At 42.5% G+C, this 144179-nt stretch overlaps 3 protein-coding genes across 11 annotated transcripts; 1 reads left to right on the top strand and 2 right to left on the bottom strand.

Moving 5' to 3' along the window:
• Positions 1-27396: 27396 nt before the first annotated feature.
• On the bottom strand, positions 27397-37336 carry MTX3 (metaxin 3). Of its 7 annotated transcripts, none has more exons than XM_042028849.1 (9): positions 37213-37336; positions 36703-36805; positions 35134-35210; positions 33517-33609; positions 32295-32477; positions 32076-32152; positions 31131-31288; positions 30652-30740; positions 27397-30415 (listed from the first exon to the last, which is right to left on the bottom strand). In XM_042028849.1, the coding sequence occupies exons 1-9, from the start codon at positions 37291-37293 to the stop codon at positions 30227-30229; spliced, it is 1050 nt and encodes a 349-aa protein (XP_041884783.1). In that variant the 5' UTR covers positions 37294-37336; the 3' UTR covers positions 27397-30226. The 7 variants fall into 7 exon arrangements, with proteins under 7 accessions (XP_041884783.1, XP_041884784.1, XP_041884786.1 ...); XM_042028850.1 differs by having other exon boundaries at positions 36703-36772; positions 37213-37334; XM_042028852.1 differs by having other exon boundaries at positions 27397-29298; positions 37213-37333.
• A 6619-nt stretch (positions 37337-43955) lies between these two features.
• On the top strand, positions 43956-84602 carry THBS4 (thrombospondin 4). Its single transcript, XM_042028845.1, has 22 exons — positions 43956-44058; positions 48055-48258; positions 52337-52584; positions 53663-53768; positions 59520-59602; positions 60216-60267; positions 61579-61751; positions 64879-65016; positions 65620-65697; positions 69220-69372; positions 70728-70832; positions 71047-71154; positions 72636-72795; positions 74102-74220; positions 75023-75075; positions 77113-77306; positions 77595-77773; positions 79201-79249; positions 79353-79549; positions 80047-80219; positions 82327-82466; positions 84373-84602. Exons 1-22 carry the CDS (start codon positions 43971-43973, stop codon positions 84432-84434), a joined length of 2862 nt encoding a protein of 953 aa, XP_041884779.1. The 5' UTR covers positions 43956-43970; the 3' UTR covers positions 84435-84602.
• Positions 84603-88071: 3469 nt separating this feature from the next.
• On the bottom strand, positions 88072-138198 carry SERINC5 (serine incorporator 5). Of its 3 annotated transcripts, none has more exons than XM_042028846.1 (12): positions 138065-138198; positions 116037-116204; positions 109619-109797; positions 109244-109326; positions 106255-106348; positions 104445-104656; positions 103573-103668; positions 100639-100765; positions 98968-99034; positions 95750-95789; positions 94919-95066; positions 88072-94655 (listed from the first exon to the last, which is right to left on the bottom strand). In XM_042028846.1, exons 1-12 carry the CDS (start codon positions 138098-138100, stop codon positions 94508-94510), a joined length of 1398 nt encoding a protein of 465 aa, XP_041884780.1. In that variant the 5' UTR covers positions 138101-138198; the 3' UTR covers positions 88072-94507. The 3 variants fall into 3 exon arrangements, with proteins under 3 accessions (XP_041884780.1, XP_041884781.1, XP_041884782.1); XM_042028847.1 differs by lacking the exon at positions 138065-138198 and adding an exon at positions 129637-129962; XM_042028848.1 differs by lacking the exon at positions 138065-138198 and adding an exon at positions 118497-118520.
• Between the last annotated feature and the right edge of the window lie 5981 nt (positions 138199-144179).

Here is a 144179-nt window from a genome sequence, read left to right as displayed (position 1 = left end):
ACAGTGCTCTTTCAAACAGGGGTGAGACTAAGATCTTCTGGCATGAAAAAGTGGTTGTCTTATCCACCCACAAATTAGTGAGTCCAGCCATATCTCTAAAATTTTAGTCCCTGGGACTCTGATACTTAATTATTGACAGAAATTCAAATACCATTAAGAAAAGATAATTGGTAGGTTCCAAGAAGAGGACTGTTAGTGTTCTCAGAGCTCTCAGCAGGGCAAGGTGAACTCCAGAGCTTCCTTTCTGTTAGCACTCACTATTCAATGATGCTGCTGTTGCTAAGAACAGGCAGCTGAATTATGATCTTGAAATTCCTATGTAAAAACTCAGACCATCAAGCTCTTTGCTACTCCGAGTTTTTACACAGGAATTTCAAGATGATAAGTGAAGCGGGCAGGTTTTAGAGAATGTATTTCTTCAGAAAAGTCCTACTCATCTCCCACATTGCATTCTCAGTGTGCCACCTAGGCATGTTCCTAGAGGCTGCTCTTAACCAGTGCTGCCTGTACTTTTGATGATCCAGTTTTTCATAAGAATTTGTTTAAGTCTGGGTAGGTCATGCTCTGCTGTCTGATAGTTAAAAGTTACCTTGACTAAATCTTTGTAGATTTGGTGTCTTTCAGCCCTGCATGCTTTAAGGAGATATACCAATGGCAGGATGTGACTTACCCCTAAGACTGTGTAGTGCATCAGCCTGATACTTTCAACATGTAGATACTGAGCTGGCCTTGTAATGCTGTCTGACATAGAGGAATTGTTCTGGTAAACAAGGTGGATTTTCTGAATTGTTGATTTTTTTTCTTTAAATATTGGCATGCATTGCTCTCTGACAGCTCATTTGCTTGTAAATTAGAAGAAAATACTATGAGAGAAGCATAGCTCCTGTCTGTTTAGGCTGCAAGGTGCTTGTGATCTGTTGAGTCAATGAAGATGTTGACTGTTTGTTAGTTATTTGCCTAAGCTTTGGTGTCTGATAATCAGCTGAGCAATCCACTGCAGGTTTCCACTCATATCTGCATAACTTGTATTGTACCAACCAACACCAAAACTGCCGATGTCCGCAGCAGTGTCAGTGGGCTTAGAAATTGTATCAGGTACAGCTTGCAGTACATGATCAGGTGTTTCTTGCTCTTCCTTCAAGGAGCTGTCTGAGATCAAGTTAGACACGTTATTCCTCTGTAAGTGTATTCCATGGGGGACTGCACCTGTCCTTATACACTTTCAGCTATGATATTTCAGGTTTGACCCATTTTGGATGTGCCCTTAAATCATGTATCAGTCATAGGTGCTAAGAATAGTAGCTAACTTTTCTGGATGACATGCATTCTTTCACATAATTGTAGTTACAGCTTGCGTGTTAAGCTGAACTGGGATTATCATGGAGGTGATTGTTTCCCTTACCTAAACGTCATATGTACAGCAGTCTAGTCACTTCTTGGTGTTAGAGAATCACACTTCTTTGTAGAGTTTCTGAAGCCCCTGTAACACTTTGATAATGTACACAAGTAAGATTCATGCCAAAGGGGTGATACAATACCCTTGTTCTGTTTCACTGGTCCTTGTTAAATTTGTAAAGAGTTCATACAAACCCAGCACATGTCTTGGCTTTGCAGCTTGTCAATGGTTTTGAATCATATTAGGTGAAATATGTGCCCCTTCAGATACTGAGGAAAGTGACTTTGAGCCATTCCAGTCATGGGCTGATACTCATCTTTGGGAAAGTTTCCGTTATAATCCAGTGACAGAAGCTTCGCTTGTTACATAAAAAGGTCTTGCAGATACCAAGCAATAGATGCCACCTCTCCTGAGGAGCGCTGCAATTCAGTAATGATCTCAGAAATAACACACTGATCACCTTTGCTTGGGACCTATTTCCTCTGCTTTGACCTGTTCTGTCTTCCAGTGGTTACAGGAGGTTACTCCTGTTTTCCTGGTGATCTGATAGACTTCATCTTTTGTGGGCTCTTCATCACAGCTGTGTCTCTTTGTTGATGTTGGGGCGGTCACGACACACACACAGAGTACCTCTTTCAAGGGCCAAAAAGCCGTTTATTAAACAAAGCAGCCTCTTTTATACACCTTTTGTATGTTATCATTCATGTTACAGATTCATTGGCTGCTAAACTACTACAATAGACTCATTGGCTATTACTAACTACAACATACTGCCATTGGCTACCTACAGCATAAGCATTCAAGCATTCAGAAGAATAACAGGTGCATATATGTTGCTGTTTTTCTCTTTCTATTGTTTAACTTTCTTGCTTCTGTTGATATTACATTTTCATGGGTAAAAACTAGTTGTTTTTCTTCTCACTGACTTTTCTCACAGTCCTTGTCTAGCCAAAGTAACAGGCCTGAGCCATAATTTTACAAAGACAACAAGGCCTTCATTTTATAAGGTTTTATTTAAATGCCACATCTCTTCTGCTCCCACATTCAGAGTACTTGGTCTGCACTTATTTCAGGGCTGGGAGAGTCAGATCCCAGGGGAAGCTCCCCACCATCCTTACTGCTATTTGCTTACTTCAGACTATCTGCCTCATATAAATAAAGACGTTTCTGTTTATTTTTCTGAGGTATGGGCACTGTTCCCATTTCTTTATAAGTGCTTCCTCTGTGTTTTTGTACCTTCCAGCTCACAATAAGGCATATAAAGCAGAAATCTTGATTTCTGGCATTTTATTTATTCTCACTTCATTCAGAAGCCATTTATATTAACCACTGGAACAGAGCCCTGTGGTGTTGAATCTTTTCTTTGCTATTGCAGTAAGCTATCCCATCCTGTTCTCTCTCCCACCCATCCATGCTGGGGTGTTGACTTTTCCCCCTGGCTATTTGTGTTGGCACCTTTGGCAGTAGCATTTCAGCCCCAGCATTCTTTCCAGCTCAGGAACAGCAGGGAGTTTTCCTTCTGACTGCTTCTGATAATTTCCTACAAGGTGAAAAAAGAAGGAGTGTGTGCTCTGAGCTCCCAAGTGGACATTGATTTACATGTTCGGAGTTACAGGTCTAGACAGTCTATTTGACTAATGACATTTTAAAAGTGCAAATATGCTTTTTTTAAACCCACCTTCTGTCATCCTTCTCCAGAAATAGACAATCAAAATGTCTTGCAGGTGAAGCTAGCTCCCAAGGCCTCTGGGTATTATTGGTTGTCAATTATTTCTTTTTGAGATCTAATGTTGACAAAGGCAAGTACCTCTCAATAAAGCTTCATGAGTGGGCTCCTTTAGGTGAAGTTCCCAGTTGTAAATTTAAGTGTTATTTACTGTCTGTGTAGGAAATTAGTGTAGGAAGACTAAGCAAAAGCCCTGTGAAAGGAGAGTGTGATTTTATTTTGCAAATCTCTGTGTAAGTTGTTTCTACCCACTGACATTCTCACAAGCACATATTCCAAAGGAGGAAGACATATAGTCAAGTTTCCTGACTGTTTTCTTTCCCGGTTTGGGCATTTGTGCCGCTGTGGTCTGTTGTCCTGTTGGGAGAGCTGGAAGAAGCACAGCACATGCACCAGGTTGTACTTCTGTTACCACCCTCCTTGCACCACAGCTTGGCTTCATCAGAGCACAGGCTGTCTGACCTTGTTGTAAACATTATATTCCTCTGTCTTGATCAGTTTCATTGCTTACACTCAAGTTCTATGAGCACAGGGCATTCTTCTAACCCTTGCTCTTTTTTCCTTTTTCCCCTGATTTCACATGCATATTTTCACTTTATGTTAGAATTGTCGTATTTCTGTTACAAATCTTTATACCTGCTAGCAGGTATTAGGATAGCTTGGGGGTGGAGATTTTCAAAGGATACCATATGGCAGGTTTTCTCACTAAGTGTAGTCCCATGTCACACACTAATGCCAATACAACCCCACTCTGTGCATCTCACCCCTACTTGTTTTCACAAAATGCTGAGTAGCACTTTATGTTCTTTAAGAAGCCATGCATTACTTATACTTGTGGACCTATTACGCCTGGAGGAAGATGGTCTCTGCAAAGAAAAACAACCTAAAATTAATTTGGAGGAGTGTACTTGTAGGAAGCCACACTTCAGGTCGATTCATTTGCTGTGTACACACAAAACTGGCCTCTCTGCTGAGGCTTCAGCCAGAGTATGAAGCCTTTGATTGCCTCTGAAGTGAGACCTGCCTGAGAGGAGAGCATCGAAACACACTCCGCATACATGGCCCAGCCCGCTTGAGGGAAGGCACACTGTGCCATCTGCTGTCTCCAGCACAGCAGAGGCATGCTGGTCATTTTCAGCAAACAGAAGTGTTGGCATGAAACAGGGAGCAGTAATACTTTCAGGCTGTTGGCAGAGCTTTCTTCATTCTTTAAGAAAATTCATCCTTTTGGTTTCTTGCCTTTTTCTTTTGGGAATCAGAACTGGGCCTGTCTTTATTTGAAAACTCCTGTTTCTGCTGAAGAAGCGTATTTCTTATACACTGAGCTCAAAGGATCTCATTGCTGAGCTTCCAGAGAGTGTAATGATGAAGTCCTTGTGAGACATATGTTCCAAAGACCTTACATGAAAGATACCCATTTTCTTTCACTATGAAAAAAGGTTACAGAAAATGGCTCTAACAGTGAGTAGATTGTAAATAAACAAATTACAGGCAAAAAAGTTCTAGCAATGTAATTATTCTGTAGTTTTGTATGAACACATATTATCTTTATTTGCTGTAAAGGCAAATTTAGAATCATCTGCAGGATTTTTTAGTAATTCATTTAATTTCCTGTTTTCTGAGTTATTTGACTTCTAGAGCATGTTTTTTAAGACAGGGGCTGAAAGCATCAACTGCTGTTCTTTGAAGATGATACGGGAAGCTCAGGAAACTCAAGTTTCAAAAGATTAGCTAGTTCATAAGAGGAATATATTTTACCAAGTCCATGTATATTCCAAATAGTGGACTGACTCTCAACTGGACTGTGGTGACCAGCAGCCTTCATCTGTTTTTAAAAAAGGAGAAATAATGTTTTTCCCAAATGTCGAGGACCTGGGAAAAAAGGTATATGTAAGATAGTTGTGTAACAGTGACAGAAAATTAGTGCCTGCCACTTTTAATGCATAAAAATATTTGAGGTCCTTTCTCCTCACTGCCTCCTAGTCCCACCTCTACCCCAATGTAAAGATCAGGTTTTCAGTGATAATCTCTTCCCCATCAAAGCACTGCAAATGTTTTTCTTCCCACACCTCAAATCCAGAGCCAGAAACCTCCTCTTCAGGGAAACCTGACTTTGTTGTTGGGGAGTAGTGAAGCCATCAGGATTGCCAAAGAACCATGGGTTAGGGCTTTGTCTCTCAGTGTACAGATCTTTGGCAGCTCTGCCCTGTCCCTCTGGGACCTCTGGGCCTGTACAGACTGTGGTCACACTCCCATTAGTGAGCCCCAGCTAATACGCCTTACTTTGGCCTCCAGAGATCCTCAACACACAGTGAAAAGGCAGCAGCATGAACCAGTGACATGTGAAAATGAATCCTGATGAGAGATGTGGAAACACTCACATGGATTCCATTTAAAGGCTAGATGTAGAAGGGATGAATGGTAGTGCCCGTAATGCATGTCCCTTTATTTTTGTGTCACCTGCTCCTGGGGCCACATGACACCACCCTGTAACCCCCCCCCAAGCATCAGGGTTAGGATCAAGGGCATGAGTGCCATCTTACAGAGGCAATCAGCTCGCCTCCAGACACAGAACAAGTTCAGCAGCCAAAGCTTCTAAGCAAAGTAAATCTTTCAGAGGCTAAATTCAAACATTATCACAGAAATTACCACCACTGGATATCAAGGGAATGCCCTGGTTGCCCTATTCAACAAACACCAAACTACTGCACAGGCTTCTTCTTTGCTCCTGGGGAAGAAAAGCAGACAAGTAAGGGAAGAGAAAGGCTTCTCAGAGAAAAGCTTTTATCTAACTTCAAAGGCAAGGTCTTCAGAGAGAGCTGGATTAATGAGCTTATTAGCAAACAAGTTCCATGCTTCTACAGAAAATAGCCATATCTGATTTCTGGCACTAAAGCCTTTTAATTCTTCCCATATTTGCAGTCCAGATCCCTTGAGCTGTCTACTTCCAGGACCAAGCCCCTGTGGTATGGCTGAAGGGTAGGCCTGGTGCATGCAGACGAAGTGTAGTTCCATGACAGCTGGGCCAGGAAGGAAGCAAGTGTCTCAGGGCTCAAAATCCAGAAGAGATGCTGTGACCGTCCAGTCTGAGCTTTTCTAAAACTTAGGCCATTGATGCATCCTGAATTCATTTCAGCTTATGTTGGAGCAGACCAGTTGGAAAAGTAACCCTCTCCATTTTAAAGTTTCCATGGAGGTGAAACTCCTGCACTTCTTTACTAGAAGGCATTTTCTGATCTATTAATCATTCCTAGTTCTGTTCTGCCTCTATTTCACCAGCACCCTTTTGAACTGCGGGCATCAGGAGCTGTCTGAACACTTTGGAATTTGCACTGATGTCAAAGACAGACATGTGGCAACTTCTTTACAACTGGATGTAGGCCCATTTTCACAACATCCTTTAGCTGCTGTGGCCCCTTGTCCCATGGGGAGCTCACAAATAGCTAACTATCTGCCATGAACCCTTGTTCTCCTTCAAACTGCTGGCATGAGTTTCCCTATTCTGCAAACATTCACGATGCTTTGTCGTCTTCAATGGATGATTTGCCATTTAGCTGTATTCAAATGTACTCTGCTTACCCCACACAGTCAGCCTGTCTAGGTTCCACATGGTTATATCTTTATTTTGCACTCCTTCGCATTCAGGGGTATTTTTTACCATCTGTGCTGCTAACAGGCCCTGTGATAGAAAATAAAGAGAATATTAGTTATTCACTCCAGGAACAGCAGGGAGGGTGACTACTCTTCAGCACCTTCCTTCCCTTTTCTCTCTCTTGTGGCTGCTGCCATTTTGGCTGAGCATAAGGACTGTTACAAAAGAGGACAGTGCATAGTAACGCAGATGGAGAAGGGCTGCTTTGGTTTAGAGTGAAGGTGGACGCAAGCGTGTGGGATCTGCTCCAGAGCCTCCCCTTAGCGCTCACCCCCAGGCAGTCCATGGGAGGCAGGGCACAAATACAGAGATGACCACCTTGCACAGCTGACGCATTCGAGCTTGCTGGCAGGCACACAGGAATGAGCTCTAAGCTGGCTATCCAGTTATCCCAGCAGCCAGCCATGGGGCTTACCATGGCCAGCTGACCCAGCCCCCTTCAGTGAGGCCTTAATTGTCGTGACTGCTGTCCACTGGCATCCAAGCCCACCTCTGCAACTGGCATGACCTCTGCTCTGTGCTGTGTACTCAAAGGCCATTCTGGATTCAGTAATGCTTAATTTTTAAGATACTTTTTAAGAATACCTTCCAGAATTAGAGTTTGTAAAGTCTACCTCAGTGTCTTTTCTCATTTGCCTTTTGACTACCAAGGGGAGTTAATTAGTATCAGCATGAATGTAAGAACTGCAGGAAGCAGAAAAAGATACACAAACTTTCTTGAGTCTATTCAGCTCCCAGAGAGTTCTCATCAGACTTCATCCAAATGTCATCCTTGGTTTGCTTCTTTCAGAAACCTACTGTTCCTGTGTGTTTAAAATGATCCTGTGGATGTACTGCTCATCTGAGCTAATTAAAGCCTGTAGACTAACAGGCATATTTTGCTCCTTTTTCTATTTACAAATGCTGGAGATGCTGTATGTGCAAAGATGTATGGTAGATTTTTGGGGTTAAACTATGACAGCTTTATGTGCAATAAAAGGAATGTATGTGAGCTGATACTGTCTGTTGCAGAACTGATTTTAAATGTTCTTTTTTCTTTTGATGTTTCAATAATAACCTAATAATTTTAATTTCAGGAAGGAGGAATATATAACATTCTCATCTTTTAAAATAGTTTTACTCTTATATGAAAGTTAATATTAAATAGGTTAATGTTCTAATTTGGTTTATTAACACTTTCAAACATTTTTTGGCCAGCTCCTGATAAAACTTCTTAAATTAAAACCTTTTGGCATAATATTTCAAGAATGCTGTAAGGAATTTATTCTATATCTGCCTTTTGAACCTATAGTGATTTGCTAACTAAATCTATGGCTTTGAAAATCGCTTTTTAGTCTGTGTAATGGGCTCTTAAGTGTTGGGGTCCCTTCCCCCCTGCCATGTGGTCCTGAGAGAGGGGCGCTGGGGGAGACATGGGGTTTCCCTAGCCCCTGGTCAGCCTTGTTCCTCATTGGTTGTTTTGTGTCCTGTGATTGAGCAGTTCCTCGGCAGATCCCGGCCATGAGGCTGGAGATCTCTCTGAAAATATCTACCAAGAATCGGTCCATATATATTCTTTCCATGGGCCTCGTTGTCTGATACACGTTGCAGTTTCCCCACTGTAACAAATGGTGGGTAATGTGAGCAGAATGATCCCCGATCCCTAAGGACAGCGACTGATTTGTGAGTAAACTCTGGATTTCTCTTCTGGTTTTGGTTTTGCTGTTCCATCTCTAAAATAGGGAGGAACCGTGGAAAGACTCTTGGCTCTCCGAGCTGCACATGGACATTTATCTTAAACTTGAAAAGATTCTTGAACAATGATTTGTAAATTTTAGCTTAATTCAAGCTCAAAAGGAGCTGAAACACTTCCTGGCATGGCTGTTTAAGAACTTTTTCTATGTTTCTTGGGATTTGATTCTTACCAAAGAATTTTGGAAGACCGTTTGGACACAGTTAATTTCTGAGTCAAAATATATGCCAATGGAAGAATATTTTCGTGAATATTATTTAATTACTGAGACTGTTGAGCAATGTCAGCTGTGTCTTGGCGAGGGGAAGCCTGGCTCAGGGACCGTGCTACCCAGGCCATGTGGACCGAGTGCTCTCCGAGCAGCAGCGAGGCAGTTCCTGTGCGCGGGCAGAGCGACGCGAGCTGCAGTGTCGGCGGCGGAGCGAGGCGCGGCGGGAGCGGCGAGACCCGGCGGTGCCCACCTGGCCCCGCGCAGAGTGTAGTGGAACAAGCCCCGTGAGGGGAGTGGCGTGCAGGCGGTGGCCAGCAGTGATGGAGTGGAGCAGAGCCACGCCCAGCAGAAACGCATGCTGAAGCAAGGCACCGGGGGGTCGCTGCTCGGGGGCCCGGCCAAGACGTGGGTGCGGCGCCAGGCAGCAGCAGCACAGCTGAAAGCAGAGGCAGCAACACGCGGGGAGATGAGCGTCAAGGCCCGGCCCTGCCCATGCAGCCCTGAATGCGACCCCGGGAAGAGCATGCAGGCACGAGCAGCTCTGACGGCCCCAGCAGCACTGACAACCCTGGTAGTTCCAACACGGGAGCGAGTGAAAGTGAAAGAGAAAGCAAGAACGCAGTGAGACAGAAAACAGCAGCCCGTTGGGAAAAGGAAAAAATCATTGTAGCTAAGGTTTTAGGAATAGTAAAATGGTATAATGTTAAACAAAATTATGGTTTTATAAAGAGATGTGACAACCAGGAAGACATATTTGTTCATAGAACTGCCATTAAAAAGAATAACCCAGAAAAATACATCCCAAGTTTAGGAGATAGAGAAATAGTAGAGTTCAAAATTGTGCAAGGTAGAAAAGGGTTACAAGGGGCAGAGGTCACTGGGCCTGATGGTGTTTCTGTGAAAGGCAGTATATATGCTAAAAATCGTAGTCATGTTAGACAATATCTGCATTATAAACAGCCCCTACAGTCTCCCTTTCCTAATCCCACCTTTCCCTTTTATCCTATATCCTATTACCCCCAGTGTATTCCCACTCCGTTTTTCCACCCATGGTTTCCCTCACAAAACCATGCCTTTGCCAATTGTTTCCTCAAAAATCCCTTTCCAATGCTGAGTGGGGGATGAAGAGGGGGAAGGAAGAAATTAACTATTGTTGTTTAGAGTTCCAACAGGTACAAATGGAAGAAACCCTCTCCTGCCTCAGTTTCCCCACAAAGCATGCCCAGAGAGTTCTGTCTCCCTTCTGTCAGCCTTAAGATGTTCCAGAGAATCTGTTTGGACATTCAAAGACTCAGGAGGGTGGCTTGTTTTGTTTTGAAACTGTTCTTGTTATGTTTATCCAGTTGTTTTCATTCTCCTTTTATTAAAATAAAACGGGTGAGGTGTTGGGGTCCCTCCCCTGCCATGGAGCCCTGGGAGAGGGGCCCTGAGGGCACAGACACGGGGTTTCCCTGCCCCTGCTCAGCCTCGTTCCCCATTGGTTGGTTTGTGTTCCCTGCGCGGGCAGAAGGACCCTTGGTCCCGTGACTGGAACAGTTCCTCCGCTGAGCCCCGGCCATGCGGCTGGAGAAATAAACATCTCTGAAACATCTACCAAGAATCTGTCTATATATATTTCTTTTCCATGGGCCTCGTTGTTTGATACACATGTTACAGTATCCCCACTGGAACAATTAAGCAAAAAAATAATGTAGAAATCTAATGTGGAATATGTCACTGTATGCCCCATTCTCATTTTTTATTGTTGTCACTACCTTCATAACATAATAAAAACTGCAAGAATTTGGAAGGAAATACATGCAAGGCTATTTTACCAGGCAAACTTAGAATGATGCACAGCCACATTTCTGTCGAGATTTATGAACAGTGTTCTTTAATTTTTCTTGTGTTTTGGTATTGGTTCATCTGTGATCTTTTATTGCTGTCTACAGCACCCCCTTTTGAAAACCCAAGTGCTATTTTCTGCTTGAATCAGCAAAGGCTGTTCCCGTAGCATGTATTAAGACCCTGTTGGAATGAAATACATGTGTGGCAAACTAGATTTATAGACAGATGGATAAGACAGACAAATAGATGAATTAGATAGAGATCCAGTCCCAGCTGACATTTGTTGAATCAATATTAAAATAGCTGTGTTAAACCACGAGGCTTTTACACTGAGTATGTTGACAGACGTTAATGAGTGGAGAACAAGAACAAACTTCTTCCAAAGCAAGATAATGGGACAGCATTTTCATTGATGATCTTAGTAAGCCAAGGGCATTGCTATCTCCACATGGACAATATTTGCTGTTTAAGAACATAGAGTACTGGTACAGGTTTCTCAGGTCATCTTGTAATCCGAGGAGGTTTTAAGTACTGGATGAAGGGGAGCCTAATGCAAAGAAAATTCCATTGCTCCTAACGCTAACTCCTGTAACTAGCACATGACTTCCCCCTCCCCTGGCTGGAAGGCAAGGGAGGGGGGTGTTGAAAGACATATCCTGAGACAGGTTGAGCTGCTTAGCACCAGCTCTTGGAGCTCTTTGCTATGTAATGACTCTGATACTACTACCAGCCCTTCCATATTTTGGGCTGTGTGTCACTTAATCAGAAACTGATGCCCTACTGCAGTATTATTTATTGCAATAATGCCTTGACTATCTGCAAGGCTGGGGCCCTCTCACAGTATTACAAAAAGCTGTAGCAAGTTCTAATCCCGGGAACTGATGGCTCACTCCTGTTGCACTCATGGGGAACTTAATTTCTTGTGCAAGCAGGGACTGCAGCATACCTTCCCATGTCAACCCATGCATGTTCTTTGTAGTACAAAACCCAGGTAAGAAAGCATTGCCTGAGACGTGCCTTTCACAAAATCAGTAAGGTAGGCAAAAACTGACATGAGAAAAAATGGGTTCAGTGGTCATGCTAAGGTAAAGCAACCAGCTGAAGGGTAGGAGAAGAAGCAGTAGGTATCTGAACATGAGTTTATACCACTACCAGTACTTCTGCATTGACCATAAGCCTGTTCCATTAGCAAAGATTCAAACCTTGCATGTCACATTTTTCTAGGGTTAAAACAAACAAACAAACCAAACCAAAACAAAACCCAAACTACTGAGAAGACATGGCTCTTAAGGACCAGTTTTCTGAATAGGGGGATGCACAAACAACATTTTTTATTCATCATTTTTATCACACAAATCCAACACTGGTCAAATGATTCTCTCCTTTCCTCTTCCTTGTTAATGCAAACCAGATTTTAAAAAGCAGAGGCACACTGCCATTTAGGTACTTTGAAAATACCTGGCGGTGACCAGAAGCCTCTGGGTCAGCTAACCGAGCTCACAGCTGGATTAATTCTAAGAAAAATTAGTATCTTCCATAGCTATTGTTGAAGCCCTGAGGAGTTAAGTAGAAATGAGGAATATTATTATTAAATTGCCTCCTGTGTTATCAGCTGGCTGTGCCTTCCAAAAGAGACAGGTGTCCTGAATCCCCAGTTCTGGCTGAGTGATGAGGCTGAAAGTTTCTTGGTCTGGGCTTAAACCTTCAGCAGGTGCCATGTTAGAGGTACCTGGTGGTCTGGAAATGAGTCCTGCCATGTATTGTAGCATCAGTGTGGTCTTGATATATCCACCCTTATGCAGAGGCAGGAAATAGGTCTGCGTCTGGAAAAGCAAAAGGCAGATCAGCTCACCATACGTACAACTAGCACACAGGAGAAGAGGATCTCTTAGGCTGGACTGTTTTGAATAGCCAAGCCTGGGTGGATGAGTATGAAGACCAAGCTAACTATCAAACTATATAACTATAGAAGAGCACTAACTATCAACAGCTGACAGGTTTGAGACTCCTCTGCATTACACGTCTTGGAGGTGGTTGGGTTGGGAGAGGCTTGGATGTCCACATTCAGCAGTTCTCAATATTAACTGCTACTTCAAGTGTGTATTGATACTGCTACAACTGGGGCTCATCACCACCTTCTCGTGCTTTGTGAAGTACTGGGATCCTACCAGACTGCTCAGATCTGGTTTCATTCCACCAGGGTAGAATTGATATAGGGAGGCTCTTGAAAAGCTTCACTTAATTTATGATGTCACACTTAGCTCTTGTATCACCTCCAAGAAGTTCAGAGCTGCTGCAGGTTATTTAAACTCTGCACCTGACAGCAGATGAAAGAGGTATTTTGACACGATGGGAGAAAATGCTGAACTGCTGTTGTCTTTGTCAAAGTGGCTTACTTGGGACTTCATCTAGTCAAGAAGCAATGCCAAGTGGAAATTCCAGAAGAAAGGGCATGAGCTTCCTTTTTTGAGGCATCTTGAGTATGCAAAAACTCTCTCATGCTATTTTTTTGGCCTATTTAATTCTGAGGAAACTCTTGAGACACAGTGCTGTCAAATGAAGTAGAGCACACAGAGCCAGTGAGAAATCCTAATACAACAGGGTACCACACTGCCCAGTGTAGGCAACACTTTACAGGTGTGTGTCTTCTTATTACCACAGTTTCTAAACTGTGGGGTCATGGAGAAGCCAGCTGCCTCAGGAGGTGATAATGCTTAAATGCTGAGGTAGATAGGAAACCTTCTCATACAGCCATGGTGATTGGGGAGGCTCTAAATCTAAAATCTCATGTTTGTCACCATCTCTTCTAATTTATCTTTCAATGGAGGGTTTTAACAACGTGAGAAGTAATTAGAAGTAAATAGGGAGGTTTTCTCCATCTGCTCATATTTTAAATCCACAGTCGGTCAAGGCTAGCACAGTGAATTTGCAAGTGGTTTTACTCTCTGCTGTGTACAGTACAACATATTTAGACCCCTAGGGGGGTTTACGGGTGGAGGCAGTGAAGTTGCCATAGCACTGATCCCCAGATCCCACTGTGCCCCTGCAGGGCACTAACAGCACGACAAACTCCAAAGCTTCCGGAGTGTTTTTGGGCAATGAAGACAGAGCACCTCTGCTGTAGGAAGAGATGGGAAGCTCTGGGTTGGGGAAGATGTGCAGGGAAAGGGCTGCTGTGGGGTATAGCTATCATGGCCAGGCAGGGCAGGACACCAGCAGGAGATCTGCCTCCCCATCTTTCTTTGCTGCTGAAGGACTCACTGTCATCACCATTTATAAATTCTCTGTAGTTGTGCCCAAAGCAATCCTGACCTGGAAAAAAAGAATGTTTTTCTTTCCTTAGTTGAACGTCCCATCAAATTAACCAGACTGGAAACACAGGCTTATCCTAATGAATACTGGCCTACAGCTCTGTCAGAGAAATGATAAGGGTTTCTAATGCAAAGGCATATACTTCAGATCACCTTATGAAAACACTTAAATTGCATTCTCAGCTAGTGTTAACCTTCCAAAATTTCAAAAACTGCTGATGTTTTAGAAGTTTGGTGCTTTTGTGGCAGGGACACAGCTGAATGCTTTTATTCAGAAGGAAGCAAAGTTTGTCAAAATATACTGCATGCTTATACAACAATTAGGCCTGCTCAGATGACACATCTGTTTTTTCAGACACTGGCAGAAATGCCATTATAACAGCAATATTTTGTTCCCAGAATCACTAGAAAATGAAAAGAAAAAAACCAAACCAAACCAAAACCCCAACTAAGCTAGTCACTGTCTCCACCTGGAGGCAAAAGGCTGTCTGACATAACCAGTTCATCCCATTGAGAAGAGACCACATAAACAACAGGGAATTCAAAATACTTGCCAAAAGCCCCTGAAAAGCCAAGTATTGTCAGCTTCAGGTGTAGTGTCAGGGCTTATTTTTTCTTGTCTGAAACATGAATGTAAGAAAAGCACTACTACAATTTAAATAACAAGTGTTAATTTCTAATTGCTCTGAAATGTCTCTGGTTTCCAAAGGACTGTAGTAGGAATATAGTATCTGTATTCCTCAAGAGGTTGTTTTTCTTGTTGATGGCAAAATCTTCCTCTATTTCTTTCCTCAACAGTTTCTTTTTCCTCTCTTTTTTGAGTCCATAGGATCACACCAGTGATCTTTATCACTTCACATCAGAGCACAGTTAGCCTGAACTGAGTTTCAGCCCAGGGTGCCAGGAGCATGTGCCAAGTGACTGCTTACTGATGCTGTGGACCAAAAGTACCCAACAAAAAAAGCATCACTAAGCTCATGGATTAATGTTAAATGCTTATTTGACACCAGGTCATGTTTCTCTGTGTGGAAAAGGGTGACTGTGGTCCTGTTCGATCTCTCAGAAGATGTCTGATTTGGGAAGATGGAGATCCCTGCTCAGTCAGTCAGAACCGCAATTGCTGAAGAGAATCAGGTGAAATAAAATGCGCCTAAACTCCCAACCTGACAACCATGAAATACATCTTCCTGCAAGTCAAAGTGTGACCCAAGCCTCTCTGATACCACTGGGCTGTCCAGATGGTGCAGCAGAGCCATGCTCTGAGCCATGAACATTCTGGGCACAGCCAGTACATTCAGCAGAGAGTCAGATCAGTACTTGGGTGAACTGGAGCTTTTCTGGAAACAGTTCAGAAAAAGATTAATCTTATTCTCAGTCAGGAAGACATGCTGTCCCCAAAGAGAAGATGTCACATGCTGCAGTGCTTTCTATGTACTCTCAGAGGCCCCAGAAGCCTCACCAGCAGCCACAGGGAAGAGAGTATTCTCAAATGGAATATCAAATTTGCCTTGGTTTGGTTTTTTATCCCTATGCTGTCTAGGAGGTGGTTTGTCTTTTCCATTTGCTTGGGTTGAACATTACAGGGAGGAAGCTGGGAAGACAATGGAGCACACAGAGACAAGGGTTACAATTTTTTTATCTCTCAGGAGGAATTCTACTGTGCAAAAACATATGAAACTAGTGAATTTTAGCCAGCAGTTTCAGAGAGAAAAAAGCAGAATGACAGAGCTTGTCATACTGGTTTTGAAATGCAAGGAATCAGGGAGGGTTAGTCACACCTCTGGAGGAACAGTTGTGCAAACAAGAGGCTTGGTCTCCTGGAGGTGCACTGGTGTGCTTTGGCTGGGTAGCCTGGATCTGCAGCAGGGAGGACTCCAGTGTGTCACAGCCTGGGATGTAGCTCTGTGCACAGCCTTGACCAAGCAGTGAGCCTCGTTCATCCTCTACCTGCCAGTCACTTAACCATACCTCAGATTCCCGCTCTATGTGTGTGCATCTTGTGGCTTTCAGCCCCACTGAGGGGTTGGGATGGGGCTTCCAGGGCTGGGAACACTGGCTGTGCAAGCTGCCATGGGTGTTATTTAGGTGTCTCCACTGTCAATAGGAGATGAAAATTAGAACAGAGCTGAAATGAAGCTGAGATAGTGCCTTTTAAAAACCCTGCATCAGGAAGGAACTTATCTGCATACTCAGCACACTCAGCACTCAGAGGGTTAGCAGGCTGGACACGGACATGCTGACCCAGAATTTTCACCATGTGGGTATCCCACTATTGTCATGAAGAAAATATCTGAGCCTATCTATGCTCAGCATTTCAGTGTGAGGAAAGCCCATGTTCATTTTGGTCTTTGTGGTTCCCAGGGTGATGGGATGACTGTTAGGTCAAAGGATGCCCAATGTGATGAGTATTTGGATGAGAGTTACACTTTGAAATGGTTCTGTGATGGATTCACTCCCACCTGCCAGAATTGTTCCAGGAAAAGGAAAAACTCAGTGTTTAGTAAGTGTCAGAGTACAGCTGCCTAAGGAGCTCTGTGCTGCCTTTTGGACATCACGTTACACGTGTGTCCAGCCGTTGCTGCCACACACAGACACCCTCCAACAGTGTTGCCCCAAGGCTGTGCCTACACCTAGCCTCTCTCCAAGCCAGGAGCTGCTGGAGCTTCAAACTGTTGCAGCTGAACTGTATCTGTGCAAGGTAGTAAAACTTACGTCATTGGCACACACCCCATCACTTGTCATGTCTTGCAAATGAAGCAGGACAGTATTTGGATGATAGTCCTCCAAGGATGACGTACATGCTGCACCTATGATGGCAGTGGCTGACTAAGCAAAGTCCGCTTTAAAAGAACATAATTGGAGTGTGCTACAAGCAGTGCTGTTTTTGACATGAGGCATGAAGGAGAAGTCCTCACTGCTTACTGCTATTCCCATTTCAGGAGTGTCTTTGTGTAGGAGTGTCTAGTAAGGCTTTTGCATCAGGATGCTAGCTTGGATTTGCTGGATGAATTCCAATTCAGGCAGTTACCATCTATCTCTGCAAATTTTCCATGCTGTTTCAGTTGGCTGCAGAATGATTTTTCATTTCATGTTCAGATCTGGCTTTAACAGTTATTTCATACACTTGAACAATTCCTTTATTTCATACCCAGTGGTGAGTAAAAGGGTGTTAAGTAGCATATACTTGGATCCACTTCAGTGGAAGCTATTACCATCACTGTTAGGGTTGCAATGATGAATAAATCCATGCCAATGGGAGAAAACCAGCAAAACTGGAGAACATTTCATTGTAAAACCTAGTGTGGGGCTTAGAGTGCCCTACTCAATATACCAGCAGCTCATGCCAGAACTCTATAGTAACTCCAACATGTACTAAAAGTAAGTGTTTAGTTCTTGAAAAGGTTATTTGTGCTTATGCTAACCCTAGGAAATTATATCTCTCTTCCCTGGAAACAAGCTCAGTCTCTGCAACAGTGGCCAAATTCCATTCTGACACCCCAAGAGGACTGACTCCTTCTTGGCTACTTAAGTTCCCTCACTTCACAAGTAAACTTTTTTCTTCTCTAATATTCCAGTTGTTGAAATTATTTTGTCACCCTCTGCTCAAAACTGCATTTATCCTTTTCCTCCCACTTTTCACAACTGTCATGATTATCAGCTCAGCAATGTGCAATGCAGATTCTTGAGATCTGATGTCATCTTGCTTGGCATATGTTACACACTCAAGCTGTTGTGGTGAATAATGTACCATATGTATACCTCCCAGGTTCTCCCAGCATTGTGAAGATTTATCAGTGCTCTAATTGTGTACCACTAAAACCAGGATTTTGTTATTTTGTTCCAACTCTGGTGTTACCAACGGAAATAAAATCCTCATCTCACCCTCTCTTCTCTGCCCTGCATATCAAACCCCAAAAAGGTTCTGGGAAAAGCCTGCTCTTTTGAAGACCTGATCTTTTGAGGACCTCCAGCAGACCCTTCTAGACAATACTGTGGGGATACTGTGTGCCAGTCTGAGATGCTGCAGACCATGACCTCAAGCCTGGGAGAAAGACAGTGATGCAGAATGTGCAGAACAGGCAGAGTGGTACCACATTGCTATTGCTCTAGCTGCAGGCTGTGTCCAGGCCTTGGGTACTCTTGAAAAGACCCAGCAGGGAATGGTCCCCACCTGGAGACAACACAGCAGGCAGACACTCCACTTGAGGGCCTCTTCCTCCTCTTTGCCAGAACTTGGGCATCCTGCTACAGAGCCTCCCTTCAGCCAGCCCTGAGCTCCTGTCACAGCCTGCTCCCATCACCACCACCCTAATTTGATTCTAAAATCCCCAGCAGCCATGGGTACACACAGGCAATGAGGGAGCAATCATGCCGAGCCAGACATGCACTGGATCACTGGACTCCTTTTCTGCCTTCTGAAAGAGCTGTATAGCAGGCAGACCCAGGATGCTTCTAGGGGCAAGGGGCTGAAAGTGGTGCCACAACACACCAAGTTCCTGCTCAGATGGAGTCTTTAATTTTAACTGATGAGGTCTCAAAACTGTTGTGTTTTCTGAGAAATTTCTGTAATGTCCTTTCTTGGAGGAACACAGTAATTAGTCCACATGAAGTAGTGCTGTCCAACTGGTGCTCATGAACAGAAGCGTTGGCTCTAATGAACCATGTTATTTTTTCAGCTTTATTACTTCCTGCATGCATGCTACTGGCATCATGTGTTTAAGTGATTCAAATTTAAAGACTTTGAAGCCATTAGAGGAAACTGGAGTCTGACCACCATTGTGATACCTGATTCACAGTTAGCAGCACATTCCATTTTTTCTGGATCCCATTTGCACCCTGGGAAAATACCAGGAACAGATGGTTTATTATCCAAATTTTATAAGCAGTTCAAAGAGGACTAGGCACCCTGCATGCTGCAAACATTTATAGCATAATCAGCTCCCACTAGCCACTGCCAACTGCGTCAATTAAGTTAACAGTTAGTATGGGGAGAAAAGCCTAAGGCAATACAGTTTTATGAACATACTACATTGTCCTGCACAGTATTTAAGGTTACAGCTAAGGAGATGACACAGATGAGAGTTCCATGTCTAGAGCAGAGACTTTAACATTCATGTTAGATTATTTATCAGTACCAGTGGCTAGCAAAATAAATCTTTAGTTTCATTTTACCTTGTAGGTGTGAAAGGCTCTTATATCAGTTTTTGGTGAGGAGTACTCTATCTGGAGAGCATTTTTTTGTTAATGCTGATCCCTTAACAAGGGGCGAAAGTAATGGGAAGGTTTTACTTGCTTAATAGACTTTGGGCAAACGAAAAGGTGTATTTGGTGATCTTGCTTTTGTCCAAAAAGAATTAAACATTATATATCTGCTCTTTCTTTCTTTGAGCAAGACAGTGTGAGAGAGATTCTGGTCAAGATTTGCAAAGCTCAACTTGATACAGAAAATTAATACCCCAGCTTTTATAATTACATCTGATGTGCAAATCAACAAGAAGGTCTGTCTTTGTTTTATGATTCTTATGTATGTTTGATTTCTACCTGTATTTTTTAAGTTCATCAAGAGCTGTACTTCATCAGATATCAAAAATCAATAGAATATGCAGTCTAATAGTTTTCTTTCTTGCTTATCTAAAGTGAAAAGTCTAATGAGTGTAGCACACTCTTTCTTGCAGGTGAAATATTTCCATAGCTTCCTCTTGATAACCTGAAAATATTAAATGCTGTTACAATCAGCATAATGACTCATTTAATAGCTCAAACAGATCTGCTCAGAAATCACTACAACTCATGAAGTATGAGGAACAGGTTTTGTTCCATTAGTCTGTAGGAATAGTGGCTTGGAAGAAAAGATTTCATGTCAAATAAATGCTATTAGTTAAGCGCATCCATGCTATAAATGAAGTTTTAAATTTGGAATTTGGAGACAAGTAATGTAATGTGCTCTAAGTTGCAAACAGGCTTTGTTACACAACCTTTACACTGCATTTTTAAACTAAGCCACAGGTGTTATTAGATATATAATGTCCTCTGTTTATCTATAGGGTTAGTGATTCAAGAGGAAAAAACCTCTTTTTTCAGAGTCAGTACTGAAACAGAGTGACACTCCATTTTACTTTTAGGACACAAAACCCAGGACTTGATCAGTTGGCTTTATTTACATATAATGCATCTTCGTTTAATATGTATTGAATTTTAATATGACAGAGAACTTGACTTCTGGAGTCCAAAGAGAATAGAAGTGTATTTGCTGCTTGCACTGTGACAGCCAGCATTTCATTTCCTGGAAAAATCTGCAGTCACCCTGTTCAAGGTCTGCTGAGAATTGAGACTAATTGTGGTGACAAGGCATCATCAAGTTTGGCACTTCCACAGCAACTAAAGTTCTGCTCTTCTTTCCAGAGACCTAAAGACTTTAAAATACCTTTTGAAAAAACCCACAGCTCTGCCTCATACATTTGACTCCTCAGAAAGACAGTTTTCAGTGAATAAAGAAGTTTGGAAAGGAAGGAAAACAAATTTCACTCATGCTCTAAGACAGCTAATGTTGTTCAAAGAAATTCAAAGGGTGAGTATTTAAATCATTATGAAGTAAAAAGATAAAAAGCTTCTATCAAGAAATAATGTTTGTCCTTTTTTTTTTTTTTTACTGTATCATTTTGCCAAAAGCTCCAGTAAATTTTCACTCTTAAATGTTCTGGGGTCAAAAAATTACTGGTTTAGTTCAACAAAAACCGAATATATTATTTAGAATATCTACCTGCCTGCTCTTTTGAGGAATCAACTAAAATTTCACTCTCCTTTCTGATACTTTCAGTACCTTTGTCTTATACCAAAGTATTCGTAAAAGAATGCACTTTTAGCATGAGATGCTATAGAACACCTTGGCAAAATCAGGCGGTGGGATTACAGACTGCTCTGACTCTAAGTGATGCAAACACTAACAGGTTCCCATGCAGGATCCTTTCGGTATATTCCTGGACATGTTGCTTGCTGTTCCAAGTCTTTCTTTGGCTCCCGTCTCCCAGTAAAACTCCCTTCTTCAGCTCTTGTATTGTGACTTCTGAGGAGTAATAGTGTGAGCTGTAGAAACTCCTTTGCTTTCACTTTTGATAGATGGATAAAGTGATCCCATCTGCAGCTGGGCTCTCCAAGGGCACCTTGGGGGTCAGTCTCAAGAGGTGATGCAGCTGCACATCAGGCTGGGACATATCTAAGCACTAAAGACTCTTTGTCTTGCTTCAGTGTACAAGTGCATGAGTGAGGAGATGCTAAAACGTAATTAGAAACAATTTAGGTAAGTCCTAAATGCATATTGTTCTTTAAGCTTCAGGCCCCAAAAAATAATATTGTCCTTTTCAAAAAGCTTTCCTCAAGGTTTGCCCCTGACCAATAATTTTGTTCTGTGAGTTAAACAAGGGAAATGCAGATATGTCTTTGCCAAAATACTTAATTCACTATATCCACATCCATATGGCACAGGAGATCCTAGGAAACACCCTGTTTTCCTTCCAAAAGGAACATCCTTCCAACATCCACACCAGGCACTGTGGATGTACCTGAATTCTTGCAGAATAGAGCTATTGAATAATTGGGAAGGTCCTGGAAAAGGATGAAAAACAGAGGAGCACAAGCAATACAAGTGTTTGTGTCAAGTCAAGCCATCTCATCTATTCAGTGTTAATGTTTGACCTGTGAAAGCATTGGAAGCTTTTGCAAAAATGCGCCAGAAAAAAAATTTTTGAAAAAACATGGACAGGGAAAAGTGGGAACCCATTAATGGATCTGCTATCAAATGCAGTCAGAAGAAACAAGTAGGCAATCTAAATTCACCTATATCAATTTAAAATGACTGTATATCAGTTCTTTCCAGGGTGTGTCAGCTATATATGAAGAAATACCTAACTTTTTTGTAGGGATTATCTCAAATCAAGTTTCAGGAAGACATCTGGTAAAATCTACAACTAAAGGAAGTGTTATTAAAGCTGAAGACACACAGAAGAGTTATCAAAACCTCAGGCCACACTAAACTGATTGAAAAATAATGAAAAGGATATCATTATTGTTAAGAACTAGCAGCTAATTACTTAATGAAAATCAGATGGTTTATATCCTGTGGTAATTTCTGAGAGCATAACCTATTTTATTTTGTTCAAATGGCCTTTGGAAGAAAAGTGGTCTGGTTTTGTTCTGTACTGTCCCATTTATGGCAATATGCTATTTCAATAATAGCTCTAACAGATCAGCAGATGCAGTGAAGCAATGCAGGCTCTAAGGCTGTCAAAAACCTTTCAAATAGTCTGACAATTCAGAGAGCAGATGTCATTTTGGCACTTACTGTTTCTTTCTCCAAGAATACAATTTTTGATTCAGGAAGTAAGATATTCCCTCTCTGACAGCGAACAATTTTCTTAATGGAGAACAAAGAACCTCTCAAAACTGATTTTTCTTTCTGTCAGACTTTTCCAGGCACAAGAAAAGAATAGAATAAAAGAATTCTTTGTACCAGAAATACGAATTAAAAACTTGAGAGTGGAAAACGCAGTGTTATGCAGATGAGGGCAGGACTTTTCTACAAACACGTGCCCTTATGTGAAGGAGGTAAGAAAATCTTCCTTTGCTCTGCCAGATAAAACAGCAACCTCATGCTCTGCAAAGATTTTCCAGACTACAAATCACTTTAGAAACTTGGCGAGTACTTTAACCAGCTCTGGAAACCAGCCCCTTGTATTTCTCAGGAACACCCACCTCTCCTGCAACCGGATGAGTCAGACAGGATGCAGTAGCTTCATTCCAGGAATCTGGCCCACTCAGAAACCCAGGAAAGAAGCGCAGAGAACTGACATTTTTTTGATTAAAGGGAAAACACAGTGAGCAAATACTCTGGACAAAGTCTACCCTGAGCATTGAACAAAAGGCCCTAAAATTGACATGGGCTCCTCTTTAACTGTTTTCCTTAATGAACTGTATAGGTTAGTAAAAGAGATGTCTGTCCCCCACTTTTCTGTCACTAATATCAGCTTCCCTCATTTAAGCTGCGCATCAGGCTTGTTTCAGAGTCAACCCTTGTCACAGCTATGGGTGAATTTCTGATACCCCAAGAAAGGGCATTCCTATTTATTTGTCTTGTCTCTTAGTGCCAACCGGTTATCAAATCCCAAGACAGAAGCTGTAAAAACAGGAATGGTAACATCCTAACATGTGTTGGAACTTCCCAAACTAAACATGATGAGCAATTGTATGGACAGCCAGCAACTTCAGGTTCAGTCTTCCTCCATCTGGTGGGAGTGCAGGAGAGCAAACTGGCACAATACCAGTGTCAAGATACACCAGCATAGGTCAGGAGCCTTCTACACCAAACTGATGTAAGTGCACCTGAGTGTGACCTGAGGTGGACCCAAGAGAAAGCTGAGCTGGTAATTTGACGAGATATGTGGGTAATGCCCACTGTCTTTCACTGGGGGACTGACATTTCAGCTGTCCTAGTTCTCTTTGGAGTCTCCGGTGGAAACTGATGGAGTCTCCGGTGGAAACTGATGTCTACTGATCAGGGCTGCAAGCACCACAGAGCCCTTGGGGATTGCTGTCATGACTGCCCATTGCTGGAGGTAGTATCTAGCAAGTACGGTGCCTCCCACAAAATATCTTCAGGAAAAAAAAGCAAGCATTCTGCCTGCTTCAGTCCTTTTGAGCATGTCACTCCGTTGCTATGTTCTCTGCACTGGGTGCCACCAATTGCCAACACCATTTCAACACTTCATCTTCCCTCTGTGAAGACAGCTACCTGGCTCAGCTAAAATAAGGACACCAGATAAACAGAATAATCCTTGTGTGCTGCTAAGAAAGCAAACAGAACAGATGGGAAACCGCTTTCTTACCCCATGGAAGCCAAGGGGATTTCTGTGGTTTTCATATCCTGCACCAAGGAAACAGGACCTTCCAGGGATTTTTGTGAAAAATAAGGTACCTCTGCCCACTGCAGAGAAGCTACTAATCCACTGGCTCAGACACTTGCCAAGAGCTATGGAGCAGCCAAAATGAGTTCTCACTTTCCTTTTTTCAGAGCAGAGAGCTGAAATCCTTTTCCCACGTAATCACAGAGTATCAGCTATTCCAGGAGAATTTGTGCCTGTTCTGTATCCATCAGTTCCCTTCCCTCCTCTCCAAATTTCTATCTGGGTATGAGCAATCCTTCCCATCCAAATCACTACATTTCTTGGTAGAACATGCAGGTGTAAAAAATGACCTTTTTCCAACACCAAGTTTCAGCAGGATATGTGTCACTGGCCATGGAGGTGCTACAGCTCTTCCTCTTACCACGGCTGCTGCTGAGCAGTTGTAACATACTGCTGAAGGGATTTCTAGAGGCGTCTCTCACTAGTGGTCACAACTCAGAGCAAAACTCACTGTGAAATCCTGGCCTGAATATACATAGCCCAGTGTATGTTTCTTTTCACCACAGCAAATGACAATACAAGCGAAGATGGACTCCATCTCCATTACTTGAAGGTTGCTTTGGGTAAGCCAGAGCTTTGCAGAGACTTCCACCTTCTTGTGTGTGCTCTCCCTCTCTCACCTCTCTGTTCCTGAAAACAAAAACTGTGAGGCGTCTGCGTGAGTTGGCATGCTGCCTAACCACCTGTGTCAAAATGGCTTGGTAAATTTGATTTGAGCACTGAATGTTTACACCAGGATTGCTTCTACTTAATGAGCTGCTTGATACTCAAGGCATATAATTTCTATGCACTGAGGGCTTAAATGGAGGACCACATTCTGTATTTTGATAACAGTAAATCACCAACAGAATCCACATGCAACACTTGAACACTTGAACAGATCTGGAACATTGACATCATGAAGAATAAAACCCATGTGAATTTAAAGAGAGAATGAGCAAAAGGGAGGTGAACAGCACTGAGGAACATCCTTGTGCTGGGCTGATTTACTGCAAGATCTCACTTGCTCTGAAGTACAGTGATTCCTGATCTCAGCTTAACTTTTAATGAAACACAGTAAATCTTGCTCGCTTGGTCCTGCACTGAGGCAGACTAACCCAGCACATTTCAAATATTTTAATCTTTTTTTTGTTGTTTTTTTCTTTTTCAATCAAACCTGAAGGAAGCCACTGGATTCCCCCCACGTTTTGCCCACATGAGAAGTACATTGTAGCTCCTGAAGCAGTCTTTCAGTCCCAAATACCATGATACTCGTAAGTCTCTGACAAGAAGTCATCGAGGGTGAAAACAGATGCCCCTAATGCTTCTCCCTTGATCACATTTTCTTTCCTTCTCCTTCCCAGATTCTCATTCCAACCTGATCTAATATCTTTAGGGAGCTGGGGTCTATTCCTGGGATCTTTGCTCCAGGCACAAACAGCAAACCAGCACGGTACAGGGAACCCTGGACTTGGTTCTTCCATTTTTGCTTTAACACATCCCTGAGATGGTGCAAAAAACTCACTTGCCATCCTGGCAGCTGCCTGTGATACAGAACTCAGCTCCAGAACTGAGCTCCAGGTTGCTCCTGGCCCTTACCACTGCTGGGCAGGCCTCCATTGTGTGAGGAGGAGACCACAGAGTGGGGACTGGCCTCTGCCCTGCTGCCCAGACCAGGATACATGGCACTACAGGAGCATTAAGCCCTGCATCACCATTATCATGGCATGGCTAGGTCTCACACAGATGCAGAACAGCAGTATCGCTGAGAGGCCTCCAGGCCAGATATCATGTACTATATGCCTGGCAAGTGGCTGGGCATGGGGAACAGCTTCTCATCAAGAAACATGCCTATGATCACCACTTAGGACAGCTTGTTGCCAACTGCACAGACCATCCAGATTTAAGAGCTACAGCATAGTTTGTCAAGCTAACATGTAAAGCTGCTCTGCCTTTCTGCGTGGAAAAAAAAAAGGCACTATGAATGGTTCCTGCTGCAGTGCCAAGAATCATACCAAGCAAAAGAAACCGACTCAAGGGAGTCTGCAAACCATTTTAACCAGGAATCAAATAGGGTGGTTTTCTTCTTAATGGAGTGCTATGCTACATTAGCAAAATTGATGTGTCATCATGAATGTGTAAGTGTATATAAAAGCCCAATGTAACAGTATTTTCAGAACGGCATGGGAGTGGGGAGAGAGGAGAAGGGGAAAGGAGGGGCAGACATTTTTAGAGCAGTCTTGGAAACGTTAAATAGAACATATTTGTAGCAATTAATTTGTAAACTTTTTCATCTCGTTTATTCTGCAATATATATATTCCTACAACCAGGTGACACAGAAAAACACAAAATAGCCCTAAGGATATCTACACATAGCTTTCACCAGAAGATTGCCTGGGAGCAGGGGTGTTAAATTTACAACCTGCCAAAGTGGTCCACTCCACTTACAACTGGCAGCTGGGTAAGTTGCTTTCAAGGTAGTATCTGTTCCTAGACACCACCTTTCCAGGGGGAGGGCAAGGAGGACAAGGCTTGTCAGCTGCCCTGGTAGCAGCAAGGCCCTGGAAACCCAGTGCTAAATCCCACACTTGCACATCATAGGTGTGTGTGCACCAGAAGCCAAAAGTGAACACATGAACCTGAAGTATTTAGAGACTGCAGAGCTGCAGCAGCTACAGCAGCCAGTGCTCTGCACAGGAAGCAGGCTGCAAACAGCAATTCCAAGGCCACACCACTGCTGCCTAGGCAGAAGGCTGCCTGACTCCTTGTGTTTCAGACCACCCACCAGCTCTGGCAGTGGAGGAAAAGCTATCACCGCAGCAGGTTTTCATCTTATGGTAAGAGTCAGGCAGCCAGGGCTTCCTTTGCACACAGCAGACACAGCACAAATCCAGGACTCAATTCTTAGGTATCACCTCCAGGAAGATGAATCACAACTCAATCTCATCTTTCTTCCCTAGCCAGAGAAGCAGCTTTGACTACTTCAGATGCAGACCGAGAGTTACTCAAATTGACCCCACCCTGGAAAGCATTCACCTCCCAGCTTCAGAACTCAGGCACACAAAATATGCCAGTAAACTAACGAGCAAGCCTGAGTTACCAGGCCAGGGATGACACTGTCTACATAAAGGAGTCTGGGTTTGAATTCTCCTTCGGTAGAAAGTAAAATAAGGGAGTGTACGGCTGTGCAACCTCACTGGTTGCCTGGGATTCTGTGCATGATGGCAGGCAATGTTTGCTGTGATCTCTAGCACTATTGTCCTCTGCCACGTGGTGAAAGAAGTTCCTTGAGAATCAGTTTACCAAAATTTCACCGTCAGATGGCCCAGAGCTCACATTTAGTAAGATCAGCAAATGCATGCCTCCCTACTCCCCCCTTCCCAAAAGCGGCTGTGTTGAAAGAAAAGGAATGGTACTGAAGAGGTGTGATAAAAATTTAAAATCTGATCTCATGGATATGCTAACTTGCTTCAATTTCTTGTCCTAGCAGTCAGCAGGGTTTTTTGTTTTTTTTTTTTTTAATGGACAAGATAAACCTTTTTACAAGGATAACAGAGAAACACTCAAAAAACTCAACATAAATTCCACAAAAAGCTCTACAAAAATTCCACTAAAAATCCAAAATTTTAATATTGAAACAACAACCCTTTTTTACAAAGAGACTTTATAGGTTGAGTGTATGTATTCACAAAAGTGACAAACTAAGGCATATACTCCATAGCCGTGTTTGTAAAAGAAAAACTCTGGAAAGCTATGTGACTCGATCTCATGTAAATCTTGTCAAGCTACAGCCAGTACAAATTTTAAACATTTTAATTACTTTTGCATGTAATGGACTGTCAGTTTATATAGTTACCATGAAAGATGAGATTAATTAATTTCAAATCACTGCAACAAATACTCTAGTAAGAGCATGAAGCTTAAACAGTATTTTAAAGTGCTCATTAGAAACTGAACATTTCAATTAAGAAATGTTAAAGATATTACATTCCTTACATATCAAGTCCAAAGGTACAATATGTACACAATCTACCATCTTGTCTTTTACAAACAGGAAATAATTTATCTGTGTATCTCAAACATGACTAGTAGCCGAAGGGAAGCTGAAAGACTATTTTGATTTGGCCAGAAAAACAACAAAAAGAAAACCCAGAACAGTTATCCCACACATACAGCTATCAGAATTCTGTATCCCAAGCACTGCCATTTTGGCCAATCTACTTGTCTAATTCTCTTTACACCTACTCACGAAGCACCTGCCAGTACATTCCCAGTAAAAAATTACAGCATCTCTCTTGTGGCAGAATTGCTTGGGTCTCTAGAACTGGCAAGGCTGCTGTTAAAGAGAAAATGTAATTCAACAGAACAAATATGCCCTGCAATACCACAGTTTGCAAAGAGAAAAGAACTTCGAACTAGACAGATCATCATACAACAAAAATTTGGACAATTTTTAGTTTTAATTTTTGAATCAACTGTAGAGCTTATTAAAAAATAAGACAAAACTGATTAAGAGGCATTTGCAACAAATTTAAAAGCCTACATCATCTTTCTTATAAAGCCCTAACCAGTCCCTTTCAATCCATAGACACAGTACGTTTGCTAGTCGAGTCTTGTCCTGACAGCAACTAATCAAACTTCTCCATCCACTACAAGTTTTATGTGACTTTGACTTAACAGTTTTGCAGCATGTGGTATTACCCTGTGCACAGGTTAAGCCTGTTTCACAAAGGACTAGTACGAGGTACTGTGAAATGTTAGCATTGTGCATCATTTTAATCCCCATAGCGCACATGCTTTTCAATAATCCCCTTCAAAGTACGACATAACAAATTTTCAAAGATACAAACAACCATAAAACACAAACCCCAAGTTCATTAAACCACAATAAAAATATTTACCTTCCTGTCATTTTTTCATTTCTCAGCTGCCATGAACGGCAACATTTTGTCTTTTCAGACTTTGCAACTGGACTTTGTCCTTTTCAGACAAAGTGTATAGCCACTCACATACAGTAAGATGATTACAGTAAAATCAAAACCCACAAAATAAAGTAATAGTGAACATTCCATAAGCAGATTTTTAGCTTTTGGTAAACATTTCTGCTAGGCTAAAGTCAAAAGTATGCTGTACAAAATGATGTTAACATCCACAATAATAAGCTTTGTTTAGCTTAGCTTCAGCTTAGTGTGTAGCCAGCCTAAACTACGCAATTTCTTAAAACAGATAAGACAGAAGATTGTAAAGCTCTATTTCTTCTCTACTTGTACCCATTAGCAGATTCTTCCCTTGCAAAACATTCATGTGAAAAAAATTTACTGTGGCACTCAGTTGAATTACAAAACACACATGTACGGGCAACAAGTGGCGTCAAGGTGATAAACGACTCATTGGACTGCTTTCTTCTCCACCTGCAGCAAGCTTGAGCGTTGTGAGCTTACGAGGGGGATGCTGAGGACTCTTACGAAGGTTGTCGTCCATCTGCAGAGAAACAATGAGAGCCGGATCTGGCAACAGCAGAATATAGATTATACGATTAGTCTTATTTGTCAGGGCTGCCATCATTAATACTGGGTTGGTGTATGTTTACTGTCAGGACCAGCCACAACTGGTGCTTTGGTTTCTTTCCACTCCCAAACAGATGCTTGTGTTAGAGCTGCTATTCATTTCCTTACATATGGTACATCAAACCCAGGGCAACTGGATGTGCTTCTGCTCAAGTCATTTGGTCAAGATTACTGAAGGAAGCAACACAGATTCTAAGAGGTCATAAATTGTACAATAGCCAAATGCTGCTAGAAGGCAGATCAAGAGTCAAACTGCTATCAATGGATGCTTCTGTATATTCAGTACCAAGCAAGAATAATTTTTTTCACATCAGAAATGCTTGGGAGATGCTGACTGAATTTGTATTAGTGACACATTTCAGAAAGTACTTAATAAAGAACTTGTGATAAGACCTTTTCAAAGACAGGTTAAAATTAATCCCTGAATATAAACAATTCACATTTTCATAGGAAATCCATCTAATGCCCTATGCGTAATGTGGTCTCAAAAAGTTTCACCTGGTACAGAATAAAAGACAGCACAGGGCAGATCTGCAGAGGCTGCCTGGTCTATTCCATTTCCTCAAGGCAGGTCTATTCCATTTCCTCAATCATGCCTGACAAATGTCTATGTAACCCATTGTTTAAAACATCCACAGCCACACTTCACTGCCAGAAAGAGCATCAATACCTAATGCTATAGAAGCTGATCACAGTTTCTATTTCACACACTGGTTTTTGTCAGGAAGAAATGCCTTCTACCCTTTCAGTTAAAATGTTCTATCTGCATGAAAAGGCTAATTCTTCACAAGTATTTTTCAGGTAAGTTGTATAGCTTTTGGCAGGTGCTGAGTGACAGCCTTAGAAACAAGGAACATAGGAAAAACAGCTAGATGTAGAACAAGCAGGAGAAGAGTGACTGCTGCTTAGATACTACAGCATGCAGCTGGGAGCAAGGAAAGCTGGTGATCAGTCTTAATGTGCAGGACCATGTCCGGGTTTTGACCAACACATTTGCCTCCTCCTTTGCTGAATGTGCGCTTGCAGAAAGATACCACTCCTTTGTTGGTGTGCACACCTGCAAGACAATGTTCTTTTGGTTGTATTAAAAATTCTTATCTAAGTGCAAGGCTTCATTAATTCCTCCTTCGAAATCGTGTAATATTCTTCCCACCTCTCTACAAAATGTAATTCACTAGAAAAGAAATAATTAAAATAAAGTCCACTGTATAGTTGCAATTGCCATGCAAAGGTATCTGTGAACAAGTAACAACAACAAAGCAGCAAAATTAAAGATACTGAAGTAAAAGTAACCTTTTCAATCAAGTTGGATTCCTTATTTACAAGCTGTGTGAGTTTCTGCAGATTAGCATCTGCTGTATCCTGTCCAGCTGGAGAATAGCCTGGAGAGTGAAGGCAGAAAGATGAAGAGTGAAAAGGTATTTACAAAAGCTTTTAAATTATTAAAAAATAAACTCACATTGGAGAGAGAGTTCACACACTATTTTTATGCAAAGAAGAATTTAAGTGGAAAAGCCATTCCATGTGAGAAAATCAGGAGTACTAAGCGTGAGCCATATGCCAATGCTTGACAGAATCTAAAACTGAGTATTGACACTTGCTTTTGATTTTGAATCCTTTCTGCTCAACTTTAAAAGTTTCTCCACTTCGCCACAGAAAGTCTAGCATAAACTACATGAAATCTAATGTGCCTTGGTTCACAAATGGAACCCTAGAGTACTAATCCCAACACAAGTATAGATAACAAAAAGGATAAAAGAATCACAACTTGCCTGAGACAGTTAACCTGAAGTAGCAAGTTAGAATATCATCACAAAATCGACACAGATTGGGAAGCTGTTTCAAATGCTCTTGCAACTGTACTCTGGGGAAGCACACTTTATAAATTGGTGCAAGGAAGCCAAACACGAAGGCATCCAAGGTGGTAGGCCTAAAAAGAGTAACACAAGAAAACACTGAAGTGATTCAAGGTAAGACTTTTAAGATTTCCACAACCTAGTTTTCCATGTATGTCAAACACAACTCGGGACAGAATACAGTCAGCTCTTCTGTCATTCCACCTTTGCCTATCAACCTGATAAATGCTTTGTACCAACTATCTACTCCTTTCAGCATCTCTTAACTAGAGACATGCTGGCAAGCTGAAACAGTAATGTCAGCATTAAAACATAGTCATGCTATCCTAAACAAGACACTCTAAAACACCTTTCTGGCACCACAAAAGTCACACTGGGGACCAGGACCCTCTCATGGAGTGGTCCAACTTCAACAGCTAAAGAAGGGATCATTTTTGGCTCTATGTTGTCCCTATCTGCTTCCTGTTCTGCACACATACCACAGGAATAGTGTTCCTGGACCTACACCTTCCTCCCATGAGGGCAGAGTACTAACACCTCAGCCTAAAGCATTTTTTTCTACATACAAAGCTACGAGGTGACATTCAGTGGCTAGAAAGTGTTCCCCAGTGCACCTTACATTTTCTTAGCAGCCGTGGGCAGCATTTCCCTTGCTGTGGAAAAAAGCAGGATAAGGGAGACATCACATTGAGTCAGTCCAACTATGTCATTTGTGCCCTGTTTGCTCATTCAGATGAGCAACTTGGAAGCACTTTTAACATCCCAGCAGGTTAAAAAAAAAAAAGTTCAAGTGTTCAGAGACTGGTGTGGTACCTTTTCTATTAATCATTCACCAAAACAATTTTTAAAAATCACACTCACGTATCTCCAAAGAAAAACTGAGCTGTTCCCAATCTCTTCGACAGGAGATTTAGGCACTCCTTGGCATCCCTGTATATCTGATGAGACACAAGACTGTCTAAGAGCCCTAGGTGTAGCCAGGCTGCACAGCACCATTCATCATTTGAAAGTGTGCTAGACTGTTTCAGTTCTTGTCTTTGACAGAACCACCTTACGAATTCCTTAATGCACAACACATACCTGTGCTTCCACTTCAGTGAGACTGTAGAGTGGAGGTCCTCCCTTGGTCAGCAAGATCCTGTTCAGCGCTTCCCTGGACATCTTTCCAGGCAGATACAAACTCAGTGGGAAGGCAATCTTTGAGGCAAACCATGGCTTTGTCACACTGCAGTAATTTTCAGCCTCAATCCAGAAAGTGTGCAGCTGTATCAACATGAAGAAAAATATAACTGAAATCTGAATGACATGAGTAGACATCTCATGAAACTTCATGTGCAAGACAATCTCGCTCAGAAAAGCAGAAGAACCAGGAATTATTGTAATTTAGGCCTACCAGGCTCTGTAAAGGAATACACTAATCCTCTGAGTATAGGAGTATATAAGTAAGGCAATAGTTACGTTCAAAATAAAGAAAAACACAAAAGACATTATGGAGAACTATATGCATCTGCATAAAATTACATGTGTACTATCTATGTACAGATACAGTGTATGTACACACACACACACACACAATCTTGTAACTATATTACAAAAAAGTTGCACACATATAGCAACAGGTTTGAACTTCCTGGAATTTTGTTTTGAAATTTTATAGAAATCTTAAAATAAAAGATACTATGAAATTATGAATTTGAAACCAGGGTCAGCTGAAAAGGCTAGCTTATGATATAATCTGTACAAAATGAAGCCAAAGTCATTCAGTCACTCAGTGTCTGTGGGTTTTATAGCGCTAATGTAGTTACACCGAAATGGTGTAAAGGGCAAATGGCCATGCCTTATTTAGAACTGAAAAATTAAGCTCCTGATGGGCATTTTCATTAATCAAAAATTTTAATTCAACAGTTCAAAAGGCTTCCAGTTGTGTGTCTCACATCAGACACATCTTAATCAAAGGTTTTTCAGGAAATCAAATGAAACAAAACATGGCCACAATAAGGTATTTTCAGGCTACTGTTTCCCAAAGACCAACAGAAAAAAAAGATCTAAAAGAAAAAAATCTTCTAGGTATACTTTTAAAATGTCTTTCATAAATCTACTATTATTACTTGGCACTCCACAAACACACACTTCTCTCCTTTTCAGAAGTTGCTAGGCAGTATTTCCAAAAAATAGACTAACAAAGCAACTATGTTCCAGCCAGGGCTGTGCTGAGAGACTGTAATGTCTCTCATGCTGGGCACCTCTTTCAGCATTCAATTCCAAATATTCTGACCATTACAAAGTATTTATTAATATTTACCAGAGCAGGAAGCAGTTTCTCTTCAAGTAGTGCAATATATGCCAGTGTATCAGCTCCTTGTTTTGCAGACAAATCATAATCAGCATTGTATTTCTACAAATTTAAAAAAAAAAAAACCCAAACCAAAAATATAGTCTTACACAGAACTTTCAAAAAACACGATCAATGCAAAGTTACTTCAAACTTAAGAGCTATCAAGGCAGTAAATATATAAACAATTTTTGGGACAGAAAGCATGCACTCACTAGAATTTTCCTTCTTCAGGTCAACTCTGCCAAACCCTGTTGCTTCTTGCTTTTCCAGTTTCCCATTCCTAGAGCTTTGGGCCCTCCTATTTCCAAAATAACCCTTGTATCTCCTTCCTATTTGTTTCCAAGCAAATGTCCAGCGATACAGAGGCAATTTTTCAACACTCAGGGATATAGAAAACCTCTGGTAAGTCTCCATTGTTATTTCTGAAGAAGCATCTGACACTTCAGCAGGTGTAAGCATAAAATAAAAAGCATGCATTCCCCTATTTTGCATTCTAGAAGTTAAGAAACTGGATGCTAACAATGTAAGGGATCAAATATGCCGCTAAATTAATGCAGTTAGTGACGGATCTTTTAATTCTAACACTGGATTCTTCTAAGATACATTATAAGGATTGGTAAATTTTGGGGGAAGTGAGTAGATTTGCTACATTAATTTAGAAACAAAGGGCCAGTGCTGATACTTGGACATCTGGAAAGTAAGCATGTAACTGTTTAACATAAAGAGGGTTTTTCCCCCCAACATTATGGAACCTTTGTTATTCACATGAATATCGAATTCAAATTCAATCCAAATGAATCTGAAACTTCAGAATTTCAAATAAACTGTCTAAAATTCCATCTCAAATGCAGTTTTCAGATTCTGTTTTTCCCCATGAAGGTTTGAAGTTTCACTAACATGGCATTCGTCAGATCATCTGACCAGACAGGAAGTGCATTTCTCATGTAAAAGCAGAACAGTGGGCTAGAGGACCATCTTAGGAATAAAAAGATGATGCCACTGTTTATTAGGTATCTTTATACTTTGTGAAAAGAAGAAATTGCACAGCTTTATTCTTTGTGTACAAAACATTAAGAGTCCTACAAAAGCCAAGGAAGAGGCAATAACCTGGTGTGCATCAAGAAATGCCTGCAGACATTTTTATGTTACAAGCTATAGAAAAAATACAGAGATTAAAAACAACATTGTATGTATTATCTTTGAAAAAATGAGCACTGGGAAATGACCCATTTAAACTGTTAGCGTAAACTATGATATCCTATGCAAAGTCATAATGACATCGAAAGTGTTATAATTACAAGCAGGGTGATCAGTAAGAAACTGCTCGATTTAGGACAGTTTGACATCCTTTTCAATTTAAATTTTTTCATGTTTATTTTTAAATCTTTCACTCAACTAATGATCAAACTTTTAAAGAGCAATTTCTTATCCACCATTTTGCAATTCTCATGCATGTATGAAAAACTGAAAAACATTGGGTCTGAACTAAATTCCAGGTTTTTGGAAGCCTGTATCAGTGTACAAAGGAGACACGCAAGAGTCACTGCAAGGCAAAGAAAACAAATCTTTTTGAAAGAGACTTACCTGCTTTCTTAAGAAGTTCAGTATTTTTGCTGGCTGAGAAATAACAATGTCTTCTGATACCAGGACTGGTAGATCTTCTAGAAGGCATAAATAATACAGTCAACAATTTGTATGGATGAGTTTTAGCATAAATAGAAAGCAATCAGTCACTTTATGTACTTTCCTTTTCTCAACAGCTTGCTCTGATTTTCCTAACATGCAAACATAAACATAAAATTTTACATAGCAGGGGAGTTCCACCAAGGTTACAAATACTCTTAGTCTATTGTGGCCTTTACTAATAAGAAGACATTAAAAAGGGCAACATCAAGTCAGACTGAAGCCAATGTTTTTTGCTAGGTGTCCAATACTTTGACAGCTAGGCTACTTGTCTGGATTTCAGATGTTCATTTTAAGATAAAAGTTCCAACTAAGTCCAACTGCTCTCTCAATTCATTCACCTCTGAGCCTCTTTTCAATTTTTCCTCTGTCCCTCCCCTCCAAATCCATTTTAACCACCTTTTTTCTCTAGCCTTGCTACAACCAGTACCCAAGCTACCACTGCATAACCATGAATCAGTCAAAGAACTACATACTTCCCCTCTCTCAGTAGTTGACTGGACAGCCTTTAGTCATCAAACTGCATGATCAAAGCATGTAGAGTGCAAAGTATGTGTAACAGGGGCTATTTTACAGCATATTCACAACATAACTGCCACAACACGCCCAACAGGACAGTGCTAAATAATATTAAAATATCAATTATCACCAACACTTACTCTTAGACTGCTTTCTTAATTTATTTTATGTATTTTCCTTATGAGGATAGCCACCAAATTTCTAGCAAGTCCACCCAACCAGTTCTTGGTATTTCCCCCTAACAGAAAACACACTGAAAAGCAAGAACCAAAGGCTCAACTTCTGTATGAATACAGTATTGCCTGAACTGACAATGTGGTTACGTGTGACAGAGGACTTTAAGCCTGCAGTGATTTTACCTCTCCGAAATACACCAAGACAATAACTGCTGAGCAAACAAATAAGCAATGAATAGAAGCATCCAAAACAAAAAATTCCTCTCTGACAGCTTACCTTCACCTTTTATCAGTCAAACCCTCTAACTCAGCACAGCACTAAACATCCCAGGTGGTGTAAGCTGTACTTGCTGAGGCTCACATTCCACTTTCAACTGTACCAAACCGTTAAGCTACAGGTAACCAAAGAGCTCTCCCATACACAAGTCTAGTTACTACTAATTTATAAATATGCAAAGTGCAAAAAGCTCACAAATTTGCTTTCACTATACCATCAATTCAGACTGCCTGACGGAAACAGCTACATACTTGGCGTTACTGCTTTGTTAACTGTCTGCCGCTTCACCCATACACATTTTGATAAATTGTCCTCTGAAGCACTTCATTTATGACTTGCATTATTTTATTCTCACAAATTCATCACACTTGATCCTGTGAAGTCATTTAACTGAGGGAGACTGCACTCATGAACACAAACCCAACGCAAACACAGAAAATGGAACCCACATTTGTATCGCGGCTGTGATTAAAATAATGAAGGCTGCAAAGACGATACCTTTCGGAGCTCTCCAGGAGTTATTTACAGTATTCACTGTCACGGGAGCCCCAGAAAATTTGGCATAAGCCTGCAATAAAGATTGGAGCGCAGGGGAGAAAACCTGTCACAATGTGCAAGAAAAGCGTAAGACAGGGCTTTAAAAGTTGTGTTAAACACCTTCGTGCACTGAAGACCAACCACCAGCAGGTGCAAGACGGTTTTCGGTCGGGCTTCATTGCCCTAACGCGGCTCCAGGCAACACTGGGCAGAGGCCCCGCAGCCCCCGGGAAGGAAGGCAGCGGCCTCGGGAAGGGCTCGGCGTTCCCGGGAAGGACGGCAGCGTTGTCGGCGTCTCCCGTCGGGAACGAGCCAGGGCCGCGCCGCGGGCCCAGCATCGCGCCTCCCACCCCCGGCCTCTCCCGGGGCAAGGAGGAGCCCCGCAGATGTCCGTGCGGGCGGCAAGCAAGCCCCGGGGCGCCGCCGCTCCCTCCCTTCCCCCCGGGCCGGGTGGTGGCCGCCGCCCGTTACCATGACGGTGAGACACTCCGGGTGCAGGGACGGCAGCCCCCAGTCTCCTCCCCAGCAGCTCAGCTCCATGGGAGCCGCCATCTTGTCCGCCGCGCCGGCCGGGAGCGCGGCGCTGCTTCCCCGCATGGCGGCGCCCAAGCGCCCGCGGCCGCTGGCTGGGGGAGGGAGGAGGCGCTGAGGGCGGAGGGCCGGGGACAGCGCCGGGCGGGACAGGGCTGCGGGTCCTTGTGCTCCCGGCCGCCGCTGGCCGGGCTCGAGGAGTCACAGTCACCGAATCAGTTGGAGTGGGTAAGGCCGCTGAGGTCATCGAGTCCGACTTGTGGCCGAACACCATGTCAACCAGACCATGGCACCAAGTGGCACATCTGGACTTTCCTTAAACACCTCCAGGGATAGTGACTCCACCACATCCCTGGGCAGCCCATTCCAGTGTCTAATCACCCTTTCTGTGAAGAAATTCTTCCAGATGTCCAACCCAAAGCTCCCCTGTCACAGCTTAAAATTACGTCCTCATACTACCCACATCCCTTCCCATAAGGCCTACTCCTGCCTGGCTACAGCCTCCTTTCAGGTAGTTGTACAAAGTGATAAGGTCTCCCATGAGCCTCTTCCTTTTCACAGGGCTAAACAAACTCAGCTCTCTCAGCCCCTCCCCACAGGACTCGTGCTCCAGACCCTTTCACAGCTCCATTGCCCTTCTCTGGACTTGCTCCAGCACCTCAATGTCCTTGAACTATGTCCTCTTGTCCTGTCACTTCTTGCCTGGGAGGAGAGGCCTACCCCTACCTGGCTACAAAGTCCTTTCGGGTTGTATCCAGGTGGGGGTCAGCCTTTTGGGAAGGGACATGGGTGGCCAGTACCTGTGATCCTATGGGGAAATGCCACAGCTGTAGTCCTCTTGAAACACTTTTGGTACTGTCTGGCTGAACCCTCACCCTCCAGCCCTGACACTGCACACGGAGTTGGGACTTTTCATGGGAGCAAAAAAAAATGGTGGCTCTCAATCAACTGTGAAAAGCAATCATTAGCAATTTGGCTCTAAAAACAAGGAGCTCTGATCACATGTTACCAGTTTTGACTAGGTTATAATGATAATCCATTCAGTGTGGTTTTAACTGCAGACCTTTAAAGGCATCGAGTTGTCAGCTGTTTGTTCCAGAGCTCGTGCAGACGTGCCACAGCACATCTAAATGCTAAGTCAAGTTTCCATGCTTCCCATGAAAGGAAAAAATACCACACACCAATTAAAAAAAACCTCCTGCACTACCACCCTTATTCAGGTCTTCTATGCATAAGGAGGAGAGTAAGGGTAGAGCTTCACTTTTCCTTTACCCCTCCCAGATCCACAATTTCAGATTCACCTGAAATTTGTGGAGGAAAGTGTCATGATAAAAACTTACGCCACAGATCTGAGGTCATTCTGTTCCATTTGATGAGGAACATGGAAGAAGAAATACATATCCACTTTTTTCCTCAGAAAAACATACCACTGACAGTGTTAACAGAAGCTTTTTTTTTTTTTTTTAAATGTTACATTTTTCCCTCTAAAGACTTATTTAAGGTACATACTTTTAAGGATATTTTTTATGTCTTTTCCTCCCTACAGGTAGGCACCAGCTAACTTCTTCTCAGTCTGTCCAGGTACTTTGCTTTGGTCTGTTCACCATGTGAACTGAGATGCACTGAGATGCAAAGCTCTGAAAGGGAATGGTGGATGCTAGCAGCTGTGATCCCAAAGATCTATTTCATTAAGGAGTATTTTACAAAGGGCTCAATACTTACATCAGCCCTGTTTAGTATCTTTGTTGATGACCTGTGCAAGAGGATTGAATGCGCCTTCAGGCAGTTTGCAGATGACACCAAGCTGGGTGGGAGTGCTGATCTACTGGAGGGCAGGAAGGCTCTGCAGAGGGATCTGGACAGGCTGGATCATGGGCTGAGGCCGATGGTGTGAGGTTCAACAAGGGCCAGTGCCAGGTCCTGCTCTTGGGTCACAACAACCCCAGGCAGTGCCACAGGCTGGGGCAGAGTGGCTGGAAAGGGCCCACAGGAAAAGGACCTGGGGGTGCTGGTGACAGCGACTGAACGTGAGCCAGGGTGTGCCCAGGTGGCCAAGAAGGCCAATGGCATCCTGGCCTGGATCAGCAACAGTGTGGCCAGCAGGACCAGGGCAGGGATTGTCCCCCTGTACTTGGCACTGGTGTGGCCACACCTCAAATTCTGTGTCCAATTTTGGGTCCTTCACTACAGGAAGGTCATTTTGGTGCTGGAGTGTGTCCAGAGAAGGGCAATGGAGCTGGTGAAGGGTCTGGACGACCCTATGAGGAGTGGCTGAAGGAGCTGGGGGTGTTTAGCCTGGAGAAAAAGAGGCTCAGGGGGGACCTTATCACTCCGCAAGTACCTGAAAGGATGCTATAGATGGGTAGGGTTCAAGTTTTTTCTCCCAAGTTAGAAGTGATAAGACAAGAGGAAATGGCTTCAAGTTGGACTAGGGAAGGTTTGTATTAGACATTATGAAAAATTTCTTCACAGAAAGGGTTGTCAAGCATTGGAACAGGCTGCCCAGCAAAGTGGTTGGAGTCACCATTCCTGGAACTGTTGAGGACACATTTTAGTGGTGAATATGGTGGTGGTGCTGGGTTGATTGTTAGACTCGATGAACTTAGAGGTCTTATTTTAAGAAAAACCTAACCATTCTATGACCCATCATATGGCTTTTCTTAAGATAGCTACAGGAAGGCTTAGGAGGTAAATAGGGAAGTAAGCTTTGCATTGCATTCAGGCCCAACTTATCTCTGTGTTGTTGTGGAGTCCGGAGCAAAGATAAAAAAAGAGGCACTGTACCTTTCCTCCCCCATGTCAGGAACTTTTTTCCTCTTGGTTGCCTAAGTGGAATTCCTATCAGAGTAAATGAAAAGTAAATAGGTGCACTGAAGATGGATATATGACTTGACTTGAAAAAGTGGAGCTTCAATTTGTGTTTTGGAAAAGCAAAAATTCTTTTGAAACCTGTCTTTGAAACTTGAAACCCTTGAAACCAACTTTTTTTTTTTTTTTTTTTTTTTTTTTTAATGAAGCAGGATCAAAACCAGCAATGTTGACATAAATAGGAAAGGATGTGGTTTAGAGCTGATATTTCCCTTGTCTTAAGATTTCTGTATCTTAATTGCCCATGAATCCTGATTTTTAATCATCCATATAATTCCATGAAAACAGTGAATCTCCTGATGCATATTAGGAACAAAACATGAAAGGTGAATTAAGCAGCAGGGTTCTTTTCTATTTCCCTTACACCATTATTTGGAATTTGAACAAGTCACAGACACTTCTGTAAAGCAAAATCTGTTATGTTTGCAGCCTGTCTGTATTCTGTATGCTTAAAATCTTATCAAATTACATAATCAGGTCAAAAAAAGTGATCAAGGTTTTTTTGCAGATTCTATATAAAAATATTATAGTCACATACTTATGACTTCCTTACAAAATGTGACTGACACTATGAAAGTTTCTTGGAGACACAATTCATTAATCATGTTTTGATTCTTTCTTCTTATTTAACCTCCAGTAAGCTGGAGTTTATACTTCAGAGAATACACAAGAGTGAAAAGGCAATTGCTACTATTCTATTGTTTTTATTTAAAAATGTTGATTATAAGGTCTAATAGCCCCTTTTAGACAGCAGATAAACATTCTACTTTTGGAAATCCCTTAAAGAAGATTGTGATTGAGCACAAAATCCCCTTTAGTCTGTAACATATTCCAACAATAAAACTCAGCATGAAAATGAAAACTGGAAAAATTGCAGTGACCTTTACATGTACTAAGTTCATCTAAACATGGACTTAAGCTTCTGTTCATACACCCTGTGAACCAGTTCCCTTCTGTCACATTGTATTGTGCTGCATGGTCTGTTTGCCAAACATTGCCTCCATGTGCATTCTTTGTGAGTAAGCACAAAGAATAAGCAGATACAGAGCAAGAACAGAATATGGCCCGCACAAATCTAATGCTAACAAATATATAATACTACAAAAAAAATCCTCCTCCTGTAGGGCTGGTCAGCACCAGTGCAAGAGACTCCTCTGTAGTTAAATCAGAAGTGAGGAATGGTAATTTATAATTATTTAATATATATTTTTGTCAGATAAGGAAATCTTTCAAGAAAACACTTAATGTTTTGATAAACTCAAACTCAATAAACTCAAAGTACATAATAAATGGCTGCAAATTACTGATGGTGTTCCTTTTAGGCAAAAGAAAACCTTTACTATCCTTTTCTCTCTTCTTTTTTTTTTTTTTTTTGTCCAGAACTATGATTTTTCAGACTTTCATTGTGTTTTTCTGTCATGCACTTAAGTATATGTTTGCAAAAAATGCTCTTTGTTGAGTCAAGGCTTTTCCTTAATAAGCAGTAGAACATCATCAGTGCTGCTCTAGATCCATGTATTAGCCTCTGCAGCATCTGTACTGTCTCCCCACGCTTTAGGCTGGGGACAAATTCTGAACTAAGACTTCTTTTTAAGGAGCTTGTGACACTTGAAGTCCCTCCTTTTCTTGTTCCATCTTCTTGCCTCTTGCTTACCCCTTTTAGCCTCCCTTTTTTCCCTGCTCCACAGCACTCTGCACCTGATGATCTGTTTTTCTCACTCCCCTGTGCAGCTCTCGGCACTACCATGTCATCCTGTCACTTCCACTGCAGGGGCAAGGATGTGGGAGTGAAGCTGTGGTGTTTCTTGTTGTGTGTGGACATATACAGAGGAGCAGTAGGGTGAGGAGAAGGAGGTATAGCACCATGCTGTGACACAGTGGATGTGGTAGAGCACCCTTCTGCCTGGCAATGGGCAGAGGAAGAAATGGGCAACTTAAGGAGCAGGTCAACACTGCTAACACGAATAAGCTAAGAAGTAAGGGTGTGTTACAGGGTATATGCCATGTGGGGAGGGCAATTAGAGGGTATGTGAATATAGGCCAGCTGAAAGTATCTGAAAATCTGACTGGGCTTTTGTTGGCGAGCAGCCCACAGCCATGCTCTATGTGGTGTAGAGCTGCTCGGGCAGCCCCTTCGAAGTGCACGCAGCCCCCACCCTGCAGCGTGCTGTGTCTTGCCTTACACACAATGAGCCCCCCAAGGGCTGTTCTCTGTGGTGCTTGTTAGATGTATGCACCAAGCTGATGAGACTGAACATTAATCAACACTACTTTGCTCACTTTAACATAAACTTTCCTTTCTATTGTTGCCCTACTTTTTGTGATGTAAATAATATCAGACAGCTCCAACTTTTCCAACTGAGTGTGGATAGCAAGCTGCGATGGGGCCAAGCAGGGCTTCCTGGATTTCTGACATGACAGAGGTTCATCAGCAGGGCTGATGCACACAGGGAGGTACAGGACCAAGAGCACTGTGCAGCAGGACGGGAAGCCCACAATGTGTTTGGGTTTCTCACTTGCTCCCTTTCTCCTGTACTTTCTTAACATCAGCAGTGCAGAGGCTAGAATTTTCTGAAGTAGAGGACAAGCAATGGGGTAATGATATCCTAAGGGAACACACAATGCTCAAAATTGTCACAGTTGAAAGAAGAAGGTTTTTGTAAAATTGACTTTGGCTAAGTTATTGAGTTTGGGAGCTTGCTAAGACAAACAGCCTTTTCACATAGTCTCCATCTGGTCAGTTTGAGCACTCTCAATGCTTCTGAGCTCTTTAAATGAAATAAAGGAGCAGATGATATAGTCTTCATTTTGCCAGTCAGAGTCTTCTAGAAACCAAATTTGCCCCAGTCTGCAATCTGCACGACCCCTTTTAGTGACACTCTTCAGTCAGGAAAAGTGGAGTATTTAAATTCCTACCAAGACCAAGTCTTCACACCAGAGCATCCACATTTGTTTTGACTTTGGGTATGCATGAGAGAGAATCTGTTCTACTACATGTTAAACCTTACATGTGGACACTCAACACCTGACTGCAGAGCAGGCAGAGAAATTTGTGAGGGGGCTTTGCAAAGACAACAGCTGTATTATTGTCAGAAGACACAAAGAAATGCATGGTAACCATTTGGTGAACATAGAAAGGGAGGTAAGAAAGACTTTAAAGTAAAATGGTTCCAACCTCAAAGTTAAGCATCCTGCAGTCAGCAGGACTGGGTGGATAGAGCTGCATTATCTTCGTGCTTCTGACACTCTTCTACATCCCTCACCAGGCTGGTGGTTCTCTGAAAGGCTGCTTGAAACAGCACTGGACTTGCTGTCCCTCCTGAACTTACAGAACTCTTACCTGGCTCTTAAAGCACACCCAGTTTACTTTTGGGGCCATCTTCTTGTGACTGGTAATAAACATACCTGCTTATTAACCACTGGACTTCATGATCTTAAAGGTCTTTTCCTACCTAACCAATTCTGCAACTATTAATTTAAAGCCATTAAAAACACTTCAATTTCCAGGACTCCTCAAAGGGCAAACTCCAGCCACGGTCCCCACAGGTGTTGATTTTGGGGGGCGTCGCCAGGATGTCCGGCTTTGTCCGAGCCACCTCCACTAGTGCCGGTTCCCGGCTCGGGACCCGACGGCGCGCTCCCTCCTCATCCACCCCAGCACTCGGCCATCCCCCGCCGTGGCCCCCGCCCGCCTTCCGGGGGGAGCCCCGGCCAATGGCCCGCCGCCTGCCGCCGGCCGTGCCCGGCCCCGGGGCCGCCCCCCGTTAAACGGCGGGGTCCGGCGTGGAGTGGCGGCCGTCCCTCGCCGCCCTGCCCGGCCCGCGGCCGCCATGGGGTGCGAGCGCGGCGCCGCGCTGCTGCTGCTGCCGCTCGCCCTGCAGCTGTGCCCGGGCCGCGCCGCCGCGCCCGCCCCCCGAGGTAAGGGTCCCGCGCCCCGGGATGGAGCGCGCTCTCCTTTTCCCTCTGGCTCTGGGCTTGCAGTGTCCCGTCTCCTGCCCTCCGCCGGGAACTCTGCCTGGCAGCGAAAGGGAACACCTCTGCAGGTGCCAGGGAAGCTGGAGCCGTGGCGGGCAGCGGGAGCCGCGGCGGACAGCGGGAGCCGTGGATGCCCGTCGGGGCGCAGAGCCCGCCCGCGGAGCCGCCCCGCCGCCGCACTGCCCCGCCGGACTAGCGGTGGGGACTGGAGGAGATGGCGGTGTAGCCGCTGTCAGTCGCCTCCATGCAGCTTGCAAAAGGTGTTTTTGTAGGTGTGCTGGTAGGTGCGTGGAGCATCTGAATAGCCCTTTCTCGGCTGGAAGTTCTCCTAAATGAGAAGTGAATTTCTAAGCAGTGAAAACTCTTTGGGAAAACTCTATGACATAGTAAAGTTCGTAGGAAAACTCATACTTCTAAACCCAGCATTGCTGTGGCAATATTATGCACGTAGTAAGTCAGGAGACGCTGTATTTTAGAGCTTGAGTTAAGTGGGTGGTATCGCTCTGCGGTAGCAGCTTGTGAGTGGAACCAGCCCGGCTGCCGAGTGCAGCAGTTAGTGCAACTTCGTGCTACTCCAGGAGCATTAAAGCTGCTTGTGATTTTTCGCTACATTTTTAACCCCCTCCACTGCCTTACAGAATGATGTTTGACACTTAAATCGGTTATTACTTAAGCAGATCTAAAAGACAGCCAATCACAACAATACAGCTGCATTTCCAAAAGCCTTTGTTGAAGACCTTTATGATGTAAAAACATTTCAGAAAATTGTTGTAATGACAAGTGGCGTATTACCAAATTAAAAAAACAAGACAGATTTCTAACTTGTCAGGGGCAGCAGCCAGTGAAAAACTCCACTCTTAACAAGGGACGCTTCTTTGGGTCAGTGGGAAATTGTTGTGGCAGGGGTTAGGATTTCACTCCAGGTGTCTAAGTCATTAATAATTACCTTGAAAAGTGCTGAACAGCAGTGGAGCAGTGTTTACATTTACAGTTATGATTAGATGTCACCAGAGAACAGCCTTGGGTGGTCTTAAAAAGCTGGTGTGACATGGCAACAGAGTTAGGGGAAAGAAGGGGTGTTTTGAGTTCCATGCTCTCCTGTGTTACTAATTTCACTCCTTCATGCCTCCTCGTCCTAGCACTTCCCATCACATCTTCTAGCTCTCATCTGAAAAGCTAGCCTTGATGGTTTTGGGCAGATTTCCAAAGCGGGTTTTGCCACTGTCTCACCATGTAGCTCATCCCTTGTTAGCATTTGGCTAGGAGGGTGAACAACTCTATTCTAAAATCCCCAGAAGGAAGGCAGAGGAGAGAATTCCTGATCTGTCTCACAAGCAGGCTCAGTTTAGCCCAGTGGGTATGCGCACTCGTGCTTGAAGGCGTGAAGGCATGTCGGAGTTTTCAATCCATTGCATGGATTGAAACCAGCTGCTTGTGCCTTTCAGCTTTGGCAGTCCTATTCTGTACATTTGCTTTCAAGTCTGCCTTTCCACGGAGAGGAGCAAAGAGATGAGGTTCTTCAAAAAATAAAACATGAAATCTTTGTGGAACTTTTTTTCCCTGTTCCTTCCAAACAAATAATTGTCTCTATAATGGCTAAGAGCTGTCTCTCTCTGCCAACTCTGCTAAGGATGTAAAATGAATTTTCATAACCCACTCATTCTTCTGCTGGCTGCATTTGCTGCCATATGTGCAAGCTGTGCTTAAGGATGGATCTGGTCATGTAGTGCCTCCACATGCTGGTCAGTGAAGATATCCCAGGAAAGGGTTTGATAACATGGTGCTGAAGGATCTGGCTGAAGCACTGTGGTTTGTGGAACACAACTGCCAAACCAATTTGAGTATTCACTTAAATATGCAAATTACAACAATTTCAGTAAATGTTTTTTGTAATGTTAGATGTTTCACAGTATTTAGTCATTACTTTTGTAATATTTTTAAGTGACTCTAGCATTGATTAATGAGTATTGAAGAAGTTGATAGAAGTTCAGCCAATAGACCTTGAACTGGACAAAATATATAGCTATATTTTGTGCTCTCAAAGTCTTTGGTATTGTATTGCGTTGCTCCAGCTGAGGAAACACAGCTCTATTTTATGAATGGTGATTACTTGTAAAGTGCTGTTGTACAGAGCAGTGAGTTGCATTTCAATCTCTTGCATGGGCAGTTGCTTTGCTCTTTCTGCACTAAATGTGATGAAATATCCAGCCCTTTGCTTCTGCTGCCCCTGTCACTGGTTTCAGTAGGAGCAGTGGTTGTCCTGGCATGCTGTAAATTTGAACTGAATGAAAGAGAAGTGTTTTGACCAGGTCCACCTTAGATATATGTTTCTTAGTTGTTTGACAACAGTATTAAACAGTCTCAAACTGGGACACTAGTGCATGCAAATCAAGGGCCAGATATTTTTTGTATTGTGTTGTGAAAATTCTCTGTAGATTCATGACGTCCTTAGAATAGAAGTGTAGAGTTCAGAGATTATTTCAATGACTTCATGAAATGAAGGGAAAAAGGTCTTCGTTTTTTCTCTTTTTTGGAAATAACTTTAGTGTCTAGATGAATGGATGCCGCATGTACCCACTCTAGTATAGGGGAACAGGGTTTCCCACATATCTGTGGGAAGGTCTGTGTGCCCATGTGTTTGTCCTTCGAGTGCTCTTCAGTCTTTTCCTGTGTAGCATATGGAAACACTGGAATGGTAGGATGGCCTCATCACCTTAGAAGACAACAAGAGCTTTGGGGTTGTGCTGTATAGACAAGGCTCATCTGCAAAGGTCCACCAGTGTTTTTTCAGCCTGGGAAACTAAACTTATTAGTACAACCATGGGTTTGAATCAAGCTAAGTTACAATATGCTGTCATATGTTTGCCACCTGCCTGGTATTAAATAACACTTGTGCATAATTATTTATCAGACTACTTTGCTAGGGTATAATATGTATACTGCTTTAATTGCAGTGAGTTGGAATAGGAGATAATCAAGAAACCTAACAGAAGAGTCTATTGAGTTTGGAGACGTTGTGGATTTAGGAACATTGAGAAAAACCCCAGTTTATTGTTTCAGTGCCATAAGAAACATAGCTGATATATGTATGTGTAAAATCATAGACCCTTTGCTGATGCATTGTGGAAAAACTAAAATAAAAATTTGAAACAGCTCTCACTATGCCTTCAGGGTTTGTGGTTTTTGGTTTCGTTTGATTTTTTGTGAGGCCTGTATTTCTTTGTTTTCTGTGCCAGAAGGGAAGGATGAGTCTTATTTATATAATATATATTCTGAAAAGTCAGTGAAATGAGAAGAAGGCCGTGAACATCATGTTGCTTACCTGGCTTTTTGGCATTTTAATTGGTGCCCTGCAAATGCTATCAAAGGATCAGCACTCTGGAAATCTGGCTGAAAATTTTAATGCTGAATCCTTATCTAATTGATATGTGAACACAAACATCTGAATTTATGATAGCAGAAATAGGTTAAAAAGCTTTCTGTTGAGGTGAATCCTCAGAAGAGAAGAACTTTTGAGATCTACCTGAAAATATTTGAGTACCTCAATTTGAAGACTAGATATTTCTATGTTAGTAACTTATCAATAATGCCTTTGAAAAATAAAAGTTGCTAAAATAGTATCAGTTGCAACAAGTTACAGATATTTTGATAGAATCGTAGAATAGTTGTAGCTGGCAGGCACCATCTAGTCCAAACTCCCTGCATGTGTGAGGACATGTTTCACTAGACCAGATTGCTTAAGATATCCCTTCCAGTGCCAGGGGTTTGAATTTCTTGATCTTTACAGATGATCATCATACTGATAATTTTTTATTTTAGGTAGATCAGAGTTTCCGTATGAAGAGTGTACAGCATCCAATATGTGGTGTCAAATCACATTCTTCTTTGGTCATTATTATATTTAATTTGCTGTTGAAATCTGATTTTTTTTTTCCCCAGTTTTTGATCTTCTTCCTTATTCCAACAAGCGAGTGGTACTGAACTTCTTGCAACAAGCATTCGGGGATCCTATGCTGAATGAAGTGTACTTGCTCTCAACATTCAAACTGCAGCCAAAGAGCACAGCCACTGTTTTTGGCCTATATTCATCAGCTGACAACAGCAAGTATTTTGAATTTACGGTAATGGGACGGATGAGTAAAGGTGAGTTGTTTGGAATGTATATGGTAGAAATGGTGTTGGATCCATAGTTACTGGTGTGTGATAGATGAATGTTGACAACTGTGTGATTAACCTTTGTGCTTGAGTCATTCCTGTTGCATGCTGTCACCTTTCACATCCCCTCTCACTCCTTCATCTCTTTCCTTCCTCTCCTTGATGCTTCTCTCCCTTGGAAAGGGGAAGCTGACCTGACGATCAGCTGGTATCTCAACTCAGCTATGGTGCTTACTCTGAGCAATGCTGAGAAAGGAGGAGAAAAACATGGAATATGGAGAAAGGAGTCAATTTGGCTTGGTCTTTTCTTTTTCCTTTTCTTTTTTCCTTTTTCCCCTAGGGGCAATCACTGGTTCTTATTACTCAGGAATGTGAGGGACACACGCACATGCTGCCTCATGCATATGAAAGGCAGGTTCTTGTTCTGCTGACCCTGGAGGTTAGATGTGACTATGCAAGACAAATATTCCTGGCACTTATAAGATCTGTTGGGTGAAATAAAGTGTTTGTTCTTTATTTCTTGGAATTGGTTAATCAGGAGTCAGAGTAGGAGCTGCAGCAGTTTTAGAAATAGAGAGTTTCATTGATCTCTAAACCAGATCTAGGATATACTACAAATTTAAGGTTCAATGAAAGATTGTTGAATTTTGTACATTGTTGTTCCTGCATTGACTTCACCACTGCTATAGTAATTTGCTACTGAGTGATTAGCTGAACTGAATATACTGTGAAATTCTAAGGAGAAATTTCAGTTTATATATAGGGAAATTATTCAATATGCTGCAAAAGAACAAAAGCACACCTTTTTATTGTACATTATTGGCGAATGAGTTAGATAAAACATCGGTAGTTTTATCAGGTCTGCCAAAATCCTTCTGAGGTAAGGGAATAAGAGCTATGGGTGTGTTGGGAATGGGTAATACATGGTCACACAGCCTTATTAATAAGTGTAATACGATTCCTAACACTGACTTAATTGATAAATAAATTATAGATTACACGTACTCCCTGTCTCCCTATCACACACGCACAATTATGTGTGTAAATGTTGTACACGCATATAGGAACACGTATGTGTACACACAAATGTGTCTATATACATGCAAGTTTGAACATACCAGACTCTGATTTTCAAAAATTTCTGCGCGTCCGATGGTTACTGACAGCCTCTTAAGTCTGTTAAAGTGTTTCTGGTGGAAGGTTACATGGTTTCTTTTGGTTTTGTCTTCAGTAGGTTGGTGTTTGAGAAGCATCTGTGACAGGACAAACAAAACAGTGGCACATGGATAGGCAGCATGAAGCGACTTGTCCTGTCAATGACCAGTGTTGAGTAGATGGGGGACATCTATAACCTATCTGATGTAAAGGATTGACCTTCAGATTGATGTAAAGAATTGACCAAAGAGAGGGAGGCTTTTTAGAGCAAGAACGTTCATTGGATTTCTTTGCCTCCTTATTACTTTAGAGCACCTTGTTCAAGGCATATGGCAGTGAGCAAGTGGTAGGCAGTGTTTTCACATGTGATTTCTCTGGACGTGTTAGGGATCCCGTATGGCTACTTCATACAGTAAGTTAAACTACATCCGGGAGATTGTCATGTGAACTGCAAGTATGGAGTGTGTGAGATGTGTATGATCCTCTCGAGACATCGTCGCTTAAGCGGTGGACCAATGTTGGCATCTCAGCAAAATGCAGTCTTAATATCTATGGTTTCGAAAGAGTGTGTAGTGCTTTCTCTGTATGGTATTTCCAGCATGCAAATCTGACCTAAGGAGCTCAAAACAGGCCTTAGTTGTACTCTGAAATGTCACATTTAAGAGTTTTGTTCTCAATGGTTGCCTCATATTCTGGTTCTGTTGTGGTATAACTGATAGTAACATGTTTGTAACACCTAAATGTTTTTAAAAGCACAGGTCTGACTTACTGAGTTAACAGCTAAACTTACGGTAGACAATTGTGCCTTTCAGATGCAGATAGCATCCATGGATTTCTTATCCTTTTAAAATTACTCCTTTATGGAGCAAACTGCAGTTAGTGTAAAGAAGTGTTGCAATTTAACAATTCTGTGAAGCAACTCCTATTTTAATTGAAAATTTGTTTCTTTATCAGTTCAGGTGACACTCTCATGAATATCTGTCAAATATTCAAGCAGCAAATGTACTGCAGGGCCTTGGATGAGTTAAATCTTAAGAGGTGGAGGCTGTGATCCAAGAAAATCTCTCTTCAAAAGCCTACTCTAGTTTACCAGATGACTTTTTGGCTTTGGCTGAGGAAAGAATACTTGATCCTCCTTCCAAGCCTGATTGCTCCTTGTCCTGAAGCTATTCTGGCAGGGTCTGTTCTGGACCCTGCCTCCATCTCCTCTTTCTTTCTCTAGGCTACTGTTGTGCTTGGTCACTCTGAATGCAGGGCCTAGATCCAAAGACCTTGTTTTTATATGACCAGGCATGCATAATATTCACATAAATAAAATGCTTGCAGTGTACTCTGTCTTGCCAGATCTTTGAGTTTGCCAAGAAATGCTACCTTTTAGCGAGTTACTGGTGACCTCATGCACCTTTGCAGAAATTTCAGCTCTGGCAGTGTTTTGACATAGACAGCAGTGAAAACATTCCTTATATTGATCACAGCTGCTGAGGCTCTAGCACTAGTGTAGACTTCAAAGATGGAGACATACCCTGCCCCACTCATGCTGGTATAAATCTGGGGATTTTTTAATCATTAGACTGAGGAATTAGAAAAATTTTAGGGAGCATGTGCTCAGTGAGTTGGGAGGTCACCAACAAACAGATATAGCATCAAAGCAATTATATTAGTAGTGGAAAGATGGGAAGGGAGGTTGTTTAATTAATAGAAATTGGATGGTTTCAGTAAGTAGCTGTTACTAGGTCTGAAGATAGTAAGAACTTTTACCTCCACTATATCCACAATTTTTGGTTGACTTAGTATCAGACCATTTGTGAGCTCTCACTTGATGTGACTGTGGCAGCCCTCTGTGAATTTCAGACTTTAGCAAAAGCCAGCACATAAACGTTTAGATGCCTGGTGTCTGTGCAGCTTGATTCCTCATGCACATAACTGTTATGATCAGGAGATAAGGGACTGTTGGCTGGTGTTTGGGGGGATCTTTGAAACAAGGTCTATCTGATATCGCAGGGTAGTTATACACTGTCCAGATGTGTTCAGCTCATTGCTTCTGCAGATATGCAGTTGAAGAGCCAGGGAGAGATTTTGTGGAGAGAACTAGCTAGCTGATCTTAGAGATCTGGCTCACAGACCCTAGCTTACTGATCCAATTTCCTTAGGAAAGAGACTTTTTTTTCAATATTGCTCAGTGAATATTTATTGTAAGAGTATTTGTTTGTCTGCTGTTGTGGGTTTTTTTGATGGTGAATTTTACTTAGTAAAATGAGAATTTTTATCAGGTAGGTCAGTCACTAATGCTTTTAAAAAGAGTTGAGAGGAGGCTTAGTGACCTCTAGGAGTGGACTATGCCTTTTCTGCATTATATTTTGGTTTTACTGAGTGTTTGTTACAGAGAAGTGCAGGTTATTGGCTTGGAAGCATGCTTCCTTTGGTTTTTAATTATGCATTTGGATACACTCTTAGATGGCTTCACTGTATGCGGTATGCATCACTGAAATTGATTTTTTAGTTGTACACTTCTGCTACAGAGTATTTCTGGGTCTATCAGATATGTACATACCGAAGTGCTGATTGCAGGCTGCCTGCTACACCCTGTAACTTTACCACTTGCATTTTAGCACATTATGGCTTATAAAGTGACTTTGGTTAAGCCATTTAGAGAGGCCTGGACAAAGCAGAGGAAAACTCAGCACAGGCAGCAGAGCTTTACAAATAGGGAGTCATGCAAGCATCCTGCTAGTGCTGCTTTGAAAGTCAATGTCTCATTTGTTATTACCATTATGTCTGCATATGGGATGCATTTACTAAAGCGGACATGTGGAAAAATACCAGAGCAATTGCAGATTTCCACAGGATCTTCCTTGATCAGCCTTGGGCTATCTGCTACCCTCTAATAGTCCTTCTGTGTATTTTGTCCTAGCGGTGCTGCGCTATCTGAAGAATGATGGAAGGCTGAATTCCGTGATCTTTAGCAACATCCAGCTGGCCGATGGGAAACCCCATGGTGTCATCTTGTGGCTGAGTGGCCTGCAGCAGGGATTGAGCACAATAGAATTGTATCTGGACTGCCTGCAAGTAGGTGCCATTGAGGACCTGCCAAAACCATTTTCAGCGCTGTCTCAGAAGGTGGTGGCAGTTGAGTTGCGCACTCTTCAGGAGAAGCCGCAGGTGAGCATGGAAACTGGGAGCAGGCTGAGCACTTAGAGGGATCACCAGTGATCCTCTGAATCGCTGAATTCAAACCTCAATCTTCACAGCAGCCAAGCTCTGTACAGTAATACTTTAGTATTAAGTTGTGAAATAAATGTAAATAAAAGTTCCCTATGGAGCAGGTGAAATCTTAGCTTACATGACCCCTGTAATAATTATGCTATTTGTTTTAAACACAATTTTTAGCTTTTATATTAAAATCAAAAAAATACTGCCTCCTTCACTTCAATCTAGTTGTTTTTCGGGGACTGAACTTTTTGCAAGGACTTAGCTAATGCAGTAGGGGCAGTGTTTCACTGGCTTCTTACAGCTGTCCTGTATGAGCAGAGCTTGTCTGTGTATGTGGCTTTCCTCTTCATGATATGCCAAGAGACTAAAAAAGACAAAAGAAAGGGGGGACTCTTGTGGTGCCAGAGTGCAACCCTCATCTGTTTGACTGCAGTAGCTTTTCTTCCTCTGTCTGCCATCCAGGAGTGGATAAAGCTTCCTGTCATCTCCCTGTCAGCAGTCCAAGATAAACAGTGTCTTCCACAACATCTTCAATGATCATTAATCAAAAATACTTATTATAAAGTGCAAAGACATTCTGCCCCCAAGGTTGCCCACTTTGTTTCATTACAGGCTTGAAAGTGAGCCTGTTTTTATGGAGAATGACTGTGGTGCCCATATTCCTGACATGAATGTATGTACCTGTTTGAGAGGAGAGGAAAAAGGAAAAGACTGTTTTGGATGCACTTAAAAAAATCTTATGTCACAGATACAGAAATATGTGAACTTCCTAGTGTGTGAGATCATAGGCACTGTAACAGTAAAAAAAGTTTGAAATAAAACCACAGCTATGTGAAAATCTGCAAGGCAAAGATTTGAGATTTTTTACAGTTCAAATAGTGATGGATGGACCTGAAGGGAACGGCACAGAAGCCCTGCATGCGTAGGAAATGGACCACCTCTCTTAAAAAAATTACTTTGTCTGATATTTCATATTTTTCCCATTGTTGTACCAGAACTGTGAGCTCTGTTTTTCTTGTGAGCCCAGGATACACTAGACGAGCTGAAGCTGGTAACTGGAGGAACGCTTGCGGAAGTGGGAAACCTGCAGGATTGTTTTCTTCAACAAATTGAGCCTGTACCTCAGTACACTGGTAAGGTCTGCAACTGGGAGTTAAAATTATTCCTAATGACACCAGTGCAAGGAAGCTAATGTGATGAATATGGTAAATGTGAAGAAGCCTTCAGTCAAATAGTAACAATTATTTGACTAAATTATAGCTATGACAATTTCCTGTAAACATTTTATAAATAGCTCAGTTTGGAGAGAAAACAGTCACTGTTGCTGGTGATAAAGCAATGAATTGTTGTTTTAGTGAAAGACAAGTCTGTAATGATTGAAAGAGGTTTTTTAGCATAATTTGGAAGTTGAATTTTTGTGATGATGATCCATTTGTGTCAGCTTAATAATATTTTAAGTATTCAAATTGCAAACAATTGCAGATGGAAAGTAGTGCTAAATGGGATACATTGCTACAGGCTGTATGAAAGGTAGATGAATGGAGTAGCAAGACCTACCCATGTACTCTTTCACACTGACAGTATTCAGCTCTTGTTGAGCACTGGACTGTCACCCAGAAGGGAGGAACAAGGTGTTAAGAAGCTTGCAGGAGACTGAAGAAAATGTTTGTGCCATGGCTACAGAGGCTGTAGGTCCATGTGGGAAAAGCCATTTTAGAGTAGCCACTAGTCCTGCCACAATTTAGCCAAGGCTTTTGTCACCTGCTGAAGGAGACATTGATTCAAAACCAATTCCTTTTCTACCTGTGCTGAGCATTGTGGAGACTGAACTGGGAAGAGAGAGGAAAGGAAGAAGCGGAGGCTACTGAGATCCCTGCAGGGCCCCAGGGACTTAGTGCAATCCCCTGTGTTAGGTGAGGGTGCTTCCTGACCGCTGGACTCAGAAAACCTGTGCTATCCCAGACTGTCCCATCTGTAGTCCTAGTCCCTGTCCATCTGTCTTTCTGCTCCGGATGTGAGGGAGAAGAATGGGTTCACACTGTGCATGCAATATGTTAATACATGACAACTACAGGAAGGAAACTCAGTTCAAGGTTTGAAATAGGATCCATGATACATTCTCTCTCTTGCACCCTTTCCTGTCCCCTCTGCCAAACCCAACCCTGCAGCATTGCTGCTTTTGATAAGAACAGAGATAAGATGCAGAAATTTTATGAGAGCATCCTGGGTACGTCGCATGAGTATAGGCATCAGTGGTGCGCAGTCATAACAAAATCTGGTTTACCTTTTAGCTGTGTAAATCCTTAGCTGCACATACTTCTATTTCGTTGCTTCTTAACATATATTCACTTAGGTAAAAAAATGTGTTTTATCCTCAAAGCTCTCTCTTTTTCACTAAATCAACAGGCATTTGAATGTGGAAGGCTAATTCAATATTTATTCTGCAAAAACTGACATTTCTCTCACAGCGAGTTTCCAAATTACAGACTTGCAGCTTTCTCATTGGTAACTTTTAGCTCACTGATCAATAATGGAAATGGTAATATACAGACAGATACTGTCTCTGTGTCTGCCTCCACCTGGCTTAGACTCTCAAATTCAGTTGCTTTTAACTTCCAAGTGGAATTAGTATCATTAATAATAATAATAATAATAATAAACAACTCACATAAATACATTCAAAGCCTACATAGTCAAATCCACCAAAAGAAAAGGTGAGTGTTCCAACAGCAATTTTAACTTGGCTGCCTTGAACCTTTGTATGCTTCATGATGCTCTTCTATGGCAGTAATATATCAGATAATGACAATTTTGACTACTGCCAGGAAAAGCTGGAATGCAAATGCTTAGCTGTGTAGGAGGGGTGAGACCTAATATCTTGGTAAAACCTTGTGCTTTCATATTAATTGGAAAATCCTTGGGAGTGCTTTGGACCTTAATAATTGTAAATGGATTTGACTGCATGCCTGGTTGTTGCTCATTGCTTTGGCAGCATTCCCTCCATGTTCAGTCTGTGAGGCTGAGACACCTAAGCAGTGGGATGAGTTTATGATGATCAGACATAGGCTGAAGATATATATTTGGATCTTTTTGGCTGGGTAGGAAAATAGAATGCAAGGTGCATTGGGTTTGGTAGATGAGATTAGCGTGCTGCATGTGATCATCGCAAAATCATTCCGGTCAGAAGGGATCTTTGGAGGTTGTCTAGTTTGTGGAGGGTACCTGAACCTGACAAAGTATAAAAAAAATAGCTGTGTTGCACCAGACTGAAGATTCTTTTAACCAAGTTGCTTTTAGAGACAGAATGTCAATATAGACCCACAGGCAAGAGTATAATGGAATGGAGTCTTAGTGTGATTTTCTCTGGATGCTTTACTGTTCTCCAGCAGTTCATGGTATTCAGAGCTCTTGACTCAGAGGTGAAATCTTTGTGTTTTGTACTCAATATATGTGTTTGTCCAAGAATATATTTTCATCCATGAATTTGTCCAGTCAGTTTTGAAGGCATGGTCAAGAATGTCTCCTGGCAAGAAATTTATCACATATCAGAGGAATATTTCCTTCTGTTTACTTGGAACCTGCCTCTTCCTAATTCCATATACAACTTGTATGTACAGCTTCTTTGGTGAAAGATTGTAGGCTGTCCGGAAACTTTTTTTGTTGTCAGCCATCATCTGTACTATAATCATGGTTCGATCTCTGGACAAGAAACCATCATCTTCCAGAGTTCAAGAAGCTGGACAATATTCTCATGCACATGGTGTGATTCTTGGGGTTGTCCCGTGCCAGGCCAGGATTTGACCCAATGATCCTTACGAGTCCCTTCCAACTCCGGCTATTCTATGATTCTATGAATGTCATTGTCTTTGAATGACACTTCAGGATTTGAATGACACAGACACGGGAAAGTGTGTTACTTGAGCCAGAGAGCTGTTGTTCCCAAGAGAGGTAGAAGAAATATCTGTGAGGTGTTTCATGGTGGCTAGTGTTTGTACATGCCTGGGCCAATTGGCTGTGCAATGAAGCTGGTTGCCTGCTCAAAATCCAGGGCCCATACTTGAACAGGTTGCCCAGAGAAGCTGTGGATGCCCCATCAGGAAGCGTTGAAGGCCAGGCTAGATGGGACTATGAGCATTCTGGTCTAGTGAAATGCGTCCCTACCATGGCAAGGATGTTGGACTAGATGATCTTCAAGGGTCTTTTTCAATCCAAACCATTCTTAGATTCTATGCTGCAATATCCTGTCAAGAGAAAGAGAGGGACTTCAGTTTCCTGTTGGTCAGTAATACTCTGAGCTTAGTTATTACTGTGAAAGCCATTCTGTTAATCATATTGTTAAAACTCAAGAATATAGAGCTAGGGACTAGCTGAACTGAGGAGTTGCCTTATTGGATGGGGTATGGATAAGAGAGGCTACGTGGAAGGGCCAGATAACTGTATAGCTTCAGGCTGGTACCTTTTGCTTACCTGCTTGCTCCTGGGTCCACTATATTGTGGACAATATTATCCCTGAACCCTGGTCATTCTGCTGCAAGTAGGGCCTACTTTTGGAATTGCTTTTAATGGAAGATAAAAAACCAAAACCAGGTGTATTCAGCTGTTTCTGCTCTGCTGTCTAAATTTGCACACAGGACATGAGGTTCAAGGCAGTATAACCTGTTTAGTCCACCTTAATGTTCAGCAGTCTGCAAAACTTAACTACAGAATAGATCTGGTTTTGATTTAGGTGCTAGCCAACAAACAGCATCTGAAGTCTTGAGAATTTTTTGCAGATTTCAATCAATAATGCCTAAATGAGTCTTTGTTTTAAAAATAAAACAAGAATAGCCCCCAGCATCTGGCCTGACAGCCTGTGTGCCAGGTTCCACTATGGGATTCTGAAATACCCATGATATTACGTCCTGCTGTTGTCACCAAAATAAAAATACGGCAAGGTTAGGTCTAGAACAGAGGCAGGCTGTGGAACAGGTGATTCCTGACTCTTTAAATTTGTTCAGTGTTTTGATGAGAAAATATGAAGTGAAGAGAACATAGTACGTGAGGAGTTGGATAGTTCCCACTAGAATGTTTGGAAACACTTAGACATGCTTTGAAGTACAAAACAATGAGGTAAACATTAAGAGAAGCATTTTTCATATAAGCTTTCAGTACTCCCAAAAATAACATGTGAATAAACCTCCCTGAAGCTATTGGGCATAATATCAAAATATCCTGCCTGCCTAGACTGTGAAAGAGCATGTATTTGTGAAGTTTGTTTTTAAGTACAGACTTAGAGATGTAAACAAGTATCTTCTTGAGAGAGGTACAGATTCAGAAGTAAGCCGCAAACAGAAGCAACTACAAGTTACTATGCTAAACATACTCTCTGCTTCTTCTCTGTCACTGGCTCAAAACAAATATTTCATTTAACAGATAAAAATCTCCTGTGAAGATCTTGGGTTTGATCTGGTCCTTCCCTATGGCTTATTACAGATGTAATTTTTGATCTTGTCTTAGAGGTCTTTAATTTGTTACTTAGTATTGAGGACTGATTTTGGTGTGAGTCCATAGTGTGTTGAGTAGATGTTTTGTGAGTCCGTACAAAGTGTGCACCTGTCAGAAGCAAATGCAGCCATAAACTTGTGTGCAGTGTGATGAGCTGCCTTTGAGAAGAAGAGCCAAGTGACTGCTGCAGTTACTAAAAGCACTGTTTTGTCAGAGCAGGCATCGTTGATGTGTTCTCAGAACTTCACAGTGAGCTTGCTCAGAAAGCTGGGTAACTTCACTTTGAAAAATATGTATTAATCAGTTGTGGTTACAACTGTGCTGTGCCAGCAGGACCAGGGAAGTAATCAACCCCCTGTACTCGACATTGGTGAGGCCGCACCTCAAATCCTGTGTTCAGCTTTGGGCCCCTCACTTTAAACATGAGATTGAGGTGCTGGAGCGTGTCTAGTGACGGGCAACAAGGCTGGTGAAAGGAGTAGAATATGTGTCGTTTCAGGAACAGCCGAGGGAGCTGGGTTTGTTTAGTCTCAAGAAGAGGAGGCTCAGGGAGACTTCATTGCTTTCTACAACCACCTGAAAGGAGGGTATAGCCAGGTGGGGTCTGGTCTCTTCTGCCATGCCTGCAGTAGGATGACAACAGGAAATGGCCTTGAACTGAGACAGGGGAGATTCAGATTAGATATTAGAAATATCTTTTCATTATTAGGGCAGTCAGGCATTGGAATAGGTTGCCCAGGGAGGTGGTGGAATTACCTGGAGGTGTTCAGGTGGTGTCTGGATCTGGTGCTTAGGTGATGGTTTAGTGGTTTAGGGGTCACAGTGGTAGTGTTGGGTGGATGGTTAGACTGCATGATCTTAAAGGTCTCTTCCAACCTTGATGATTCTATGACTCTGATTCTATGACACAGAATGGACTTATGCAGGGTATCTTCCCATTGTATGTACATATGCTTCATGGCCTCACTTTGCCCTCCTACCCCAAACAGGTTATGATAAATACCCAGTTCTGAAATCCTGAAGTTTCCCTTAGGGTTGCTGGTCTCAGGCTTGGGAGGAACCAGTAGCACTGGTGGTCTTAGTTGCCTTAGAGAGCCTTGACACTGAAGTAATGGTAGAAGAATCGTGATCTTGTTTTTCTCTCTGTGGACAGCTTTCTGCTTTGCCTGTTTCTGTGGGCTATAAGGAGTTCAGTCCAGAAAAGCCTCAAGTTCATGCAAATAACACTATAAAATTTGAGATAAATACTGTCTCTCTGATGATTTCTACAGGGCTTACATAACAGTAATGTCTGCCCTCCATGGCTCTTTATGGGGTTTCCATCTTATATCTCAGAAATTACCATGGCAAACGAAGGAGAGTTATGTTGTGTACTGTTTTTCATTGCTGTTTCCCTGCAGGTGATTTTCACAGGCAGCTGATGGGTCAAATGATGCAGATGAACCAAATACTGGGAGATGTGAAAGACCTTCTTAGACAACAGGTACTGTATAGAGGCTTTAGTGTGAAATATCCCAATTTTGCCCCTTTGATAGAGTCACAGAATCACAGAATAAGTCAGCGCAGACTTCACATAAGCAATAAACTCATGTGTAGAGTTCATTGCCTTGGAGGCATGATGCAATGGAGAAGAAATAACCATATAGGTCCTGGTACCCTGTGCTTGCAAGGGAGGATCATTGAATGTGGGAGTGTAAGAGGCTTGCTTATTCAGATCCAGAAAATTTAGTGTCTGGTGAGGAAGTACAGAAGCCATCCTAGCCCACTATTAGATAGTTGTGGGTCTGTTGCATGAAACTGAAACTGTGTTTGTTTCACTTGCTGGTGGGTGTCAGAACTGGAATTGCTGGTGGCACATACCTTTGGTCAAACAAGGACTTTTGGACCTTTAAAGGTCCTGTTGATGAAGGCTGAACCTAAGTACATCCATTTTCTGTATCTTTAATTTTATGGAGTACAAAGAGCATCTCATTTAAAACAGATTACCTATGTTGCATGGTTTGAGTGGCATCTTGGGCACTAATGGTTGTTCTCTCAGCCAGGTGCAAACTGAAACTATCTGTACCTAAATAATATTTATTTTCTATATTCTCAAGGTCAAAGAAACCACTTTTCTGAGAAATACCATAGCTGAATGCCAAGCATGTGGTGAGTATTCCTGTTATTGCTGGTAATGTAGAAGAGATACAGAGTTGTTTTAAAACTAGTGATGGTCATGTTAGCTTTATGTGGTTTCTAAAAAGTACTTTTTTAGAAATACTGTTCTAGATGTGTTTGTATTTGGACACAAATTTAAAATCGATTTGCATTAGAGAAAAAGCTTCCATGGACCTGCCAATCACCTGTTGGGGGATAAAATGCCACTAAACCGAGCACCGAGCAGTACCACGCAGGTACTGGCAGTTCTCACGCTGCCACAAAGCTGTGCCACATGTTCCTGTGGAGGGAGACACTGTCTCCCAACTATCTCATGCACCATCTTAGTAGAAGGACAAGGGAGGAATCCTGTTCTGCTCTAGCTGGTATTATCAGTCTGAGGAAGATCCTATGCAGTCCACCTGAAGTTTGTCTGATTCTGAGTAGGCAGTCACTAGTTAGCAGTAAGACCCAAAAGGTGGTCTTCATCTTTTCTCTAGATGAAAGAAATAAATTCTTTTCCAAATGCTACTTCATGGCCCTCCTACACAACTGACAATCAGTACACAAGTGAAGTCACTGTAAAAACCAATATACTCCCTTACTGTGTGAGATGAAAGGTCTTAAACTCATCAGGCCTTTTAGTTGATTTCTTCTTCCAATCTGTCAGCCTCATCAAAACTCAAGTTGAGCTCTAGGCAGGGTAACTTTTATGTGTAAGTGCCAAAGGAAAAGTCAAATTCCTACATGCATTTGTACCAAGGTTCTGTACCTGCCAGAGTCTCAGAAAGACCAGTCTTCGGCTGGTCTCTGTGCACCTAAGCCTGTGTACTTGCATGGTCCTGCTGTGTTTGTGGGCTGTCAGCTGCTGCTTCTTTATTCTTCCTATTTGTCGACTGTCAGAGATGCTGTTGTGAATCCAGAACATTGTTTTTCTTATGAAGTGGTAGTGTTGCCGGTTTAGCCAGAGAAATGCCCTGTACTTGTAGGCTTATACTTGAGTCCCCTGGTCTGAGGTCACAGGCTTTCAGAGTTTCCTCCCCTGGCAGATATGTTTTAGGACTAGCCTAGGAGGAAGACCCCCATATGTAGCCAGGAGAAGCACATGGACCTAAAAAAATAGCCTCAATTTCCCCTTGCTGGGGACACAGTAAGGTCCTGGGCCATTCCCACCATGGAGTCTTTTCAGGCACAGCACAGCTGGCCAGAGCACAGTGCAGGGACTTGAAGTGTTTTGGGGATTTCTTCAGAATGCTTTCCAGCTGAGAACTATGATGAATGTTTCTTTCAACTATTGAAACTGTTGTTCTTTCTGCATTAAAGGTTTGGGCACTGTGAGTTTTCCAACTCAGCTTCCTAGGCGTACTAAACCGAAATGTGAAGTTAATTCCTGCTTCAGGGGAGTGAGGTGCGTGGAGACAGCAGAGGGATTTCAGTGTGGGCCCTGCCCTGAAGGACTCACAGGAAATGGAGTTACATGCTCAGATATTGATGAGGTAAAATAGTGACTTTCACTGAACTAAAAAAAAAAGCTAAAAAGCAACTGTTTCATACATATCAATGGTTTGCTAATACTTGCTGTCTTCAGCATTTACTGACTGCTTGCACAGTGAATATTAATTCATTCTGATTTGATTTTATGTGACTATTTTGCTGTTTCTGCAACTTTATGGAGGTTATATGTGTGAAAACTTGAAATGCTCTGGTGAGTTGAGAAGTCATTTAAAGGAGCTTAATGTTTGGAAAAAAACCCCAGAACCTAAACCCAACCGAAACAAACTTTTGACATTGTCATTTCTATTCCACAAGAAGATGCAGTAGCTTCTGTTATAGGTTGCAGAAGCACTTCTTGTCAATATGGGCTTTGTTTCTTTAAATTATTGTGCTCCTGAACCAGTATCGGTGACCAGAGTCTTCTCTTCAACCCAAACTGGAGCCATGTTTTCATCCTTACCTTAGAAGTCTATGAAAGAAAATAAACAATTATTGTCATCTTTCCTTTTGCTTCTTTGTGTTTGTGTTGAAACCCAATAATGTTGACTTAAATCTGGTCCTTTTCTTGTGCTGTATGTTAGAAATTCAGAGCTTGCTTGTATTGAGTACTGAATTAATAAATTTACAGTATCTTAAATGATTGAAGAACACCTGTGTTAACTGGAATGTGACACTTAGTTGGAACAGAAGCAACAAAACCACTTACAGGTTCACTGCATTTTTTCTGTGGGATGATTTTTACCATTACTCTTCAGTCTTTTTTTTGGAAAAGCACCTTGATGTAGTAGACCAAGCAACCATCAGAATTAGGTCATAAACTGCACCTGTGGATAACACAGTACTACCAGTGTACCTGTTAATAATATAAAACAGTAAAAGCAATTCTCTTTTTCTCCTCCCTAGCCAACAGGAAATGTGCTTTGACTGCTCTTTTGATTTACTCCCTCCTGTAGACCAACAGTAGAGAGGATGTGATGTGCCTAACTTATACCTGTCTGTGAAAAACACTGGAAAGAGAAAGTGAGTTGAGCGTGGCAGTTTTCTGAGGCATTGGCAATGTCTCTTGTTTTGCCTTACGTGGCATGAACTGTGTCTGCTGCGACAGAAGGTGCAAAAAATGGAGGTGAAGCACTGAAATATGAATGCAAGTGGTAGATCCAAGACAGCTGTGGTACATGTTCCATGCTACAGACAGCCATGGTGTGAAGCTCAAGCCAGCCTAGGTGGAGCCTGGCAATACGGACGGGTTTCACCTCCTGAGCTATTTTCAGACTGACACAGAGCATGGCAATAATCTCCTCCCTGCCATTTTCAGAGTTGGAGCAACTCAGCCCATTACAGCAGCGGTGGAAAAAGAAACAGAGACTAGTTTATGATGGCTTGATATTAAAGTGGTTGTCTGTTAGCAGTCAGGCTCTAGTCACTGGAGACTCATGTACCTTCATCTTCCTGCCACCACTCCACATGACAGACCTGCTTTCACATTACAAACAGCAAGAAATTTATGCCAAAATTGTGTCATAGAGATACAGTCTTGTTTATTATGAGGTCTTTATATGGACACTGCCATTAAAATGTCACCTTGTCGGGAGCAGTTTTGTTCACCAGCAAACACCTACTTAATCAGCTGGATTTTTACTTAGAGTTGCACAGGGAGAAATAAAGAAGCAATAAATTGCAATAATTTTGAATTGTCTAATGAGAGGGGATGTGTCGTACTACTTGTTTTCCTGAGTTAGCTGATATGAAGGAAAGTTTTTTTGTTTGGTTGGTCAGTTTTGTTTTTTAAAATTTATTTAAAGCCTTTTATGAATGAGCTATTTCTGTACTTCCTAATAATAGGCATTTTAAAAGAAGTTATTGTACAAATTCTGGTAAAGACAAATCTGGAAGACTCCTCACTAAGAGCTGCCATCATCTTTCCTGAGGCTGTTAGCATCTCTGCAGTATGCTCCCTAATTCATTAGCAGTTTGAAGACATTACTTTGGTATGCTGGTGCCCATTATCTTGGGAGCTGCAGCTCTGCTCTGTGTGCTGTGTAATTTGGGTGCCCTCTGCTGCCTACAATAAAGAATCCACAGCAAAATAAGGAGGCACAAAATGTCTGTCCTAGGTTTTACGTTTTCCTTATAGTACTGATTGACGTACTATTAACAAATCTTTCTGTCAAACACATTTTGATATTAAGCATAGCTTTCCTGCTTCTGTGTGTGTGTGTGTGTTTGGGTACAAGTTGTATGTCTTTTGTAGGTGGATATTGTCTGGTTTGTTCTCCCTCCATCTTGCAGATGATTGTCTGTCAGTGATGGAAAGAGAAAAAAAGGCATATTTTTAAAACTTTAGCATTTCTTTTTCATGTTTCTCATTTATTGTTGTCTTTGAGCCCTGTGCAGCGGGATGGCATGTTGATGTTTTTGGTACTCCTATAAATGTTACCTAGCAGCTAGTGTTGATGTTGGGAAAGGCAGCAGTGCAGGATGTGTTTCCCAAACTGGCAGCCACAAGACCAGTGAAACTGGTCACAGCTGTTTTATAAAACTGCATAAGGCAATGAAGTGAATGGTGCCTTCAGGCCAAGGGTGATTTTGTGGACGTGATATTTTGGGAGAAGTTCCAAGGACTGTCTGTGGGCCTCTGGTCTAGAAATGTATGGGTGCCACCGACACATCCCTGCTGATCTCATTTATGATTGGATTCCTTCTGGCTATGAGATTTGTCCAAATATAACTGAAGGGAAATGCTGCTGCCACTTCTGTGTGTACAAAACACATTAGTAGGGGTGTTTGGAGTTATTTGTCTTTCCTGATATTGTGGTGTGGACCCTTCCAGGGGGCTTTCAGCCTCCCAGGGGTCCAAATCTGCCCAACTAAAGGAAGGATTGAGAGTTTAGGACATCAACTACAGGCTGTAATGTAAGGTTGCAAATATTATTTAAATTACAGAGATAGCTGAAGACTTATTGAGGTCAGAAATACCTGCAGAGATGGTTTCCTCTCTAAGCCCTCTCTGAACAGAAGACATACAGGTGTTGTGTGTAGCATTGCCTTTGGTGGGAGGTCTTTATACACAGTCTGAGTCTGGATGTTGCTGAAGCATGAACATGTGCTTGGTTTGTTTTTTCTTTGCAGTGTCGTTACAACCCTTGCTTCCCTGGTGTACGATGCGTGAACACTGCTCCAGGTTTCCGATGTGAGACCTGTCCTCCAGGATATACGGGACAAACCGTGCAAGGGATAGGACTCAGCTATGCCAAGAGCAATAAGCAGGTGAGTGGCAGCACCTCCACAACAACTTCCATTGCAAGGTGCTGGTTTTATGTTAGCAATGCATCTGTATTGAATTGCATTTATTTTTCAGTTGTTCCATAATTACCTTATGCTCTTAGGCAGAGCTCAGAGTGTTTCAGTTAGAGATCTGAATTGTGTTTGCTTAGCTTTAATGGGAGTGACAATCTAATATTCTTGACTGGCACAGAGACAAGAAAAAATGTCATTATCTTTGTAAGTATCTCTGATCAACGGGCTTTGTTGATTTCTGTAAAATGGCTTTGAACTAGGAAGAAAATCATAAAAAAGGGCCATTTTACTGTAAATTTTTTTGCATATTTCCGGAAGCACCTATAGTGGGAACACAGTTTTTGTATAAACTCTTGAGGGTGAACCAAAACACATCCTAAAGCAGAAATTCTCTGGTTTGTGTCTCTTCAGGGTTTGGAAATTTAGCCTGTGGATATGTCTGTGACATTCTGAGAGCAGTTTCAGGAGAGGCTATGTCTCTTCCAGTCTTAAACTTTAGTGTTGTTTCTTCAGACTTTGATCTCAATAAATTGACATTATTTTTATTATTTGTGGATTTGGTTTTATTGCTAGGTCTGCTTAGATATTGATGAATGTCAGAATGGTGGACTTGGACTCTGTGTTCCGAATTCCCATTGCATAAACACTTTGGTAAGCATCTTTTCATTTATGCCTTTAAAAAATCGACTGTTTTAAAATTCCATGAGGTTAGGATTGGATTTATGGGTCTGATGGAAGAGCTGAATAATACAATTTGTTTCTTGGCTTCATATAAATCAAAGAATCCTTTCTTCTTTTCCTAGCTAATAATAAAAAAAATCAATACTTGATTTGTCATTAACACATCCATCTGAATTGTATCCTTATCACTTGCCCTGAAGAGCAGGAGCTCTTCTCTCCATACCATCCAGTGACATGTGTCTATGGATATGTTATTGCAAGGAACCTCCTTTGAAAGATTAAAGCTTTGCTTCCCTTATCTCCTGCCACCTGAGAACTGTTGCAACAAGCTGTTCCGCTGGGTGCTCTCTTTATAGGAGTTACGTATACAGTAACAGCTATCCCTCTAAATAAATGGAAATGAGAGTGGCAATTGGTACAAGACTGTTAATGCCCATAGATATTAAACCCAGGAGAGCAAGGAAAAGTAAAAATGTACTTACAGTACTTACAGGAAAAGTAAAAATGGTTTGAAAGATGTTAGGATCCAATAAAGAGGGCATACAACCATTTTAATGCTATGAAGCAAGTTAGACATAGAATCACATAATCATAAAATCATTTATGATAGAAAAGACCCTTAAGGCTGAGTCCAGCTGTTAACACAGCACTGACAATCCCACAAAACCATTTTCCCAAGTGCCACCTCCACACTTATTTTGAACACTTTCAAGAATAGTGAGTCCACCACTTCCCTGGGCAGCCTGTTCCAATTCTTGACAATCCTTTGAGTAAACAAATTCTTCCTAATAGTCAATCTAAGTCTCCCCTGACCTGAGATGGCCTGAGGATCTGAGGCCATTTCTTCTTGTCCCATCACTTCTTACCTGGGAGAAAAACTGAACCCTACCCATCTACAGCATCTTTTTAGGTACTTGTAGAATGATAAGGTTCCCACGAGACTCCTTTTCCCCAGGCTAAACACCCCCAGCTCCCTCAGCCACTCCTCATAGGACTTGTCCTCCAGACCCTTCACCAGCTCCATTGCCCTTCTCTGGACACACTCCAGCACCAAAATGACCTTCCTGTAGTGAAGGACCCAAAACTGGACACAGAATTTGAGGTGTGGCCACACCAGTGCCAAGTACAGGGGGACAATCCCTGCCCTGATCCTGCTGGCCACACTGTTGCTGATCCAGGCCAGGATGCCATTGGCCTTCTTGGCCACCTGGGCACACCCTGGCTCACGTTCAGTCACTGTCACCAGCACCCCCAGGTCCTTTTCCTGTGGGCAGCTTTGCAGCCACTCTGCCCCAGCCTGTGGCACTGCCTGGGGTTGTTGTGACCCAAGAGCAGGACCTGGCACTGGCCCTTGTTGAACCTCACACCATCGGCCTCAGCCCATGATCCAGCCTGTCCAGATCCCTCTGCAGAGCCTTCCTGCCCTCCAGCAGATCAGCACTCCCACCCAGCTTGGTGTCATCTGCAAACTGATTGAGGGTGCACTCCATGAGATCATCAGTGAAGATTCCAAACAGAACTGGCCCCAGTACTGAGCCTTGGGGAACAGCACCTGTGACCAAACACCAGCTGGATATAGCTCCACTCACCACCACTCTCTGGGCCTGTGAACTCTCTGTACCCAGTGAACACCTGCTCAAGCCATCAGCTGCCAATTTCCCCAGGGGATTGCTGTGGGAAATGGTGTCAAAGGCTCATCCACTGAGCAGGTCACCTTCTTAACAGAACAAGCAGGACCTGCCTTTCATAAATCTGTGCTGGCTGGGCCTGATCCCCTGGTTGTCCTGTACATGCCACAGGCTTTCTTTATAGCAAGAGACGGGTTAAAAGTATTCTTCAGGTGTAAAGGTGGTCCTTTCTGCAGCAAGGTATTGTTGAGGCTACCATTTGTGTTCAGTATTAGCTTTCCTCATGAATAAGCTTGTTTTCTTAGGGCTGCTTTCACCGTTCAGGATGTTTGTATCTTTTTTTTTAAATATTTAGAACACTTACTGTCACATGTTGTGTTTTGCTGCATGACTAGACATGCAGCCTCTTTGGGAGGCCATTGGGCCCTGTCTACAGAGGGCCAACATGAAGTGTCCTGCATCTGTTAAAACAGAACAGTGTGGGGTTTCTAGTCCTGTATCCCTTCAGAAACAGTCTGGTATGGAAATGCTGCCTTAGAGGCTATTTTAATGCATACCAGAGCTTGATATAGGACAGAATATAGCGAGCAAATTCAGCAGACTCCAGAAGATACTACCCTGTAATCCATTAGGATAAAGTACGCAGGCTGGTGTGTTTTAAATAAGCCATACCATTAGCATGGCCCAGGGATTATTTTACTCTTCAGCCATCTGTTTATTTTCATCTTCATCCTGAAAGTATGCAGACAGCACAGTTATAATTTGTAATGAAGTTAGGAATAGAGGAGTAGTAGTAAGAAAGATTTCTCTATGAAGTCTGAGTAGTAAGTAGATTTCTCTGTGATGGTGTACTATGACAGACCTGACAGTTCCTCCAACAGACTGTACACAAAGAGTGAAGTTGTATGAAGTTTCACTAGTGGTTAGATGCACGTTTGTCAGAGATCTACCCATTTCTGTTCCTGGACATATCAAAAAATAATTATTCTCCATAAGGTAAAAAGATCATTCTCAATTAACTTTTATGTCTTAAGTTACAGGTCAATAAGAATGTGAGACAGAGACAAAAGTCACATTAGATGCCTAAAGAAGACCTCACCTTATCAGCATTTATCTGTTTATATCTCATATGGTGATTGGCCCAACACACAATGAGATTCCTTGGCTTAGCTCCTTTGTGTTTGTTTACACAAGAGAGTGATACATATGAAATACATATGCATGTATCATGGTAAACTACTGCAAAAACTTACATGGATGTTCTTATTGCAGTGTAAATGAGGATGGCTGTGTCTTCAGATACAGAATTCTTTTCTGATGAAGAAGATTTGGATCAAATTGGCTTAAAAACATTTTAGCTTAAAAAATAAAATGGGACAAAGACATGGTGAACTTTTTAATCTCTCTTTGATTAAAATTTGTGCCCAGTTGCCTTTAGATAAACTGGTGGGTGTGCTTTACAGTGAAATAAGATCATCCAGCCTGATTAATCAGCTGCTGCTTAGAATTTTGCACAAAAGTTTCAGTCACCTGGAAGCAGCTCAGGGTGATGCTGGCAGGGACAAGGCATCATGAAGAAGCTTTTGCTGCTACATGACTTTTCTCTGGCTTAACAAAAGACTGGTCTAAGCACGCAAGAGTTGAGTACGTTTTCCAGCATGCACTCTGGGAATCAAATATAATTTTCTTGTAGAAATAAAGAAGTGTAGAAAATAAAGCTTGTTCGCAGTACAAGAGGCGTCATTGGATGAAAAACTACACTTGCACAGCATAAACAGTGTGACTTGAATCTTGCTCTTGTGCTTGCTTTAAAAGGAAAAAAAGTCCTGTTAAAAGTCTGGCTGGTGACTTTTTGTTCTTACAGGGGTCTTACCACTGTGGCCAGTGCAAACCAGGATATACAGGAGACCAAACCAGAGGATGCCAGGCTGAACGGAGCTGCAGGAATCGAGCTCTCAATCCATGCAGCATCCATGCCCGTTGTATTGAGGAGAGGAGAGGAGAGGTGACATGTATTGTGAGTTCATTAATTAATGCATTTTTACAGTGAAGTCCAGCATTTTTTATAGGCTGGAAATGAGAAAATCTTTGTGGTCATTTTATACAGTTGGATATTTTACCAATTGTGGCACACTGGCCAAGACCAGCTGTGAAAACTGGGCTGAGACTATCTTGCAACTGCTTTGTTCTTGCCACATGTCTGTAAAGCAGCCATATTCATGTATCATATTCACTGTGCCTGTGTAATTAGATCTTTAGGAATCACTTTTGTAGACTTTCTGTAGTCTCCTCAGAAAAGACTGTCAACTGTCACACTACAGAAGACATCACAAGGACAAATTCCTCTCCTGGTGCCCAGCTACATAGCTATGAGTAAGGATCCTCTCTGCATAGCCAATGTGCCTGTATTTGCTGGCTGATAGAGATGTTTTTTAAAGTGAGATCACAGATTCCAGGCTGTACAGGGAGGCTGTACTGTGCTTACCAGCTATGGGAGCTGAGGAGCACTAGTAGCATATGAACTTCCACTGTAAGAGTATACTTAAGTATATTACTTAGTTTTTCCATCTGCAACAGAAAGCAAGAGACTAATCCTGTGTCCTAAATTTGGATACAGTGCATGCTTTTTCTGGCACTTGCTTTGGTTTAGTTTTTAAGTACATCTGTTTCAAAGATAAATAATCTAGGATATTTTAAGTCCATGCTGTAATGGGAACATGCCTAGACACTTGTATTAGGCAACTCCTGGTTTTAAGGGAAGGCCAGATTTTGACATGCAGTTCTTTGCATATATCTTTGACATAAATGATATGCTGGTTTGAAACAGTAATAATTTAATTGGCTAGGAGAAACTTGTGTGCAGATGCATTTGTTTTTCTGAAGCAAACTTAGTAAATGTCAACACAGTTTTCTCTTAAAACTTCTTCTAGTTGCAGGTGTGTTCTTGAGATACTGAACAAAACACAGTCATCCCATCTAACCATGTGCCCCTTGCCAAGATGCTAGGTGCATACTCTACCTAGGTCTCCCCTTTTCTTTTGCTCAACCTGCCAGTGAGGAGCCTAAACTCGTTCCTGGCCAGTGTCTATAAGAAATCTATAGCTCCCACTGCAATCATTAGGTGTGGCAGGCACACATTCCAGTTGACATCAAGTTGTAGCTCTTTATAGCTACATCTGGATACACTGCAGCCTCTCTCAATGTGGAAAGAAAATCTTTGTTTCAAGCTCTCTGTATCTCATGGTACTTCAGTATCTGGCCATGACTTCCATATGCTGCTCTTTTCAAGACTGGCATGAGTTTTCCTTCTTGAATATTTCTACAGTGACTCATTAACCTTTTGATAGTGCTACCATGATGTTTTATTGATAGTGCGGCATTGGCTGGGCTGGTGATGGTTATATTTGTGGAAAAGATGTTGACATTGATGGCTACCCTAATGAAGAACTCTCATGCTCTGCTGAAAACTGCAGAAAGGTAAGAAATGCTTTCTTAATTCTATAATAATTCAGAGCATGAAGGGATAAAGAGGAAGACTGTAAAAAACATGACTCAATGTATTCATCTTTTATTCAGGTTATTGAATTCTATTTAAGTTGATGAATCAATTAATAATAGGAAAAAATCATTCAAATTATGAAGGCGTCTAGTTTACCTATAGAACACCAGACTTGTCTCCTTTCTTGTCTAGGACAATTGCAGATTTGTCCCAAACTCTGGACAAGAAGATGCTGATGGTGATGGGATTGGAGATGCCTGTGATGACGATGCAGATGGAGATGGCATTCCCAATGAACAGGTGCTGTGTATAGATCAGGATGCAGGGGTCTGTGCAAACAGAAGGATTTCCCATTGCAGCAATGGGAAGTGATTCTGAAATCTGATTCACTACTGTTTGCCAGAGATTGTTCCATACCCATCACTGTCAGTGGCCCCCTAAATCCTGTATTTTTCTTTTATATAATGCTCGTTCTTACAAGACTTAAGCCACACAGCCTTAAATCCCATCTGTGTATACTCCATTACTACCTTTTATCATTTAATTCTAGAGCTGTTTGTGTATAGAGCTTGTGTCCTTCTGTCACTCTCCCACAGCATAACCTTCAGGAACATTACTTGCATTAACATCTTTCTATTTAAAAAGCAGGTTGACCTGACAACACATTTCATCAGGGATCCAAACCCCACACAAATGAATGTGTCTTGCCAATAACTTGAAAAAGCTTTAGATCATGTCCTCAAAGCAGAAGAGGTTTCCATGTGGGTACACACAGCAGAATATACTAGAGAATAAATTCAGATTGGAAAAGCTGTTTTGTTTTCACCCTGGATTCTTACAAGCCGACTGTTGTTCTATATTAAGATCATTGACTGATACTGCTTACTCTGCTTCCAAGGAAGCCAGCAATAACATCCAGAGTACAAATGTCCACCTGGAACTAGGGCAGACTAGCAGTCACAGAAGGTCTGTCTCAGGCTGTTTTGCCAGAGAGGCCCAGGCTAAATTCTCCTGGCTTAAATCAGCTGGTTTTATTAATGTTCTAAAATGAAAAAATTAAATCCTCCTACAACTTTAAATCTACTTGCAGGTTCAGCACCTTCATAATCAAGTAAATTCTTTATTCTTTCTAGTCTCTGTTGTTGTTCTCTTTGGGCAAGACAATGAGGTCATGAGTGTGCTAGATGGGTGGAGAAATTTTATACCACTTTGAAATAAAATTTTCTCCACATACCTCCTGATGGACTTTAAAAGCCAATAGCAGCTTGCTTGAAACAAACAAACCAACCCGCCAAAACTGAACAAAAACCTGTACGTTTTTGCATCAAAAAAATTTTCCCCAGTTTCCAGCTTCAGTTTGAGTCTGTACCAGAAGGGGGCAATAGCCTTTCACTGAGACCATCTGCAAACCTTGTCAGAGTCTTTGAACTGCAGCTTTTGAGAAGGACCATGTGAGAAAGCTCAGGCACCAAAACAGGTTCCTCACCATAGACGCATCCAAAATGATAATCAGAAATCAAGGTTATAAGTAAAGCCTTATGGTACTGCATGTTTATGATTAGAGTGTGGTTCAAAGCAGAGCTTTGAGGGACCAAGTGAAATCTGATCCAGAGCTAATATTCACATAAAATGTCAAAACTGCTCACACTATTTTGTTGTTTTGGTTGGTTTTTCTGTTTGTTTGTTTGGTAAGTAGAAATAAATATAAGAGGTTTATAAATCAATTAAAGTAGAAATTAAAGATTCATGGCCTGACTGATGTCTGATTCTGTGTCTTACAGGATAACTGTGTCTTGGTTCCCAATGTTAACCAGAGAAACAGTGACCAAGATATCTTCGGAGATGCTTGTGACAACTGCCGTAATGTCCTGAATAACGACCAGAGGGACACAGATGGTGATGGGAAAGGAGATGCTTGTGATGATGACATGGATGGAGACGGTTGGTGATTTTTCACTTTCAGCTTCTCTGATGTCATTCAAATTTGCCCAGAGTGTGTGCTGCACATCAGAAGACTTCATGTCGCTAGCTGTAACACATAGTCTTTCTTCATGAAATCTGTGTTTTTAATCCTTTTCATTTAATTAATACATATCTTAGCTTGCATTGGAAGCACTGTACACTGTAACAGAGAAACCAAGCCATGTTTCATGTAGAAGTTAAGGTTGTTGATCATTCAGCATTTTCGTAAAGGTGCAAACATCCCAGACCATCCAGCTGCTGCCAGTCACTGGTGCCCAAGAGCTATATAATGTGTTATTTTCATTGTTGTAGGAGGCTTGAAAGAAGTGAAAAAATCACACCCCTTTAAATGTAATAACAAAGATGAAATGTCCCATCCTGTAAGTTGTGATACAGGAACAGGATAGAACGAATTGTGTGTAATAATGGGTGTGATGGGGTGGTGTTCTGGTTTGGCCAAATTTAGAAATATATCCTGCGAGAGACAGCAGGTCACAACCACCCCTTCCCCAACCAGGTTTGGGAAAAATAAATTTTCCTGGAAGGAAAGTGAAGGAGATAAAACTATTTATTTAACAAACACACAGGAAAGGGAAAATAATGCTAACTGATAAAATCTCTCGCTGTGGAGAAAAAACCTGGGAAAGCCTTTGGTGTCCTCAGAGCTGGGGCTTGGCCCAGGGCCAGGCCCTCTGTGCCAGGTGGAAAGTCGTCCTGATGTGCTCTGATATTGAAGCAGTCCAGTAGAAAAGGGAGAAAATCCAAAATTCCAGGGAAGGAAAAAAAGTTCAACTCTCCATCTGTCTCCGGAGAAAAGAAACTGAAACAACTGGCCAAAAGCTGACTGGAAAGCAGCAAGCCGGGTGCCTCCTTGCTTCCCTGCTGCAGCTGAAAACAAAGTCGCTATCTCTGTGTGACCTTGAACAAGCTGCAAACTGCTTTGAGAAAGTTTTGCTCAGTTTTTCCTTCCCCCTCTCAGGCTCAGTTTAAAGGCACAGAAAGGCACAAAAATTAATTTATAGGCATAGGCAGCGATATGGGATACCCATCATAAAGTCACCCCAAGACAGGTGGAAAGATGTTCTTTAACAAGATGTTGCTAACTACTATTAAATGAGTGATGCACACATAAGAAAGATTTACTGTGCAGGCTTGTAATTTCATTGCAGGATTAAGTAGTTGCTGAAAAGGAATAGTGTCTTTACTGTTTTAATGTTTATATTGTGCAGTATGGACAAACATGGGAATTGTCTTCAACTAACACACACAATCCACTTTACTCTAGGTGTTAAGAACCTTTTGGATAATTGTCAAAGGATCCCCAATGAAGACCAGGAGGACACAGATAATGATGGTGTTGGTGATGCCTGTGACAGCTGCCCTACAATCAGCAACCCAAACCAGGTTAGCAGGCAGAAGGAAAAATTATCCTTGTTTAGGGAGAGGGACTGCTGAGACCTAAAAACGTGCAAGAGAATGAAGCAACCCGTGCAGCCATAGTGTTCATATTTTAATAATAAAGTGTATTTCCTGGATAATAAAATACAGTATATATCTAGGTATTCAGGAGAGTTTTACAGATCTGCAGACTCTCCTGGTGTGAGAAGGAGGAGCCACCAGTTGTACTCTCAATTCGGGATGTTGTTAGGACCTCTGCTCAGCGTATATCTTTCATGCTCTGAAATCGGCTCCAGGACTCCACATAGGGGTGTGATTGAGTTACACTTGATATTTCTTTAGTCAGGACAAAATCCTGGTGTCCTTATTTATCAAAACTTTCAGTGCTCCTAGGTGAGAAGTCATTGTAACTTTTCATATGTTGGAATTCTGATTCAAACCCCCCCTTCCCCCTGTGACTAATGAAAAATGTTGGAAAATATAGAGAAACATAGTAGAATTTTAAAGCTGCTTAAGAAGTTAACCTTGCTAGAAATGAGGGATACTTATTTTCAGTAGTAGAGGAATCTTGCTTGAACTGCTTCAATTAAGTTCAACCGTTTTTATTCACTGTCTTTTTTTTTTTTAATAAAACTGAATTTTTGGTTAGATGCATGATGCAAGAGAGAAAATAAATTCTGTAAAACAAGTGTCTTTTCACGCTTTTATTTTAACTGTATTTGATTTGGTTCTGTTTTGATTTAATCCTGCAATTTAAATAGATGTTCTTGACAGCTGATACTGGAACTTTCTCTGTTCCCTTTTGCAGTCAGATGTTGACAATGACCTTGTTGGAGATTCCTGCGATACCAATCAGGACAGGTAAGCTGTGAGAGAGGCTAGTCCTGAGCTGAAGCATGCTACTGATTCCTGGAGAGCTATAATCCCTCAGGCTAGCCTGGATTTAATTCCAGAGAGATGTTATTTCAAAAACAGTGTTAGGATTTATTAGCCTTGTTTGTTCACTTCCCTGTGGTAGTACAATTACTTCATCCTTAGCCCCATTCACACAGGCTTCCTGTGAGTTCCTGTGGAAGTGACATTCAAGCAATTCTCTGGCTGTAAAACCCAGAGCACTGCTCAGAGCTTCTTAGTGAGAAAATGTCTTTCATTCATTTCTTTATTTTTCATTCCTCCTTTATTTCTGTCTCCTTAGCAGAAGTTTCACAGTTAAAGGCTGTATGTTTTTCCTTAAGAACCTAGGGTTGCAGAAACAGAATTTTATTATCAAGTGTAAAACACTTGCAGAGCAACCGTTTTGCACAGCAAGACTGGCAAGGATCCTCTGTCTATATCTTTCATATGCCTTGGGCATTCACAGGAGCACATCCCATGACCAATTGCATCACTTTCCTGGAAGCAGCTTCTGCATAACCAACTTCAGGGGTGGCAGGCCCTCCTGTGTGCACCTCACTTACAGCAAGAGGCAAGGGAAGTGATAAATCCTGTGCTGTCACAGCATTTCATCAGCCACAGACAACTGCAGGGCTCCATGCCAGGGCCACTGGTGGGTGCTGCTCTCTGCGCAGGGACCTGCAGGGAGCCCACTTCCATGTCTCTGCAGGGATCATTCCCAGTCTTGGGCCAGCAGCTGCCAAGGCCATCAGCATTTTACTCTTAAGTAGATATGTCTTTGTTCTTCCTCATGTTTTAAAAAAAGACCGTTTTTCCCCCCATAAACTTCACTAATGTCTATGAAGCATTTCCTGGTAAAAATGCTGTAGCTCTGCCTGAGGTTAACCTTGCAATAGATACACATGTATGGTGCTTATTGCACTTTATCTCAATATTGTGCAAACATTGATTACTCTGACCTAAAATAAAAACACTTTTCTTAAGCAGGGAGAGGTGGTTTGGAATATGCCTACCTATAAGCCATAGCATGACCTTAATTTGGCTGCAGGTCACTTCTGCTCCACCTGTGCTAAGCAAGAAGCTACTGAGGGAAAACATGCCTATGAATTGCCAGAAAGCAATTTGGTTTTGGTATGCATACAAAACACACCACAGTTCAGGCAGTTTTTTTTCAGGGATGCACTTAACTGTTGGCATGGAAAAGTTATGTTGCCACCCCATAACTTCTTGAACCCTCTTCTGTCATCTGTGTCCCGGTTCCTGGTGGCTCTTCACTGTAACCAGCTGATGCACCCATGGCCTGGAGGGATGCTTGGGAGCTACAGACTTTCTCCTCTATTTCTTAATGCATGTCCCCCTGCAGGATTGTAATCATAGAATCATTCATTTTGGAAAAGACCTTCAAGACCATTGAGTGGAAGCACTAACCTAGCAGTGCGAAGTCCACCACGAAAAACTTGCTATGCAGGAGGGTGAGAACAGTGGTTGTTTTAAAGTAAGTCTGACTTCAGGTGCTCATGTAGAGTTTCTCATAAAGTTTCATTCACACTCACACCTGCATGTTCATGAGCACCAAGACACATATGCACACAAGACAAGGGACACAAGGTGTCCAGCTCTTCCTGTCTCCTGAGTGCCTCTTAATTGGTGACACAGCACTTTTTGGATGTGCCTTACACACCCTTTAGGAGTGGATGTGTTTCGGGGTCTTGGGCTCCAGTATGTTTCCCACACCATGTAAGGCTTCTTTTTCTTTTCCCTGAGTATTTTTATAGCTCCTGACTTGGTCTTTGCTTTCCTGCCACTTTATCTTACCTGAGTTTCTTTGTTCCTGCTCTCCTTGCAGTTCAGCCACCTGAGCAACAACAGTTGTGTTGCCCACTGGTCTGCTTTCACCTCCAGAGCTGCCATTGGTGTGTTTCCCCCTCAGGTGTCCGTGCTGTTCACTGTGCAGAGGCAGGAGCTGATGCTGGCATGCCATTTTTTTTGTTTCTGTGGTTGCAGCGATGGTGATGGGCACCAGGACAGCACAGACAATTGCCCTACCGTTATTAATAGCTCCCAGCTGGACACAGATAAGGACGGGCTGGGTGATGAGTGTGATGACGATGATGATAATGATGGCATTCCTGACCTCTTGCCCCCGGGCCCTGACAACTGCAGGCTGGTCCCCAACCCGGGGCAGGAAGATGATAATGGTAAGATGGGCCTTCAGGAGCCATTTGGATTCTCAGGCACTGCATTCATCTCCAGGCATTACTCATGTGCACCAGGATGCAACACGGTCACTACCAATGCATACACTCTTGCCAGGAACAACCCCAGCACTCAGGGGCCCTTTAGCCAAAACAGAGGCACATTCTCAGGCACTGCAGCCAGCAGGGCTGACACTCTGCCTGCTTGTTGGACACCCTGATCCAGTGGCTGGGCCAGATGTAACTACTTGCTGCACCATAAATCTCCTTTCACTTCTCTGATGCATTCAGGTGATGGAGTTGGCGATGTCTGTGAGTCTGATTTTGACCAGGATACAGTGATTGATCGGATCGATGTGTGCCCTGAGAACGCAGAGATCACCTTGACAGACTTCAGGGCCTATCAGACAGTGGTGCTGGACCCAGAGGGGGATGCGCAGATTGATCCAAACTGGGTGGTTCTGAACCAGGTAAAAATAAAACTTGGTCTTTCTTACCTGTTTGAGAAAGATCATTTGAAAACCCCAGTAAAACTGGCTCTGTAATTTCTGGACCTCTGGCAGACATGACAAGTGGAAGCTGTTGGTTAGTAGACTATTTTCAGGAGTAATAATGAAGGAATTTTCCTTTTTATAGCCTTCAAGCTATCAAAATTGATGCTCCTAATAATCTAAAGTAACTACATGCTGGCCAATTTACTCTGGGTGGATTTCACTGCTGCCAGAAGGCAGATATGTGTTACCCTGTTGAAACATGTAGCAAACAAGTTTCATGAATCCTTCCCATAATTTAAAAGTCTGACCTGCTAAATAACACAGAATTTCATAGAATTATAGATTGGTTTGGGTTAGAAGAGACCTCAAAGCTCATCTCATTCCAACCCCAACCTGCCATAGGCAGGGACATGCAGCACTAGACCAGGTTTCTCAGAGCTCCGGCCAGCTTTGAACACTTCCAGGTTTGGTGCATGTACAACGTCTCTGGGAAGCTTGTTCCAGTGCCTCACAACCCTCACAGTAAAGATTTTTTTCCTAATATCTTACCTAAACCTACTCTCTTTCAGTTTGAATCCACGCCTCTTGTCCTGTCATTGCATGCTCTTGTAAAAAGTCTCTCTCCATCTTTCTTGTAGGCCCCTTCAGGTACTGGAAGGCCACAATTAGGTCATCCTTAAGCCTTCTGTTTTCCAGGCTGAAAAAGTCCAATTCTCTCAGCCTGTCTTCATAGGAGAGATGCTCCATCCCTCTGATCCTCTTGTTGACCTCCTCTGGACTCGCTCCAACATCTCCGTGTCCTTCCTGTGCTGGGACCCCAGAGCTGGATGCAGCACTCCAGTACTCCTGGATGGAACTCAGTAACTTACTTGCACTAACAAATTTTAGCCTTCAGGAGGCTCGTGTATTCTGAGTCACAGGGAACATGTGGTTTATTCCCATTGCGAAAGTTTCTGCCAAGCCAGCTGGAATGTATACATCTTCCTTAACCCAGTCCTGGCAGTCAGTTTAATCCTGAGCTCTGTGATCCAAATGTATGAGCTAAGCCTAGGAAAAACTCTCTTCCTCCCACAACCCTCTTCCCCTGCACCCCAGTTTTGGCCAGATTCAGATTTCCAGAATATTGTGGTAGGGAAAGAAAGTATCAAAATACCAGTATGACTAATTCTGCACTAGGAAAACTGACAAATCCTTCCTGACTCAGGGTATGCAAGCAGCTGAAACATTACTATTTGATTATAGTTTTCACTGATTTTAGTTCGGAGATACAAGCGTCATAGGTATGTTGAGAGCAAACAGAAGAGACAGATGAAGGAGGTGCTAGAGGGAGACGAGAAAAGGCTATAAGGCTTAGCCAACCCAGCTTGCCACACATGCTAACCACCCTGAATTTACCCTTACAGGGGATGGAAATTGTGCAGACTATGAACAGTGATCCTGGCCTTGCTGTTGGTATGTACTCTCTTCTGAGATTCAAGTTTTACAGCAGAAAACACACAGAATATGAACATGTGTTCTGCAAAATTGTTTTTAACTTGTTTGTATCCCTGCCTAGGTTACACGGCTTTTAATGGCGTTGACTTTGAGGGCACTTTTCATGTGAACACAGTGACAGATGACGACTATGCTGGCTTTATTTTTGGTTATCAAGACAGCTCTAGTTTTTACGTAGTAATGTGGAAACAGACGGAACAGACGTACTGGCAAGCGACTCCCTTCCGAGCTGTTGCAGAGCCTGGCATCCAGCTAAAGGTACTGGTGGTGGCTCCTAGCTAAGGACACAGTGCTCATGGAAGCCTGGCTATGCCATCCTGCCATGTGCTGGCCATGGGCTAGGTCATCATGCCATGCACAAGCCAAGCCACTGCACTGCATGTCAGTGTGCTGCCCGACTGCTGTTCTCTATTTGCAACTGCTGTCAAAATGGTTAAACCAGGCAGCTGCCACACAGACCTTTCCTGTTTTTTTAAGGAACTTCATGTTGCCTTTCTGATCAGCTGGAGCATTTAGTCTCTGCAGTGATTGTGCTCTGACCCTGACTGGTCAGATTGCCTCCTTTTCCTTTGTCCAGGTACCCAGCTGGTCGCTTTGTTCACATAGGCAGTGTCTGCGGCTGTAGAACAGAAGTTAGGGGCTTGTTAGCAGTGGAGAGGATGTTTCTTCAGACCTGTTCCCCACTAAAAAAAGATCTATGGCTTCTGAAAGTGACTTTTCTATGTGGTCAGTGTTGGAAAATTGTATTTTTGCAGGCTGTGAAATCTAAGACAGGTCCTGGCGAGCACCTCCGCAACTCCCTCTGGCACACAGGGGACACTAACGATCAGGTCAGGCTGCTGTGGAAGGACCCCCGAAATGTAGGGTGGAAAGACAAAGTCTCCTATCGCTGGTTCTTGCAGCACAGACCCCAGATTGGTTATATCAGGTAAGAGAGGAAAGGATAGATAAAGTGAGTACAGATACATGTCTGCCTAAACTGTAATTTCTCAACACCTGATTCAGATGATAACCTGAGAATTTGTATTATGTCTGGGCTTTGCACTGATGAAGCCTTATAACAGATTAGACCTCTGAAATTCTGCCTGCAGTTCTTTTCCTAGCAGAGACAATTCCAAGTTAAACCTCTTTGTATGGACCATCTGTCTTTTTTAACTGTGCCTTACCCTGATGAGCTCTTTTCTGGATTTAGTACCTTGTTTTCCAAGCTACTGCTGGCTATTGAAAAGCAATATATTTCGCATCTTCTTAATTTTGATATTTTAGAATATTTTTGTTGGAATTTATGTATTCTAGGATAACAGAATTAATAAAAGTTGTCCACTTAGAGGTTGTGATTCTAGCTAAGATCAGTAATTATCCTGATGTGATGGATTCGCGATTACTCAGCATATAATCAGAAATTTTGTCAAAGCTTTGTAATGCATGTTATATATTCTTACTTTGGTTTTTTTGGGGAAAAAAAAGCTAATAATATAAAAAAAATCACCATTCAGGATGAAACATTTTACTCTGCAACATCCAGCAGAGAAATCAGCAGGAATTATACTTGTAGATCAAGGCTGACATTAAAATGCAAAAAACTAACTGCCCTGGCATAATCAGCTCAGGTTTTTACCTTATAATAGAATAGAAATATGGTAAGTCAGTTTTTCTTCAAGAAAATCACCACCCTGCAGTTGAGATGCAGTAATTTGATGGTGTAATTATTCCACTTTTCTGGTACAGAGCATAATCTTCAGTGGTAATTTGAGTGATCGTGATTGACTTTTACACTAAAACTGATAAAGAACATTTATACTGTCAGTTACTGTGCCCTAGCCACCAGGCAGTAGCAAATAGATCTTGGGTGGCAACTTACGTTTAGACCAAGAAGTTTGTAAAGCTGCTGCATGAGCAAACATCTCCTATGGCTGAAGTATCTCCCACCAGCCTAACTAATGCTCCCTGTAACTGGGAAAGGTCGCAAAGTCTGTGGTCACAGAATCCTTTAAAGGCAGCCACACCTAAAGTGCGCCTCTGTCAGCTCTCTGTCCACTCTCGCTGCGGTCTGGTTAGGCCAGATGCCACAGACCACTATGTGTCTAGCAAAGATTTTCCAAGGCTTCAAGGAAGCCTAGGAAAAAGTCACTTGAGCCAGCCTCACCCATGGAAATTTTCAAGACAACAAGTTCTGTTCATTCTACAGATAAACTCAGAAAGATAACAGGAATTGTTTTGGGTTTTTTTCCCTTATTTTATGAAAAGACACAGGAACTTTCATTCCCTTCACCGTGTGCTCTTTTCTTGTATGCAGAAATGTGTCAGCACTATCCTCATCCACATCCTATCCTCTAGGCTCATCATCCTCTAGGTCATTTACCTAGGCTGAGGACTTGATGTGGGCAGTGCTGCAACAAACAGCTCAGCTGGCTCTAGTGTGGTCCTGCTCAAGCCCTCAATACCGAGCACACACTGGGCAGCTGGTGGGGCGCAGCTTTCACAGGGCGGTTTGGGAAGTTGCTGATGGGTTTTCTAAAAAGAAGATGCTAGATCAGCAAAACAGTTCCTGGAGTTAATCATATTCACATTTTTAAAGAAATCTCACAGACAAATTTAAGATTCCAATGGTTTGTTTGAAACTTTTCCTATTTAAAAAACAGTTCAGCTTCAAACTTCAAACTATGTGAGACAATATCCATCTGGCCTTCTTCAGCTGATCTAGTCTGGTTCTCCTATCACTATCGACTGTGGAAAATTTCAAGAGCTAAAGTGCTTAGCCGGACTGACTACAGGAAAAAAAAAATTCCAAGGCTTTTTCAGGATATGTAGCAATCCCCCCAAACACCCTCCCCTGTCTGGCTCTCACTAGCATGTAGCATTGCTCCAGTTCCCAGCCTACACAGTCAAGGGGCTACCTTTACTGCTTTTTCTCCCCTGGGCTAGATGGGAAGGATAGCATGCCCAAGAATAGAGTCTCCATGGATAACAACATTACTTTCAGGAATGTTGCAGACAGAAAAGACCTAATAGAGCTTCTGTTTGCTTCCCTTAAGGGCAAGATTTTATGAAGGCTCTGACCTAGTGGCAGACTCTGGTGTAACTATAGACACCACGATGCGTGGAGGACGGCTTGGAGTTTTCTGCTTCTCTCAGGAAAACATTATTTGGTCCAACCTGAAATATCGCTGCAATGGTAATCTTGCTCTTACATCATTTTAGCTAACAACTAGCAAGTGAAGAACCAGTAGTAAGGCTGTTGGATTAAGCCATTTTGCATCCTTTCCTTTCCCCTTCCTTTGCAAGTTATTCACAGCTGTGAAATGCCTCCCCAGACACCAGCAGCACAGTGCAGCTCAGCCAGACAAGAACTAACACCTCACAGCTGCTCCTCCCAGAGCAGTCACTCTGCTGGCGAGATTGTGCCAACTGAGGGGAATAGCTGTCATCAGAGAATTAGGAATGTTACATAAAACCAGCTGACTGTGAGAGCTGTACACACACAATAAATACACTGACACCATCATGTATGTAGATGCCTTGAGCTTTGAATACAAGGTGAAATACACCTGGAGAGCCAGTGAGCTCAGGCACCAGGCATCAGTGTCACTTGGGTACTTGCTGGCTGGTCCTATATGTGGGGGGACAAGATCATAAGATACCTTTCCTCCCATGTAGGAATGCTCCTGATTCTGTGGGAGCGTGCTGGCTCACTTCTCTTGGAGCAAGAGCCTTTTAGCTTAGCCCTGATCATCCACTATGTAAAATAACTCAAACTTTGATCACTCACACAGAAGCTGATCATTTCAGGGTACTCCTGCCCCAGCAGCAGTTCAGGTAACTTGAACTGGGGCTGAAGGGGTTGCCCCTCCTCTCAGCATCCAACCTTTGGAGAATAATTACCCAGCCAAGTTGGAATAGTTTCCTTGTCTGCTTTCTGTGGATCTGAGAAGCCCAGTTCAGGCCTGCAGGGGACAGGGCCACTCTGTGGCATGTTATGTTGATGGACTCTGGTACTTTGACACTCAGTACTACACTTCGGCTGGCTCTTGGAGGTCTCAGTTAAACAGGGAATTTCTAGACAATAATGCTTACAAATAAAAATTACTTGGTAAGTATTTTCAACAGTATTGTGGTTTCCCAGAAAGCATGTATCAAAGCTGCCACTGAGTCACGCTTACATGGCAGAGAGCAGGCAAGTGGTTTTGCTGCAGGAGCTACATTAAGTCAATGAAACCCACTGAGAAAGACTCTGAAGTCCCCCAGTATCTGTTTTCATTTCAGACAAGTTCCTACGTTATGAAGAATTTCAAGCCTTTAAAAAGTGCTCCACAGAAAGCAAAGGACTTACCCCTTTTTTCTACATACTGTGTGTGTTAATACGCACGTCCTTTTTATGACTTTAAAGCTACCTCTCCTGCATCAGGGTGGAAATAATCAAAGTAAAGTTGAGGTCATGCAGTTGAGCTTCATTGCTGTGGCTCCATTGCTGGCTGCAGCTTTAGCTCTATGGCTGCTCTGTGGCTCTCCAGATAAAATGTTCTGGGATCTGGCAAAGGCAGACTGCAAACAACACTTCAAACAGAACTGTAGTTACTCTTACGACATTGATCCATCTCCAGCTCCCTTGCCCAAGCCTCAAGTCTTTATGCCGGTTGCTATTGGTCCTGGTCCTAATGCTTTTTGTCCCTTCTTGAGTCCTGGAAAACCATCACAGGGAAGTTGAATTAGGATACATGAGAAATAGAGATGCTGGCACTAAAAATGTGTCTGGCAGGCAGAGCAAGACAACCACTTCTCTTGCCTTTCTGGTCAGCATTTATTGATAAAAATTTAAGAGTGCAAGCCACAAAGTTTTCAGAGATATGTAATTTGAAGATAGATAGTACTCCCTTGTAGGCTGGCACTGTAGCACTCACTGTCTTGTTAGCCTCTTCGTGTTTTTCTGTGGTATACAGCTCAAACTGAAAACATTCCCTGTTCAGTCTTACTGTGTAAACAAAAGAGAAGCATGTTACGTAAAAAGAGAGTAGGCTGGTAATTGAAGTGCTCCTTAATTTTGTCAGAAGAGACTAAACTTTTTCATATTTTCCTGTTTTCAGACACCATCCCAGAGGACTTTCAAGAATTTCAAGCGCAGCAATTTGGCGTTGGGGATATTTAAAAAGTAAAAGCAAACTAACATTGCTATTGCAAACAGTAAAACAATATCTTTTAAATCCTTATATGATTGTTGTTGTCAGAGTGCACACCGCAGCTTAGTCACATCAATGAGAACAATGTCAGACTATTTTTTTGTATAAAAGTGAAAACAAAAAGGAGACAAAACAGACTTGGACCTCACTTGTTTTCAAATATGCCCTCAAATCTAGAGGGCAGCATGTAAATGGAGTGACAACTTGCTTAAAACACTCTCAGGAAAAGTTTTACTCTACTGCATTTTTGGATTCATAATTAAACGGTGGGGAAGACAGTGAAATTTTCTCTACCTTGAATGTGTTATAAACAACAGGTTGCATCTGGTAATTAAGTCGTTCAGAGCTGTTTGGCTGAGCCAAGTAGTACCTTTCCAGTCCTCCTAGGAATAGGCTGCATCTCCTTTAGGACAGTTTAAGGCCTTTGGACACTGTTACTTTTGGCACACCTCCTCTTAAGCACTGTATTAGACCTCCCTGCCCTCCCACTTGCAAAAACTGTGAGTAACACTATCACATCCTAGAAAAGCAAAAAAGCTGACAGCAGAGCATTGTAGTCACATCTTACGACTTGCATGTGACTAAAACAAAAAGACTAAGAGATAATAAATGCAGAATCACCTAGATAAAATAATCCTTTCACACGCACAAAGCCAGGCTTTGACCTGTCGCCAGAGCCGAGCTCTCTAGGCAGGTACTGTAATATTATGCAAAGTCACCAAACTAAAACCCCAAAACATTGTTTTAAGCATTAGTAACCATTAGGAAAGGACTGGAAACAAAAAGCCAAAAGAAACTGTATCATAGTGCACTAATTTGAAGCGCAGAAAGCTATTAATACAGTGTGCATTTTTACTACATTGTTTTTCAAAATGGAGCTAGGAAGGGAGGGATGACAAGCTCCAAGGACTGTTGAATAGATAGGATAGTTACTTTAAAAATAACTATATACTTTTAAAATAACTATAGGATAGTTACTTTTAAAAGGACATTGGGAAACGGCACTTCAGCCTGTGGGGATGGGGGAGGAAGAAATACAAAGGGAGGGAATACATTGAGAGCTTTAAAATCAGAAGTAGCCCTGGGAAAATGAACATTCCTAGCTCTTTCCCAGTACACGGATACAGGGGGAATGCTGAGTTAAATTATCAGGTGAGAGCATGAAACAACAACAAAAAAAAGTTTCCTGTTCTCAGTACAATAAAAATACCCTTAAGGATATTACAAGCTATCAGAGGCTTTGACTACTGGCAGAATTTTCCCATGGGCTTGTCTACCATTTCCAAAGTTTCTGGAAGCAGGATGGTCCTAGGAGCTGTCCCATGAGGGACCCCAGAGTCCCACTACAAAAAGCATGATGCAGGAGTGTTCCTTTGGTTCAGTGCTTGATGATGAAAAGTCCTCCAGTTTCAGTCCTCCTTTCCCCTTGGCATCACTAAACCCAACCACTCACCAGATGTCTGAGGACTGAAAAGCTATTTACTTTGGAGCAACACAGACAGCATTGTCAAATTACGCCTACAAGATGATAAAAAAAGTGTTTTTCTAGCTGAACATGGGCTAAAACTGCAGTATTGTTCACTTAGGAAGGAGAACACACTGTGAAACAAATTTACATCTTCCTTATCATACATTTACATTTCACCAGAAGGAGCCCTTTCTCCGTGCAGAAATCCTCTCTGAATGGTCTGGGCACAGCCCGGGCAGAAGGCAGTTGCTACGCTCACACACACCACCAGTGCAGAACACATGGGTCCTGCAGTGCTCACATTTTGCACAAGTGGTCTCCTCACAGTGGATGCAACAGGCCTGGCCCACCCTGACCTGTCTGCAGCACACACCAGCTCCATGAGAAAACACGATTGCACTTGGCCTTCAAAAACTTGCCAGGCTCCAAAGCTCTGCTCAGCCCTCCTGCCTGCAGCCAGAGCCTCTCCTTCTGCTGCAATGGCTGGGAGGGAGCAGCCTGGCCCTTTGCCTTATCAGCTGGCTTACCACCATGGAGCTTGCCTGGTTCCAGGCTCTCTTCCAGTCCATGGCCATTGGAAGCTAGGAGGTGAGATGCAGGCTCTGGCTCTCATGCTGTTGCCAAAGAAAACTCTGTGAAGCTGTGAGCCTCTAACCTCCCCTGACAGAAAACATACTGGCTTGCTCTGCTGGCAGCCACAGACAAAAGTTACAAGTCAGACAGCCAGAACTTTCATTTCAGGAGGTGCTGCTGGGACCTTATGATAGGATGCTGCAGCTTGCTATGTCTGCTACACTGACACACCAACTGCTAGGCAGCCTACAAGATCAAGAGTGAAGCCAGCTGTTGCAGACAACATTTGCCCCAAGAAGATCACAGTCTGGGCTTGGGAAACCTTCTGCCTCACATTCTCATCAGAGATTGTGCAGTCCCTGTTTAAAATCATTTAAACAAGGTTCTCTAGCACCATGACCCCTTTCTAGACTATTGTGCAATGCAGACATAGCTCCATGTGTGGCCTCTGGCACGTGAAGATGCTGCAATCCCGTATCTTTAAAACTGAACATGTAGCTTGCTCTTGACCTCACCACCTGCACAGCAGGGCTGTACTCAGCTGGAGCAGCAGCTGTAACTACTTTGGAGTTCAGAGTCCTGCAGCTTCTGCACCAGGATCTAATCTCTCAACAATGATTAACTGTTTCCTGTGTGCTGCAAATACTATGGCAAACACACTTCAAGTGCTTCTGTTCCCTGAAGACCATCCGGCTGGAATTGCGAGGAGGGAACATCCTGACAGGATGCTGCGGTGTTGGGTGAGGGCAGGGGTGGGCAGGCTGGTGGGAGGCTGTGGAACACAGGCACTTGACTGTCCCAGCCCTTGGGCACCACTCAGGAACCTGTCTCTGCCTTGCTCCTAGGTCCAAACACACACCCTCACAGCTCCATGCACCAGAGCTCTCTCATGCACCAGGAGCCACACAGGGAGTAGCAGCCACCATTGACTCTGGGAAGCTTTGTCAGCAGTTTCTCAAAACCACAGGGAACTGTGTCCTCGTGTGGGTCTGGTCAGCTCTGGCATGGGGGTCACCCTCTGGCACAGGAGGCAGACTGCAGCTGGCACACGCTGAAGCAGGACATGGATGGTGAGAGGGAAGGAGCCACCACCTGTGAAGACAAAGCACTTTCCCTGGTGTGGATCTCAGCATGTCAAATTCAACAGCTGCTCACCCCACCATCTGGGTGAGGGAAAAAAGATTAAAAATCAGAGATCTGCATCTCAAACAGCTGCACAGGCTTCAGTGCTACATCGACCTTGAAGATACTTTGCACTGCCAGGGTATCTTAAACGTCTCAGGGAGCTGGATTGTTCAGAACAGATGCCACAGACAAATCTGTGCAATCTGTCATCGTCCAGTATCACACAATGGCGAAATACAAAAACAACATGGACATTGAAGGCCTCTAATATACCATAGATCAGGATTTTTTGGTTAAACAACATTCAAATTTAGGGAACAAAAAAGATAACCAATTTACTTTTACTGGCTCAGTAACTGCATAGCTAATCTAAATATTTAGATATTTTTTAAGTTTCTCCAAGAATGAACTGACTTTGAAAATTTAACGTAACACAACAATTCATTTCAAATGTAAGAAAAATTTTATTGGTCCATTAAACATTAAATCTATAACAATACATTCACTCAGTATACAAAAGGAAGTGTCCATAAAAACCATTAACATGCTATAAAGGCAAAGCTGTTGACTATTTTACAAGTAAGATCTTATAATTCTGGAATCTTTACCAATCCTTAAAAGTCAAACTGTTACAGTTACTAAAGACCACAACACTTGCAAAAAAGTTAAATAAACTGGCAAACTTCCACTTCACTGGGCTACAGCTTAATAAAATAAAAACACACATACACACCAAAAAGTTCCCTTGAGATATTAAGAACCTTGAAAAAGACTAATTAAAATCCCCTCACCATTAAGAAAATGTGTTTCTATTTTGACTGTTTTGCATCCAGTTTTTGAACATGGCATATATGAGACTGAACACCACACATCAGTGGTGAACAAAAAGCAGACACTGAACCCATATGCTCCTAGTAAATCTTTTCTCAGCTTCTATATCACAAGTAGAATTATTTTATCTGGAAGTTAATTCTCCTCACTTTAAGTCTGCATGGATGTCCAAAGGACACCTAAGCACCTGGACGTGTATCGATAAGAGCAAAACTAAAGCTATGGCATGTCAAATGATCCATTATTTCCCCATAGTTTTCCAAAATTCTTGGCTTTGCACTTTCTTCTTGGCTTCACACTGAGGCTTGTTTGGCAAAAGCATGGCTGCACTGCTGCACCCTGAAGCTCTGGTGAGCATAAGCCCTAGAAGCTTTAGGCTGCTGGAGTGGTTTCAAAGCTGACGACTGCGGCTCTGAACAAGTCTGTGAAAATCTCTGTACGCTACACACTGGGAACTATTGGAGACTGGCAGGCAGCAGGGAAGCAAGCTGGCTTACATCTGAAATAAATTCTAACTTTTTAAAAACAACATTATTGAACAGGTGTAGAAAAATCAAATCCAGATTCAATAAAAAACCTCCAAACAAACGGGATTTAAGGCCTACTTGAAGCCTACAGAATTTCTTCGGGCATTAGAAAGCAGTCATCATGCCAGTCTCTCAAAGTTGCTGCTTCAAACTCTGCACAGTGTGTCTGCATCCCCATCCTGGGGCACTTGGGCCATGAGGATGTAGAAAACGCAGAGACATACCAGTTCCCAAGCTATGTAGCCTGTTCTGAGTAGAAACAGCCAAAGCTTTCTAAGCACTTGACCCCTGGCATTCACTTGTACAGTCATGTGAAACACTGAATTCAAACTACTGTTTACAAAACTGAAAACACACGTAAAATGTCATGGCGTTCATTATGTGTTTCCCTCCCACAAGAACTCGTAGGCCACTACAGGAAACAAAGAAGCAGTTTTCACAGAGGAAAACCAATCCATGTTATAAAAACTATGATCCTTGACTCTGCTTCAATGCTGCAGGTTGTCCTGCTATGAAAAGGAAAGGATCAGTAAGACTTGGCAAAGTGGTCTTTGCTAGTTTCTAGCACCAAAGACATCCCATTTGGCAGGCAGCAGGTTGTCTGGGAATGAACCAGGTTTACAATGCCTTTAAAAAACAAATCCAAGGAGAAAAAGGCAAATAAAACAAGAAGATATAGCCTCCAAGCAAAAGACTTCTATTGCTTCTAAAGCCCAGAAGGAAAGATGAGAGCAAAATTTTAGCTGTGGATGATCTCAACTCATCTAGCCACACAGGTACAGTCTTGTGGTATTTTGCTTCATCAACTTACTTAGGAGAAAAGCCTAGCAGTTTATAAAATCTTTACAGTGCAGTTTAAAAAGTCTGTAGATTACTTTGTTGCTGATTTGCTCAGATGCCCACGATACTGTGGGCTGCTAGCCAAAGTTCAAGCAGCACTATCTGAAGCACTCAAATTTTCCTGACACCATCTTTCAAAGCCAAAGAACTGTTAAAAATCAGTTTTTTCACGAGTGCAATGGTTGCTTCATTAATAGCAATGTTCTAGCCCAGAAATGGCTGCAGCAGTAGCTGACAAAGCAATTACGCGTGCGTAATTTATAATCTCAAAGCGCTTATAGACTTGTAAAAAGGTGCTAAAACACAAAATAAATAAATAAATAGACATGCAGTGTTTATGATTCTGAGAGGGGACAAACCCTCTCTCTGAACTATGCATACATTGGCAACACTGAATTCTGCATTTCAGAGGAAAGCAGCCCAACCCAGCCAGGATTTACCATGTTAGCTAGGCACGCACAAGCTGCTTGAACCTCATGGGAATGCTTGAAGGAGAAAGCTGAGAGTATCAAAAACATGCAATATCTCTGATGTACGATTGCAGTGGAGCTCCTTACTTGGCATCCAGCTGCAAGGGCTGCCTGCACACATTGAGGAACTATGTGGCAAACAGCAAACAAGCATATCCACCTGCTTTCCACACATTCCTAGTAAAGTTCTATCGTTTCATTTTTTAGTCCAGTTACTTGGATTCAGACACTTGCTCTCTGACTCTGTCCCACTTATTTTACCCCAAACAAGAACCATTCAGGACTGTGGCTCTTGGTTGCCTTCACGAGGAAAAGTACAATTGTTCCAGTCTCAGACGACAGTGCAGCAGTGAGGTCCCAAATAATCTTTATGATAGCAAATTTGAAAAAGTAGAAAAAAGCCAACAAAATTGCTTCACCTTCCCAGCAGAACTTCTGCCAACACTGTGTTCCTCCAAGAGTCCATTAAATGATAGCATTAGTTCAAATTTAAATGGAGGAAATTTAGTATAGGACGTGTTCTCTGGTCTTGATGTCTTTATAAGCTTCCTCACTTCACACAGCCCAAACCCACTAGGAGCCAGACATGCTGCACCACTTACGTCTGGAAACAAATTCAATGAACAACATGGCACAAGGCAGGATAGAGACTGTGCAGTGAACTGCCTCAGCAGACAGTCACCCACACTTTCAGCTATAGGGAGAGAAAGTTAACTGTTTACAGCTTAAATGTAAAACTACTCTTTTATTTACAAAAGCATCAGGCTACTTGTGAGTTTTCCCACTTAATTTCCCACTGCACAGTAATACCTGAAGCAGTCTTATCCCCAAAGGTTTGTCAAGCACAGATTGTTTGGTCTTCCACACGCACTCTGGGTCTGATTGTGCCCTGTACACACTGGTGTAACGTACAAGGCAGCATCACCCAGTCACAGGCTCAGTCCAGGTTTTCCAGTTCTAGTGCCACCTGAATTAATAGTTATCACAGCAGTAGGTATGAAGGCACTTCTTAAAAAGTTTTTTTTTTAAAAGCCCATTTGCATGAACTGTTTGGAATCTATGGGCTGGGAATTTGATTCCTTGACCCGAGCCGAGGATTTTATTAGGTAGTTGCACATGGAAGTTCACAGTACAGATTTTACACAGAATGCTAAGGCTGTAATGTTTGCCTGGCCAGCAGGAAGCCTTGTCTTGGTGAGGAACTAGTCTTTGCACACCCAGGTGCCACTAGTTACTGATTCCTTAGAAAGGCCTGGAAGTCCACAGCTGGATCTGGGGCACCGTGGACCCAGAGGCCCTTGAAGTTATTTATTTTGGGGGTTTTCCCCCGAAGATTTGCTCAGAAGTAGACAAAACTGTGTAAACAGGCACTGCCCTATTCCCACTCTATGTATACCTGCAGATCTAGATGCTTTAGGTTGATAGCCGGTAGTAGGGAAGGATGGAGGAGCAAACCAGTGAGGGAAGTGCTGTGTAAGAAGAATGGACTCATGCCTCACTGTGGACTTTCATTTACAGCCTTGTTTCCTCTGTGCAAAACCTATTTCCCTAAAACAAATTATATTAAAAAGGGCACAAGGAGGTGCAGAAAGTCCTGATGCAATACTGCATAAAATAAGTGTTTTTGTAAACAGGAACATCAAAGGGCCACATTTGTGACCAGGATGCCTACTATCAGCACCAGACAGCAGGTACCATTCCCTGCCTTATAACTTGACATAGTGCATGCCTTCTTCCATAAAGCTCCTTTCCCCAATTGTTCTGTTACAAACACATGACTAATTTAGGGGAAAAAAGCTTCGTTTCTCATAGTACAACATATATGGCACTAGAAGGCAATCTTGCAGGCCTGTTAGGACCAGGCAAGGCAGAATCAAGAGCCTGGACTATCGCAGTTGCAGCACACAACTATAGCACTGGATCAAAATTGTTTGTCAGAATTGCTACTACGAGTTAGGTGGGACAACTGTTAGTCATCATTGCACAGCCCCTAAGCTCTTATCTTAGAGGTTGGACAGATAAATGCTTCTGGATTGAAAAAGCATTTATAAAGGCCTTTTTCAGATGCAGAAGTGTCTGTGTAGTGAGACTCCAAATGCAGGCAGAAGTGTCCTGACAGGTCCCCATGCTAGCAGACCTCTTGGCAGGATCAAAACCTCCCAGCAGAAGCAAAGGGAAAGAGAAAAACCTGCCTCCCTGTCCAGAGCTATTTGTTGCTTTTGTAACTCAGTGTCAAAGCCCAGATTCAACTGCTATTTTTAACTCTTGATGCAAACAAGAAGAACGCCAGGGCAGTCACTGCTGGACAGACTCCTCCTTCCCTCAGATCTCAGGACAGATGTATTTTGAGGCTCTAATCGGTGGAATAGGTGGTGTAAGTAGAGAGGACTTCAGACCTGAAGATTTTGTTTTAGGTAAGAGTGCACAGGGTGGGGAAGATCACATCCCTGGAAAGCTCCAAGCAGGACAGAAGCCCTGGGATACCATAGCAACAAGGCAGCTAAAAATGGTAATGAAAGCAGGACCAGAACTGAGATCCGAGATGTTAAGATTACTTACCAGGTGGGCATTAGCCATTAATTATTGCAACAGAACAACTAAGGCATGCAAATGTTTTGGCCAACACATTGGCCTCTGTGTTGTGCTTTTCTCAGTTTTGCAGAAAGCAGTGGATGAAGATTTAAGGCTCAATCACATTTTTTAAAAAAGACCTGCTAAATTGGTTGATATTTCACACTGTGCATGTGTGTGAATATATATGTCAAGAGAGAGAAGACAAAAAACACCAGGACTAGCTTAAGCCATAAATTCATCCCACCAGAATGTAGATAACTATGTGGCTTCAACCTTATTCAGCATTCAGGGCATTTGAGCTGTTGTTCTACCACCAAATCATCTGCTTAAATTAAAAAAAAAAAGGTGACAAGGTAGTATTTAATATTGTCAAGTCATTTGTACTAAGGCAGCTGCTTGCTATATTTGTGTCTTCTGGTTTTGCTTTTCTGACTGCTTACTCCAGTGCTTGGAATAGGAGTCCTACAAAAGAACTGTCTCCATTAATATATTGATCGGTTAAGTCCCATCCCAACAGCAAAACTAGTATCAACAGAGGAATATAAAAATATAGCAGTTAGAAAAAATACTTTCCAGCCAACACACAAGCAGAAAAGATGACAACACACTATAGTCCTCTTCTGACCATCAATGCATCTAAAATATTAAAAAATTAGTCATGGAAACAGAACTGAAGATCCTGGGAGATCTTTAGATACAAGCTGAAACAGCAGGGTAGAAAAGTAAACAAGCACCCCACTTTTAAATTTAACAGCAACTGGCAGTGCTCCCTTAACTATCATCTTCTCAACAGCAAACATTGTGAATAAAGAATGTACCTTTTCTTACATCCCCATGCAGTACACTCAACTTTTGAGTAACCTGGCAAAGCAAAATTGGACAAAATTCAGTTTGAGAATTTGTGTGTAGAACTCCCCTTCAGTTATTAACTGGGCTAAATCTGAATTGCATAAAATATCCAGGTGCCTTTAAAGTAATAATAGAATAAATACTTTACTATCATTGATACACTCCTTTCTCAATCCAGGTATAAAATAACTTAATATATTTAATACTTAGATAAACAATTTTTAGTAGATCCTTTGGCAGTCAAATTCTCATATATTCTCTTATTTCTACAGAATTATTTAGATAGGTTTTTGGAAAAAAATTATCTGGATACTACTTACAAGAATTATATGCTGTACAAAACAGCAGTCCAAATCACCACTGCAAACTGTAAAAGAAACAGTTAATGAAAGAGTATAAAAAGGAATGAATCCATATTTGCTACAAGATACCAAACATTCATGGGGAGTAAGAAGATACCATCTGCACCATGATTTTTTCTTTTCTTGTCAATGAAGCCAGAGAAGGATTGTCAGTTATTTGAAAAGCATTTCACTTATTCCAGTTTATGCAACAACTGTGTTTTATACACACCACACATAAGCATTGTAAAGTTTCAAAATGGGTTTGTACCCTTAGGCAATGCTTGCTCATGATAATAAAAAATGGTAAAAAAAGTCTGCAATCATTTGTTTAGTCTGACTAAAAAGGTAGTAACTGGTACATTATGATAAGTGGGTAAAAGGTGTTTCCTCATTCAAAAAAAAAAAAAAAAAAAAAGAGAAAAACTTAAAACTTTTGACTGTTCACACTGAGAACTCTCTGGTTGGGCAACAGAGTGGAGCAATAAGAGTCCATAAGTATAGACCAACACAAATCCAACAGGAGACCATCTTAATCCAGAAGATAGACCAGGTTCCAGTGAAGAATTTTTCAATCTGAGCACTTTCATAACTGTTATAGGGGAAAAAAAAAATGGAATGAACTTCAGCAATAAACAAAAGACTTTAACTAGGTTAACCCATAGAAGGAAGCAAGAGAGAGCAGCCCTTTATAGCGCAAGATCTTGCTCAAGAATGCCCAAGAAAGACTTGTAATGTCTCTTCAAACTTCTACCATAAGGGTAGGAAACACCCAAACAGCAGAACTTCCCGTTCACATCTTCCCTCTCAACAGAGAGAGATGTTAATTTCTCAGCATTAAAGAAATACACTTACTGGAACCAGTGAGTTACTGTCATCATCACATAGAGAGAAGCCAGGAAGAAAACAAAGTGGAAGTAGGCATAACTGTACACTGTGCCCTTCTTCTCGTCGTAAACCACAGTCTGGCCTCCCCTTTTCTCAACATGCTCTTCAGCATCAGCTGTAAGATACAGGAAACAAGAAAATTTTGCAAATGTAATGAGAACTGAAAACAGCAGCTGGCTTCACAAAGAACACAGGAGAACATCTACGGTGTGATTTGGGAATGCGTGATTGACACAGAGTAACGCCTGAACATTTCCTTGTCCTCAGAGCATGGGCCTAAACCCTGAGCCAAAAACTGGACTAACACTGAAATCCTGCCCTGTATTAGCTTCCTGGCTTGCTGAGTAGATTTTGAGCATTGAGAGCATTTAAACTGCTCTACCTGTTAATATTTTTCTGGCAAGACCAAGCTGATAATTCTGATTGTACCTGCAAACAGGACACTCCCTTCCTATCTCACTCCTGAACTGCAGTCCCTGCAGAGCTGCTGAGCCAGAAGTCCAGCAGCCAGTTACACACAGAGGCATGCAAAAAACCAGAGATTACTCTTTGTATGTTACAGTAATGAAACGTACTTTAAAGAATTATTAACTAGCCTAGTATTTTTAAAATGGTGTTGTGACATCCCTTGCTTCCCTCTGTAGCCTAATTTGGAGCACTTCATCTGCTTCAGTTTGCTTTCAGTACTCTATTGAAGGAGGGTACGAGCAGCTCTCCATCCACAGCTGTGTCCTTACTCTCTTGGGTTTGGTCCAAAAGCCACAAATAAGGTAAATTGTGCAGTGAAAACATAATTACCATCTCCATCGGGTACACAGCAAAAGCAGCAACGAGCTACCTGTGGAACAGACAACAGGAAGAGGGTAAGAACCTGTGCTACAGCAAAGCAGAACAGTTGAGGAAGGAAGGTCTGTTATGCCTAAGATACAGACACTAATTTAGAAAAGTCTGGTTTGTATTTCCAACCAGCACCAAACTCAAATTAGAATTTGCCCAGTAGCTCGTAACAGCAGTTTCCAAGCTTTGGAAAATTGTGCTCAGTAAATTTGAAGAAATGAGCCAGTCTTTAAAAATTACTCTAGCCACTTTACATAACTCTAGGTACAACGCAGATGCAAATACTTATGACAAAATGGAAAAGCTACACTAAAGAACATTCATATTTAGGGGACTTACCTATTTAGATCTGCATATAAGAGCTCTTTAGGACATTTCTGTACTAAGATGAAAGTATAAGGAACTTTCAAAGCTCTGATGCATGGGTTGGAAATCACAACTGTACCAGTGTAAGTCTGAAATATACTTATCTTTGCAAGATTTTGCTGAAATGCAGCTAGAATGAGCACAAGCAGAAGGAGTAAAAGCAGAAACCTGGTTCTACTGTTTTATTTAAATGAAGATTTCCTTTTTTTTTTTAACCTGATGGATAAAGAAAAGCTAAAATTGACACTTCTTGTGTTGAATGGTAACATAAATGGAGAAAAGGTGTTGACCATCTATTAAATAAATAAATTTTAAGTATATTTCTTGCACCAGAATACAGTAAAAGTCAGCACTTTCTGTAGTGCATCACCAACATTATTTCTACTGATAATAACCTTCTCTGGGATTTATTTTGCTTGTGGTCTGATTAAGACAATGAACTCTGTTAGGAAAATTCACTTCCCTAACTATCACATCAGTCAGTCTTTATAATATGAAAGTGCATTAACTTTGTATATTTATATGTTATTTATATCACAGTATACTGTGCAATGTAATGAGGCACTGGAATTTTACTGGAGACTTTGGTATTGTTCATGTTTAAGTAAAACAAACTAAAGGAGAGCCCAGTCCTGGAAATATGGACTTTGCTTCTTGGAAACTTAGAGCTGTCCATGAAGGATAAAACATGGCCCTGGACAGCCCACGTAAGGCCAGCATCCTAGAGTGTCTAAAACACCTTTGAAACCGTATCAGCATCATAGATAAGTAACTATCTCAAGACTGATTTAAAGGATGTCTGGATCAACAGACAAGCAGCAAGACTGCTGCAGAAATAGTTGCTTTGCAAAGTTTTATTATGATTAATAATGATGATGTGGGTGCTAGTGATCAGCCAAATCACACTGCACCTGAATCCCTAAAGGGTAGAAGATCCCTGTGTAAAACCACATTTGGGGTGCCCCAGCTTTGTTGGGACACCACATACACATGAATAAATATTTATGCTTTGCACTTCTAAACTTTATCTTTTAGCTTCTGCCCTCTTACAGGGGCTGGTTGCATGTTTTCACAGACAGTAGGTCTTTAACGTAAAGTGTCCAGCAGAAACATCAAGTAGCAGGTTTACCCTGCATATCAATGACTACCTGTACTCACTGGGTTCATAAAGTCAGGAATAGCCAAAAAGCTCACTCTGTTTCAAAAGACTGTCTGAGAGTTTAGATAAAACTACTTAAAAAACCCTTATTCTCTACCTCTTTCTACTCTTGTTGTGCCAAGCCTCACCTGAAGTGCCAGCTTGAATTACCCTGAGGCTGCACTCACATTCTGAAGCAAGCACTGGGTTCCCTTCAACATTTTAACCAGTTGTAATTAACTCCTGGCACAGAGTGATGACATTAGCAATGCTGGCATACACGCCCCTAACCCCTAAAACTCCAGCACAGTTGACAGACCCTCTCTGGGCTGGGAGGCAAAGGCCCTTTGGCACAGGGAAGGCAATCAGAGTGCTATTAGTTGCTCTTTACCAGTCATTTCTTTATATGTACATTCAGTGGCTCTAGTACACTCTTTAAAACCCAACAGTCCAGAACTAATCCAGCGGGCAAGTACTGTGGCTGATGAGATGGACCTTCCCAGTGAGGGGCCACATCCCAAATACACACCGTGCCAGAAGTCCCCAGCCTTCCCGCTGCTCCTCCACAGGGCACAGAACCCACACCTCTGGTACAGGCCTCCTACAGTGCAAGGCTGGCAGAGGAGGTGCAGGGGCATGAAGGGCAGCTGTTTCCTCTCCAGTGCTCCCCATCCTGTCCCTCAGCACAGCGTGGGAAGGCACAGGCCCCATCTGGACCTGCCTGAGACAGGCCACGCCAGGTCTCGGTGTGCCATGCCCAGCTGGCTGCGAGGGCTGGGCTGGAACTGGTGCCCTGTCCAGCTGCAGAATCCTGCCATAGGGAAGCGCTCCTGGCACCCTGGCACTGAAACGTGTCTTCCTTCCCTATGCCCAGCTACTGCAAACACCAAAGGCCTCAGAAGATAGCTCTGTGTTTTTGAACTCTCACAAGCACTCTGATTAAAGACTTGTGAATCAGAAGCTAAAATTGCAGATGCAAGTTAACACCAATGCAGAGACAGCTAGGGATGGAGACTCATCTTCCAAACACACACATGTATCTGAAAAGCATCATTAGCAAGCCTAAGCAAGGGGAAACTGTTACTCAGCAAAACCCCACTCATTTCCCAGAGTTTTCTGGGTGTTCCCAGAACAAGGAAGCCACAGAAACAGGCAGGTGGAATGAAGAAACTTGAACAGCTGAAACAGGGACAAGAAATACGATCAGAGATGAAACCATAGGCAAAAAGAAAGGAAATACTTATGTATGGAAATAAAAATAAGAGATAAGAATTTGGGATCATAGTTGCTATGAGAACAAAGGCAACCAGGACTGAAAATGTTCAAGAATGCCTTCCACTTTTTCTTCTGGTAGCTTTCCAACACACTTTTCCCTTAAGTAAGAGGACATGAGCTCATGTGGAACACAAGATTTACAGGAAGTCTGCAGGATGCTGAATGAACTTTAAGAGCAACAAGTTATTTCAGTACATAAAGGCACCTCCACAGGACCAGCAAGACCTACAGAAGGGCCAATGTGGACAAATGTTCTGATGAGTCCTTACCCAGAGGCACATGGCATACATACTATCAAGACTAGCTTCTGTTTTCAGATTACTAGCCACCAAAGACAACAGAAATAAAAGCATGGGAGAAAATCTGCACAAAAATCCTGTGGCAAGAAGCAAGAACTCACTTCGGTTTCAGCTGTTGCATATATTCCTCTCAGTGCCTCTGAGCTTGCACGTGTTGTTGAGGTCAAACTAGGAGGAAAAGAAGATAGCGTCAAACCCCTGGGCATAACTATAACCCCAACAGGGTAACTCTTCAACATCACAGCAAACATAAGCAGTCTACTCCCATGTCTCAGCTAAGCATTTGCCTGGATGCTATCATCAAGCACTAGGTATGTGAAAAGTTTGTCCTGCACTATGTATAAACCAGCCTGGCAGATGGCCACTGCCCAGCTCAGACTGAATCATGGGCTCAAAAGTAGGTCACTCCTGAAAGGTGATGAATTCACCACCATCTGACAGCAGCAAAATCTAAGTGCTCCAATTTGCAAGTCAGAAGAGATCTCCCCTGCTGTGCACAACCAATGCTTTCATACTCAGTTCACAGCCATCACTTTGGCTCAGCACTTCCGTAAAGGCTTTGCCAGCGAACTCACAGGTCTCTGGCAGCAGTCAGTTTTCAAAAGTAAATTACCAGCAACTGTTGTCAGTGTACCAGTTCCTAGAAATTACTTTCTTGCATGACTGTAGTTATCTGGGGGGAACCCCTTCTAGTTTCTTCTTACAGGAAAAACTTCTTGACCAGTCCTGCTCCTTTAGGACGTGAAATGCAAACTTCCCATTACCCATAGGAAGGCTTTGGGGTACACACTGAGCCTTGGTAAGCAATGCCTCAAAACACTTCCCTTGAAAGTGTTCTTACCTCCCCAGCTACATGGTACACTTCAGTGGCAGGCTACATGTCTGTGTCCTGAAACACCTCCCTGAAGCACTGGAAATGCCCTTCTAATGTGAACTAGATCCATGATATCCATATCTATATATTTTGTATCAGAACAAAATGGAACACATGTATATTTGATAAACAGAAGAATAAGTCTCTTGTTTACACTTCACAAAAATATGAAGGGGTTTCTGTATGTGAATTTTGAAGTGGACTGAATCAGAAGCAGAACCATCTCAAAAACCTGCAGCAGACAGGCAGTGCTGTCTCCTGGCAAGCTGCACAGCCAAAACAAGTGACACACTAGCTTTCAATCACCAGCAACTCCCTGTCCCAGAGCATGACTTCATTTATTGAAATGAGCTGCAATAAGACAAGGCGAGCATCAAAGGTGAGCATAACGAGCACAAGAAGGGTTTTTTTAAAGCAGATCAATGGCAAATCCTGATGGCAATACTGTGCTCATCATTTGTTCAAAGGAAGCCTTAAAGCGTCCCAAAGAGTTTGTTTGTTTTAAAGACTCTCAAGGCAGTCATAGCCTCTGCCAGGAGGCTACAAAAATTTCAGACAGATTTTTCAGGTGAATGTAACTGTATGGAGTTTTAGAGTTTGACCTCGAGATTATTTGGGATCATGGACAGGTGGATTTTTTTTCCCCTCTGCCTCTAGATCTAAATTTGATCTAATGATTTGATTCTAACGAGATGTATTTGTTTCAAAAGTTGTATTATCTTGTTGAATATTTTTAGCTGAAACTTCTAAAATTCTGAAGCTGAGGACAATACAAACCTTCCAGCTCAGCTCTATTTCACACCTCTCTGTGACTTTGCATGCGGCCTGCTGTAAGCCTTCACTGTCTGGACCACAACATTGCATTTACAGAAAGGTAGCTGCAAACTCCTAGACTTACCAAGAATATAAAATGCAGCCAAACAGAATCGTAGTACCCAAGCCAGTAACCAGGTTTTCATCTCTGTGCAGGCCTTGACTGAATTCAGGGACACAGATTGTGATATTCTGGTTGTTTTCATCCAGGACTTCACAAAACAGAACAAACAAAAAGAACAGTTTGCAGAGCTCATTTCATTGCATTTTAAAGTAATCTTCAGACTAAAGGCTTTCATTGAAATATTTTTACTATGCAAGAGTAGGCAGGTAAATTTCACTTGTTTCTGTCTATCTTTTAGAAAGATCATAGGGAAAAATTGGTAAATCTGACCTGGCAGACTCTGTGTTTCAGGCAAAACAAAAAATGCAACTCAGTAGGGTGCTAAAATTTCCTGTTTGACCACAACAGACAAACAAGGAAAAAAAAGCCCTGTTTTGTGAACTAAGAAATAAGAATTTGGAAGTCTGCCAGCACTTCACCCAAGGCTACAAAACCATGTAAGACCAAGATAGTACAGACCTCAGACCAGAAATTTCTTTCACAGCAAGGGTGCCTTGAGGACAACTATGAAATCCATACACAGTTAAGAAAGGCAGTCGGTAGTTGCCCTGTTCTCAGACTGACACACAGAAGACCAAGGAAAAAAAGATGCACCAGTTACAGGCAGATTTTCATCTTGGCATGTAAGCAAATTCTTCTTCTAGGTCCCTGAAATGAAACCAATTCAGTCCTTGATGTTCCAAGTTGCATCTGGCTTTTTATTATCTCCCTGGAGTCAAGGCAAGGCATAGAGTAGCCTGCAGCATCACCCCAAAGCAAGAAATGACAGCTGTACCTTATATCAAATCAAGAGCTTTTTGAGTCAATGCTACTTAAGACATCTCCTTTTTCCTTCCAGCAACCACAATGTATCCCTATTGAGGCAGCACAACTGTTTGTACGGGCAGAGGGAAGAATGCAGCAAAGACTACATCCAGGTTAAAAATAAACTCAAAGTCAGTCCCCTGACCCAGTGGGAGAGGACTTTGTATGGCCTGCACAAACAGCTTTATCAGCACACAGCAGGGACAGCACTGAGGTGAGAGCGAAAAAAAGGATGACCAGCCTTTATGGAACACCTTGGCCAGAGATGCACAGATTCCCCCACCTGTGTCCATTAAGGACATGTCTGCAGACAGGCAGGTCCACTGCTTGGCAGGTGTTTTACCAATTCTGGCACCATAAAGCTAAGGCAGGCTGTAATTAGCACAGATTCAAGAGACATCACTTTTTGTTTGCTCATTCCTTCTAAATACATATCCAACTCTTAAAGGGTGTGGCAAATACTTGTAACTTGCATTTTCTTCAGGCCTTGTATGCAAGATGTCCAATTTGGAAATCCCTCCTTGACAAATGAGTCAATATTAGGTAAGTTCATGGCAAACCTGAGTGACAAGGCCTGGGACACCATAATAAGTGCCAGCACCTCGCACATTGTCAGGCACACGCCACTGTGAAAGATGACAGGCAAACGTGGAGTCCTTATCACATGGACGGGGAGGAAGGAGCATCTCTGAGAGCAGATGACAACCATGAAAATTCTCAGGCACGGGAAGACAAGGAGATCTAAGAGTGTGCTTGATGCATACTCTAACAAATGCAATAACTACACTTGCAATACATACAAGAGGAATCAGAACATTTACATAACTGCTGAAGACTTTGTCTGTGACAGGCATGAAGCAACACAAGGCAAATGATTTAATTCCACATATCACTTTCTTCCCCTTCTTTTTCATTTTACACTGTGTCAAGACTTTTGAGTAACTCAGAAGCCTTCTAAATTCAACTCCATATTAATTCAAAACACTGCTAAAGTTCTGTAAGTAAATTTTACACCTAAATACTGTCTGGTTTACTTCCTAACTCTAGAATACTCTTGCGTGTGTGTCTGTATCTACACAAGTGTGACAGATTTTTTCTGCCAACTCTCCCCTTTCTTCTTGAGAGGTGTCTGTGTAAACTTTTCCTTCCTGCCATTGGATTTATTTTCCTCTAGTTATTGTTGCTTCTGCTATTGAACACCAAAAGTTGAGCAATAATAAAGGATGTTTTAGTACTACTTCAAACCAGAAAGATCTTCTCTAAGTGAAAAGAATGCTTCCAGTCCAAACATATGAATCTGATATTTATTTGGGTAAAGGAAAGTTTGAATTGTGCTGTAAAGTCTTGGTGTTTTTGTAGCATAAAGAACTTAAAACTCTAGCGAGTTCCATACTCCTGACTTGCAATGCCAGTGGCTGAAAGGCAAGTGGAGTTCAAGAACTCTGCTGAAGAACAGCATCATCTCAACTGCAACATAACTCCGAGATGTAACTCCAAGTCCTTTCTTGGAATATTTCCTCTCAAAACAAAAGACATGTGGTACTCAAGTTTTTGGTTCATGAGGAGTCCAGGCCTACCTAACAGACTAATTCTAGGAGCAAAACATGTCATATTAGTGTCCACTTTGATGGCCAGCACCTACGACCTGGACCTTGTAAACTTTTGGATGGAGCTGATCACCCAGCTTGTTCCAGAGGAATCCAAGTTTGTTCCAGTCCTTTCCTATCACGTGACCTAACACATTAGGTATATTGTCATATCCTATTTTATGAGAACGTGTACTTGCCATAGGAAGAACAGACTACAAGGCTCTGGGAAATTTATTCTTAGGAAACAGGACATGGTGCAACAGATGCAACTCACCCAAGATAAGTTAAGCACCCCTAGACCAAAGCATTTTACTCACATGGAGAGTTCCAATTGCACAGTCTCTTGGCTGCTCAGTTTTATTTGTACTATTTGCAATTTCTTCTGTGAAGAGCAAACCCAGCACTTCTATATGCCTGAGTCTGTTAATCCAGGTTTGCTAAATTCTTGTTTTTAATACATGGCATGTCGGAAAGAATTTACATAAAGCGTTAGATAACTTACTAGTTTCTGGTGGTTTGCTGGATAGTGCAGAGAAAGTGAGGTACATGACATAGCAGCTGATAACTCCTGACTGCAGCAAACCAGAATGGGGCTGGCCTTTACAAGAAAAAGGAAAATTAGTTATTTTTGTAGACTGAAAACTGAAAAAGAAACTTATATCCTTTAAAGAACAGCACACCAGTATCTTTTGTTTTTTACTTAAGGCAGTTAGTAAGTGTTTGAGGCAGTTTAGATACAGTTCCACTGACCAGTAAAGAGAAAAAAGTCTATTCTTTAGTTCTGCCGGTTGTTTTAGAAAAGCATTAGAGATTGCCATGTAAGTAAAGAATCATCTCTGTGCTGTTCTTTCGCCAAATGCAGCAGCTTTTCAAAAGCTATTGACAAGCTGCCACAATAATTTTATTTGCCTGTAAAATCTCTGTTGGAGTCACTCTACTATTTTCAGGCCCAATGTACGCAAGATACTAACAGCACACACAATATGAAATACTGCTGGCAACTCCTCCAGGCCTAAACTTTACAAATGATAAATCCCAAGAAGTCAAAAGTAAATGGTGAAACAGTGGTGAGTGCATTTGACAGCTACCACTGCCAGACTTAGATAAATTTCACAACACAGTGCCAGCCATCAGCAGGTGAGCCTTCTTTACACTATGTGCCTGATGGCACACCCAGAATGTCTCACACCTCTGTAGTTTTAGCAGTCAAGCTGACAATGAGCCACAGCAACTCACAATGTAGATAAAGAGTCAAGAGCAGCACCAATTCTGAACTATCATGAGATTTTCTGCCCTGACATGGCTTATGCCTCCAGGCACACAACTGTGGCAGCACCAGGAATCCAGGAGGAGGAGAAAGGTCAGTGGACTCACGATTCTGGACACAGGGCGATATGGCCACCAGGGACACAAAGAGGCACAGGCCACCGTTCACTCCAATCAGGACCTTGTTGTACATGCAGCCCTCTGAGCGCGTGTAGAAAAGAGCCATGAGGACCAGAGCTGCCACAGCGATGGAGTACAGGATGAGAGTGACCAAGGCAAGCAAACCATTCCACACCTGCTTGTGGTTTGCACCTGCAGTCCTGGGGAAAGAGAGACAAGCATCTTATCTTTGTCTTCCCTTGCCCAAAACATAAAATTCTAACAGCTGAATAGTTCATATCCTCAAACACAAAAGACAGTGTTTACTTTCCGGAAGCATGCACGCATCACTACACCAACACAGACTCCTGCAAGGTTCTTACCCATGAAGCAGAGGGAAACATTCCTTATCCCCAGTGTTTATCTTCTGTACTATCACAATCAGCTCTTTCTGTAATTATAGCCCAATGCTGACTCCTAGAACTCCCAGAAATTCTCTGGAATCAGCCCATCAGTGTATCTCAGCTCAATACTTCAGAGGTTTCCTCAGCAGCAACTCCAAGCGTCCCAGGCTGGGCTAGGGAGTGGTGCTCCCCACACAATGAAACCAGAGGTGTATTGCTTGGCCATGGCCTCTCTTCTGCTCCTTGTACTACCTTGATAGTTTTACTACTCTCTCAGTCAAAAAACCTCCTCTCCACTTGGGTCTAACCACTGGTCTTCCTCAGCTAAAGTGTGGTCCATCTTGTTTTCCCTTCTTCACCTTCCAAGGGTCTCTTGCAAAGACCACCAGCATTTAAAAGAAGAAACTAAAACAGTTTTTTGACACAACGGGCTGTTTGGTGGATGGAAAGTCTTTTCAGTGGGGTTTTTTTTTCTGTTGTTTTGTGGAAACAGGACTTATTTTAAGAGAATATCTAATGTAAAGAAAGCTAAAGTTAAATGCTGGTGTTGGAAATCTTTCATCCACAAAAAAGCAGCTACAGTAACTACCACTAAAAATATCTGTGGTATAAGGACTTCTCACCTCTTCCTCCCTGAAACAGGAATCGAACAAAGCTGAAGGTTTGCTAAAACTCTTCCTTAGCAGGTGGTATTTTAATTAGAACAAGAGAGGACTGCAAGAGCTTGTAGAGGAAGAAATGTGAGACAGAAAGTGTGGAGGTAGAGGCAGGAGAATACATGTGGGAAGACATGTATTTTTTAAATTGATGAGAGGGGAAGGGCTAGGAAAGTAACAGAAAATATACTTGAACCAAAAATGCAGTCAATGCCCAAATGGTGTATATCCATGTTGATAATGGAATCTTGCATATTTAGATGACAGGAAAGAAGTTGAACACAAATTTAGCAGTTCTCATGTTGAGAAAAAAAACCTGATGTGCATTAAGCTGACACAGAAAAAGCAGGATTTATCAGTTCACAATACTGCACGGAGTTTCACTATTACATTTTGCAAATCCAGTTTTATTCTCTTGCACCGTTCTACTTAGCATATAGATGCTAAGATGTATTTTCATATAAAATATAAAATAACTTAAAGTAAGAGATTTTTGCATCCCAAGACACTACTACTTAATGGAAGCCAAGCAATTCAGCTTAAGAATAAAGCAGCAGAGTAGAAGTGAGCAATGAGGAAACATTTCTGTTGGGGAAGGAGAAAGTTTATGAAGCGAATATGAACAGCTCTGAATATTGACATTCAACTGTCTTCTTTCAAAAATTACATCCATGATACTTTTACGTTATTTGTTACAAGAAAAGTACTGGCCAGGAGTCCACCAGAATTTTAAGCAAATAACTACTGCCCAACACGTACCAATTTTTATTCCACTTGTGTGCAAACTCAACCAGCAGGATGAGCTGAATGGCAATGAAAAGGAACCCTCCTGTTGCTCCTACGTAGCGCCAGGCTGCAAGGCAGAGAGGCAGAAAATAGGTCAAACTGCAGTTGCCTTTCCCTTGAAATAAAATGGATTTATTGTCTATGCAGTGAAGCTATTAATGCTGTTTGAATATCTCAAGCCCACAGATGTAGCAGGAGATGAGAGATTTCAGATGAAAGGCCAGCTCAGTTAACTCAAGATTAGCTCCCTGATGAATTCAGCTTGCAACCTGCTACACTTTCAACATAATTATGTTAGGACAGCTACTGAGTTTCCCTAACCTAGAAAATTTTTGTGGACACTGTGAGTTACTACATTCAGACAGAAAATACTGAAACCCTTATTTGTGACTGGCAGGAGGGAGGTGGTGTAAAGGCATTCCACAGGAATCTAAACTCTGAAATTGCAAGGTACTGGAACCCAATCATTACTAAAAAGGGCAATTTCTTCTCCTCCAGATTCCAGTACTGCATAAAAACAAAGGTGGGGTTTATCTATTCATAAATGCTGTTCTGAGCCACTCCCAAGGAACACTTGGTATTCACTGACTGGTTTTAAGACAGGTTATTTGGCTACTTAACTGCTGACCTACATATACTGTATTTGGGTAGCTGCTTGGATACTTTGGACAACAGATTTCTTACATGCAACATCAGAAATGTCTGAGGAAATACAGATACCTATTTTAATTTTTAGCTGTATATACAGCTTGTAGGCAGTATGCAGCCTACAAGTTACTCCAGGTGTGCAGCTGATTTCAGTGAAGAAAAGACCAAGGAAAGGCATCAGCAAAATTCAGCCATATCCTTGCATTGTGCTTTCCTTTTGAAAAAGAGCACATATAAGTTAAGTGGAAAAACAGAACAGTCAGGGCTCGTTCCCATTAGCAGTTGATGTAGAGATTACTTCATTTTTTTTCTTAGTCTATCATAAGCTCATTATTTGAAACAAGCAAAAATGTCATTGTCTGGTTTGCTAAACACATTGTATACACTTGACAAGCATTCTGTTCTTCAAGCATACAAAACAAAAAAATGGATGAAGTTATCCTGTAAAAAAGTACATAAAAATAGGCAGGGCACAAAGTGGCATGTGTATTTTAGAGAGGAAGAGTAGGAAAAGTCAGACCACCAGTGGAGTGAATGATTACATAGACAGACTCTCATGATCTCTCTCTGCCACAGTATACTGCAGGATGTTTATGGATCAATCAAGATAAGGTTAGCATGACCAGTGTAGATTTAACACTACAACCCACAGAAACCTACTGCTTGCACACAGTATTTCTCCTTCATGATTAACAAACTCCTTGGGAAACATGGCAAGAGATTTTATTTTTTAAGAAAAAAAAAACCAGTTGGGAGAATGACCCCAATCCTCTAAAAAAAACCCCAAAACCAACCAACCAAAAGACAGCGTAAGTTTCTTGAAAAGAGGGAAGAAAACCCCACAAACATACTATACCTAAACCATCTGTAAATCTCAAATTCAGGGACAGACTAGAGGTCAGTTTAGCAGGAGTTGCAGAATACAGCTTTACACTGCAAAGTCAAGAGATAGTTCGGGGAAGAAAGCTTGTTATGCTGTATCTCCAGACTACATTAGACGGCTGTTGAGGATCAGCACAAAAAACTGTTTCTTTTTTTCTGCAAACACTTCCTGAAGACATTTCACCATGAAAAGGGTCACTTGCAAAGATGACAGGCAGTCTTACTGGCCCACGGGTACAAGGCATTGTACTGCTGCATCTAATCCGAAGAGTGAATGGGTCCTAAGGACAAACACATATAGCCATCCCAAGGCTTCAAAGAGGAGATGGAAAAGCAGCACCAAACTGAGCCAGGACCCAACAAACAGACAGCAAGAGCAAGAAGGTGAATTATACCTCTTAGTGGTTTACTTGTACTGGTTTCTACTTTAGTTTCCCAGAGTACTGTGCTCATAGTCTGTCTGCCCACTCTATTCTCTTCCCCATGTTACTCCTTCCTCCTGCCTTTTTAGACATCCTGGCTAGAGCAGATAGGTGCTGAGAACAAGGCAACCAAGCAAGTCTTAGTGGAAGCAGGCAGCATACACAACTGCTCCTTTGCTCTACTGATCCCATCCCTTTTCACCTGTCCAGACCCAACAACTTAAGGGCTTACAAATACCTGTAGGATGTACTTACTGCAAGAGAACAAACTCATTTTGGTATCACCAGGGTTTTTGCTCCTAGCCCACAAGACTCCTGTGATACACTCCCCTCCCAGCTGGCACTTCAGTACTGGGCTAGTACCAGCGTGCCTGTGCAGTGCCAGCATGCCTTCCAATACTGGAAATGCTTCTGTCACAGCATCCTCAGCAGAGCACTCACACCAGGGCCCAAGAACTCTAATTTTACCTTACTGTATGTATGCCACCAACCTGAAAATTAACAACATCCCAAATTCCTCTGGGGCATTGTGGGTTTCCAGGCAGCAGACACCAATGTCCAGCAGGTTACTGTGCCTCCTGGAGCACTGGCACCTCTCCACTGTGCAGTCTGGCTGCTGCACTATGCCAGAGCTACCTGCACAAGCCAAACTAATATGCAGCTCTGTGTTCTTGAGTGACAAACTCCTTCTGCACCATTACAGTTCCCTATTTCTTAGAGAATTTGCAAGAATTCTTAAAGAATTCCTGCAGTGGTATTGTTACCTACCCCTTTGGCCTGCTCTTGGTCAGGAAAAAAACATGCTGTTTCCTGCACATTCACATGAAGACCACATAGTTTGTGCACACAGTGGTCCCCCTAAACAATCCTAAATACTCTTTTTGCACCTGGCCTGTAAAGGCTTTTCTCGAAGAAACAAGGCAATATTCATGTTGATTAGACCTCTCGGATTTATAACCACTCACAAGATAGTACAGAACAAAGCAGCATAGCAAAACAAGAGGACATACCATTGAGGAAAGTGTCCTGATCAGGAATGAAGAAGGCTCCTGAGCACATTGCTGCCAGAACTATAAGTTTAATAAGCCAGAATCTGGATGAGAGAAAAAAACAAAAAAACCATCCAGTTGTAATAGGAATTAGAGGTTTTCACTCTAGTACCACAAGAAACCTCTATTTAAAGCCTAATGAGAAAAAGAACCCCATTCTTTTTATGACTGATTACCACTTTAGTTAGTTTTCACTTGACTGAATTATTTCTTACAATAAGAGCAGAGTAAAGTTTTTTTCTTTTTTTTTCTGCCTAGTACTACACCCAAGTGGAAAGTTCACGGCACAAACTTGGAAAGAGATGTGAAAATTAAGCAATCAAACAAAATACTCACCCATTATGAATGTATGCTCGGCAGCTTTTGCTGCTGTTAATTTTGATGGTGAACAAGAAGAATAAAAAGAAGAAACAGGCCATTCCAAAACAGACTTTGTACACTGCAGAGTATCCCACCAACTTCTCACACATCTCACCCGCCTGAATACCCTTGCACATCTGCTTGTAGAAGGGAATCTGAAAAGCAGAACACATCATATATAAGCTGTTAGAATGGACACGAAGCACACATAACCAAGCATGTCTATGTCTGTGCACCACTGACTTTTCACTGGCTTCATTTAATACCTTTCACTTTTGATATGCCTTCAGCCTGGATTTCAGGGTTCAGGGGATATAACAAAATCTGAAACATAGGGACTGAAGTCTTCCAGAGCCTTCACTCAACTCCTTACAGATCCCTTGGGGTACAAGTCCACCTTCCTTCATCTCTGTTAGCTCATGCCATTCCTGTCCATTACTGCTTATTCCCTCACCCTGGGGATCTTCTCCCTTCTTCCCATGCTGTACAGAAAAAGACTCTGATTGCTTCAGTAATTCACGTTACATGAGACATAACAGGGGCTTGTGCTGCCCTGGCTGCAAATGCAGACTGAAGCACATCCAAGTGTCACAGGGACAGCAACCACTCTCCTCTCCATCACAGCTTCTGAAAGGGAGCTGTTCCAGTTGATCTGATGTTGTTTTAAATTAACAGAAAGGTGGAATATTCCTGCCTCTCTCAACTCATTAAATTAATATTTGCCTTTGAGGCCTTTCCCTGCAAAGTGGAAAGCAAACAGCTGCACATTTTGGCTTCAGTTTCACCACACGAACATGATGCTGGGTGCTCAGAAAAGCAGGTCTGTGTGGCCAGGACCCGCTGCTGTGAGGCACCTCTGTGCAGACATCCACCCCTCACAGCCAGAGAATCATTCAGCTGCACAGAAACACAGGAATTTAGTTAGAAAACCACTGTCCATTTCAAAGAAAAAAGGCCTTTCTGTATGCTTACAGCCTTCAGCAGAGGCTGGTAAGACCAGTTGAACAACATTATTAAACCCTCTGGAGCTGACTGCTGCTACAGGTGACTGGAGGATAGAGAAGACAACATGTAGCAGGACACAACATGCACAAACCAACAGCTGTGGCAAAGGAAACCCCTTCACATTTAGCAAGCAGGTCAGTACACAAAGCTGTAACAATGAAAGAACAACAGGGCCTGGGCGCTAGTCATCAGGCAGCATTCCCAGCTGGGTAGAAAGCCCTCTGAAATGCAGGAAACAAGGGATAAACAAGTATAAACTGCCAGCTTCCAGCCACCAGGCTCTGAAAGCCTGCCTCTCTCGGCAGGGTATGTAACTTCAATCCATGTTCCAGGAATCCAAACCTGAGGTCAACAACCCTCCCAGGACTTTCTCAAAAAGAAAAGCTATATTAGCAGCTCACAGCAACACTGAGATGCTGAGCTAAGGGTAGCAAACATAACCACAATATGGAGCTGATCCTTGGTGGGCTGGAACCAGCTGAGGAGATGAAAACTGGTCTCAGCACAGCTGTGTGGTGTTACGAGAATGGATTCAAGCTAGGCCACTCTGAGTAGCTCTTTCAGCAATAACTCAGAGATGAGCAGCCACCACATAAAGAAGCTTGACATTAAATATGTAGCTGTGGCTAATTCACATGCAAGAGTTTTTAGAAAGCTTCTGAGAAATTGTCTGGAGCATCAGCAACACTTTTCCCAGGTCTTGGAAGGCAATGAAATGTCAGACTGGGCAAACATGCCAGCATTTAAAATGAGCAAATGGATTGACTGGAATAATTATGAGAACTACCAATGCCACAGTGATGCCAGGGCAAGCCACAACAATGCCAGAGAAAGCAACTGGCTATCAAGGAATGCCTTCCTGTTCTTTGCTTATAATAACCATCAATCAGGAGAGGTTAGAAAGTGGCATAATATTAAATTAAAATTTTTCTTGGAAAATTACTTATTTGTTTGATATCAATGATAGTACTCACCAAGGGGACAGAGTTTTACAAGATCTGTTCACTTTACTTACACGACTTTCAGAACAAAACACAACAGAACAAAAATACCACAGAACCTGATTAACTGACTAGCTAATTAAAAACAGATCTCTGAGTAACCATAAGTAGGCAGCTTCTTTAATTGCACAGGTTTCTTGATGGGATTTTTGAACCTATACATTCTTTCCTCCTTTACATATTAACTTCATCACAGAAAACAGAGAGAAAATATATGGATTCACAAGAACAACAGCTCAGTTTGCCCTACAAAAGCAATAGAGAGCTCAGCCATCATGTAGTATTCACCACACTGTGTAGTAAAAAGTGATAGCCACAGGAACAGTCCCATGGGACTGAATGCCCTTTTAGAAGACCCATAGTCCTGAAGGAACAAAACAAGAATAAAATCAAAGTCTTGGAGACCCCAACAGATAATAAACACAAGTACAATGCTGGGGACAATAGGACTGATGTAATAAAAAAGGCGTGTTTTTGTGAAAGGATGGTCTACTTCTGGAAACAATTTATCAAGGCTTATGTGACTTCACTGAGAGACAAAAAAGACTAATTTTTTTTCAATCTGTATCTCTGAAACACGTTCAGCTGCTGAGAAGGCTGCCCACCCTACATGCTCCACCATGCTTTCCATTTGCTAGATATTTTTGACAGCTGTTAAGTCACAGATTAGTTATTTGCCAAGATACAGTGAAATAGCTACTTTTATTACCTTTAAAAGCAGCAGAAGCTAAATTCTTTGGTCTCTGAGTAGAGGACAAAGAATTCTTGTTGCAGAAACTCAGTATCCGCTCCAATAACACAAAAGCCTCAGTTGCTGCGCAAGCAGTGATGTTATCACAGCAAAGCTGGCAATTTTCCAGCACACTCTGAAGCCCTCAGAGATGAAAAACAACTTTGAGTAGCATCTACAGAAACAGGGTGCCCTAAACTTGCTCTCACTGCAAGCTGCAGGCACATGGAACCATCTCAGTGCAAGGAGCCAGCGCTGGGGCCGGGACAGGGCCTGGCTACCCCCAGGTGGGGTCTGTCAGCACCCACATGTGAGAGTGTAGGAGCACAGCAAAGAGCATCAGAGGGGCACAGGAAGGAAGGAGTGTGTAGAAACAGGCTTGAAGGACCCTGCTTTCATCTGGATGGCCTCACCCAAGGAGGGAGAATATGGCAGGCAAACTTTGTTATGAAAACAGGAAGCATGGAAGAAAATCTGTGCAGGTGGGAAAGCAAGGGCAAAAAACCCCGCGTAAAATCACCTCTCCCGGGCAGCTGAGAAATGAAATAAAAAACCAAGAAACAATGAGACCAGAACACATGTCATCATGAATCTATGACTAAATTTTTATCAGAAATATGCAATGGGCATCTGCACTCAGAACCCTTATTTTTGGTAGCTTGTTTGGGGTTTAACATACAATAATGCAGTTAAGGGCCAAGATATAAACCTATCTGGGGAAATAAGCCTGAAAGTATGTTTTGCCAGAAGTTGTGACCACCTTGTACTGACATGCTTTCACACAACTGAACTGAGTTTTACTGGTGTTTGTTTTCCTGAAAATATCTTTCTTATTTTTCTTTTCATTAATTAAGTAGGACATGGATATTTTCAGACAGAAACCACAAGTTTTGAAAGAGCTTTAAGATTAAAAATTTAATTTAAAAAATCAAAACATTGTTTTGAGAAATCAAAACAATTCTTTCCCTTTTCTTCTCTCAGTTATCCTTTGAAAGCCTGTGAAATGCAAGGTTTTGCTTCAACAGAACACATGTGAGTAAAGTTGTATCTATTTTTTAAGAAAACAGTGTAACAGGAAAAAAGAAATCATATATGTATCAAGGCACTTAAAGTTGTGCCCTGCTTTGCTTCATTTTGGAACAGAATCAAGTCTCTAAACCATTTTGTGTAACTCCATATTGGTCTTCTCTGTATTTCTGTCTCTGTTACCAGGCTCATGTCTTGATTGATGAACACTCCATCTTTTGCCTTGGTATGCAATATTGCTCTTTTACATCATACTATCCAAAATATTTTCCTGGACATATCCATCAACTTTGTCCCTGTTCCTCCACTGCCTCTTGCTTCTTTCCCTAGAGATCTACTACTGCAGACTTGGGAACTTACAGCAAAACAACCAAAGAGAAAAAAACACCTCTCACTGACAAAAGAGAGACTCCTTTCATGTAAGATCAGCATGAGTATTTGAGCTCTACACTGGTAAAAGACACACATGTTCCTTGCCAAGATTACAGCTCTAAAAAGGACTGCATTACAATTTGAAATTCTTTACCTAAATACAAAAATTAAAAAAAAAATCTGATTAAAATTAATCAAAATCTGTCTTCTCTCAAAAAAAGAGAGAGTGAGGTCCCAAAAATATCATGCAAAATATTTGCTTACAGTCTGGCTTCAGGAACTAGGAGTGTTCCATGACCCAGCCAAAAGCAAAGGAATCAGTAAGTGCACAGCACTTTCAAAACACAGCTCATCATTGGGAAGCTGAGACTGGTTAGTCTGAACAAATATTTTCAAGGTGCACTCCATTACAACTGTGCTGAATTAGCTTCAGGGATCTTTGAACTTTTAACAGCCCTGAACATAATTATTAAATTAGAGAGCAGATAAAGAAAGCTTACTTTCAGATGGTCCATTTACTATTCAAAGACATCAAATGCTCTAAACTAAGAGAGTGATTATCTTTCCACTTCAAACTAACAGCTACTCTTTGTGCCATTTCTTCCCACACTGAGCTTTCAAGACTATGAATTGGAAAAGAAATTTGGCAATACTGAAAAGCATGTTGTTGAAGGCTTCTTGAATCTTTTCTCTTGGATACTCTGAGTGAGTCTTTTTTTGTTAGGGATACAAGCTGCATTAAAACCACACTACTGATGGAAAATAACTTTATGAAATTTGGATATAAGCACATAATTTGTCTCCCACACACTTAAGTTCCTTGGGTTATTCCCTTTATTGCCAAGCTAAGCATCTAGTAAGTCAAAGTAATTCCTGGCAAGCAATTTCAGCACGCACATGTTGAACCGTTTTTAAGTCAGCTCACAGGCAAGTGTCGTGTCTGTTCTGGGTGCTCCTACAGGGTGGTAGGGAGCCCAGGGTAAAAAGGTGGCACTAGGGTAACTCATGCGAAGTGCTATTAAATGAAAGAAAGTTAGGACAGAACATAGAAAGAAGGTACCATGGGAAGAAAGAAAGGTCACAGGCAGCAGAGCACAGAAGCCCTCAAATTAGCCTGCTATAAACCCGCTGGTTCATCTGTGTTGCAGGAAGGGGGTGCTGCCACCAGCTTCTGCATCTGGGATGCTCTGGAGGGAAGTGTTTCAGAGAGAACCGAAAGTCAAGTGCAGAATGTAACCAGGGCACCAGCTTGTTCAGCAACTGGTTCAACTAGGAAACAGTGTGCAACCAAAGCATTCTCTTGGGAGAGGAGCACAAAACAACTAGATGCCTGCACTGAGGGAAGCCTGAACCTCCAGGACAAGCACATACACAACCCTGAAGCAGGCCCAATGATGCATTTGGTGCAGAACCTTCATTTTTTAAGAATTAAGCAAAGCAGCCCTTGTTCCCCCTACTTAAAAGCAGGGTTTTATTTTTGTAGTTTGTAGTGGGTGAGAGAGAGGATTTGTCCTACTTGGGTGGCTTATGAAACCAAACCAAGTATGTGGTACAACAGGACCAGTGTGTGAGAACAAGGAGGCTGGTGAGCATTTAGCTTAGGAAAGTTATATTAAGACTCTGAAAGAAACTTGAGTTCTAAAATCTAGCTTTAGCCACAGCTCCTTTCATCCTTTTGAAGCTGTTTAATTTAAAAGACAATTAGAGATGAACAGTATTTGCTGTGGTTAAAGGCCATGTGAACACAATGACTCAACACACACTGAAGGAAACCCCTTGTAGAGGCTCTGCAGCATTGTGCTTTGCAGTAGTCTGTCGCACCAGGAAGGCAGAATTAAAATTGCAACACCTGAAGAGTTATTTTCTAATTTGCTGCATCTTCTACTAAACAAGCTGCCAGAAACAAAATCAAGGTTAGACTGAACTGATTTGTTCTTCTAAAACAAATTCCCTAATACTTCTCCCTCCTGTGACACTGCCTGCACTGCAAACCTGGGGTGGGTTCACTGCAGCAGATTTCTCCACCAGAGAGGAAGGATGCTAGGCCTGGGCTCTTCCTGTTGTGGAACATACTCAATGGGTGACAGGAAGAGGCTGAAAAATCAAGAGACTGAGCATTGAAAAATGATTCTGGGTTTGGAAGTGGATGGGTGGAAGAAATCGACTGCCTCTTCTGAGGGAGCACCCCTATACACAAAGAGCCATGTAAGGAGCCCCATTTTCTTCCAGGGGCAGGAGTGACCACACCTCTGTTACTTACATGAGTTTTCATTTCGTTAGCTACTGTTGTAGACATCATGACACAGCAGATGATGGTCACCAGGATGAAGTAAAGCGCATACATGAAGCGGGTGCTGGTTGACTGTTTTATCTTGGGGCAGCATTTGCAGCACAAGGAACAAGCAGCAGTACCGCAGCAGCAGGCCAGCTGAAAAGTAAGAAAAAAAACGCAAGTCAAAAACCCACCAAAACCCTCCACCTTAGTGTTTCTACTGCAAAAGCTAGACAGGGAAGCTAGGAGACTTCCTGAAAACTCCAGAATTTCTCAAGTCCTTTCCTCCCAGCTGAGCAGCACTTAAGTGGAAGCAGACTGTCTTGTTTATCAAAACTCACTAGTTTAAAGCACATCAGTTTCTAGCTTTCCCAGATTTGCTAAGGATGAGAGACAGATTTCCTTGTTTATTTTAGTTTTCTACCCACAACTGAGGATCCACCAAGATAAAATCCACAAAACATAGCAAAGAGCATTTAGTTACCTTATTTAGCAAAGAAAAAGGTACTGAATAAATCCTGAAAGGCTTTATTGACCATCATCTAGACTGATGGTCATTATTTTCTTGCTGTCAACAGTATAACTGACTTTCACAGAACCTGGATTCACCTTCCCTGTCTTCTACTTTTCTAAAAGTCATATATAAAATACAAAGGTAAACCTTACTTATATACATAAGGCAGCACTGTCCATGGCAGGCCCTTCCTTGCAAAAGGCAGCAGCTCCGTATGATTCCTGTGCTTAACCCACTGGCCATGACCACAGGAGGGATTTTTGGACATCAGCAGGCAGCCAGGAGCAGGGAGCCACCCACCCAGGTCTCACTGCTGCCAACCCAGAGTAACCTCACCCCACAACACTCCCATTTTCCAGGGGCTCCCTGTGGCTAGGTATGGTGTACTGCCAGAGCCTGGTGCTCGAGCACACCAAGGCTGCTTCTTACTGGTGTTTCCTTAGCTTTTGGAAGGGCCATAGGAACATTCAGAGGATGTTCTGCTTTCAGCAAGCAGTTGTACAAGGTGGATGCTTGCCAGAGGAGTGAAAATCCGCAAGTGCCACATTTGAGTCATCCAGGCAATCTTCATTGGTTGAATGTGCCTTCAGGTGACCAGCCATCATGCACTGTTTTCCTCCCAGGACACTTTCTCTTCCAGCATCAATGACTTGTCTGATAAAGGGGAGGGGGTTTGCAGACACATATATCCACAGAGTCCACATAAATCCACAGAGTCTCACAACCAGACTGGTTGTTCAAAGAGCCTCAAATAATTTTGAAGAAGTCTCTTGAAAAGACTCCCAGTTTATCATTTCCTTGCCATGACTAGTCATGGCAAGGAAATGATAAACTGGGAGTCTTTTTGCAACACTCAAGCTCATACTTCCTGCCTTCAGCCCCCAGGAAGGGGGTGGCAGACAGGCCCTTCCCTTGCTCAACAGCAGCTCTTCAACTGCAGAAGACATAAAGCGGGGACACTCCAACCCAGCTCCCATGCTGCTCTCCTCTCACTTCACCACTAGATCTCATGTCAGAGGAGACGGGGCCTCAAAGCACGCAGCTGCTAAAACTGCTGCTACTGCAAAACAGAAATCCTCCCCAAAACACAGAGCTCCAGATATGGGGAATAAACAGAATAGCCTCATGTTGGCACCGAAGCTGGAAATTAAAAATACTATGTACACATCATGCAAGTATACTGCCAAAGTAGAAGGCAGTAGTGGCTGAATGGCAATTCTCTTTTTTTTAGGTAGTGACATTACATTACCTTTTACAGCATCAACAGAAGTCCAGGAAATAAGGAAGCTATGGTAAGTTACTGATTCAGCAAACAAATGGGATAACATTTCAAAACAAATGCATACCAGAAATGTATAATTCACCCCATTCAGAATTATAACAACAACAAAAAAATTAAGACTAAAGGTCCTTTTAACCTGAAAGGATTTGGTATCAGCCAAATCCAAAGGATCCATGATGAACCTGAACAGTTGGCCTTAGCATAATACTAACAATTACAGTATAGAAGTAACAAGGTATGCAGCTTTGGCATTTGTAAGGAGAAAAACATTTTCCTACACCAGGTGCTAGAGAGCTCTGCCAGTAAACTCTCGTCTACATCCAGCAGCATCTGCTATTCCACTCCTGGGTCCCTGGAGCTGCTACTTAAAGTAACAAACACTTAAATAGAATATATAAGTAGTTTATGTATTTTTCCACATTACTTAGACTTTAATGATAGTTTCTAATTCTGCACACGTAACCCTATAAATAGGAAATACTTGTGAAAAATACCGGTATTTCCATCTTTTTCAGATGAACCTCTTTAAGCACTCTGAATAGCCATGGAAACCATAGAAAGTTGGTTAGATTATTCAGCTACACTCCCAAATTTGGTGGTTAGGGGGTTTTATGTGAGTTTGTTTCCTTTTTTTTCTTTTTTTTAACTGTACCTCTAACATTCCACAGTAGGCCACAATGAAATAGGTGTTATCTAAAAATTAATGAGAACAGTCTCTGTCCCAAAGAGTAAGATGCTGGCCACAACCTACTGACACAAGAGGTTTCAAAGAATTAGCTTTGGGTGACAAGACATCAAAGCCCGGAAGTACAAAGAGTTCTCTGTCAAGTTTTGGTCAATGTGCAGTTAAGCCACACAGACACTCTGATGCCACATCCTTTACTGCAGGCACGGCCCATCTCACTTCTGCTCTGCTTTTCGACTGCAGCAATGGTCTGCCCAGGGCTCAAAACCCACTGGAAGACAGCAACAAATTTTTGTCATAAAGACTGAGAAAAAAAGAAAGCAATGTCAAAAATCTTCTACAGATTTAGCTTATCATTAAAAGCTCCTCCAAAAAATGGGGTTCTGCAGGAAGAAGATGCTGTGCAGATTTTAGGACAGACACAACCCAAACAACAATGAAGATCTGTGACCACTGCCAGCAGGCAGGCCTTGGAAATCCAGATCTGTATGAACAGAGCTCCTTCAGAGTCTCATGATCACCACAAGCCCAGGTTCTCCAAGTACCCAGCACAATGGCACCCTGAAAGCCAGGCTGCTCTGGCAGGAGTCTGTCATTCTGCAGCAGGTTCTGGCTTCAAGTGCTTCTCAATCCAAAGGCTCCCACAAGTCAGGCAGCAAGCACAGCCAGCCCGGCTCTCTCTCTCTAGCTTTACGTCTCCTCACTGGGTGAACACCACAGTTTGACAACAATTACAAACACTGGACAAATATTTATGCTTTCCACAAATACTTACCATCAGCCAGCTCCCTCACAGTAACCCAACATGACACCATAGCGCAGACCAGCTGCCTGCTTTGCTCAGTGCTACTCTTCTGGAGCCCACCAAGTACAGTGCCAACTTGCCCAAGACCTGAAAATCTGCAAACCTGATATACTTGAAAACAGACTGCACCAGGATTTGAACTGCCTGGATGATGGCTGACTTGACTGGTTTCACAACAGCAGCTGTGGAAAGCTGTGTGGGAAATTTTTCTGTTAATATAGGCTATTTTAACAATCCCTGGCTCCCCCCAGCCTTTTTCCTAATGACGCCAGAGTTGTGGGTATGATCCCCATACAGGCCATTCACGTAAGAGCTGGACTCAATGATCCTTGTGGATCCCTTCAAACTCAGACTGATCTGTGACTCCTCTGCCAGCCACTAACTCACTCCTACCCCTGCTCCAGCACGCACCTCCTGAGCCCTGACAGTTCTTTCTTCTGCTGGGGGTGACCAAATAAAGCAACCTAGTGGCAAGTGAAAAAATTACATATGAATCCTTCTCAGCTGCTGATTTATCATGCAACAGCAGCAACAGCTCCACCATTTCCCACGAGGGCACAGTGCGCGAGCAGAAGGGGAAAACAGAGGTGAATGTTTTGCAGCTGTCCTACACACCTTCTCCCTTCTCTGAACAGATGTTTCCAGTGGCGTTTTCCTATCACCTCATTCGATGTGAGTGCTGTAGGTCCCTGCCAATGCAGGAATGTAATTTTGACATTCACCCAGTAAAGAGCAGAGGTAAGCAGACACATGACAGCCTTAGTTCCTGCAAACCACTTTTCCAAGTACAGGCAGGCCCAGACATATTGAACAATCCCATCTTACAATAGCCCGGGGAGCACCTATGGTTAACAAGAGTTAGGTTAACGAAACAGGATAAAAGCAGGCTTACCAACTTGTGCACAAACTATTGGCTCCCTACAATAAATGCACCACCAGCACACACTTAACACCTGCCACACACTCAAGTCTCAATTTTTGCAAGCTGTGATCCAATCTGATAAATCAGTAGAATGAGGTATGAGACTAATGTTAAGCACATGTAACTGTTTACACACAAAACTGAGAAGTAAGTGAACCTATCTTGCCTGTTGCTTTTATAGAGACAGTGAGATTTTAAGAATGTATTTTCCACATACGTTCCCAAAAAGATCTTGAAGGCTTTAGAAAATACTTCGTGCAGTCATTAAAGTGAAGAGTTTCAGGATCACTGCCCAAAATAGCCTATGGTATTTTTAAATTATACAAACCATAGGCAAGTATCAAGCTTATCACAACAAAGCACTTCCTTTTGGGAGACTTCATCAGAAATGGTAAAAATCAAAGGGGATAGGAGCACAATGGAGAAAAAAACCTGCATACTTTAATGAAATGAAGACTTAGCAGCTTTTCACTTCTTCCCTCCTAACTGACAGCCTAGTGAGAGCGTCCAGGGAGAATGCATGCCTTCCAGCCTGTCCACAGAGCACCAGAACATGCCTTCCTGAAGCTTCCTTTCATGGGGGCCTAGAGCAGCTTAGTTTTTCATGCACTGCTTGATTACTTGACTACCAGCATTATCTGGGCCATAAGGTTTGCAGACAATGCAGTCACTGAGCTGTTAATAGCAGTGTCTGTCAAAAACATCCAAATATCTACTCTCACAGCTACAGGCAGCATCCAAGGAGTCTGGACAGGGAAAGCAGCTAGCCCTGCATGAAAAAGATCATGAAGAGGCTACACACCTGCCCTCGCTTGGACTTTTGGTTTCAGGAAAGAGTGTCTAGAAGCAAGTATTTTGTTAGTGCACTGCTTCATGAAAACAACAGATGTCTGATGCCAGGTGTCCTGAGTGTTAGGAGCTGGTCTCAGACTATAACTGAAAACCTACTGCTGATACGCATTTTCCAAAAGCTTCTTCAACTGGTCACATGATTACACAGCTGTTTGTCCCTCTGAAGTAACTAAATTCACCAAAAAAGAGGCTTTATTTTGTCCTTTGTCTGACTTAACCGGCTTTCCACTGCCTCTTATTTAATATTCAGACTCACCATGTGACTTAAGCCAAGAGGTTTTGTGAACCAACATACCAGTTAATCAACTGATGACCTATTTTGAGAAGCACATCTCACACTGCAAACTGTGCAAAATTAAAACAGATTTCAGAGAAAAGTCACGCCAGCCCAGGCACTGCCTGAGAAATGCTTTTTGGCAAGGGTTTCCTGCCCTCAGCCACCATGGGGCAGAACTGCCATACATCACCAAGCAGCTGGAAACTCAGGCAAGAAAGCTACTCCGAGAGTTAAACTGTGGGTGAGCCACTGCCAGGCACCGGCAGAGCTGGAATTAAGCTGGACTGAGGGCGATAAGCTTCTGTCTCTGTGCAAAAACGTTACTAAGTGGTGACTCAGCTCAGCATTAGAAAATAACATCACTGCAAAACGTCTAAATTCAAGTCTGCACAACTGCTCTTCTCCTGATGATTTTGGAAAAATCAAGTCAATTGTTTAGTCTGACCTGAGCCTCACAGTGTATCACATCACCCATCTCCTCAGTAGCATAGCTACCTTCCATGAGCATAGACCATATGTATTTGACAGCAATATAAGGAAGACTGTCCATCCCTCTGGTTACTTAAATATGACACGGAAAAGAGAAAAAAACCCCCCACCTTCTAATTTGCCTGCTACAGTTCCCCAGGCACTCGTTCCTGGTGAGGCTTTCTTCTCTAGCTTAGACAGCCTTTTAACTACCTGGTCTTTTCTCCCTGCTCATCAAAGAAGGAAACCAAAACGTTTATCCTCAGTCTCATTTGAAGGCTTCAAGACTTTCCCTCCCAGCACCTAAGTTGTTCAGGGTCTTTTTCCCTGCAAAAAATTCGAATTTGCCCAATCCCTCCCAGAAAATCATGGAGTCCCACTGCAAACAGTCCAGCAAGCCACCTGACTCCTCTCCCCAGCACACAACCACAAAGGGGGTGGGACTTGGCCTCGCAGCACTCCACACAAAAGGTGGGCAACCAGCTAGATGGCTGTACTTAAAAAGTTGTATTAAACTTAAAAAGCGGTGTCATGCCATCTGGGTTGTACTTGCTTCAGTAGTAGTCTCCACTGCATCAGTCCTTCTATCTGCCTGTGTGCTTTTGGGAGCAATTTTAAATATCCTCTCAAGTCACTGAGGAAAACAGACCTGATCCTGAAGCTTCTCTGCACTGATCCCTTGACATTCCTCACTGACAGCAACCTCCACCTCCAACCAACCACTGATGACAGGTTCAGCTGTCCTTTTCTATAATTTTATATTTCACAGTTTCTCATCTGCAGAAAGTTTAAGCTCATGCTGCAGCCACTTCTCAAACTTTCACAGCAGAGGAGATACTAAAAGAGCAACTGGAAGATAGAAGACAAGTCAGCAGTGGCCAAGTCTCACAACTGGAGCCATCACTTCACACAGAGAGCAGGTTTTTTCCAGGTTAGCTCTGATGTTCGAGACCAGGACTCTAGAGGTAGAATGGTACATGGTATAACATGGTACATCACCAGGTACAGAGAACAAAATGCAGGGCAGTAACTGCCTAAGCCCATGGACCACTGGAGTGCAGAAGGAGTTAAAATTGAATATTCATATGCATTGACTTAAAAGCATGTAGCTGGAACAGCTGCTTTGCTTTTGAATAGACAGCTTTGAGCTGTTCCACAAACATGCTGTGTCTTTAAAAGATGGTTTCAGTACTGAGTCCAAGAGGACTTTATGGTGGAGAGTAAAAAAAAAAGACATTAACACTTTGTACAAAGTGACCAAAGCCAATAAATTGGTATAAAGCCTTAACTCTTTCTTATCCCTTCAAATAAAAAAAGAAAAAATCTACTTGTTCGAAGCATTGCAAAAAATGCTTCAGTTTAGATAACTGACATTCACAACATTCACACACTTTTCTAGACTAGCAGGTTCAAAGTGGAGCCTGCTCACATCCTTGTGATGCTTCTTGATGCCTCTCGATTCTTCTAAAAATGAGCATTTTTTAAATATAATGACTATATCTTCCTGATATAGGAAGTATTCCTGAACCACTGCTTTGCCAGTGACTGTAATAAGCCAAGAGTTCAAACTGACAAGACAGGTCTTTTCAGAAAACATTAAGAACAGTTCCAGTTAAAACTCAGTACCAGAGATTACAGGTTGTTGCATTTTGGATCAGTGCTACTGGACAGAAGGAAGAGCAAAGCTTTATGTTTTCAGACTGTTAACATTTATATGTTCAAATACTTGAGCACACACCATCTTTAATTGCTGGAAGATCCAATTAGTAAACTGCAAACATTAGATACTGCTTAGCCACTAATTAAAATGATGATGAGATCGCTCGTGTGTAGGACTCCCTTCAGAATGGTCACAGAGCCACCTTCTCCCCACATGCCATCATGGGCACACACTACAGCCCCCCACAACTCTGGCTGGCTCAATCCCTCACTGCCTCACACTGTAGCACACGCTGATGCTGAAGCTTATCTCCTGGATAACCTGAACAAGGCAGCAGGTCAAATCCGTTTGACAGAGTGGGCAACTGCAGCCTGAATGACTTGGAGGCCAGGCATTTACATGCCAAGACATATTAGGGCCTGCACAGTTGAGACAGGAATGGAAGCACTGTTGACTGGGGTCCTTGAGAAGGACACTAGAAGAAACCTAATGTCCAAGCATCTTCTCATGGCTAACTTGCAAACACCATCCAGCCCCAGCACGTGTTTGGGATGAGAGCAGTCACTAGCTCCAGAGAGACCTTCACCTTCTACCATAGTCATAGCTCAGGCTTTCATCCAATTGCTCCCCTGAAATAAGTATGTCTTTTACCCACAATGGTGAATGCATCTGTTGAAATGAAAGTTCCAGTAATGGGAAAAACATATCCTGGAACAACCACACTTGCAAAAATTAACCTAAAAGCAGCAGTAGTATTTAGATCCTTCTGCAGAAAAGTACTCCCTTGCCCTCAAAAGTGAAGGCCCTGCTCTTATATTGCCTTCACTCCACAGCTCTGGAGCTATGGGTATCTGAGGTGTTTCTTTGAATCCACAATACAACCAACTCATGGGATGCAAGAGAAGAAGTCTAAAAAAACAGGAAGCAACTGGAAATTAGGCAGGGATGAGAAAGACTATCTTCTCTGTTTTATACAGAGACAGGGAAAGGATTCCAATCTAGAAACGCAATGTCAAATGATACAACACTTAGAGAATCTCCCCATCTTTTGGACACTTTTCCTTCCGTTTCTGACCACTTTTGAATCCAGCAGTAAATTTTATCCTGCTATAGCAGGCAGATGGGACCTCAAAGATAAGTTATTAAAGTTTCCTCGAAAATAAGTGAAAGATTTAGTGGAGAAAAAATGATCTCTCAACCCTAAGCAAGGAAAAGGCTAAAACACATCTTCAGTATTTTCTAGAAGGGGAATCAGCACGAGATACCAACCTCAATGGACAAAGCTGCAGGAAATCAGGTTTGCTAATTCAATTATTCAGGAAACCATTTACTTAAAGCAAAACCTCCATGTTTCTGCAAACAGGGAAAACAGTCCTTCACCAAGCTGTTTTTCCTAACACATTTAAGTTAGGTCTTAAATACATAACACTACAATATACAAGTATATAAATATATAATTATATTTATATATATATATATAATTATATATAAACACTACAATATGCTACATCTGACCTCAGACAGATAGCTTCATATTCTATCACGATTAATAATAGCAGTGGCAGAGGTGTGGAAACACCCAAAGCTAAATGTTCAGGTCAAACACACTAAACAAACCGCTCTCACCCAGGAAAACCTTTTGCAGAACAAGAGATGTATTTTGGGGAGCACCATGTGGAGTGGAGCCAGGAACACCACTGGCCTCATCCCACTGCACTGTGGTACATCACACTACACACATGTCCTGCAATGCTCCGGTAACCTGAGAGGACACAAATCTGGATGAGGGTGACAGAACCACCCTTTTCACCATGTAATGGAAAGAGGAGACCATGGGGACAGGACTGCAAGCCCTCTTCTCAACCTGCAGGTACAAACAGGCAGCGCCAGAGAGGAAAGCAGCCCCAGAGTGCACAGGGACCCCTCTCCTTTCCCCAAAAGCTATGAGTCACAGAAGCCATAAGATGGGCCAAGGTTCACTGCTTTTTCCCCTTTTTTTTTCTTTTAAAAAAACCCCATCAGAATTAGAGGTCTGGATATAAAATGAAAACCTGATAATCTAACTTGCAGCACATCTTTTATTTATTCCACAGTATGATTTCTAAGTGCAGAACACTATTAAGGACATCACCCAAGATTCAACAGACCTACAAAAACAGCTTCATAAGCTTTAATAGCTACCAATTCTAATTGAAAAATTCATCTTCTTGAACAACCCAGCTACTACATACTGTCCCCCCAAAATGAATGTTAACGATCTAAATTACATTTATTTAACTCTGGAAAAAACACATTCATTGTAATAAAGATTTTCCGCAACAGCTGCTTTCTTTAACCATGATCTCAAATTTATTCTCTTGAGAATAACTACTGAAGAAAAGCCAAATATAAAATCCTGTTTCCTGTCAATTTAAGCAGAGTTTTTATGTAATCAAAAGCATTGTGGAGGACCAAGCCAAACTGTATTCTCACTACATTCTCAAAATAGGCCTGTCAATGAGACATGAGCAAAAGAAGAAACATTTAGCAAGTTTATTACAGCTCAGAGACCTAAATATCACAATTGTCTTCAAAGCAAGGTTGTACATTGCTCAATAAAAAACAACTGCAGAAATTAAAGTTAATAAACGGCCAAGTTCCTTCAAAGAAAGTTCCCAGGGTCTACTTGGCAAGGATGCAAGTCACACAGTACTGTCCATTAAGACAATTATAAATAATTTTGCAAATGCAAAATCAGCATAACCAAAGTACACGGAAATCTGGCAGCTTGCCGCTGCATCCTATAACAACAGGAATCTGGGCTGCAAAACTGAATGCATTCATTCTGACAGGCACCATCAACTAGACATTTAGCATGGTTTGACCCAAAAAAAGTACCAATCACTCATCATCTACTTCATACCAGGAAATTTTTTTGGAGCGAAAATTAATAGTCATGTTAACTCACAATAAAATTTTGATATCAGCTATAGACAAACAACAATTGCACGCAAACAACAGTTGCACTTAAACAGCTCAGAAAGACAACAGCAAAATTCTCAGTCAGTTCCAGGAAAGCAGATCCACAGAGAGGCATGCATAAAGTATAAAAAGGGCAAAAATACTTCCCACAAAAAAGCCTCTCACTACAGGATATAAAACACATTAAACTACTATATTTTAGGAAAAAATCAGGGACCTAACATGGGAGTTGTTTTGCATAACTCTTATAAAATTTTCATCTTTCCTCAAGCACTTAATCTCTGTTTCTGGACATAGGGCTAACTTCAGGGGAACACTGAGGGAGAGGCCAAATTCCTTCTTGATTTTCCAGCTTGATTAACAGTACCCACAAAATGCCTGAGGAAGCTTGGTTGAGACAGAATGAAGAACTTCTATGCCTTTTGTTTTTCTTGTGTATTAATCACGTTATACAAACATCTCCTCAACAAGGTTGGAATAAATCAAGTAATGAAGGCAAAGACCATTTTTCATTTTAAAAATGTGACACTGCATGCTATTGGAACATGGTTTATGCTGTTTATTATCTTAGCCTAAAGAAAGGTTATCCACACTACGTTTGCTGGTGTAACTCCAGCAATATGTCATATTTAGCATAGATAAGTCTTACATCAAAAGTAGTGCTTGAGCCAGCAGAATACATCTCCCCAGGGATTTCTGGGACTATGACTACATCTATCTTAGGGCTTTTGCTTAATCTTCAACAACATTAAGGAGTTCAGTTTATTTACAGACTCCAGAGTGGCACATCAATGTCAATGAAACACATTACTATCAGAGATTACAACACGGGGTAGGGACAGAGGCTTTAAGAATGTCTCAAAGGTCGGTCACGCTGAAGCCATGCCATTCACCACCGAGCATCACAACAGTTTCAAACTCTTGGTATTTAAGTTACTTCTCCAGAAGCTACACCAAAAAAAAAGCACAATGAAAATGCAAAACGCCGTGAACCACTGCAGTAACAGCACCTAGGAACAGTATTTTGTTGAGCTGCTCCACAACTTGTTTCACACGCTGCCAAAGTGGTTGTGCAACAGCAGTCAGGGAGGCCCCTGCGTTAAGAAGAATATTAGCAAATGTAGTTACTGCTGTCCCCCAGGTCCACAGGACTGTTTGGAGAGGCCGAGGGCAGCTCCCAGAGGGCAGGCAAGCGGATGTATGCTCAGTAATCCCTCCTGTCCCACTGAAGATTGAAAGAACTACACACAAAAGACCAAATCTAGCCCAGGATTTCAAACTATAGGAAAGACGTAAGATTTTCCCCAGGTGGTTCACACAAAAGCAAGAGAATAATCAGATTCTGAGGGTGGGCAGGGTGGGCAATAGAAATATCAATAGAATTAGGACATAAGGTGTTTAAATATGTAAAACAACAGGAATAAGCTCACTGGCTAGTCTGTTGCCGACAGAATTAGTGTGATGAATGAGTGAATGATAAATGTTGTCTTTCACATATATGATTTTAACATTTACAAGTGATAATATACTATGTAGAAATAGTGTTAAGGTAAAATATAGTTAAGTAGAAACAAGATTAAGAGTGAATCGTAACTTCGAAATAATTGTAGTATGTTGTGAAACGTAGTAATAAATACATGGTAATAAATGTCCCTTAAGTTGACAAACTACAGAGCCAGAAACCAGGACATCTTAAAGAAACAAAGATAAACCACATGCATCCCAGGAAGTTTGTTATCTCATCAAGACTCACACCTCCCAAGGAAACTGTCAGCTACAAATTAGGTTGGAGACTGGGGAGGCACCGGAGTGGGGTGCCTGCCTTCAATTCTGAAGCTACCCAGAGGAGCGAGGCGGCGTCGTGCTGGCGGGAGGGGGCAGAGATCGGAGAGGGGGGAAAGTTGAGTGAAGTGGAAATTACTTTCTGGGCTTATTGACTATGTTTAAAGAAGTACTTAAGTTCACGGTAAAATGAATGGAGCCGCGCCTCTGGCAGTATTGCTAAGCACCCCAGCGCTGTGATATGCCTTTGTTCTACTAATAAATGTTCAATATTATGCTACTGAAAATTCGGCTCGCGAATTCATTTATCTCAGTAGTAATGGGTTTCTACGGCAGAAACAGAAATTTGTGAAAATACAGCACAAAATAAAGTGCCTGGAGAAGGTGTCTAACATCACGTCAGAGACACAACTACTAGGAACAGGAGTCCTTCCCTTGAGTGCAGCCAAGAAGGAGATCTGGAAAGGGCCTCCCTACTGCCTATCTCCTCCAAGTCATGATCCTTCATCCATGGGATTGATTCAAACAGGAAAACAGGTGCACCATGGTAAGATGTGGAGTACCGAATCCTCACTGCACAGATACTGAACAGTGTAGGTCCTGCACCGCCCTCCATCACCACTTGCTCTCATCTCTCACTTCCTCTGCCAGCACCTGAGAACATGCCAAAACTCTCCACAAGCCGAATTTAAAGGATTTGTGAAAGGGTCTGAGGACTGATAGGCAGCCAGTGGTTACGAAAAGATCATTCCAATTCTTACACCATGTGGACTCATCTCCCCACCACCTGGAGCCAGTGGCTATTACCCAACTGCCTCCCGCAGCTCTAAAGGATCTGTTGCCCCTTTGGGAATTGCTCCTTGCTGTGCAGGGATTTGGGAAGGCCTCTCTCCCTGTCGGCGTCTCCACCCGCATGCCACTGCCCTGCTGCGGGCGCCGGTGAGCGGAGCGGCTCCCGCCTGCCCGCACGCACCTCGGGGGACAGCCTGCGTCCAGCCTCCCTCCCGAAACACGAGGGGAATCCACCCAGGAAACTGGCAGAAACACCACTGAGCGCACTCGGAGAGCCTGGACAGGCACGCCGCTCACTGCGAGGGCTGCTTTTCCTCTACCGCGCCGATGGCCGGGGAGCCTGGCGCGCAGCCCGGCCCGGAGCCCGCCGAGCCGCGGGGCAGAGCAGGGACGGCGCACCGGCCCTTGCCCACCCCGGCCTCCGCTGCCGCGTAGAGCGCCCACCGCCCCGGCCCCGCCGGCCGCTCACCCGGGATCTCGCTCCCCGCCGCGACCGCGGAGCCCCCGGGCGGGCCCCCAGCGCCGTGCCCGGCAATGTCCGCCCCCCGCGCCGCACACCTGCCGCGCTGCCCGCGCCCCCGACCCTACCTGGCCGGCGCAGCAGCGGGCGGACATGCTGGCAGAGCGGGGCGGCGCGGCTCCCTCCCCGCTCCCGCATGCAGGAGCTCGCAGGGCTGGGATGTCCTGGGCTGCGCAGGGCAGCGCGGGGCGCCGCGGGCGGAGCAGCACCGCCTCTGCCCGGCTGACGGCCCGGCCCGGCCCCGCCGCCCCGCTTCCGCTGTCGTCAGCCCGCGTGTGAGCTTCGCTACCTCGCTCCCCGAGCCAGCAGGAGCGGCGGCAGCTGCCATACGGAGGGTGGATCCGAGCGGGGCCATCCTCGGCAGGCTGTCCTGCTAGCGAGGACACTGCTGAGATCACCTGCCTAATTACATACCCACTAAAACACCTGGTTTTGAGTAGCTGGAATCTAATAAATTGACTGAATAAGGCATTGAAACATGCGGATCTTACGAGGCCGGGTGTCAAACTGAATTTTAACGCTGTAGTGCACCAACCCCGGTGCAAACTGCTTTTCCACATCGCAGGGCTGGCACGCGAGCCCGTTCCGCGTGGAAAAGCCATGTTTGTTCCAAGGACAGCTGTAAGGCCGTGCTTTCCTAACAGTAGCTGAGACCTTTCCTCGGTGTTTCCGAAATACATTCGGCAGCCTCAGTCACTAAGAACCATGCACAGTACTAGGCAGGAGTCAAGGATTTCTCAGCTTCCCATGTGATGATAGGAACTTGCAAAGCTAAACTCAGATATGACAAGTGTAAGATGAATGCGTGTTTACAAAGAGACTGCGTGAATCTGCTTATAGATAAGGCCAGAGACTTGTCGATAAGGAAATAACAAGAGAACCCATTAATCTCAGAAAGATTTCCTAATTGACATGGACTGCTGCTCCGCCAAGGTCATGCTAGACTCCTGAATTTTGTGAAGAACAAAGACTTAATAGAGTTATGAATATTACCTTCTCTGCCCAGCGTGGACTTAAAGCTAATTTAATGATCATGAACGGCTACATATTATGGAGACATGTAGTAGGTGGATGGGGAAGTCTGTGCTTTCACAGGACTCCTCTGTCTCCTCTGTGGACACTAACATCTAGCGACATGAATTTTCCACACAGATAGAAATTACTACTGCAAAGCTATGAAAAGTAGAAATTAAGGACTCTGTGGAAAGACTCCCTGTCCTTGACTGCTTTGTGTCCCCTGCGTGTGTGTGTGCATGCTGAAATATTTAATATAACTATTTTAAACTCTATTTCTAGTCTTAACTGCCCTTGCTTTAGGAATTCAGAGCAACTAAAAGCTATTACCCTGAATATGGGTACATATGTGTAGATAATGTAGCAACACCTACCAAGGAAACTGGGGTGGATTGCAGGATGTAAAAGCCCTTCCTCTTTCCTCATGTATGCAAACAGAGTTGATGCTTTAGGAAGTGGATCATGTGATGAATCAGTATTACATAATTTGGTTATGCTAGGGACTGAAGAGACCAGTTATCATAGCAGTACATTTAATAAAAAACAGACAAGTACTTTGTTTTTAATGGTGCTCCAAAAGCTGCATATATTCAGCTAGAGACAATGTATTTACCACTCTTATAAAATTAATTCTGTCAACCAGATGGTTATTAAACTGCAAAGGACACCAGTTTGTGGGCATCCAGGAGGCCCTCAGCACAGTTCAGGCACTGATGTGGCTGATGCTCCTGCTTTGTAGAAGCAGCAAAAGTCCCAACTTCAGGTGAGGACTCCTCGTCAGGACTGGGGCTGGAGGCTCAGCACACCTTCTCTGATTTATAGCTCCATTCCCCAGAAGCTGTAGGGACAGACTCAAGAATTGAACAACAGACAGGAAAGCAGCATGACCAGCCAACAGGCAGTGGAAAACCACTGGTGTGTTTAGCTCTGAAACACAGTCAGCTTCCCAAATAATGTGGTTAAGACATGGGAACACAAGGATCACAGCATAGTGAGAACTCAGCAAAACTGCAATCATCTTCTATTTCTGTTCCAGACTTCTCATACAATTGCAAGAAGCTGTCTGGTCAGGCTTTGCTTAATTTCCACATCTGCAAAATCAACTCAAAACATGAAGGAGAATCTGAGGTTTAATGCAAAAATGAAACTGTCTTACAAGGAGAGACTGGTGAAGGTGACACATGGGTGGAAGAGTATGAGGGGCTGTACCACATGCATGTCTGCGATAGCAACCAGCATTCACTGAGTGGGGAGCACCATTAATTCACTGCTCTATGCAGGTCTGTTATGCCAGCCAGTGCTGTTAGGAATAAATCCAGCCTCTGCACTGAAGAAAACAGCAGAGCTCTGTAATGTACTTTCCAATCAGTTAGAGCACCCTAGAGCTCTGGGATGTGTGCCTTGGCTTTTTCAGTAAAAATTCATCACCAGAAAGGCTTGAACTTCCCTGCTGTGTTGCTGGCAAACATTACGCAGACTAACAGCAAAGCAATGTGCAGATGTTACTACATGGAAAGAGTTGTCACTCAAACTATCAATGCATTTAGAATAAGGTTTATCCATCAAATATACATTCTAAAATCAGAGAAGGCTGATCTGATTTACTGGGCAGAAATCTTCAACCAGTAGTAATTCCTGCCTCAAAATCTTCCTTTTGGCAGGGGGCCTCTTTGAAGAGATGCTTATTCTGATTTAGGGCTTTCAAGTGACAGGGAATTCACAGCATCAGTAGGGAAAGGCAAGATGCTTTGGTCTTGCTTTGTATAACGAATTTTATGCACGCAGACTTACAGAGTTCTAATAAGTCAGGAAGAATGGGGGCATGGAGTGTCCCCATAGGACAAAAGACAGCCAAGGAGTACCCAAGAATGGACTTAAAACACTGATCTCCATTCAGGTGCCGGGGAACAAAGAAGGAAAGAAAACTCTGGGTTAGAAGTTGTAAGCATGGGGCAGTTCTCAGGAAAACCCCTGCTCAGAAGCCAGTTGTGCCCTGGGAGCAAACCATTTTCCTCACCAGTGTGTGCACAGGCAGAGTAGCAGAACCTGAAGCCCCTGGAGAATGTCACTTTGAGGCACCTTCAGGCAGCCTACAGGATAACCAACCCATTTTTATACATACCAGTGACCTGTGGCACATCAGCTTTGCTCAGGTCACCAGGACAGGCGTTATTACCCTCAGATGCCAACCGCAGTTTCACTTGCATTTGTTGCATCCTTGCACATATCCACTTTACTCTTCACCCACTCATTCCTACATGGATTATTTTTACAGAAGTAGAGGTTCTCACCATCCTCCTTCACTGTGAGAAGAATGCAGTATTACTATCTCTACAGAGAACTCCAAAGATGTTTGTGGTGAAGCAGAAAGCTTTTTGGGGTAGCACAGGGAAGTCATAACTTACCAAGAATGCTCAAAGACTCTCTGCTTCCTCAGTATGAAGCAGCCCAGTGTATTTTAGGATAAGAATATTAGGAATTGCATTGTTTTGTTCACATATTCTGAAATAAAGCTACAACTCAGAACAATGCTTTCAATGTTATGTAATTTAAAGTTTTTTCATAATTAAACGTTTTTGGTTTGTGTCAATTGGCAAAATGAAGAGCACAAAAAGTCTGCATCCAGTGAGGAGGAGAAATATGCCACTTGACTGTTTTTCAGGTGAAATGAAATATGGCGATTTTTTCCAAATGTAAATGCAAGCAGAAAGAAAACAAACTAGATTATTACATGTTGTGGTGGTCACTTCTGTAAATTTAGAATTTGTACGCCTGTTAAAACAAAAAAGGCTTGAAATTGCTTTTTAAGAAAATGGGTATTTTGCTTGAGCCTAGTAGTTAAGACAACAGGCAAAAACAAGATTATGGGAAGGAGGAGTAATGTCTACGCATGTGCACATACATGCTCTGGAAACCACAACTGAGATTCCCAATTGGAGTTCTGACACAGCCAATAACAACCTTACTGTTTGCTACAGTTGTTTCCCGTGGAAAAGGTATTCCAGTACAGGGAAGCACTGTGCAAAGGTGTGAGCAGGCAGCAGAAGTAACTTACTCATCACCTGCAGTTTTACTTGTGGGTCACTGCAAGACCATCTATGTCATGCAGTCTAGGTGGCTAAAGACCATAATAAAGGCATGACTTTCTCCATTTTTTCCTAAATGTGCACCAGTACCTGGATTATGGACCACTTCTCCCCACATTCTTGTAGGTAGCCAAGGCTTTCCAGAAGCCTTGGCCTTTGGACATCTCCCAAAATCCAGCGTACCCTAAGAATCATGCCAGGAGCAGCTGGAACAGCACAGTATGTCTGAGCTGTGGGCCTGACAAAAAGAAAGTTGGAATATCCCAGTACTTGTTACTGCTGTGACTGGATGATCACCCTTATGACTGTGCATGGAGGTTGGGGAGGCACCGCGAGCAACCACAACAGCAATGTGAGCACCCAAGGATCTGCCAGGGCAAGGCAAGAGCAGCCTGAAACTATAAATCCCTGAGGTAGGGTGATCACGGAGACTATTAGTGGATGTGGGGCCTGACACACACATGTAACTACCCCTTCCAGAACAATGGGTTGGTCATAACACAAAATTGTGGTATCTTCCTCTATATCTTTACTAGTGTTTTGTAATTCACACAAATATTTTCTGACTGGTAGCAGTTACTGATTTCTAAAAAATTATCCATGCATTTAAGTATTTAAATTTGGTTAGATTCTGGTCAAATGAAACTTGCTGGACTTGAAAGAAAGCATTGCAAAGCATTTGAAGAGTTTAGTATTAAAAAACCCACAAGGCTGGTATTCCCAGGCAAATTTGCTTAAAGAACCTTTCTTTTGAGAATGATAGTTTAATAAACTGGTTGCTTAATTGTTTTTCCAATCCAATGTTAGAGTGGATTACAATCTGCATTGTCTGTTACAGAAATGCATCAATTACACATTTCTGAGCAGGTTAATTTTTAGAAGTGAAGCACAGAAGTGTGGCATTACACAGCTTTGCACTGAACTCCCCAGTACTGCATTTGCACGCTCTTCATTGCCCCTTTATAGCACAATGACATGAAAGGCCACTTAAGAAATGCTGTTTTTTCTAAGCCCCCTGCCACTGGATGCAGCACAGCATTTCCTTCCTACTCAGAATTTCATTGCATGATGTCTCAGATTTTCAATCACAGCTAATACCTTTACCTTAGGAACAAGTGACGTGGACATTTAACTTTGGTGATGCTGAGGAAACAGTGTGCTGGGTAAAAAGAAGACAGCAGTGTATCCCAGCATATTTACACATTTCAGACACTCAGGTAACCAGCCAGCAGCAGGCAGTCTGGTGCTGGCTGGGAGGCACTGAGTCATAATGGAGTTAATGAGTGACAGATGGAAGAAGGGAAGCCTGCATATCCTCAAATTACCAGATAAGGTCAATATAGAGGGTCTACTAAAGCAGCTCTACAAGAATATGAGGTTAAACAGACTCAAGCTTATAGACAACCTGGTTCTCCATCCTTACAAGGGACTTGAAGCTTGCAGAGTGATCACTCTCAGAGAGAAAAGCCAGCGCTAGGTTAAGGTCAGTCAGTTGTTACTATATCTGACCACCTGCCTTATTTTTCTGTTGCACACAGCCTCTAGCAGCAGGAAAAACTAAGCCAGTTGTAAATCAGTATTTCAACTCCTGCAATTAAGTCTGATAGATTAAAATCAGTTTCTACCATCATATATAAAGATGAAAACCATCTTTATATAAAAAGGCACTGTCTTTCTGCAGTGCTGACTTTCTTGGGATGCTGATGTGGGAACACTAGAGGAAGCTCCTGAACCTACAGGTAAATTTAGAGTAACAAGAAAAGGGCAGTTTTACATTTGTCAGCTCAGTAGTAGACTTCTTCAGGACTGTCAGATTGCAATAATTAATTATCTGTTAAATTTTTTTGACAGTGAACTTTTTCTTTTAAAAAAATAATTAATTTGCAGATGACAGGTCCATGCAGGACAGCATAAGTATTCTTTGAGGGTACCTGCCTACCAGCTGGGCCCAAAGTAGAGATTTCCCCAAATCAAAGCACACAGCTTTGATATAGACTTGTTATGTAACTTGTCAGTGCCAAAGGAATAAATCTCCTGCGGTAGGCAGTAAAGTACACAACACTCATACATTCTAATTAAGAGTAAAGTGCCTCATCTTCTTCCAGCTCTGCAGATCATTCTGCTTATATCACAGTAACGAATACCGTTACTATGAAACTTGCGGGGCACAATTTGAGCTGGCAGCACAAGAAATGGTTACAATGCTAATGGCCTCTGTGCTGTCCACAAAGCAAGCCCCTCAAAAAATCCTTGTGCAGGACCTGCCAATCTATGGATTTGATTCTTTGGAAGAAAGAGACAGAACCCTCCCCAGCACCCTGTCCTTTTATTTGAAAGAAGTTTCTAAAAAGAAGTAAACAGAAATTTTCTGAATAAGTTGCCAACAAAGAAGAAAAAAAGATTGGAAACACTAGAATGGAACACAGAGATGACAGGAGTCCAGTTCAATAGCATCACAGCTCTACTTAGGAAAACCTGAAAATGAGAAATTGGCATTATGTGATCAAAAGTTTGGCCAAATAGAGTTCTCTCACTAGCAAGACCAGAGCTGCTTCAAGAATCTTCCTGGTAGTGGTGGGCTACAGGAGGAATCAGTCTAATTTCCAGAAGGTCTTCCAGAAGACTAGGATCAACAGGTGGTTTTCCTAGGCAGTGCTGAGTTTTGGAGCCAAAAGAGACTGCAGCCGTGCAGGTCTTTTCCACAGCCAATTGCCCTACTGGATATCAGCAAGGTGTATGTCAAAATACACCCTGCCAAAAGTGTTCAAAACACTCTGTTCAGCTTTCTGAGAAGTTTTTCTATTTCAACCTGATAAATCATATGCAGACGTATCCCTGGTTTATCCTGTAATAAAGAGAACGGAGAGAATAGCTTAACTCAGAGACAAAGCTGACATATCTGAGTATAAAATACAAGGGGGAGGAGAGGGATTAAAAGAAAAACAGACCCAATAACAGCCTCTTTTGTAATGACCCCTTCCTTCTCCTGGAGTATTAAAAGGTTGCAGGTGAAACCTGCTCTGTAGAAGAATCATTACACTGGAGCACATGGAGCATAAACATTTGTGCACCAGAAGAAATGGCTAAGTGAGCAGTGCACATGCATTCAAGAGACAAAGAACAGTAACAAAAGCCAAGGATGACTGGTAAAAAGAAAGAATTGGCAGTACTGCCTGCAGCGCATCAAGGCAAGGCCACACCATGTATAGAAGAATACCAAAAATGCAAAACAACTCTATGTTACAACTCAGCTCTGAACCCTCTTTGTCAAAACAAAAAGGCTGCTAGGATCACACAGCATTGGCATTAATCAAGAACCAGGGAGACAGAGGAGGATGTGATTACCACAAGTAATCATGGCATCTACAAGAAAAGGAAATCAGTTTTGTTTAAAACAGAGAGTACCTTTGTGTATGGTGTGCTCACACAATGAGTTTTATTATATTTATTGTGGTAGCAAAGTGGAAGAAGAAAATAATGTTCTAGTTCAATTATATAAACAATACCAGTACAATGCATAGAAGTCACTCAAACTCCATCAAGTCTCATGGTAAAAGCCATCACGTATATTCAGTAAATTGATGTGAGTAGAAACAGATTGTCAATGCTGAAGCATGATTAACATGATTTAGAGCTTACAAACAAACCAAGGCACAAATTAAACAGTATTTAGATGACTAATTGCATGACTGCATATTGTATTCACCACAAGTCCCAAATATTTCTTCCAGAGTTCTAACCTAAGTCACAAAAGTTAAGTCAAACCATCCAAAAGGCTGAGATTAAGAAAAATATTGTGCTGATCCTTTCTCTAATCTTATTTTACTCTGTGCTGCACATACATTTTATCTGTGTACACCATCACTAAGAGCAAGGCAATTTTAGTCCCTGACACAGGCAGCTTCAGTCAGCTCCACTCAATTGAAACAACTCAGCTGAACTCAAGCGAAAACAAGACTTACTGCACACACTCATGGTATAGAACAGGCCCCAACTGTATATACAGAGCACAGTATGCCAAATTGCTGTGTGGGAGCTGGAAGGAAACAACTCCTGAACTTGTATTATATAAAAAATTGCACTTTTTGAGCCTCTGCTGTGGCATACACACAAACAAGACAATGGTCTTGGTCACAAAATATCCTCTCACTTTGTTTTGCCAACTGACAGGGGCAATTTAAAGGACACAGACACCAATGGAAAGAACGACTTATTTTACTATGAATATTAAGGCAACACAGAAGTAAAATGATACATTCAATAAAACAATAAGCTTACTACACACTTGGCTTTAGCAACATGCAAAAGTAAGCAAGCTAATGCAACTAATCATTACTACACAAGAGAAAGGATAGTGATTTAGAAAGATATATCACCCCTTGCCTAAAAAGTTTACCATCATCCAGAGTCTAAAATTGCTGGGGAGCCCCATTTCACAGTGAGGACCTGGAGAGCCCTTCCTGGCAATTGGGAAAATCCTACACGGTGTGTCCACTCATAGATGAGGTCACCAAATTCACCCTGAAATGGGCTCCAGCTTTTATAGGCCCGAATCAGCAAGTCAAAGTGAAGCACTTGGGTCTGATGGCATACTTCCCTCCCATCTAGGGCCAGGGCTTGGCCAGAGCCCAAGCCTTGGCTGAGAGGGTTTTCCCTAAAATACCCTACAAACAGGCCTCTATTAATGCCCCCTTGGGAAAGTTTCTTAAAATGATACATTTCTTGCAGATAATTGCACAAGGTTATGTGAAAGTTTCTAAAGCAGCCAGTTTGGTGATAAATAGCTAGCATAAGCATCTTGGTCATCTATTGCTAGCTAAATAATACTGATGGTGCTAGTCACATAATGCCCAGGATTCATCTTGTAAGTCAGCTCTGGCTGAGGCCTGCTGCTCAGGCCTGAGCACATCACACTTAAAGTCGACTCTTACAGAGCACAGTAACCGTGCCCTGTACATTAATACACTGACTGCCCATCTAACTTGGTACCTACTCTAGAACTTTTGCCAGTAGGAGCTCAGAGGATTGCTACTTGTTCTAGTGGAAAAGATTTCCTTCAGGGAAGAGTATTGTCTAGACAGATACAGCTTTTTACAAGAAGGAAATGGTGTTACTCCCAAAGCAGAACTGACAAAATTAACATTGTCACTGTCATGCAAACCTTACCTGTTACACACAAGAGCTGGGATACTGCATTTTTCAGTGACTCTTTGTTTTAGGGGCTGAAGGTTTCCAAGCTTTTAGGACCAGTCAGAAAGATGTGCTAAATAAGCTAATGCGAAAAAATTTACAGTACTCCTAAATCCCTCTACCCTATTCAGATTAACATATTTTTGAACCTGTGCCAGTGAGAAGTAGCACTGTAGTTATCTTAATCCTCTAGCCTGCAATGAGGAGAATGATGTTTGATTAATCAAACAAAAAATAAAAACTTATATAACTAATGTTAATGGGTAAAACTTTTCTCTACACTGTCAGTTAGATCTTAGGAAATTTGCTTACTTTTCAACTGCCAACAACCAATACAGAACACAGTAGACTGCTGGGAAACTACTAACTCTTCTCCCTTACAAGGCCAGCCTTTACATAAGCTCAAGTAGCAGCAAAATGAAGGAACACACAAGCAAGATGATGGCTGCTGTTCCTCTGCAAGCCTCAAAGTCTTGTACTACTACTGGGGGAGGTCTTCCCACCCTGGCTATTCTGGAAGTGCCTGATAATAGTTATGAGTTATAACACTTCAGATTATCAGGGCTTGAGGGAAACCTTCTGGTGACAGACACAAGGACTGTCACCACCTCCTAGGCAGGACAGATAAATCTGTATCACCTTCCTAACCCTTGTCCAGGGAAATGCCATCAGAAGAGACAATAGCTCCTCTCACCTAGTTCTGCAGCCCTTTCTAGTGCAATCCCCATGTAAACAGGAACACACAGGAATGATAGACAAGATATGCTCTGAGCAACCTGGTCTAGTGGAAGGTGTCCCTGCTCATGGCAGGTGGGCTGGACTAGATGACCTTTAAAGGTCCACTCGAGGATCCTATGACTCTATGAAAACAAGGAAGCTGAGAGCACCAGCATAGCTAATTGGAGAAGCTTAATGACATCCTACCACAGCTGAGTAACTCTCCTCATACATGGTCTAAGCCCACAGGAAGCACCAGGTATTTCAACCTATTAACAAGTGATCACTAACAAAAGGGATATAAGTGTAGAGCATAGACACAGAAACCACAGGTCTGCTGGGGATTGTGAACTCAGTGGTCAATCCTTTTGTCTATCAGAGCTCATGGAATTATCAAATGGTTTGGGCAGAAAGGGACTCTTAAAGGTCAACCAGTCCAACCCTCCCGCAATGAGAGTAACCTCTTCCACTAGACCAGGTTGCTCCAAGACCTATCCAACCTGGCCTCGATGTGCAAGCTTAAAATCACGCGGGCTGCTGCCTCCTTGCAGAGCTTCACTGATGTCTGCAAAGAACTCTACCCGAAGGCATGATTACTTATGGAAAAGCTTGGGGGGCTCCTCCATGAATAAGGTCTAGCTGGGTGATTGGGCATGACTGAGATAAACTCATTTCTAGGCCATAGGAAGTAGGTTCACAAACAGCTTTTTGTGCATGGTTATTTACTGGGCATTACTGGACCAGGGCGGTTGGAGTTGTATCTGCTGTGTTCACTCATGCTGTGTGTAACAGCATGGAGCATCTCCTTGGCGCTGGTCACCAGGTGATGGAATTCAGGGGCAAGGCAGATTTTATAGCCTTGAGGAGCCACCTTAAAGCTCAAGGTGTTCAGTGTCCATGCTGGTTTTGTCCCTTGTCCCTCTTCCCAGCAGTATTGTAGGTTATGGGGTTCAGGGTCCAGTCGGGACGGCCGGACGTAGACGGATGGAGGATCTCTATAGGCAAGTCTTGGGACACAGTTGGTTTATTGTAAAAGGCTTGGGTATTGGGGCACTGCTCAGAGCTGCTAGACTCAGCTCTGAGCAGGCCCAAGAGAGCAAGAGAGTAAACGGGTGAGAGAGAGAGTGTAAGAGCAAGAGTAAGAGCAAGAGTAGAAGTGGAAGAGAAGAATGGAAGTGAGAATGAATAGAAGTGTCTGAAGTCCTGGTTACAATACAATAAATCATCTTCTGTACTGAATATTCTAATTGTCACTAACCAATCTAATACAAGATACAAATCCTATAGCATTTACATACAGCCTATAAGAGTTCTTATATTACCATAGAGTGTTACATCTTAACTTCTAAAAACTACTCTTTGGACCCCTTCTGCTGAGCTAGTAGGGTCTGCTCTGACCCTTGGACCTGTTTGCAAGCAGAGGGTATTGTTCCATCAAGAGGGGATTACTTCAGTGGCCATACCATTGTTTTCTAGTTGTTCAGTAACTAAGACCTGGTATTTCAAAAGTGGCTTTCATTTCGATGTTGCCTGTAGTTTTCATATTCCCAAAATCTTTTGTCAGGCAATCATATTTCCAAGGCTTTCCTGTTTCATCTTCCCCAACACAGTATAATCTCCAAACTTGGACTGCTTCACATGTTATTAGCCTGTCCCTGGCTGCTTTGAACCAGCCACCAAGACCTCTCAGGCACCTGGAAATTGGTACTCATCCTCACCTGGTTGCTGCTACAAGTGGCTGGTTTTATTCGATCTTCTTCCATCTTACCATCAACATCTAACAAAGAACTTGAAGAGCTTTTGCCCCACACAGGGCAGATCCGTGGCTAAGGTCTGCTTGCATTGAGGCAATGCTACCTCCAGCCGCAGTGAAGCAGGACTGAGACAGTGACACCAGCGATAATTTGCTTTGCAGTGACTCATTAATGAAAAGTGCTCAGAGGCGACAAAGTTCCTATTAAGCAGCATTAGGCCTGTTTAGCAAGGTTTTAGAGACAATTGCTATAGTGACACATTCACATTTCTAAAGTACAAAAACAATAGTTGCTTTTTGCAAATGTTAAGACATTTCTCTTGGAAAAGACAAGGGAGGAAGGAATGAATATCAGCTCGAGGAAATGCAGGCACATGCATCACTGAAGAGAAAAATGAAGATTTTAGCTTGGAGCACACTTAAAAATAGAAAGAGGGGAAAAACATCCAGAGATCTCTGCACAAGGTTGTGCTCCTCCTGGAAGAAAGGGCTGTCTGCTGCAGTCAGCCCTGCTTGGGAGTGGTTTGGTACCTCTGCTGCAGAGATAACTCTCCTAAGCATGTTATCAGGTGTTGGAAACTCCAAGGTTACAGCTGCCAGGCCAGGCACCCTGTTAATGCCTGCTACTGACCTTGAAGGACCTTTTCATGGCACTATAAACTGATGGGGGGGTTTGCTGCTGCAGTCCCACCCTTGGCCACATGCCAGTCAGAGATGGGATGTCACGTCGTGAGTCAGAAGCTAAATTGGTTCCCCTCAACAAAAAAAAAAAATCACTTCAACATCACAGAATCACAGAATGGTTTGGGTTGGAAGGGCCTTAAAGATCATCTGTCTAGTTCTGACTTCCTGCCAAGGGCAGGGACAACTTCCACTGTCCCAGGTTGCTCCAAGCCCTGTCCAACCTGGCCTGGAACACTCCCATGGATCCAGGGGCAGCCACAGCTGCTCTGGGCACCCTGTGCCAGGGCCTCCCCACCCTCACAGACAGCAATTCCTTCCTAATATCCCATCTGTCCCTGCCCTCTGGCATTGGGAAGCCATTCCCTGTGTCCTGACCCTCCAGGCCCTTGTCCAAAGTCCATCTGCAGCTCTCTCTGAGTCCCGTGAGGCACTGGAAGGTCATTATAAGGTCTCCATTTATGCCAAGCCAATGCACCAGACACTAAAGGTACTTACCTGTACCCACCTCCTACTCTACAACATCTCATGCACCTCCTGGCTTCAAGAGACCCAGATATTTCCCTGGCCTGAATAAGGTTTTGGGCCCCTGAAAGCTTGTCTAGTTTTTCTGACTCTACCAGTTGGCCTAATAAAAGATATCATCTCTCGACACACACCACTGACTTCAAGGAGACCTCTCATGTAGCTGGATCTGCGCAAGATAACCTGTCACTCCTCCGGCTTTGTGCTTATCTGTGGGAACAGGGTGTGTGCAGCGGGACCTCGCCTGGGTCTCTGGGTTTCCCTCCCTCTTCTGCACCTGAATGAGCTTATTGTTTGTGCGTCTTTGTCTGTTGGAGGGGAGGAAGGAGGCCTGAAATGAATTGGGTCAAACAAGTTTTTCAGCTGCGTGCAGGTTAGGAGAGGCCACAAGAAAAGAACCACGGCCCTTTGAAGTCAGGCTGCTCCTTTCCTTTTTCATGGGCTGTTTTTTAATTCTGACAGTGAGTGATACTTTCTCAGATGGAGATCAATTCACTGAACGCAAGAACAAAGGTTCTATAAACACACCACTATCTAAGGGCTTGCATTGCAGTGACATATCATTGATGGAAGGCAGGAGGCAGCTTGAGCTAAATCATGTCTACAGTAAGGGCAAACCTTTCCTCCAGGGCCTTTCACCCTAAAAAACACAGGGACTGGGCAGGAATGAGGGTATCCCCTCTCCATTCCTATCTGCCATCAACAGATGTTGGCAACTAGGAAGAAAATTAATTTAGTGTTCCAGCCAAACTGGGCTGGCGACATGCCCTCTACTCCCTGGACATCAGCTTTGCCATTCAGAAACAGCAGGAATCCCTGAGCTCCTGCAGGACAGAGCTGCACCCACACTTCACCTCATCACCACCAGCTGGACCTCTGGACGTGAGACTGCTGCTCAGGAGGAGCCAACCCTGCTGGAGACAGTGCAGCCACAGAGTGACAGGGGAAGGCAGCCACCACTGTTGAGGACTCTCTGCCTGAACCCATGTGGTTGTGGAGGTGTTCTCCCAGGAAACTCCCTGCTTCCTCGCTTTTCTGCCTTGTGGGGATAATCTGCTGGGAACTTACTATGGGAAATGAGTATTTTCCTTTTAGCTTTATCACTTGCACTTAGATGTCGAGGTACCAAGTACTTTCAAAATGCTTGGCCATGTTGGTGACATTCAATCCATGAAGAGATTCAAGGGCCTGAGGTCCACAACTGAGGTATGTATTCTTCAGGCTTCATTGCTCCCTGGGCAGTGATATGAAGGAGACCACTGCTGATCCAGAAATTCCACAGTCACCTCTCCTCATTAGTCTTGGTTTAACTTCTGGTTTCCTTTGTGTACAAAGAAGGTCCTTGGGCAGAGTCTGTGGAGCTGTGGCAGTTTTCTGGGTAATTTAAGCAGTTCTAAGAGCAGGGACTGGGTTTTCTCCTTCTAGATTAATGCCTAGGCAATGAGCTGCAAACTCACACGCTCCCTCTGTCTCTCTCTCCCCGCCAGTTAATTATTTTATACAAAACAGAGAAAGAAGCTGAGCAAGCCCCACTCCAGAATAACTTGCCAGGTGGCTCATCTCCTCAAAGCTGGGAAGGGGTCTTCAAGCTCACCTCAAGCACTTCCAGATGGGTGTGCTGACCCATGGGTTAATGAGTAAAAAA

Source organism: Corvus kubaryi, unplaced genomic scaffold (genome assembly GCF_017639235.1).
Source record: "Corvus kubaryi isolate FWS band 111438036 unplaced genomic scaffold, C.kubaryi_AGA036_p1.0 37308, whole genome shotgun sequence".
Lineage (NCBI taxonomy): Eukaryota > Metazoa > Chordata > Aves > Passeriformes > Corvidae > Corvus > Corvus kubaryi.
The sequence above is the reverse complement of the archived record's forward strand: the minus strand, read 5'-3'. Positions and strand labels throughout refer to the sequence as shown.

Excerpts from the sequence above, each read along its gene's own strand:
- THBS4 (XM_042028845.1), top strand. The coding sequence starts at position 43,971 with ATGGGGTGCGAGCGCGGCGCCGCGCTGCTGCTGCTGCCGCTCGCCCTG. Across the intron at positions 65,698-69,219 it reads CCCATTGCATAAACACTTTG|GGGTCTTACCACTGTGGCCA; the intron begins GTAAGCATCTTT and ends TTGTTCTTACAG. Across the intron at positions 82,467-84,372 it reads CCTGAAATATCGCTGCAATG|ACACCATCCCAGAGGACTTT; the intron begins GTAATCTTGCTC and ends TCCTGTTTTCAG.
- SERINC5 (XM_042028846.1), bottom strand. The coding sequence starts at position 138,100 with ATGGGGCTCCCCAGCAATTTTAGACTCTGGATGATG. Across the intron at positions 116,205-138,064 it reads ATTTTAGACTCTGGATGATG|CTGGCCTGCTGCTGCGGTAC; the intron begins GTAAACTTTTTA and ends CTTACTTTTCAG. Across the intron at positions 95,067-95,749 it reads CTGTGTACCCGATGGAGATG|CTGATGCTGAAGAGCATGTT; the intron begins GTAATTATGTTT and ends TGTATCTTACAG.
- MTX3 (XM_042028849.1), bottom strand. The coding sequence starts at position 37,293 with ATGGCGGCTCCCATGGAGCTGAGCTGCTGGGGAGGAGACTGGGGGCTG. Across the intron at positions 32,478-33,516 it reads AGAAACTGCTTCCTGCTCTG|CTGCACACTTTCTGGATTGA; the intron begins GTAAATATTAAT and ends ATGTTGATACAG. Across the intron at positions 31,289-32,075 it reads CAGTTTTTCTTTGGAGATAC|GCCTACCACCTTGGATGCCT; the intron begins GTGAGTGTGATT and ends TACTCTTTTTAG.